The sequence below is a fragment of the Sycon ciliatum genome, chromosome 2 (assembly GCF_964019385.1).
Source record: "Sycon ciliatum chromosome 2, ocSycCili1.1, whole genome shotgun sequence".
Classification (NCBI taxonomy): Eukaryota; Metazoa; Porifera; class Calcarea; order Leucosolenida; family Sycettidae; genus Sycon; species Sycon ciliatum.
The window spans coordinates 358,210-502,388 of NC_088644.1; the positions used below are offsets into that span (position 1 = coordinate 358,210).

The following is a 144,179-nucleotide window of genomic DNA, read 5'->3' on the forward strand; positions in this document are numbered from 1 at the left end:
AAACAGTTCCCTATTGTATTATGTGTGTTGGTGTTTGTTCGGTGTATTGAAATTTTAGGTATGAAACAGACGCACCGAAAGTACCGAAAATAAAAGTACACCGAAAATTTGTGAAATTACAGTATACAGAAACTATTGAAACTATCATACATGCGGTCTAGACACTATCATACATGCGGTCTAGACACAAAAGTCAGGAATACCTTTCAAAGAAAACATAGATTGCGAATGATACCGACGAACAGCAATACTAAATTTCGCTGTTGTAGAGAGTGAACGGATATCTTCGGGAAGTTTATTCCAAGCAACTCTCAAAGAAAAATGGGTTGATTTACGAAAGTAAGCGCCAGCTTTAGGAAGAATTATGGATGAGGGGTGGCGACTGCTTTGGGAAGAGGGTAGCTGGAAGTGAGACAACAAGGAAGGATATTGGGAGAATACATGGTGGAAATAGACAAGGCCAAGAATCTGCCATCGCCATGCTAAAGATTCACAAGAGGACAGAACATTGAGGTCTTCTTTGGAAGTCGTCCAGTCAGGCTGACGCTTGAATTTACTATTTTAAAAGTATGCTCTAGCAGCAGTAGCCTGCAGTTTATCAAGGGTTGTGGACATGGTGGCTAAAACGGAAAACATCCGAACGGGAACAGCATATTCAAGGAGGGGACGAACATAACATTTATACAAAAGATTCACAGCAGGAAAAGGAAGGAAGTTGGGCATGTGGTTTAAAAGAAAAAACCCGACCTTGAAATTTGCTGAATATGGGGGGGGGGGGGGCAGATTGAGTGAAGGAGTGAGGATGATGCCCAGATGACAGTGGAAAGAGGGCTGGGTCAGTAACGTACCGGCCATGGTGACGGTCCTGGGATCAGGTGGGTTTGATTTAGGTCTGTAAAAGGGAACATGGACACATTTGTTAGCATTGAAAACTGCTTCAGCTTTATGGGACCAGCTCACACATTTATCAATGTCTAGTTGCAAGGAGGCAGTATGCGCGGCGGGTACGACAGTAGGCGGAGAAACGCAGACCATGTTGGAATCATCCGCAAACAGAGTCAGGTCGCTGGATTGGGGAATGCTGGGAAAGGAGTTGAAAGAAAGGTTGAATAATCGAGGGCCTAGATGGGAGCCTTGTGGCACACCAGCGGTGAGCGACATATGGGTTGATAAAGCAGTGCCGACCCGCACAGACATCGATCGGCCTTCCAGGAAGTCCATCAGCCACGCGAATGAGTCAGGTGCACCGTGCACACCAACCGGACAGACATGAGGCTAGGAGGCGATGGCTGGTACGATCAAATGCCTTCGAGAAATCGAGAAAGACGGCACCACACTGGGCCCGGTTATCACATGCGGAGCTGACAGTTGATGTGACATACACAAGTTGGTCAACCGTGCTTCGATGGCCCAGTGGCGAAACCCGAACTGTTTCGGCGACAGCAGTTTGTGTTTCGCTACAAACGCGTACACCTGGCGGCTGATTAACGCTTCGTAGCATTTTGCCACGCCATTCAGCAGAGATATCGGTCGGTGCATGTAGTTAGCTGGGTCATTCCCTTACCCTTGTAAATTGGGGTAACGATTGCAACTTTGCACTCAAGGGGTGTGTGTGTGTGTGTGTGTGTGTGTGTGTGTGTGTGTGTGTGTGTGTGTGTGTGTGTGTGTGCGCGCCATTGGTGCAGTGGTATGTGCAGTCAATTTCCAATTGAGAGGCTGCGGGTTCAATTCCCGACGATTATGGTTGCACACGATTATGGTCGCACACATCTTTCTTCTCTTTCTCATTCTCCTAGCTCTTCTTTCATTCTCCTGGGTGGTTACCAACAGCCAGTGCATGCCGGAGTAGGTGGTGATGGTGTGTGTATGTGTCAAAAAACTTGAAAAAAGGATGGAAAAATGAAGAATAGGGATTCACTGGCCAGAAAACACCACTTCAATCAGCTGTGTGATGTAGACCAGGCTCAAATTATTGCCAGCACAAGTTGCTATGTCAAACGAAGCCGTTCCCTATCCTCGCTCCCGCGATGGGCATATCTGAGTCTGAGTCTGAGTGATCGCATATGTGCCATAATGCGAATACACACTGCATTGTTTAACTCGGATGGTGAGCCAATTAAATTATGGTGGAAAAAAGGAGGACAACATGTTACGAGTTATGACTAACTGTCCACCAACGTAACCAGATCTTATACAGTCAGCAAGTGCGTGCATTGTGTTTATACTATACGTGCGTGCGTGACTATACACGTATGTTGCCATTGCCTTTGCTCAGTTCATGCTCAGTTCATGCTTTCATCATCAATACCTTGCGTGATTCCGTAGACCTACTTGTACTAGCCTTCCTCCCGTATAATGTCACACTCCAGGTCATCAGACTTCATACTCTTCTTCAAGTTCTTGCAACGCCTCGTCACCTCGCACTTCCGGGAACGACACCTTCGCGTTCGACGTCGCGTCGGCGGTAACGGTTGGGAGCAGCCATCTTCTTGACACCTTCACCTGCTGCACTAAATTGTCACGCGGCCTGTTTTTCTCGCTTGGCCTCCCAACCCTATAACAATATCACCCTAGGTATGAACCATTAGTGTCATCGTCGTTGTCTGATGCGGACTGGATGAATAGCTATGGCTCTCAGTCTGAGTAGCAATGAAAATCGGATCTTTGTCACAAGTAACAATTATATTTAGTTAGTTCCATTGCAAGCTCGTATTATTATTTTTGTTTCTGCCTTCGCGGTATCGAACAACTCTCCGAGTACTTACATGATTGTACAAAGTCGTGTAGTTTGGAGAGTGTCAGTGCGAGGATGTATGGCTACTTAGCCTGCATGATTGTATAGAAAATTAGAAATAGCCCAGAAGCAGTTACGGTTACAACAACTATGATCCAGCTGTACAATGATACAGTGTGATCAGGAAACTGTTGCAGTGTTTGTTGCAGTGTTGGCACTGCTGCTGGAATGTTCACAACTGTTCCGAATGATGCATGATCAATGATAGCCATGATAATCATGATCATGTGACCATGATATTGACCAAGGCTAAGGCTGACAAGTGCGAAATGTAGCCATTTGGAAACATGACTGGTAGATTCTACATGATGATACATGTAGCTCGATCAACGATCGACAGCGCCTCAACCATCAATGACCATGATCAGTCGTAACAACATAATCATTGGTCGGACGCAGGACTCTTATCGACGAATAGAAGACGAGAAGCCTTAGTAAAGCTGTTTTGGATCGACGCCAACGAAACCTCCTTGACCGGTCACGTTGCACGCAAGGGTAGCAACGCGAGCCGTACTATTGTACCGTTGAAATTGTAGCCTGTCAGTAGTTTGTGTAGAACTCGAAGCGCTGCGGGTTAGTGCGGACAGCGTGCATGCCATGCAGGCGACAAGCCCTGCCTGCCAAAATCGAATCATTTTGACAAAGACCTAGACTTGTGACATCCAGGTGACTTGCTAATGCTGGCCATGGCGATCGGCTGACGAAGTACTACATTGTACTGCACCGAGTCGTTCACCCAGTACTATCCCCCCGCCTCGGACAATGTCCCGATGTGCTGTCAACATGTCCGGAGAAGACTGGCGCATGGCCTGATGATGCGAAGATCATGAAGACACCAGTCAGCACGGTACAAAAAGAAGCAAGCACAGTCCACTGCTGGCCGAACACGACGGTCTAACGTCAGAGTAGTTTTAGTGGACGACCACCGTTGAAGCGCAAGAAGACAACCTTCCCAAGGTCACACAGTACAGTAGAGTCTGCGAACACAGAACACCACAAAGCTGTGTCCTGCTGAGGACGCAAGTCTAGCGCATCAGGTGAACTGCGCCACTGAATCTGACCATCGCCTTTTCAAGAAACGAATGATCTAAAGCGAGGAAAGATGCCACTCCGTGTAGCGTTGAAGTGTCGCCTTGTGAAAGGCAAGGAAGACTTCAACCTTGACCAATGGACAAGCGGTACGTATGACCACCCAGCAGGCAATACTGACTGTATGCATGCATTCGTACTACTACCATGACTACTAGGGCCTAGAGCCTAGGCTAGCCTAGAGGTGTGCGGGTGCATGTGAATGACCAGCTCAGCACTGTTTGATTCGTCACAGTAGTCAATGAAAATTATTATCGGCTATACTTGAACTTGAACTTGTTGAAGTACTAGCAGTAGTAGAGTAAAAGTCCCCAGGTCCGGGCAGGTCCGGGCAGGTCCGGGCAGGTCGGGACCGAGTACTGCCCGTAACTAGGAATTGCCCGTACCTCAGATCAGACCTTATAGTTATGATACTATACTTACTGCATGCAAGTAACAGTTAAAGATTTTATGCCAATCAATATGCCTGTTTTGGGGCCGTTTTTCGTTGAAAGGCCATGTTTTATGAATCTAGATGGGTCAGAAAGGTGCCCGGTATACGGATGTGCCCGGCCCGGTATACGGATGTGCCCGGATTAGGGACCGTCCGGATCTGGGGAGTTGGTTGGAGGGTTGGTTGGTTGGAGGGTTGGTTGGTTGGAGATTTGGTTGGAGGGTTGGTTGGTTGGTTGGTTGGTTGGTTGGTTGGTTGGTTGGTTGGCTTGATGGTTGAAGTGTTTGGTTGGATGGTCAGTAGAGGTTTGGTTGATTTATTTCACACTACGATCTAACTTCTAATGACTAGGTCATGGCAATGGCAATGGCAGGCTACTAATGACTAGGCAATGGCAGGCTACTAATGATTAGGCAATGGCAGGCTACTAATGACTAGGCAATGGCAGGCTTCTAATGGGTAAAAGCAGAACTCGGCAATAGAATGGAGTGAGTGGAGCATCATTCCAGCAGCATGACTAGTTGCTCCTGCTCTCATGCATTGCACTGACATACCAGTAGCTGCTCTGTAAGACTGTAATCTGAGGCACGGTGATGATGTAAGGGTATCACAATCAGCAGGAGCCCTCCCAAGTACTGGCATTGTGTTGCTTAGCAGTCAGGGTGGGACGATTTAAAGAATATTTCACATGCCATAGTGGGAAAGAACAGTTTGTAGAGTATGCTATATGTGCTGCGTGTGTGTGTGTGTGGGGGGGGGGGGTATGCATGGGTAAGCGTGTGGGGTGTATGCATGTGTAAGTGTGTGGGGTGTATGCATGTGTATGCATGTGTATGCATGTGTAAGTGTGTGGGGTGTATGCATGTGTATGCATGTGTATGCATGTGTATGCATGTATATGCATGTGTATGCATGTGTATGCATGTATATGGATCAGTCTTGTATGCAACCTGAGTACACAGCCAGGCCTCGCTTAACCGCACACATCCGTTTTCCACAAAACTATCTGGATAGGCGAGGGAATCGGATAATCGAACACACATACTGTATGTATGCATGGCATATGCTGTAAATAGGTAACCAACGATGTTCTTCCGGATGGCGAGGGATCTGGATAAAAGAGGACTGGATAAAAGAAGACCGGATAAAAGAGGACCGGATAAGCAAGGTCTGACTGTACTACTAGCTGTATACATGTAACGTTATATAATTATATGTATCTGCTGAGAGCAAGGATAAAGCAAGCCTGCATGTAACATTCTGCTGCTGAGCTAACTACTTAAACATACACCCGATGACACAATGATGGTTGGTTCGCTGGCTGGCAGTGAGGCGTGTATCTTGGCAGACTTTATTGTCTCATGGACCTTTCCCCTAAGTGTACAATACAGTAGTACCATGATGGTATGTTGACCATTCACACTGACATTCACACTGACATTCACACTGACAATCATGCAACATCGTGCACTTTTTACAGATGCCGTGGAAACTGTCATTGCTATCCGCCGTCGGCAGTTGGAAGTTGACGACATCCCGCAGTATACGTTGCATCAGCTTCTAATGTCACTTCAGTCTCTGTTCATGGATGATGTGAAGTCATGCCTTGGTGCAAGTAATGTGACACCGCGTGTCCGAGTTTGGATCCAAGACCGAACTGTGTCTTCTGCAGGTAAGTTCAGTCTGCTGCATGACCTGATCAGTGCATGCTGGTGCGGAATATTCTTTGCTTTGTTTATAGTAGCTTGTATTAGACATGTGAGCACATGCGAGCGTATGGTGACGGTGTGACGTGTACAGCAGTGGCGGATTTAGAGGGGGGGGGGGGCGAAGGGGGCACGTGCCCCCCCCCCCCTTCAGAAGCGCCGACCGACTTTGTTTTTTACTGATCTCGATCGAAACCGAGCTCGCGCGCACTTCCTGTGTAGATGACAAGGCCCAGTCGCTGTACTGCATGCACTGTACACATTCATGCACTGGTTCACCGGGTCCGTAGATCGATACGCGGTACGCGTGTACTGAACTTGTGAACTGTCAACTCTCGTCGCGTCGATCTGTATTCCGCGATCCGCGATCCGTGCGCACCAGAACTTGCACTTGTCACAACAGTGTCGCGAACCATGTACATACCCTTTACATAAACCACTCGAAGCAGACCATATTTTCCTTAGTGCCCAATTTTCTTGTGAATCAAGACTGAAGAATATTTACAAGGGGAGAGCGATAATATAGGTGAGTCGGAGTGTATGCCTGTAGCAGTAGTGTGCCGTGAAAGTGTCTTGCGTACAGCGTCAGCAGAAATATACAAGCGATAAATATACAAACGCATCGAAATTAGCTCCCAAGGAGTAGCGAAGAATCAAAGAGAAGCAAGAAGAGCACCCCAAGTTGTGGAACTAAAACAGCTACACGTGCATGTAGCTGAAAAGGTAACACATAAAGATACGCACGGTGCAACGAGTCCAACTGTGAGCATGAAAATGGATAGTGAAGGCCATCAAAGATGCCGATAGTCGTACACACAGTCCGTGTTGGATGTCGGTGCGTGTGCAAGCCAAGGTGCATGGGTTCAAACTGAATCAAAGGGTGCCCGGAACGGAAACATTAGAAATGCAACGAATTGCAAGGTGAGAAAAGGGTGCCCAGAATTGAACCTTAGAAATGCAACGAAGTGTTACGAAGTGCAAAGTGAAGAAGAGGTGTCACAAAGGGATGCGAGTGATTGAACGTACAAATCATGCACTGAACAAGGATACATGTATACGTAGCTGTGAATTCTTGGTTATATACATGCATTGTGCTCGTGACTACGAATAAATCCGATCGCATTCGCGACACTCCCGCCCGCTGAAAGTGACTACCATAGTTATGAAATAGCATACACATGAGTGAACAATTACAACTGTGAAATGAAGTGTTGAAAGAGAAAAATTGAGTGGAAACAGTTATTTGTATTCAGACTGAATTCGTAATTATCATGGTTTGCATTTCATCGAGCCTTCGTTTGATTTAAAACTCAATAGGTCCAACGTAATCTATGCCTGTGAAATCATACGGTAGCAACTCCATTATTCTTTCCTTGGGCAAAAGCCGGAGGGGGTTTCGGGAGTTGAAACGGGCCACCATCGTGCTGTTTACATGACAAACAGTGTTGTGGTTGTGTAAATTGCATCCATTTCGATTCCGCTCGTTGGTATTCGTCACGTGAGATGGTATTGCCAACCGATTTTTTTTGGATTTTATCAATAAATTTCTGTACGTACGCTGTGACTCTGACTAGTTTCCCGAAAGACGTGAATTGTTCCGGGTCCATGCCTGCTGGTGATCCGTCAGGACCCTCCCCCTGCACGAGAATAGCAGTGACAGGAGTATCCTCCATTGGATCGTGGCTTGTCGTTGGCAACGTAGTGAGTACATGTACTGCATCATCCGTAATTCCATGATACTCCGTACTTCCTGATGGTAAATACCCGAACGTTGATTTTACCATGTACATGCCATTCTGCAGTGCAATACTGCCGTCCATTATGAATCTGTGATAGTAATCTACACCAATCAGTATGTCCACGTCATACTTCTCTGGTTCCTGTACAGGTGGTTCCGCAAGAGGCATGCCATGCAACTTCATATCATTTGGAAGCGGGAATCGTTGAATTGGGTGACACAGGATTGATGTGACATTTGCGCAGACCTCCGTGCAAGATTTGTCTGGTTGTTCAATTCGTAGATTGACTCTTGGCATGGTTTCGATTTTCCGTTTTTCGTTACCAAAGCTTGACACTGAGATTGTGTCCTCGCCAATCTTGTTACATTGCAGTTTGTGGCATAGGGATTCAGTGATAAAGGATCTAGTTGCTCCGGTGTCGAATAAAATCCGAGCATGGCATTCCTTGGTCCCACTTTCATTTGATACTTCTGTAGCTGCAGTTTGTAAAACCGTTTTCTTGTGATCTGAGATTGCCACTCCCATTGTTGTTTGAATTGGGGATGACACATTCCCTGTGCCAAATTTCTCTGGACAGATACTGCAATGGTGTGTTGTGCGTTTGCAGTAGTAGCATGGTTTAGTGCGCTCACATGCCCTTGCACTGTGTCCAGATTTCAGGCAAATGAAGCACCGTCCATTCAATTGATCTTTTCTGGTTTCTGCATCTGTGTACCTGGTACACTCATCAGCGAAATGCGATTGTCCGCAGTAGATGCATTTACGTTCCATTTTTACCGTGTTTGCTGCCATTGAGTGAGCTACGTGTGTCGTTGGGTTGGATGGTCGGTCCCTTTGTCGTTCGTTTCCGCCGGTAGTTGCAGCTTCCGCTGCTTCCATTGCATCTACGTAGTGGTTCATTGCCTCACGTAGACTTCGCACTGTCCATTTTGTGGTAGTGCCTTTCTTTAATTCTAATTGGGACATAACCGATTTCGGTAATTTGGAGGTAATCAGTGGAATGAATAGTGCCTGTGACATGTCCTCATGTAGCGCACCTAGACTTCTGATGTTTGCCTCGACGTCATTCAAGAATTTCCGCAATGATTCAGGTCGGCTAGACGGTTTCTCCAAATCGACTAATGCCAAGTACCGAGCATTGATTACAACATGGTCTTTCCCAAACCGATCCATTAGCAAATCCCATGCAACCTTGTAATTTGAATTTGACAGGGCCAAACCAGAGATACATTCCAGCGCTTTTCCTTTCACGTGTGTTTTCAGGTAAGATAGCTTCTCCACATCAGACAAAGATTTATTTGCGTGAACAGTGGCAGTAAACATATCTTGAAATTCCTTAAATTTCATTACATCACCATCAAAAGTGAACAATTCCAGTTTAGGCAATTTGACCGTGTTACCAGTTTTATTGCTAGCATTACTCTGAGAATTCGTCAAATTTGTCATGATGCTCTGATTGCTTTGATTCATTGATACCATTTCCGACAGCAGTCTGTCGAGTTTGTCGTCATCCATTATAGTTGCTGTAGTTCCTGCCGCCATTGCCGTGGCTGCAGGTTGCGGATCCTTTTTTTGACATTCCATTTGTAAGAATTTTAGTGACACCAAATTAATGTTAGTTACACGTATAAATTCATCCATTTGTTCGATCCATTCCGTTTGATTTTCCTTGAATTCCTGGTCGTCAGACCCTTTTATTTCGTACCTGTTAATTAAATCAGTATACTTTTCCAGCGATATTTCGAGTGCCTCGAGATGCGAGTCCAATTGGAAATTGTGTTGACATAGCTTTCTGACTGCTGCTGGATCCGATTCAATGTCCGTTGAGATTGCCGAGAGGAAACTACCCGTTGTCGTTTCCATATCTTTGATCGTCTTGTGGTGACGAGCAGCCTTTTGGCGCTTGCCCCTCACCGCCGCTTGGTTTTCCATGGTTCGTCGGTCGTTCAAATTCCTGTACTAGGAGAGTCGCCGCTCGACTCTCCCGGGTTTCGGCACCAAAATGTCGCGAACCATGTACATACCCTTTACATAAACCACTCGAAGCAGACCATATTTTCCTTAGTGCCCAATTTTCTTGTGAATCAAGACTGAAGAATATTTACAAGGGGAGAGCGATAATATAGGTGAGTCGGAGTGTATGCCTGTAGCAGTAGTGTGCCGTGAAAGTGTCTTGCGTACAGCGTCAGCAGAAATATACAAGCGATAAATATACAAACGCATCGAAATTAGCTCCCAAGGAGTAGCGAAGAATCAAAGAGAAGCAAGAAGAGCACCCCAAGTTGTGGAACTAAAACAGCTACACGTGCATGTAGCTGAAAAGGTAACACATAAAGATACGCACGGTGCAACGAGTCCAACTGTGAGCATGAAAATGGATAGTGAAGGCCATCAAAGATGCCGATAGTCGTACACACAGTCCGTGTTGGATGTCGGTGCGTGTGCAAGCCAAGGTGCATGGGTTCAAACTGAATCAAAGGGTGCCCGGAACGGAAACATTAGAAATGCAACGAATTGCAAGGTGAGAAAAGGGTGCCCAGAATTGAACCTTAGAAATGCAACGAAGTGTTACGAAGTGCAAAGTGAAGAAGAGGTGTCACAAAGGGATGCGAGTGATTGAACGTACAAATCATGCACTGAACAAGGATACATGTATACGTAGCTGTGAATTCTTGGTTATATACATGCATTGTGCTCGTGACTACGAATAAATCCGATCGCATTCGCGACAAACAGCAACTGTTGAGCGCAGCAACTCCGCACTTGGCTACAGCAAGACCAAGTTGCGCAGCACCATGGGCAATCAGCGTCTCAACGACCTGATTCTACTCTTCGTCCATAAGGACATCGCCCTTGATGTGGATGACGTCATCGACCGGTTTGCACGGATGAAGCCCAGGCGTATGCTGCTTTCCAACGCAATCACTGCTGATAGCTGAACTAATAGTACGAGTATTTCACACTTGCATACCAGCATTAGAAATTAATCATTTTACTATACAACTTGAACTAAATAATTACATCAACTCATAAAACATCACAAACATCATAAAACAGGTCTTTTTCCGTTTGGTTGGTACAATTGCTGATTGTTATAATTATTATACCAATAGTGCCCATACATTTACATGTTCGAGTATCACAAAAGTCATTGTAAAAGTAAACTTGTTCCATTGAGCCTGTAGTGTGCCCCCCCCCCCTTGTTTCGGATCCTGGATCCGCCACTGTACAGTGTATTATGTGTGTGCGTGCATGTCAGTGTATGCTGTGTAACGTGCACAGTGTACCGATTCTGTAGATTGCGTAATGTGTTTGTGTCAGACGCAGCGTGTGTGTGGGGGGGGGGGAGGGGGAGGGGGGGGAGGAGGGGGAGAGGGGGGGGGGGGGTCAACGGTACTTTGTGTGTAGTAGTGAGCACTGTATCTCTCACATGATTCATTCTGTCAACACATGGGTTTTAAAAGTTGAAGTATACTGTAGCAATCATGAACGTACGTAGACAGCACCTAACACATCAAGATGGCATTTGAGTCAGATTATACTTCAGTATGTTCAGTTCATCACTACACTGTACTGGTTCAGTGAGGAGTGATCATATGCCAAGCCTTGTCAAAAATCATCATCTAGTGATTTCATTGCTAAGTCACAGTTTGAACATGATTGCATTATCCACCTTCTATTCTTGGGTATCAGTTCCAGGGGCGGATCCAGAGATCTCTACAGGGGGGTTCCGGTTGAACCAAAATTGAACAGCCAAAATATTATGGAATCAGATTGTATTGAAGTTGTGCGGTTGTAATTACGACAATCCGATTGTGTTAGTTGGAATCGCATGCTTTTAAAACAAACTACGGACACATATTCTTCCATCATCGACCACACCACAACTGCGCTCTCCACTTTGCCACAGCACACCACCACTGCACCATCGCTGGAGAGCGCAGTTGTGGTGTGGTGGACGATGGAAAACCTGTACAGGGCCAAATGCTGCTGCTTACCCTACATTGTATATATTTAGTATGGACACATAATCATAATTATACATGTTTGCAATCGACTGGCACACAGGTTCAGTGAGGGCTTGAAGACCCTTTCAACTTTTCTTGTAAAGATCGAATATGCAAGCCATGGGTTCGTTGAGAGCCAGAAATGCCGAAATGACAACTTTCCCTGTCCGTTTGTACTTTCGGATTTTTTTAGCATTTTTACGATGCGAAATGCTCTATAATCACAGGAGCATTGTCTTCACTTGACAGAAACAACAACAGCGAAACAGTGTCGTCTCGACAATCCGTTCAAGGCCATCTAAAACACATCGCTGGCGCAGCACTCCGTTCCTGCGGAGTAACAACTAGTCACTACTGCATGCTGCAGCAGGTAGAGATTACTGACTTTGCTTGGATGTCGGAGCCCTCATCTTCTGAGGAGCTTGAACTCTACGTGTACTATTCGAAGTTCGTTGAAGAGTGTCATCAATCGGAACATCCTTTCTCTTCCGGAAAAAAACTTGTCCAAGGAATACTGACCATAACCATCCAGAGCAGCAGTGAATGACAGCGCCAATGGAGGTAAAATTTGGATCGTTTCCAAAGATCAAAAAGGAAACAAGCTCCCAATGTTGTCTACACTACACGTCTACAGTGTCCGTTTGTAAATCACGGACATGAACGCCAGTAGACAGACTACGTACACGGTACAGTATCGATCTACCGCATGCAGTGCACTGTACTCCTTGACTCAGTGACATGACTGCACTGTGATCGGACGGACGTCCTTTTGTGCACACATGATATTTTTCGATATTTCTCAGCAGTACACTTTGCAAAATTTAGGGGGTTCCATGGAACCCCCGGAACCCCCCCTGGATCCGCCACTGAGTTCCACATGAACACTCAATACTCATTGTTAGAGCATGGCATGTTGTTCAATAACCACAGTGGCCGCTGAATGACAGACTCATACAAATGGTAACCGCTTAGCTTTCCAAGTGTTCTGTCTGTCTGTCTCTCTCTGACTGGTTAGGTGATGCTGCCCAAGCTGCTGAAGTCACCTATAGCTTGATGGAGTGTGACCGAGACATGCAGGTTGTACTCCAGTCTCTCAAGGTACATGCATACTCAGATTTCATACCGTTGCAAGTCAAGTTACTGTTACTGTTACTGTGTGTCTATACAGTACAGCCCAGTGGCACAATAACAGTTCTACACACACACACTTGTACTTGTACTTGCTCACTGCCAAAACTGGTCACGTGGGTCTCCCCGGGAGAGGGGAGAGAGACTCAAAAGGAATCTTGGAAAGATGACTCAATTGGCCATTGAACCGCCCAACGGCCGACACCCCATGAACTCCCCAAACTAGGGTGGACTTGAAATGATCCCACTTATGGCCTCACCACACCTCAGTAAGTGGGTGAGGACAAGGTGCAGAAAAAGGATTGACGGCATCAGGGTATCCGTCCTGGGATCCAATTGCAGTTACCCCTGCCCGCAGTGAAGATAGTATTTTGCTACTAGTGTGGGTGGCTAAATCAGAGTGGATCTGATATAAGCTTCACTAGCACCATTGATTACACAAGAGTTAATCTAGCCAGAAGCAGTCTATGGTTAACAGGTATGTATACTTGAAGTACTTCAAATAGAAAGTATATGAACCCTGAAACCAACAAAGGTGGTAGGTACAACAATACACCTTCAAGCATCTGAGCCCGTTGGCAACAGACCCAACACAATCAGGCATAAGTGTACCCACCAACCGAACTAGCTGGCACACACACACACACACACACACACACACACACACACACACACACACACACACACACACACACACACACACATGTACACACACACACACGTACATACACACACACACACACACACACACACACACACACACACATACACACACACATACACACACACACAGTGTGTGCTACGGTAATTCCCTGATAGCCTAGACATACCATTGTTACTGGGATTACTGTGATAGACTTGTCAGCTGCATTCTCCGTAACTATGACAATAACTATAATTGTGCCAACAAGTATTTGCAATGCTGATGCTAGTGTTATGTGTAGCACTACGAGTACGTCTAGTCACATCTTTAGTAAGTTCAGCGTTGGGCTAACGAGGAGATGAGGAGGTGTATTGTTTACATGTGCGCAGCTCATGTACACCGTACAGTTAGCATACAGATAGCCCCTACTTCTCCAGGGTGAATTGTCACTCCTTCAACTTACTTTGCAAGCCTATCCTGGCTGTTCTCTCCCCCCACCCCCCCCCCTTCTCTCAATGTTGTGCTGTTGTGATTAACTTTGCAAAACACTCAGACTCTAATACTTATCCTCAGTCAAAATAACAGTATTACCTCTTCCTGTCATTGCCTGATGCACTAAAAGGCTGCCGCTAACAGTTAGTGTACGTATGTGTTCATGCAGGATGAAGAGCAGCTGAATGTTGACTTGCAGCTGTTTTTCGCAAGTGAGTCCCAGGACAGGCTTCTGACTGGCTGAGTTTGTATTGTATTGTGAGAGATCAAACTGAATCCTACAAGGGCACATGTGTATGCAGTCAAGCCATGTTGTACTAGAACCAAGTTGTTAGACGCACTGGCTATGGTGTGAAGTGAGTGATCATAGCAGTTAGACTGTCACCCAATACCCAATATACTGCATCTGCCGGGTCACAGGAACTAAACTCAGATCAGCAGATCCCATATGCCGCACCCATTATCCAATAGAGATATCCTGTAAAACATACCCATTGGAAATGTACAAAAATACAGCTCTTGTGCGTCTAATGTGTAGGGATTATGTGTTACGGCTCTGGCCCGGTCACCCAATAACAACAACACGTTTGCATATACATGCAGAAGTCTAAGTGTGCATTCCGCTAAGAATAGTACTCTTTCTATGCAGAAGTCTAAGTGTGCTCTTTCATTCTAAGAATAGTACTCTTTCTCTTTAAAAGTATGTAGTGTCTAGTCTGAAGTGCCAAACGCCATGATACCTGTTCTCTACTGTCTTGTACAAATACACGTATGCTTTGCGTAGATGACCCATATCCAGTTGGAACACATGGTGTGCGACCAGCGGATGACCCTACAGACGGTCCTTTCCCTATCGATCCCCAAGGACAGCATGTCAGTGAACCGACTGGTGCTGGTTTGATCGACACAGCAATAACATGTGATGTGTTTGTTGCTGGAGGTGGCAGGTTAGTTAGTCTAGGGGGCAGGACACTAGTCATTGACTACATAGTGACTATGTGACTACATAGTGACTACATAGTGACTACACATTGACTACACATTGACTACATAGTGACTACATAGTGACTACATAGTGACTACATAGTGACTGTGTGACTACACATTGACTACATAGTGACTACACACTGACTACACATTGACTACATACTGACTATGTGACTACATCTACACCTCCTCATCACCATCAGCCTAAGCCCTTCTCCACACAGTCCCCTTCTTCTCTCCCCCCCCCCCCCCCCCCGTTTCCCTGCTGCTGCTGCTGCTGCTGCTGCTGCTGCTCCTCCTCCTCCTCCTCCTCCTCCTCCTCCTCCTTCTCCCCAGTCAAGGTTCCATTGTTCTCCCGTGACACTATCCACTGTGTTACTGTTCTTCTCACAGAACACCATGAGTATCTGCCTAGTAAGCAAAAAAACAACAGATGTGCACGTGTACGTGTTTCATGTTCCTTGTTCTGCGGCTGCTGCTGCTGTTGCTGCAGTGCCGGAGTTGGTGCAGCACTGGGAGCTGCTCGAAGTGGAGTCTCAGTTGTCTGTGTCCATGGTAAGCCATCATGTTGCTGTAGTGAGCGTTGTGTTCACAGTGTGTTCACAGTGTGTTGGGTGCCGTGTGGTACTGTGTGGTACTGTGTGGATTTGTGTGGTCTTGTGTGCTGTTAGGTGCTAGTGTCAATGATGCTCAAATCGATCCATTACTCGACACTACCATATATAGGACCGTAGCACTCTGTCGGGCTGATCCAGCCATGGTCGGATCTCATTTCGAAAGGTTGGCCGACCCAAGTCATGAAAAAGGGTTCTTTTTGGTCAGTAAAGTGCATTTCCAGTCAAGTGACCCATTTGGCTGGACCACCTAAAATCCTGCTGCTATGGCCTTGATGTACATGCACTATGCTACATACTGAGGTATATTGTATACACTAGAACCCGACACTGAAAACATGGGTGGGTGTTCATTTCCGGGCTTAGTGCCAGGACAGATATTCAAATTGATATTGTAGCTATGGGTGAATGTCATGGGAAATTCTCATTGTTATCGGCTTCATTGAACAGATACATGTATGCATATTAATTAACTGTCATCTGAGGATTAGTTTTTTTACGAAAAAAACGCATGCCATTTGACGGCACAAAGGAGCAAGGCAGCGATGAGACATATGGAATGACAGGAGTGGGGGAGAGGCAGGGGCAGCTTGACCGACCATAGGGTCTCGGCTTCATTGCAACCCAAGCGCTCCACAAAAACAAAAGATTACAGAAAATACGCTGGGGGGAGGGGGGGGGGTACTTTAGCTGTAATGTTCTCTGATAACGGCATCGTCAACTGTTGTATGTGGCGCACCGTCAACTGTTGATTGCTGCATGCTTAATTGTGTCATAATGTGATGGTCTAGGACGCCCTGTACTTGGTGGCAATGCTTCATCTGAGGTGAAATTGCACATGGTGGGTGCTGATCTTCAGGGAGGTGAGTCTTGTGAATGTCCGGCAGGTGTAGGCTAACACTGGCCCTCGCTTTCTTCGCTGTGTGCATTGCTGCTGCTTCTGCTGCTGTTGCCGCTGCCTCCGCCACCGCCGCTGCTGCTGTTGTTGTTGCTGGTGTTTCTGCTGGTGTTGCCGGCCATGGCTGGGTGGATGTTGCATGATACCTAGGTCGCCCGGTACTGGGTGGAAATGCATCCAGTGAGGTGAAGCTGCACATGGTCGGTGCTGATCTTGGTGGTGGTAAGTATGTACATGTATTGGCTCAACCTGTATCACCATTCACCACTCGCTACGATCATATATTATATGGAATGTACCTACGAGACGTACTTAGAAATAAATTGTACTTTAAACATGTGCATGTAGAAGACAGTGCTGCACTGTCTTCTACATGCAGCAGTAGTGGCAACTGACAACTGACATCCAACGCCTGTACTGATTTCCGTGCTTGGGTGCAGCACCAGTCTAGCAGTCTCTGTGGTCGGTAGTGTAACAATCCCGCTGCGCTGGGTCTTTGCAATGTGCCGGAGCGCACCGAGCTGTGGTTGGATTTCAGTTGTTACCACTGTAGAGCCTATACTAGCATACATGACGGTTTCACAACCGGAATTATCAATGCACGAGAGATGATCCTGTATGGTTTCATCTTGTTGTAAGCTTCATGATCCACACTGGCGTGTATAGCATACAACATGATGGCATTCTAGAAGAGTGTTCTGCAAAATACGGCATTTTCCTTGTAGAGGTTTATCACATACAGTGAACACTATGGATGTGTTTGCAGGTCGTGGCAAAGAACTCGAAGTTGAGGCACGTGAAGGCGGTGTGCTGGAGGAGATCCGTCTAGACAACTCAATGTGCAACCCACAGGTACACTAACATATTAGTTACTTTAGTTCAACTGCTTCCCATATACTGCACTGTTAGTCCCATGTACACATGTACAGTACTACACTGAACACATGATTGATAGAACCGAAGCTAGTTGATGGCATTGCAGCACGTGGAGTATAGTTAACAGGGCTGTGCTGCAAAACTAGATCCGTACCCCCCCCCCCTTCTTGCCACCACCGTAACACCACACCGCGTGCCACTAGCAGTAGTACACATTGCTAGGTGTAGAGAGAGAGAGAGGGGGGGGGGGGGAGCATGTGAGCATGCACACATCCATCTCAATTATTGAAGAAAGTGGCCAGTCTATGAAGTGACCAACTTCACAGGAATATCATCTATGAAAATACTAGGGGTTGGTGCGCCCCTCCCCCCCCCCCCTCCCCCTCCTCCCTTCCCTATCTGGTCTGGTCTGAATCTGCATGCAGTCCTGAGTCACGGGCCGTGATCACGGCACTGTTTGCATGCCCTACACCACTGTCGGACACTGTCGGACACTGTCGGACACTGTCGGACACTGTCGGACACTGTCAGACACTGTCAGAAAGTCTGCGGCAATGATGTACTAGCATACCGTAGTCTCCGTGGACAGATCCAGAGAACTCTACAGCGGAGGGGTTTCCAGTGTAGCCCAAACTGAATAGCTCATACATGTACACATACATGCGTATACAATTTAGTTTCCAGTAGTACATTTAGGGGGTTTCGCGGACCCCTCCCCTCCCCCCTCCCCCCCTCCCCCCTCCCCCCCCCTCCCCCGATCCGCCCCTGGTCTTACTGCGTCGCCAACTCTGGAAAAATAATCCACACGCGTATACCATGGTCAAACAACTATACTGATGCCTTGATGAATTCTTTTTTGTTGTTGTATTGCTACCACGTGTAGTTTTGTGCGGAGATGCTGGACCTGACCTTTCTGGACAAGTTCCGCTCACTGCCCAACATGCAGCTGTTCCTGAACACATGGTTTGTGTCATGCACTAAGGATGCAGACGGCAAGATCACCGTAAGATTCTTAATAGGCAGCTTATTTTAGTTTGTAAATCCTTTCAGAAATTCTTATCATGGGTGTTCTAACAATACTGACTGTACTTGCCGAGTGGGATGCCAACTGGGCTAGGCCGCCAAGTCTCGCCGGGCTGGGCCGGGCCGGGCCGGGCCGGGCTGGGTCGGGCTGGGCCGGGCTGGGCCGGGCTGGGCCGGCTGGGCCGGGCTGGGCCGGGCTGGGCCGGGCTGGGCCGGGCTGGGCCGTACAAGAGGTTTTACTGGACTAGTAGCAGTTACATGTGTGCACACGAGAGTAGATTGTGCACACGAGAGTAGATTGTGCACACGAGAGTAGATTGTGCACACGAGAGTAGATTGTGCACACGAGAGTAGATTGTGCACACGAGAGTAGATTGTGCACACGAGAGTAGATTGTGCACACGAGAGTAGATTGTGCACACGAGAGTAGATTGTGCACACGAGAGTAGATTGTGCACACGAGAGTAGATTGTGAAATCCCGTCATATAGCACACCTGCCATTGGACAACTCACGGTACATTTCACACAGAAAGTTTTGTATCCGAGGAGAGTGTAACATACACACATCAAAGTTGCCGAGCCAAAACTAATGCAGGCATTCACACTTGCCCCAAACACACACCTCGTTAGTGAATCACGGTGGACGTACCTGTTGTATAATATGTGCTACAGAGACTCACATGAACATACCTCATGTACTCCCTCGTGTTGTTCAACATTGCACTTAGCACATAGGACATGACTGTACACCCTTGTGTTGTTCAACATTGCACTTAGCACATAGGACAGGACTGTACACCCTTGTGTTGTTCAACATTGCACTTAGCACATAGGACAGGACTGTACATCCTTGTGTTGTTCAACATTGCACTTAGCACATAGGACAGGACTGTACACCCTTGTGTTGTTCAACATTGCACTTAGCACATAGGACAGGACTGTACACCCTTGTGTTGTTCAACATTGCACTTAGCACATAGGACAGGACTGTACACCCTTGTGTTGTTCAACATTGCACTTAGCACATAGGACAGGACTGTACTCCCTCGTGTTGTTCAACACTGCAGTTAGGTAATGGTACAATATGGGCACCACCACCACCACCTTTGACTGTTGCACGTTACGATGGAAGAGGTTGTTGACATGCATGCTGTGAACTTGGCTAGCGTTGGCAGTAGCAATGTGCACTAGCCAGCATTGGCAGTGGCAGTGTGTACTAGCCAACGTTGGCAGTGGCAGTGTGCGATAGCCGGCGTTAGCAGTGGCACTGAGTGTGCGATAGCCAGCGTCAGTTACAATGTGCAATAGCTGTACATGTAGGTAATGGCTACTCCGAAACGTGTTGTAAAAGTACTGCATGTTGGTGTATTAGTGTATTGTTTGTGGTGTATTGATGGTGGTGTATTGTTGGTGTTGGTGTTCTCACAGGGTGCTATTGCCGAATGTCAGCTGACTCAGCGTCGGTACATCATTACAGCAAAGGTACAGTAGTACATGTAGTAGGTTACTAGTTAGTAGTTACTAGTTAGTAGTTAGTGACTCACAGTGTAGACCCAGGTGCTCGAAGTCCGTACATGGTATCCTAAGTTTGTACGCCCATAATTTCATGTTCTGTTATTGTATTCGACTCAAATATTTTATGGAGGGGACAGTGTGGTATGTTCTCCTCGCGTAGCAATTTTCAGGGATCTACGATAATCAGAAGTCCCATACCACGCGAGTGAGTTTCGAGTGTCCATACGAAATACATATTGGGTTACATTTCATGCAAAAATCAACTTTGCCAAGACCGATTTCGAACGGACACAGCGTCAAACAGACCTTCACTCAATCATCAAGAGCCAGCGTAGAGCTGAGAATGGCCAGAGGAGAAGAATTTACAGAGAACCACCAATCCTTGCAGAAAGGTTGACACTCCTGGCATCTCCACCACTGTTTTCCCGCGGTTTTCACAGCACAGCTGCTTCTTCTCTGAGCCAACTAAAAACAGCTTGCATTTCGGTAACAAACTACGCTTTTGCAAGAAATACTGGTGGAGGCACATGCCAAACATATCCCTTTGGTGCTTTCGTCGTAACCGAGGGATTGCAGAAATATGTGTGTATTTCGAGTCACCTCTGATCAGTACGGACTTAGAGCACCCTCTGCGACACCAAAATTTGATATGAAAAATCAGCGAACTCCAGAGAAACAGATCGGATCGAAAGATGGCCTGGTTCAATCGAGCCTGGCCTCAGAACAAACTTGGACAAGATACCTTCCATCCACGAGCAGGATTCTGGCAAGTGATCATTGCTAGTGTGAGTTTCAGCTCGGCAAACACACACTGTAAAAGTGTACGGACTTCGAGCACCTGGGTCTACTAGTGAGTCACATGCAGTGGATACTCCGCAATGATAGGTTACTAGTCACAGTGAACATGATTGTATAGTCAATTACTAGTATAGCCCGGGACGTATCTCACTGTGTGTTATACAGTGCGGGTCGATTTAGTGTATTCACACGTTCACTTCAACTGTCTCCGCCGCATGTGATGAACCGTATTCTGGCTACTGGCGTACATGTATCACGCCAGGGATGCATGACAAAACATCACTGTGTTTTCACAACCTGTTCTACAGGTGTACATAGACACGACTGGTGATGGTCGACTGGGAGCTGAGGCAAAGTGTCAATGGCGACAAGGTCGTGAAGCACAGTCCGAGTACAAGGAATCACTGGCTATGCTGACAGCGGACACTGCTACAGAGGGATCATCACTTGCTTTCCATGCTAAGTAAGCTAAATGTGTACTCGTCATTCCATTTCAAATTGAATGTCGCACTCGTCATTCCATTTCAAAGTGAATGTCGCACTCGTCAATCCATTTCAAATTGAATGTCGCACTCGTCATTCCATTTCAAAGTGAATGTCGCACTCGTCAATCCATTTCAAAGTGAATGTCGCACTCGTCATTCCATTTCAAGTGAATGTCGCACTCGTCATTCCATTTCAAAGTGAATGTCGCACTCGTCATTCCATTTCAAAGTGAATGTCGCACTCATCATTCCATTTCAAAGTGAATGTCGCACTCGTCATTCCATTTCAAAGTGAATGTCGCACTCGTCATTCCATTTCAAAGTGAATGTCGCACTCGTCATTCCATTTCAAAGTGAATGTCGCACTCGTCATTCCATTTCAAAGTGAATGGCGCACTCGTCATTCCATTTCAAAGTGAATGTCGCACTCGTCATTCCATTTCAAAGTGAATGTCGCACTCGTCATTCCATTTCAAAGTGAATGTCGCACTCGTCATTCCATTTCAAAGTGAATGTCGCACTCGTCATTCCATTTCAAAGTGAATGTCGCACTCGTCATTCCATTTCAAAGTGAATGTCGCACTCGTCATTCCATTTCAAAGTGAATGTCGCACTCGTCATTCCATTTCAAAGTGAATGTCGCACTCGTCATTCCATTTCAAAGTGAATGTCGCGCTCGTCATTCCATTTCAAAGTGAATGTCGCACTCGTCATTCCATTTCAAAGTGAATGTCGCACTCGTCACTCCATTTCAAAGTGAATGTCGCACTCGTCATTCCATTTCAAAGTGAATGTCGCACTCGTCATTCCATTTCAAAGTGAATTTCGCACTCGTCATTCCCATTTCAAAGTGAATGTCGCACTCGTCATTCCATTTCAAAGTGAATGTCGCACTCGTCATTCCATTTCAAAGTGAATGTCGCACTCGTCACTCCATTTCAAAGTGAATGTCGCACTCGTCATTCCATTTCAAAGTGAATGTCGCACTCGTCATTCCATTTCAAAGTGAATGTCGCACTCGTCATTCCATTTCAAAGTGAATGTCGCACTCGTCATTCCATTTCAAAGTGAATGTCGCACTCGTCATTCCATTTCAAAGTGAATGGCGCACTCGTCATTCCATTTCAAAGTGAATGTCGCACTCGTCATTCCATTTCAAAGTGAATGTCGCACTCGTCATTCCATTTCAAAGTGAATGTCGCACTCGTCATTCCATTTCAAAGTGAATGTCGCACTCGTCATTCCATTTCAAAGTGAATGTCGCACTCGTCATTCCATTTCAAAGTGAATGTCGCACTCGTCACTCCATTTCAAAGTGAATGTCGCACTCGTCATTCCATTTCAAAGTGAATGTCGCACTCGTCATTCCATTTCAAAGTGAATGTCGCACTCGTCATTCCATTTCAAAGTGAATGTAGCACTCGTCATTCCATTTCAAAGTGAATGTCGCACTCGTCATTCCATTTCAAAGTGAATGTCGCACTCGTCACTCCATTTCAAAGTGAATGTCGCACTCGTCATTCCATTTCAAAGTGAATGTCGCACTCGTCATTCCATTTCAAAGTGAATGTCGCACTCGTCATTCCATTTCAAAGTGAATGTCGCACTCGTCATTCCATTTCAAAGTGAATGTCGCACTCGTCATTCCATTTCAAAGTGAATGTCGCACTCGTCATTCCATTTCAAAGTGAATGTCGCACTCGTCATTCCATTTCAAAGTGAATGTCGCACTCGTCATTCCATTTCAAAGTGAATGTCGCACTCGTCATTCCATTTCAAAGTGAATGTCGCACTCGTCATTCCATTTCAAAGTGAATGTCGCACTCGTCATTCCATTTCAAAGTGAATGTCGCACTCGTCATTCCATTTCAAAGTGAATGTCGCACTCGTCATTCCATTTCAAAGTGAATGTCGCACTCGTCATTCCATTTCAAAGTGAATGTCGCACTCGTCATTCCATTTCAAAGTGAATGTCGCACTCGTCATTCCATTTCAAAGTGAATGTCGCACTCGTCATTCCATTTCAAAGTGAATGTCGCACTCGTCATTCCATTTCAAAGTGAATGTCGCACTCGTCATTCCATTTCAAAGTGAATGTCGCACTCGTCATTCCATTTCAAAGTGAATGTCGCACTCGTCATTCCATTTCAAAGTGAATGTCGCACTCGTCATTCCATTTCAAAGTGAATGTCGCACTCGTCATTCCATTTCAAAGTGAATGTCGCACTCGTCATTCCATTTCAAAGTGAATGTCGCACTCGTCATTCCATTTCAAAGTGAATGTCGCACTCGTCATTCCATTTCAAAGCGAATGTCGCACTTAATACCACTATTAGTAGTCAAGTGAGATATGGGAATATCCTCAAGTACAGGCAGTGGCAGAGCCATGACACCATGAGGTATGTACATGAGGTATGTACATGAGGTATGTACATGAGGTATGTACATGAGGTATGTACATAGCTCATGGTGTCATGAGGTATGTACTTCCTCCGCGTCATCGAAATTGTCGCAGTTTGACTTTTGATATAAAACGGGGTATTTACTCACCAGCACTCGTACCAGAGGCAAGGAATCGGACATAGGCAACGGTCATCAGTATAGGGTGACGGCAAAGTTCTATTTTCTGTTATTGGAAGCTGGAATTTTTGAACTAGACGCAATTTCTTCGCTGATGCCGCTGCGATGGTAATTTCGACTCGATGAGATCAGTCAGGCGTTGCAGCCTGCACATTTCTCGTGCTTATGGCCATTCACTCAAGCCTCATCACTGTTTTACCTTAGTTGGCTGAGAATGACTTCGTGGAACAAGTGGCAGCGCTTGGAGAAACATCGAGGGGTCAGCAAACTAAATGCCTGCAACAGCGATAAAATTATTTTGTCGCTCTGGACGAGACACTCAGTACATGATTGTACCTGCAAGAGCCGTGTAGATTCTACACGTAGTGCTAGTGATGCAGGCGCAGGTGCCGTACCATGGTATACCAGTGAATCAGGGCCGGGCAGTGATGCTGAAAAAGAGGGCGCGCTGGACGTGATAGTACACCTTACCTGCATGAGCTGTGACCACACAGCTAAAATAAATGGGCATGCCACGGCTAAAAAAAGTTCATTTCAAGATCGAGGTGATTCCGCCGACGGTAATCAACCGACCTCGCAACGATAGTGTATTCTTACTAGGCTTCGTTGGTGGTGAAGTAGAAATCATCCAGAGCTAGCAGACGACAAGCATAGCAGCTCTTGTCCTGTGGAGAAAGTCAAAACGTTTGAGATGAGGCGCGACCAACTCTCAACCTTCCTTGAAATATTTCGGAACGATATTTTTGCGTCCATTGACATCAGCGACGACGAGGACTTCATCTCTGCATGCAAACTCTCAGTCCAACTGTCCTGGAACGTTACTCTAGTCTTCAGACTATCATACTGTGTCATAAGTTTTGAATGGCTTAGCTTATGGAGTTGTTAGTAACAAGTGACAAGTCACTAGTCAAACTGCGACAATTTCGATGACGCGGAGGAAGTACATGAATACATGTACACTGTAGGTGTGCATGTGGTTTTCGTTTCTTGCACCAATAACAAATTGTCCTAAGAAAAGGTTGTAGCGACCTCGGCACTACTTGAGCAATTGTGTGTTATTCCCTACGTGGGAAATTGTTGTTTCAATGAAATATGAGAATGCAGGGTGGGTCATTACCCATCGGGATGACCCTCCCGGTACAAAGACAAGACGTTGCAGTGTGCATTGTTCGGCCCAGACGATACATCATCCTGTCGTCTGATGAGTGTTTTTGAACACGAAACTTGGAGTCACGAGAAAGCGTTTGGTCTCTGTTGTTGTGCCTCATCCTGTCTCTACGTTGACGGCTGTACTATTCTTGCTCTGGGTAGTCGTGGAAGTTCTCCATTCCAGCATGGTGATTTCCACAAATCAGTTTCTCGTGTCTGTCGCTTTTGTTCTTCCACTTCACTCATCCCCCCCCCCCCCCGCTCTCTCCCTCTCTCTCTCTCTCTCTCTCTCTCTCTCTCTCTCTCTCTCTCTCTCTCTCTCTCTCTCTCTCTCTCTCTCTCTCTCTCTCCCTCTCTCTCTCTGTTACACAATGATGTTGCTATGACAACAGGGACATGGGCAAACCAATGCCATTCAAGCTGCCACCGACGTTCAACAGGAGGTTCACTTCAAGTGATTGTGTCCATCGACGACCCTCTCGCCTGGACTACGGTAGGCCACATGACCGCTATGCATGATAACATGACAACATGATGACTGCTATGCATGATGTCATGGCATCTTGATGGCTGCTATGCATGATGACATGACATCATGATGGCTGCTATACATGATGGCATGACATCATGATGACTGCTATGCATGCTGGCATGACATCATTATGTAAAAATAGTATTGTAATTCCCATGCCGCGCAGTCAACATATTTTACAGTGCATTTCAAAACTATAGACGCGTAGGGTTTTTGAAATATTTCAAATTTGGCTGGAACTTTTTGAGAATAGTTTTCGGAATATTGCTCAGGATCGCTCCACAATTACTCTCATATAGTTTCTAAAGGATTGGATAACAGACGCCCAATTTGGAAAAATTTATGTACAAAGTGATCACAGATTTTATGTGGTATAGATGCTGGCATAACGGTTTTTGCCTAGGTACGCGTCTATAGTTTTGAAATGGACTGTAGTACTGGATCAGTAAGAGATTCCCGGAGATTCCCAGAGATTCCCAGTGTGCTCTAAAAAGAACACTGTGTAGTCATAGCTACTGGCTACTGGCTACCAGCTACTGGCTACTGGCTACTGTTATATCGGGTTCAGCAAAGCACAATCACAGGGTCGGAGAAAACTACCATTACAAGTACATCTGGAAGAACAGTCCGAAAGCAAGCAAGACGCGGGAAAAGAACCCCGCTCCACTAGAAGTTATGCAGATTCAGAGACCGCGCATGCGGACTGGTGTACACACAATAATGATGTCATGCACCTACACATACACTACAATCTCCCCCTTCAAAAACACAAGGGAGAGCCTAACAGAGGGAAGGACAGTGTGCGAAGAGTGAGCATTATGAGAAGGCGGCTGAACATGAACAAGAGAACAGAGCGGTGCTCTAGAATAGTTCAGTCCCTGTAGCGCTGTGGCTTCAGTGCGTGACGCCTTGATGGCGTCCGAGCATCACGTTGCTGAACTACCTTCTCAGGATCAGAGGGAAGCTCAGGAGTCGTTGCAGGATCACGAACACGCAGCTGGTCCACATGTCTACGCACAATGACACCATTGGCCAGCTTAACTTCGAAAGACTTGGTGCCTTTCCGCTGCAATACGGTGCCAGCTGACCACTTCTGAGGCTGGTTGAACATCCGCGCATAGACGGCGCTGCCTTCGTCCAACCCTTTTGCTGGCGGCTGGTGGCAGGCAGCGGTGGTGGTATTCTTGGCTTGCGGCTGTACCAGGTGCAGTCTGGTCTTGAGCTCCCGTTGAAGGAACAATGCCGATGGAGTTTCTCCTGTTGTCGCGTGAGGAGTCGAGCGATACCGTTCCAAGAACGTCTGCAGTGCCTCGGTCCAAGACAGTAGACCACGCTTCTCACTCAACAAGGCAGCTTTGAATGTTTGGACACAGCGTTCTGCAGCTCCGTTGGTTGCGGGGAAGTATGGTGCACTGCGCAGGTGGATGATACTTCTCTCAGCCATGAAGTTGCTCCACTCCACGGACGTGAACTGCGGGCCGTTGTCCGTCACGATTGCATCAGGAGAACCATACGCCGCAAACAGCTTCCGGAACTCTGCGATAGTCGTCTTGCTGGTGGTGGAGGACATAGGAATCACTTCCAACCACTTGGAGAATGCATCAGTCACGATCAAATACATTCGTCCTTCCATTGGTCCAGCAAAATCGGCGTGAATGCGACTCCAGGGTGCTGCTGGATTGGGCCAACGTGTCACCTCCACTGGTTGATCACGATTCCTGTTCACTTGGCATGCATGGCAGCTTCGGACGGCTCGCTCCACGTCGCTGTCAAGACCTGGCCACCATACATGGTTCCTTGCCAAAGCCTTCATGCGCACCATACCAGGGTGTTGTGTTCACTACTAACACCTCAAAAGTTTCAGGATCGCACAGACGCCACAAGACAAAAGGTCACGTAATTCTTTACGGACTATAATGAATGAACAGTAGAATACATTGAGAAGAAGAGACTGGAAAAATACGAACTACATCGGAAAGAGAACTCTAGAACACTAAAGAAAACAAACCACAGCATCAAGGAAAAGAACAACGCATGAGGGGTAAAGCGCTGGCCAGCCACAACGTGCGTCCAACTTTGGCATGAGCGTACAGAAGAGCGTACAGCGCTCGGAAAGCGGAAGCTAAATTTGGCAAAGCGACAGCAATAGTACGGCGCGAGGCACATGCGCAGTACGAGGCGCGGCACCTATACGCGTGTGCGGCAAACATTACACACCATGTACCATATATGCATGAACAGCGCGGGGCGCATGCTAACTCATTCAACATCAGTGCGCGGCGCAGGCATCTAGCTAGCTGGCGCAAGCATGATCATAATTGCATGCCATCACGCAATCAGCGCACATAAATCGCGCATCAAATAAATAAGTAATCAAACACAAATCAACACATCAACTAAATAAATCAACGAGCTAGCAAGAACACAATTCAAAAATGCAACGAAGAAATAATTACTATTCTAGTCGGTTATTCGCATGGGACCAAGCGCAATGTCCAAGCTGATGAACTGTGATTGCACAAGGTAAGCCCAAGCTCCTGAGCTAACCGTTCTGGTGTGCAGTCTTCTTCGTGCTGCAAACACACACTACACAATGTGTCGTATCTCGTAACAAGTACTGTACCAAATCACAACGAACACTAACAATACGCAATAGTAAACAATAATCAAAAACACTACGCAAAAAGCAAAGCAAGCAGCACCTAGCCAGGGAGACAAGCAGGAGTCACGGTCGCAACGAGATCTCGACGACACCCCAGAAGACCTTTCTCCGACACGATACACAACATTCTCCCCACCAAAGGGCTTCAACCACACTGATCACAAATCAAGACGAGGTGGTGGTCGAACGGTACGACGAGATCGACGCGTAACTTGCGGCTCAACGGTCGTCGAAGGTATTTCAACATCATTGACGACGTTGACTGGATCAGCGCTCGCGGGTGTCTGCGGCTGCGGCTCAGCGTCCACAGCAGGCGGCTCAACATGCTCCTTCGCTACTTCCAACGGAACCAAGCGTTGAATGGGCCGTAGCATGGACGATTGGCCAACTTGGACTTTGGCCACCCTGCACTTGCCATCTCTTCCAGGATACAGCTCTGCGACCCTACCCAAGCGCCATGATTGCCGCTTCCGGTTGTCGTCGGCAATAAACACAACGTCGTTCACGACAATCGGAGTTGACTTCGACCGATGATACTCACTGAGACGAATGAGATACTCAGACGACCAACGCTGGTTGAGGTGCTCGTAGACGGTGTGGACATACTTGACTCGAGCGGACAACTGCCGTGGACCGAGTGGTCTGTCAGACGAGGCAATACCGGTTGCAAAGATGTCTCCCAACATCATGGCTGGAGTCAGCGGCGACTCGTCAGCTACATCCGTAGAAACCGGAGTGAGGGGTCGAGAGTTGACGACTCTCTCGATCTCCGTCAAGACAGTGAACAGCTCGTCTCGACTCAATGACGCTCGACCGAGAACCTTCTTCAAGGGAGCTTTCACACATGCCACCAGACGCTCATAGAACCCTCCATGCCACGGGGCAGATGGCGGATTGAAGAACCACGGGATTGCCACCTTGTCTGCGGCGGACTTGAACGTCGTAGCATTATCTGAACGTATACGCAGCGGCTTCCCACGACGGGCGATGAAACGACGCAATGCTAGCAGGAACACCTCTGTCGACAGGCTATCCACGAGCTCTAGGTGCACTGCGCGAGTAGTACCGCACACGAAGAGTGCGACCCACACTTTCTGAACATTTGATGAACTGCGCACGTACAACGGACCTGCATAATCAATACCTGTGAGACCGAATGGCTGGTGGTGCTTCACCCTGTCTGAGGGCAACGGCGGCATCTCCTCAGCAGCAGTCTGTGCGCGAAATCTGCGGCAAACAATGCACTTCTCCGACACGCTACGAAGAAACCGACGAGCTCCGAGAATCCAGAACTGCTGTTGTAGAAACGCAAGCACGCTCTCTACACCCTGGTGCATTCGCTGAAGGTGAGCATCACGCAGAAACAACTCACTTAGATGACATCTGCCCAGGATGATCGGATGCTGAACCTCGTAGGACAGATCGCTCTCCTGCAGACGACCACGAACTCTGAGCAAACCAGCTTCATCCAGAAACGGAGACAACTTGAACAGCTTCGAACCCTTCTTCAGTGGCTCCTTGCTCCGCAACTGGGACAACTCCTTAGGGAAGCATTGCTCTTGGATGGCGCGAAACATCACAGACTCAGCAGATGGAATCAATTCTGCACGCGAAACACCCTTGTGTCGCCATGACAGCATACTTGCGACCAAACCGCGAGCTCGTTGCCACTTGGAGAACTTCTCCCACGGCCAAACAACTGGAGTGTCAACCTCCACAGCCGACACGCGTGCTTCGGTGACGGACTCATTGGTGCTCTGAAACGAGATGACTGGTGGCCACTGAGACTCATCGCTCAACCATGACGGACCATGCAGCCACATCTCCTTCTGCAAGTCACACACTGGGACACCACGCGAGACAAGATCTGCAGGGTTGCTAACTCCTGGACAGTGACGCCATTCTACTTGCAGCTTCTGCGAAACTTCTTGCACTGCAGCAACTCGATTAGCAACATACGTCTTCCAGTGATACGACGGCTTTGAGATCCAGTGCCATGTGGTTAGGCTGTCTGTCCACCCCACAATCCTTTCAATTGGCACTCTCAATTCATTGACGACAAAGGACAACATCTTCACGCCAAGACACACAGCCGACAATTCCAGACGCGCAAGAGTGGGACGTACAACAGGTGCAACCTTCGCCTTCGCACACAACAAAGAAGACGTCAAACCGGACACAACATAGAAACAACAGCCATAGCCCTTCTCGGATGCATCTGAGAATACATGCAACGTGACTGGAGCATCTGGAGTACACCCGATCCATCTGGGGATTTTAACGGAAGAAAGCGCTGCGAGCTCTCCCCACCATGAAGCACATCGTACAGCCAAATCAATAGGGAATGGGTCATCCCAACCACCGCCGAGCTTCCAACTCTCTTGCAACATCATCTTGCCTGGCACAACTGCGGGTGACGCCCAACCTAGCGGATCGAACACAGCGGCAACACAACGCAACAACGCACGACGAGACCAACCAGACACTTCCTTGGGACACTCAACATCACCGAGCGCAGCCACCGAAATACAATCTGACTCGGTGTTCCACACAATACCCAGTGCCTTGGAACCAGCCTCGGGGTCTGAGGTCATCGTGTTCCCTCGCCACTTCCGCAACTCCATGCCTGCTCCCTGCAAAACATTAACGCTATACTCCTGCAGCTTTTCAGCATCCGCACAGCATGGCAAGCTAGAAACGCAATCATCAACATAAAAACTACGCAGCAGCAGCTCTATGATATCACGCTCAGCAGCAGAAGCAGACTCGAATGCACTATCGAGATGAAAGCGCAGCACAGCACTAAGTATGAAAGGAGAACAATTCACTCCAAAAGGCAGCTTCTTTAAACGCCAGATACACATTTCTTCGCTACCTATCTCAGGCCAAACAAAACGCAGATATGGCCTATCTTCTTCACGCATTCCGATCATAAAAAAAGCCTTGCGAATATCGGCTTGTACAGCACATTCATACTCACGGAACCTGAGGAGGATACCAGTGAGATCCGGTAGGAGTGATGGCCCGGGATCGACCATGTCGTTTAGGGATTGTGCTCCGGTGCAGGCGGCGGATGCATTGAAGACGACCCGTGTCTTCGTCGTTGAGGCGTCGCTACGGAATACGGCATGATGCGGCATGTAATAGCCGGCTTCCTCCGGATGCGGTTCCTTTTCAATGGCATCCAGCTTCAAGTACTCAGTGATGAGGACGTCATCATACGCTGGACGTTGACCTCGTCTCTGTAGCTGCTTCAGCAGTGAGTGTGCCGCTGCCATCGCTTGGTTGAGGTTGGCTGGCGGACGCTTCTCAGATCGCCATAGCAATCCCACTTGGTAATGAGGGCCTTGCCGCTCTATCGGGAAGTCCAGTAACGTCTCAGCTATTTCCGGCACCTCTTCCATCTTCCACAGTCGGTCAAGTTCAATACAACTCACACTGACGGTCGCTGACTTGGTTTCACTATTAGCCGGTCCTGACAGCACCCAGCCTATTTCAGTGTGCCAGGCCGTCTCTCCATTGATTTGCTCCTTGCGGAGAAGGAACTCATTGCAGTAGTCAGCTCCAATCAGCATGTGCACTTCGCTTGATCCGGCCTTTGTCGAGTCATCAGACAGCTGCAATCCCTTTGACTGCCAACGTGCAATTGTGCTGTCTGCTAGCGGATCGAATCGGAGACCTAGCGACTTCTTTTGCCAGGCATTGACGGAAATGGACTTCGTTGCACCCTTGATGGTGACACGGTACCTGTCCATCTTTTCAAACTTCGGCTCCACGTCAAACGCCTTCAGCCTGACAGTTTGCGATCCAAGGTGTGCCGGTTGCAGCGAGTTCACCAGTGGCGCGGTGATGAACGATGCCTGCGCACCTGGGTCGATGAATATGCGTACACTGGCCTTTCGGCTAGGTCCTTGTACCTCAGCCACGCCGGTCATCAAGTGCACGCTGTTTGCACTACATTCATACGTACCGACTTTCGATTCGGCTATCGGTTCGGATGTTACCTGTTTGTCCTCTCTGTGCAGTAGACTGTGGTGTCGCTTGTTGCAGTGCTTGCAACGACCCTTGTTCTGACAATTCATCACTCGATGTCCTGGTCTCAGGCAGTTGAAACACAGTCCCTCTGCCTTGACGTACGCGTTTCGGTGCTCAGACGCCATAGCTGACAATTTCTTGTTAGCCTCATCAACGCTGACCGTCAAACACTCTGCCGACGCAAACGGTATACGTTTGTCGCTGGTGCTAGACTTGGCAGGCTTCAGCTTGCTACGTCCGTGGGCTGTTTGGTAAGCCGTACCATCCTCCGCAAACGCCTTCAAGTCCTTCGTGTAACATCTCTTCTCGATCAAGAAGGCCTTAGTTTCTGCCGACACAGCTTCTAGCAGGACTTGACGTACGACACATCCGAACAATTCAGTGTCGTCCAGCTCACCGATTTGTCCGCGGCTAGAGGTACGGCTAGGCCTGGCGAGTTTTGCCCACTTCTCCGTCTCGCGCGTCACTCGTACCACAAACTGGTAGAAACTCTCATCACTTTTCTGCTGTATGGCCATCAGGGCTTGCCACGCTTTGTCGGCGGTCTTCCCATGCGCCATCAGCAGCTCGCGCTTCGCTTCGGCAAAGGTGTTGCAGCCATAGCATGCATCTTCCAACTTGCTGCCAGCAACAGCCACGCGCAAGCGGATCAGGTACTCGTCGTCGCTGAACTCATTTTGCTTTGCCACATCCTCGAACAGTTCGAGATAGGTCTCAACAGTCTGCTTACCGTCGAACTTCGGCATCTTGATGGCAGCCCTCTTGCTCGCTAAACTGCCATTCGTCGTATTCAACAAAGTGCTCTCATCACTCTGAGTCTCTCGTGTGTGCTGGACTTGCAACTCCAAATCTGCAATCCTCGCAAGCAGCTGCTCGTCATCTTTCCTTTCCAATCTACTTCCTGCTCGTTCTTCGCGCTCTCTGTCTGCACGCACTTTCTCCTCGTGCTTCTCGATACGCTCCTCTACGTAAGTACGCAATGCCTCTCCAGTGTAGCCATAAGCTTGACCATTTGCGATCAGCTTCGCTTCTACCTCATCCATGTTCACGCGTCTCGATCCTGGCGTGGTCGCCAAAATGTTGTGTTCACTACTAACACCTCAAAAGTTTCAGGATCGCACAGACGCCACAAGACAAAAGGTCACGTAATTCTTTACGGACTATAATGAATGAACAGTAGAATACATTGAGAAGAAGAGACTGGAAAAATACGAACTACATCGGAAAGAGAACTCTAGAACACTAAAGAAAACAAACCACAGCATCAAGGAAAAGAACAACGCATGAGGGGTAAAGCGCTGGCCAGCCACAACGTGCGTCCAACTTTGGCATGAGCGTACAGAAGAGCGTACAGCGCTCGGAAAGCGGAAGCTAAATTTGGCAAAGCGACAGCAATAGTACGGCGCGAGGCACATGAGCAGTACGAGGCGCGGCACCTATACGCGTGTGCGGCAAACATTACACACCATGTACCATATATGCATGAACAGCGCGGGGCGCATGCTAACTCATTCAACATCAGTGCGCGGCGCAGGCATCTAGCTAGCTGGCGCAAGCATGATCATAATTGCATGCCATCACGCAATCAGCGCACATAAATCGCGCATCAAATAAATAAGTAATCAAACACAAATCAACACATCAACTAAATAAATCAACGAGCTAGCAAGAACACAATTCAAAAATGCAACGAAGAAATAATTACTATTCTAGTCGGTTATTCGCATGGGACCAAGCGCAATGTCCAAGCTGATGAACTGTGATTGCACAAGGTAAGCCCAAGCTCCTGAGCTAACCGTTCTGGTGTGCAGTCTTCTTCGTGCTGCAAACACACACTACACAATGTGTCGTATCTCGTAACAAGTACTGTACCAAATCACAACGAACACTAACAATACGCAATAGTAAACAATAATCAAAAACACTACGCAAAAAGCAAAGCAAGCAGCACCTAGCCAGGGAGACAAGCAGGAGTCACGGTCGCAACGAGATCTCGACGACACCCCAGAAGACCTTTCTCCGACACGATACACAACACCAGGGTGTGCAATGTGTAACTCTTGAAGGAGCCGGGGCTGAAGCGTGCTGGGCACCACAGTGCGAAATCCTCGCTGAAGGCAGCCCTGCACTACTGTGAGCTCCTCTGCGATGCGGTGGAAGGGCTTCAGCTCTGAGGGGACAGTCTCGGGCCAACCATTGGCGACATGCTGCAGTACCTGCTTGAGCACGATGTCCTTGGCCGTCTCTGCACTGATGTCTGCTGCGAGGACTGGCAGCTGATCCTGGTGAGTCGTCAGAATCTCAGACACCTCACACACATCAACGCTATGCGAATCAAGCGACATGCGTGACAGGTAATCAGCGTTGGCGTTGGCTTCAGTCGTCTTTACCATCACATCGTATTGATACGCTGATAGTGTTACAGCCCAACGCTGCAACCGCATGGCTGCGATTGAGGGGATGCCTCTCTTTGGACCGAAGATTACGGCAAGAGGGCGGTTGTCGGTCACCAGGTTGAAGTGCCGTCCATAGAGGTACAAGTGGAACTTGGTGACACCGAACACGATAGCAAGCGCTTCTCGTTCCAGTTGGCTATAATTGCGCTCGCTGGTTGTCAAAGAGCGGCTGGCGTATGCGATTGGTTGCTCCACGACACACCTTCTCGAGGTGCCCACGCTTGTGGCAGTAGTGGCACTCGGAAGCCTTGAAGCGACACTGTGAAGGAGCATGGTCCTTATTGCCACAGCGATAACAAGGCGCAGCCCCGTCAGTAGTGCTGCTAGCGCTGGCTCCGGACTTGCCTCGCTGTCTAGGTGCAGGTGGCTGTCTCTTGTGCCAAACGGCATGGACATCGCTGGACTCGGAGGTAGATCTACCCGCGGCCATCAAGCGCGCAGCCTCGCGATCGACCACCTCCTGAGCTGCAGCCGTTTTCAGAGCAGTCTCCAAAGTGAGGGCATCGATGGTCAGCAATTTTTTACAAACGACAGCGTCTCGTATGCCACAGACGAACCTGTCGCGGATGGCATCTTCCAGACCATTGCCGAAGTCACAGGTCTTTGCCAAACGTCGTAGCTCAGCGGCATAGTCATGATAACTCTCACTTGCCTGCTGGCTGCGGCTCCAAAATTTGTAGCGTTCCGCAATTGTCAGACGCTTAGGGGAGAAGTGTGCAGTCAGAGTCTGTCGCAGCTCTGAGAGGGACTTGTCATCCAGTGTTGCTGGTGCGATCAGCGTCACTAGCAACCTGAAAACACTTTCTCCTACAACTGTCAAGAATACAGATTTCTTCCGCCCGTCCTCAATTTTATTCGCTTTGTAGAATTGATCCAGCCTGGCCAGATAAGACTCCCAGTCATCAGCATCCGTAGATGTGAAGGGGCCCAGGTTTCCGAGCAGCGCCATGATCCCATCTTCGTCGCCACTTGTTATATCGGGTTCAGCAAAGCACAATCACAGGGTCGGAGAAAACTACCATTACAAGTACATCTGGAAGAACAGTCCGAAAGCAAGCAAGACGCGGGAAAAGAACCCCGCTCCACTAGAAGTTATGCAGATTCAGAGACCGCGCATGCGGACTGGTGTACACACAATAATGATGTCATGCACCTACACATACACTACAGCTACCAGCTACTGGCTACTGGCCATGAGCTACTGTATCAGTCACATTGCTTTTCTACTGGTATACGGTATACAGTATACGGTATATCTCTGCAAGCTAGCTGAGCGGATTGTGTGTGTCACGTGCTCAAGGCGTACTACACTATCAGTACTATGTGTGTGCACTTGCAGGTTTCTGGTGGGTGGAAATGTCTTGGCCCTGGGACACTGTGAGTGACGGCGGTGCCATTGCTGAAAACCTGCTGGAGGCAATGCTTGGCATCTGGGATTACATGAAGAACAGTGGTGAGATGCCGCAGGAAACAACCAACTGGGCTCTCGACTGGTTTGGTAAGTCTCATCGGTGATGCTCAGAGTCAGAGGCTTCACTCTGACTTTCGTTCATCCTCCACCCCATGGAACAAATTGTCTATCTCCATCACTACTGATCATGATTTGCCGCAACTTTTGATCCGTTGGTAGCTTTACTATTGCATACACACTTGCACTTTTCTCTCGAGTTGTCACCACCGTGCTGGCTGCTACTGTTGTACCTGCGCCTGCACGTGTTATCTCTTCGCCGTAGCTGCTGCTGTATTTGTGTCTTTGTGCTGCTGACCCGTACATGCTGCTGCGCTGCTTTGTTGCTGACCCGTACATGCTGCTGCGCTGCTTTGTTGTTGACACGTGCACCTTTTTGTGCTGAGTACACCACCTTTTGTGCTGACGAGGGCACCAATTTCTGATATCATGTTTTCCTTTTGCCATGTTCGCCGTCAGTTGTCCGACGGTCGTCGTCAGTTGTCAGTCATTCGTTGTCAGAGTCAGACGTTTGTTGACAGTCGTCAGTCATTCGTTGTCAGTGTTAGTTCTCCATTATGAGTTCTTCCGTCGCCGCTTGAAGTAAACTATGAAAAGCTCTCTCTCTAGCTCTAGAGAAAAACCACTGACTAGTTCGTTTTGAGGTGTGGCGTGGCGAGGATAGAAGAGGCAGTTCGTTCTCAACCTTCCGAGACGACATTTGGCGCCCAACTAATCGAACCCACGACCCTGAAGCTCGTCGCTCTCCGGCCGGTGTTTTTCGTTTTCCTCTTCGCGTTCTCGCCATGGCTCCGCTTTGCTGCGTCTGTTCAACCCTTTCCAAGATCCTCGGAGCTCCTACTCAGGTGAGCATGCCTTTGTAATTGTCTGCTCTGCGTAATGTGTTGCCGTACCTTGTATTCGATTTCGAATTTTCAAATAATTGTTTTGCGTCGGGTGACTCGGGTAAGCGGGTCCCGGCAGGAATTCCGTGGAACCTTGTTCTCTTGTGTTCGAGTGTGTAACTCGTAGTGTAGTCTTGCTGCTCGTAATTAGTTCGCCCCGTTGTGTTAGTTGTGTCGCTCTGACTACCCTGTACTGTACTGTTGTGTATGAAAATTTCAAACTTCTGTTCGTGCGCTACTCGTTCGAATCTGGAACTTGTGTTTGCATGTTCGTCGTGCATTCAGCATGGGTAGCTTTGACCTCGTCTTGTGTTGTGCACTTGTGCTTGTCACGGAGTTGCCGTCGGACTGCTCCGATAGTGTGACTGTGTCGCGTGATTTGTTTAGATGTCCACCTGAACGTTCTCGAGGTGCTGCCTCGTATGTAGTCGATCCATATTGTTTTGTTTCGTGTTTTTACCGTTTTAGTCGTTTCTCCATGTTCTGTGTACATGGTGTAGAGCGTTGTCAGGCTCGGTCATGCACTGTCAACAAAGTAGGAAAGCTGTTGGCTTCCGGTTTGGTGGGAGGTGTGAACTTCATGTAGGATTCTCGCGTAAGTTCTTGATCCAGGTTGAATTTTTTGGTGAGCGTGTGGTTTTGTAATAATTGTGTTTCGGCATGTGGGTTTCTCTAGTTCGCCTGGGTGGGCGTCTGATCATGGTGAGCCACGGTCTGCTTGGTGGTCTGCAGGGATCCTGCGCTTTTTTGTATCGGTTTGCCTTGCGGGTGTTATGGTTTCCGTGTGTTGCTGGCTGGCCCTTGTGTGTCCCAGTCGGTGCCGGACAGTTTTTTTTCTTCGGTTTTTCGGTTTTGTGAGCGGATGTACTATAAGTTCCGTGTTATTCAGGTTCAATCCCTGTGGTTTTTTCAGGTTCAATCCCTGTGGGTTTTTTCAGGTTAGAGACCTGTGGTTATTCAGGGTAGCGCCCTGTGGTTTTTCTTCATTATCTTTTGCGTATTGGTAACCGATTTGTTTGTGTGTCCTCAATGGTGTCCTCACTGATTAATTGTTCCTGTTTCAATCGACGTGTTCTTCCTGGCTGTTCTTCCCTTCCTTCGTGTGCTTTACTGATTTTTGGTGATGGCTGAGATGTTTGCGTCAGTCCTTCTCTCTTTCTGTGTGTGTCCTGTGATTCTCGGAGTTTCTGTAGCGCCATCGGTTTTCGGACAGCCGGCCAGTGTGCGTCCTGCTGCCCCAGTCTTCTCGGTCGGTGCGTACTGTCGGTCTCGCCGCTCCTGGAAGCGTCGCTGGGTCCGTCGGCATAACCTGTTTTCTCATGCATTTGTACTTTTGTTTTGTCATGACTGGTGGATGGGTGGCGTACTAGGTTGGTGCTGTTCTAAGAATAAAAGATCCAAAGGGACAAACACAGGTCGAACAGCTCGCCAGCCGGGGTCCTTTGCAAAATCTGTTGCTTGCAGGTTCCGTTGATTGGTGCACAGTTTTGCGGGGCTCCCGACTGGTGTTAACCCTCCTGGCCTACTCGTCATGCGTTCAACAGTTGTGGCCCACCTCTTTTGTGTTTTATTGTCGCCTGTTTATGTTGCTTCATATTTCATTTCCCCTGTCTTTCTGTCTTCTTCTCCGGTCTGTCTCCTTCCGTTTTTTATACACTTCACTTTTGCTTCCATCCACGGGAGTGGATGTCTTTTTTTGGTAGGGGATAGTGTTGTACCTGCGCCTGCACGTGTTATCTCTTCGCCGTAGCTGCTGCTGTATTTGTGTCTTTGTGCTGCTGACCCGTACATGCTGCTGCGCTGCTTTGTTGCTGACCCGTACATGCTGCTGCGCTGCTTTGTTGTTGACACGTGCACCTTTTTGTGCTGAGTACACCACCTTTTGTGCTGACGAGGGCACCAATTTCTGATATCATGTTTTCCTTTTGCCATGTTCGCCGTCAGTTGTCCGACGGTCGTCGTCAGTTGTCAGTCATTCGTTGTCAGAGTCAGACGTTTGTTGACAGTCGTCAGTCATTCGTTGTCAGTGTTAGTTCTCCATTATGAGTTCTTCCGTCGCCGCTTGAAGTAAACTATGAAAAGCTCTCTCTCTAGCTCTAGAGAAAAACCACTGACTAGTTCGTTTTGAGGTGTGGCGTGGCGAGGATAGAAGAGGCAGTTCGTTCTCAACCTTCCGAGACGACACTACACATCTTAGTAGGTTGGTCATTCACCTTTGAATGCATGTTACAATCTGCACTTGGTGACATTTTAGCTACCAAAGCAAATAGATTGATTCACTATCATGGGGCAAGAGAATACCACAAATGTAACCAGGGGCGGCACACACAGTATGCTCACTATGGTATTGATTGTACCACCTTTCCCCAGGTACCACGTGAATCAAGAAAATACACTGATCTAGGTTCTAAAGTTCCAAAATTTTCGGCTCAGCACCCCCCCCCCCCACGAGTAAATTGTATTTCAGATGGCTTACTGTACCACACTAAAACTCCTTCCGACGCCCCTGGCAACTAAAGAACAATGAACATCAAACTATTTTATCATCCCCCCCCCCCCTCTCCTACTGTACATCCTTTCTTGAGTGAGGGACAAAAACCTTGCTTAGGGTGGATAACAGCTCTGTTCTATGAATGTGTGTGGTTCTAAGGTGAATGAATTTGCTCTTTCTTTCTTTACCTAAATAACTTTCCTATTCCATGTCGATTGTAATGTGTTATTCCGCCCAGGCTATTTACCATGCAAACGTGAAGCCCGTCGCATCAAAGGCCTGTATGTGCAAACACAGAATGATATAGTTCCAACACCAACGTCGTTCTCAGACGCCGTGTGCCACAGTGGTTGGGGTATTGACTTGCATGATCCCCAAGGTTAGTCACATGATGACATCATCCTGAGTGTGATTACATCATCCTGAGTGTGTATTCCATGACCGTGGAACGAGTCAATAAGTCTTATCCAGCAGTGCACTGAACTCTCTCCACACCACTAATCTTAGTTCTTTATTGATATGCCTATGATCTGGACTAGTAATGTAGCAGTTTATGATTAAACCACTTTGTAGTGGGTCTGTTCTACTCACCTCCCACCACTTTAGGAGCTGCATCTGCGCCTTGATCCATGAAGGGTGATGGCGTTCCTGCAGATGCGTAAAACTCGGCCTTCAGCCGAGTCGAAGCGTGAAATTTTTATTTTATTTTTATATGATTAAATCTGTGTAGAAGTCCTGGTCCAAGGCCATGCTGGATATATCCGCTGAATGTCTAGGGTATAGACCAGCGGGTCTGACTAATAACATAGGCATGGATGCTGTATGACAGCGGCGCATCACAGCGGTGCATGACCTAAACTGTCCAAAGTGAACATGCATGCTCTGCCACCCTTTTATATTAGTCACACACGTAAACACACTACCTCCTTTACCTGACAGTTAGGTCATGTGCTACTCTACCACTACACAGCCAGCTAGCTAGGTCATGTCATAGTCAGCTGTGTTTGCAGAGGGGCTTTCATCCAGACCCATGCTTCTGATGGAGAGTACCTTCTAAAATCTAATGATTTAATAAGTTGCATTTTTGCTGTGCAACATGTACAGGTATCAATGATCCAGCCAGACCGCCCTATTCAAACACCTATGTCCCGTACATCTATGGCACACCGTTGAGATGCTTTGTGTCAGCTGATGTCAGCAACATGATGATGGCTGGTAGACTAGCTAGCTTCACACATGTAGCGTTTGGATCACAGCGCGTCATGGCAACCTGCTGTGTGGTGAGTGGGTGAATTTGGGTGCTATGGCAACATGAACCCTGTGTGCTACCTGGAGGGGGAGAAGGGGGGGGGGGTCCTTGATGTCGGTACGTTAGTAACAATATGATACTAACAAGATGAGTTTGGACGCTTCTTGGCAGCTTCATCATGACCAATTATGCCGTGGGCCGCTAACAGCTACACCTCAAATTACACTGACAAACGTTAAATGAATAAAAGAATTTTGAGTAAAGTGTCGAAAGCAGAGTATTTTGAGTAAAGTGTCGAAAGCAGAGTATTTTGAGTAAAGTGTCGAAAGCAGAGTATTTTGAGTAAAGTGTCGAAAGCAGAGTATTTTGAGGTGTGGCTGTTAGCCCACAACATAATTGGTTCTGATACTAGCAATGTTCAGTACATTGCAGTACATTGCAGTACATTGCAGTACATTGCAGTACATTGCAGTACATTGCAGTACATTGCAGTACATTGCAGTACATTGCAGTACATTGCAGTACATTGCAGTACATTGCAGTACATTGCAGTACATTGCAGTACATTGCAGTACATTGCAGTACATTGCAGTACATTGCAGTACATTGCAGTACATTGCAGTACATTGCAGTACATTGCAGTACATTGCAGTACATTGCAGTACATTGCAGTACATTGCAGTACATTGCAGTACATTGCAGTACATTGCAGTACATTGCAGTACATTGCAGTACATTGCAGGAACAACCCAAGGTGGCCACACGGCTCATCCATATTCAGGGGTGTACATTAGAACAGCATTAACCCGTCATGTTACGGGCATCTCTTATGTCGTTTCGTCCTGTTGTACTCCATACACACTTTCAGTGGAAACCTTCCCACCTTCCCACCTTCCCATACCAGTCATGAGAATGTCCAGTGCAACCTCCGCTGTCCAGTGCAACCTCTGCTGCCCAGTGCAACAACCCCGGGTGAATCTGAGCAGGAATCTGGGGGGGGGGGGGGGTTGAGTGGAGCGTAGAAGTACGGCATGTCCAATCATAACCACATGACACATTGTATTGTTGTTACGGTATGAGATGGAGCCCGTGCATAGAGGGTTACGCTAAGAGCCAATATACTCCCAAGAGTGTGCAATTCTGCATGTGCAGCATTGCTGGGGTCTCTGACAGCGAAACCTCGAATAACTGTTGGTGTTGGGTATTGATTTCTAGTATTTCATGATAAATGATGTATGTCAACTCTGCGGCCTACAGTATACCAGCAGCAGCAACAACAACAACAACAACAACAACAACAACAACAACAACAACAACAACAACAACAACAACAACAACAACAACAACAACAACAACAACAACAACAACAACAACAACAACAACAACAACAACAACAACAACAACAACAACAACAACAACAACACAGTCACTACAAGTACATGTAATGGTACTGGTACTGGTACTGGTATGTACTGACTCAGTCAGTGTGCATTGGTACTTTACATCAGTACATATGCTACTGTCACGCCCTATTGACGGTGTATTGGTACTGTGTATGTCTGTTTACTGTGTTTCTCTTACAGCATGGTCAAGGTGCTGGTACTGCCGCCGCATATGCTGCTCTGCACATGATGACACCGCATGATGTTTGCAGCAATCCCGATGCCATCTGGAGTATCCAACAGGTAGGCACTGGGCCATGGCACTCAACCCACACACACATTACTCACACACACATCACCCGCACACACACATCACCCGCACACACATCACCCACACACACATCACCCACACACACATCACCCACACACACATCACCCACACACACTTTACACACACACACATCACCCACACACACATCACCCACACACACACATTACACACACACACACACATTACCCACACACACATTACCCACACACACACATCACCCACACACACATCACACACACACACATTACCCACACACACACACACATTACCCACATCACCCACACACACATCACCCACACACACACATCACCCACACACACATCACACACACACACATTACCCACACACACACACACATTACCCACATCACCCACACACACATCACCCACACACACATTACTCACACACACACATTACACACACACACACACATCACCCACACACACATTACCCACACAGCACCATAGTATGGTAGTGGCATGCACATGCAATGGCAGTGTTGGCATGGAGAATTAACATCGTGTTTTGGTATGTGAGCATCAGGACTGGATATGAATGCAGTGCCAGTTGTCCCGACACAATATCATGACCTGTGGTATGGTGTGATGGCTTGATTGTAATCACACTGCACTCTTCCTTATGATGGTCACGACCTGGCTGTAAGTGTAGCATGGGTCCACTGTATGCTAAGGGACTGGCTGTAATGGCATTGGCAAAGTGACCAGTGCGGGTAGTAGGGTGAGAGACTACAGTCATGACACTAGCCATGTGTATGCGGGCAGTGATGGGCTAGATGAGATTGTGACATGAGAACACACTCACTTCTTTTCCTCTAGACTCTGCGACACCATGTACACATGCAAATCGGCATTGACTGTATCAACTCTTCTTCTTGTTCTAAACTGTACCCAATCATGTACAGCAATTGCTGAGAGACGACCAGTTTGTTCCTGGTCAAGTGAACCAAGATCCGCGAGACAAAGCCTTGACTGCTACAGTCTCTGCTAGCTCGTAAGTGGATACGCAGGCTGTATTACATGATCCATGATGACCTGCCAATCACACTTTGTATGACACTATCCATGATGACCTCATTGACCTAACAATGACTAGAGAGGTTGTTATGCGATTACGTCGACAGTTAAGATGCCTTGGCAAAGTCGCAGCACAGCGATTCACTAGCGTGCGATGCACTAGCGACTTACTCGGTATACATAGCGCATATTATTGGTTGAATCCATGAACTTCTCAACGCGAGACATGCTGCACTTGGCCCATTTGTATTGTGTGTGCGGTAATTTGTTCTGGACTGTATAATTTTGTCGTTGGCCATATGTTCCTTTGGTTACAGGGAGCAGGATACGGGAGCTGCAAAGGAAGTCATCTCCGGTCAAACGCGTGCTGTGTTTGGCAAGGGTGGTTGTATGACATCACAGTGCTTGCCTGGTACTAACCGATGGATTAGGTAAGAATGTCAGACTGTAAGGCTGTCAGTCCCCGTTGCTGCTGTACATGTCATAGCTGTGTACATTACCAAACTAGTAGGTGTGTTGCATTGTTCTTGTCCTCCTTTTTCTCTGCTCATGGCTGGCTACCCCCGCCCCCCCCCCCCCCCACACACACTCTCCCACTCCCACTCCCCACTCCCCACTCTGTGTTGGTACAAGTGGCAGGGGCGTGCTCGGCCCCCCAACTAGGGGGGTGCACGGGAGCCGAGGGGAGCCCCCCCCCGGCAATTTTCTGCAATTTGTTTGCAACCTTTCTTGAATTTTAGAGCATATTCGCATACATTACAATTGCCTTGGATCCCAGCAGACACGACCTTTTTGAACCGGCCCTGCCTGGCAACGGCGTCTTTGTGGGTTTGCCTGTGAGCCGTGTTTGTCCAGCAAAGTGGTGGCCTTTTTGAAGTTGGACATAGGTCTTGCTGTGAGCTGTCCCTGATCCGCACCACTGGGAAATAGGAGGCACGGAAGACAGAAACCCCCGTCGCATTTGGGTGAATAGACCAGCCACGTGTTGTCCTCTAGCCACTGGTGACGAAAACGACGGTTTCTGCCATCATTTCCTGTGTGGACAGGAAAGTCGTGTTTCGGCCCTGGCACAAAGTGGTGGTCGACCAAGCGACACTTCTCATCAGAGGACAACGATGACGGCAAACAGGTCCACTTTTGTGATGCAAGGTTGTAGCCTTCTCCAATGTCGTTTGGAGTGCCGCCTGAAGCGACTACATCAACCTCGTCGGGTTTATCCACCGCGGTAGACCCGGCAGCCTGGGCTACTTCTCCTGCGACCTCTTCAACTACTACCACTTCGTCTGACTCTTCACCTCTTGAAGAACCCTCATCGCCACTCGAGGAAATATTATCAGATTTTTTCGCTGCAGCAACAGCTCCCGCAGCAACAGTTGCAGAACGACCGAACGCTTCACTTAGAGTTAGCTGCGGCAGCGTGGAAGCTTTGCGCAATGACTTCAATGACGGCGCTCGATTTGACATTATGAAAAGAGCAGCTCAGTCATAGTCAGATACCCATACTTCAGGAAAGAAATCAAAGAATCCAGAGACCTGAAAGCAAGAAATCGAAACCGGGAAAGAATCCGACTGTACTAGCTGTCGCAAGGTAATGTTTATGCTGTGCACAGTGTAGATCTACGTGCAAAATTCTTGTTTGCGCTGTACGTGTACATGAAGGCCGTTTGCATGTGTACGTACGTGTCACATCCGAGGTGCAGTATTATTTTTTTCAAAACCCAGATTGAAAATTTTGGGGGGGGGTGCACGTGCCCCCCGTGCCCCCCGCCGAGCACGCGCCTGAAGTGGTATCCGTATGCGTGTGTGTTTTGCGTGCACGTGTGTGTGTGATCCGAATGTTGTGTGTGTGTGTGCGTGTGTGTGTGTGCTCTGTGTGTGTGTGTTTTGTGTGTGTGTGTTTTGTGTGTGTATGTGTGTGCTGTGTGTGTGCTGTGTGTGTGCTGTGTGTGTGTTTTTGTGCTCATGCACTGGTGTCCATGTGTAGCAACGGCTTGCCAGCTACACTCACGCTGACATTCAAGGAGCCGATAGCGTCTGTGGGACAGGTATGTGAATACTGAATAGTACCCATTCAGAAACATAACACTGTACTTCAGACAGGAAAATTATAAAATTGTTTTTAGAAGGGCACACTGTAGCGTCAGATTTCATGCCGCATCAGAAGCCAGTAGTCGGTCCGGGGGGGGGGGGGGTGGAGGCAATAGGGGCACCACTATTTGCATGTTCATATTGAAGAAACCAGCAAGATGTTGCAGTACACGGCTTTGCGGCGTATGCTGAACAACTCCAGTGATAGGAGAGAAGAGGAAGAGCAGGGCAACCCGTGGGCGTTAACACACAATAATGAAAACACAACGAGGAATAAGATTGGACCTCCATTGGACCTCCATTGGACCTCCATTGGACCTCCATTGGACCTACATTGGACCTACTTCAGTAGACAGTGTCACAGTGTACTGCAGTAGACAGTGTCAGAGTGCATTGTACTACAAGTACAAGTCAAACAATGTAGAGCATTACCGGTAATGGTTTCTCCACTTTTGAATAGATTACCGTAAAGTTCCGTAAATAAGCCCCGGGCGTATACAGAACAAGGGTCTGAAAACTGGGCGTATACTTGGGCATGGGTGTTATTTCCGGACTGGGCCTATACAAGGTGCATATTGCATCGCTTGCGATTTCATAAGCATGCATAACATTTTGCACACATACGCATACACAGGTACAGCATCACCCTGGGCGGTTTTCGGGCATGGGCGTTATTTCGAGTGGGCGTATACACGGAACTTTACGGTATGTGTATGACGTGTATCTTGGTGTGTGTGTGCGTGCGTGCGTGCGTGCGTGCGTGTGTGCGTGTGGGTGTGTGTGGGTGTGTGTGTGTGTATGCATGTGTGTGTGCGCACGCACCATGCGTGACATGACTGTGTGTATGTTTGTCGTACATGATGTGTGTGCATGTGTGCATGCATACATGTATCTGTTGGTGTATGTGTATGTGTGTGTGTGGGGGGGGGGGGGGTTATAGGTGGAGCTTGTGTTTGATACTGGCTTGCATAGGTTCTTCACGTTCAGCATTAGTGCCGAGGATCAATCCAAGATGATCTGGGGTGAGCCAATGCCAGAGACAGTGAAAGACTATACTATCGAAGCATTGGCGGAGGAGACCAACTCATGGCAGACAGTGATGACAGTGACTGATAACTACCAACGCAAGAGAGTTCACATGGTAAGTGGGAGTAACCGGAGTAACCCAACCACTTGATTGGCACACTAGTGCTGAATAGCTTAGCTTGGCTGAGCTATTCCCCGAGATGGCCTCGGGAATGAGAAACTAGCGAGAAGTCCCCCAGCCCATTTCCTTCAACCGTCTTTACAGAATCAAAAATAGTTGTGTGACATGTGGCAAGTGGCTATACGCACATGTCGATATTTCCGAAATAATCCCTCCCTTGATCACCACGAAAGTATGAATATCTTGCCCATGCGAATGCTGCATACAGTTATAATTATGCTGACCTTAGCTGAGTGCGCACATGCGTGTGTTCATATCCACACCGAGTGCATCTTAGCATGGAAATTACAACTTGTGTGGTTTGTCGACCCGAGTAACTGTTACCCAGCTACATGAAGGTGCACGTTCACGCTCATGTTTCCTCCAATGAATGTGTCTCTTGAATCTCACAAACTATTGAAATCACAATTTGCGCGAGATCAAGGCCAACACTTAGCTAGAGGTGAGCAGATGAGACCCACCAACCAGTCGTCAAAGACCAAAACTTCTAAACTGTCAACAACGAAACCACCGCCGAGTCCAGTGAGGTGTTTCGTACCATGGTCGTACAATCAGTAGTACTTCATGCCGAGAATGGTTTGTGTACTGTGTTGAAACGGTGGGAAAGCCTCCTAGAAGATTGCGTAAAACTGCGGCATGTATGTGACTGAACTGACTTCAGTGTAAGTGATGTCATGCGATCATGTCTGGCATTACATCGTGTGATCTGATTTGGCACAATATCATATTTTCGGCATGATGTCATGCTATTATATTTTGGCACAATATCATGTAATCATATTTTGGCACGATGTCATGGGATCATATTTAGCACGATATCATATTTGGCAAGATATCGTATTTAGCACGATATCATACTAGTATTTTTTTGTTAGCACGATGTCATATTTGGCATAATATCGTATTTGGCCCCAAATCATATTTTAAAATGATATTAGGCATGTCATGTGATCATATTTGGTGTTCCACACAGATTGGCTACCCAGCCAAGTGTACTGGTGTCCGCATCACCGTCACGGCTACAAACGGCATTCCGAACGCAAGAATTTGGTAAGATCCTATTGCTGGACATATCGGCTACCATGACCGGCACGTCTGAGCTATAGATGCACGGGGAGGGGGTACAATGTACTGTATGTTGGAGACACCGGGGTACAGTGCGGGTCGGTGAGGATCCCCGAATATTGTGCTACTGACTCGGTATGTATACGTGAGTGGTCAGAGGTACTCCCAGCCCTGCCAGCCCTGCCAGCCCTGCCAGCCCTGCCAGCCCTGCCACCATCGTATGTGAGCCAAACTTTAGTGTGGGCAACATTGTGTGTGATGTTTTCTATCAACTGAGATGTGCAGACAAAATTCCATCTATCTCAACAGCAACAGCATACAGTCACTGACAGAGTGTGACTTAGCCCTAGTGCATCAGAGTCACCCCTGGCCCAGTATAGTACTGTTGTTGTTGTTGAGTGTTTACCAACACAGTAGAACTCCCGTTATTCCAGGTAGGTTGGGACCAGGCCCTGCCTGTAACGAGGAATTGCCCACAAGTCAGAGCATACGCCCTAATACGCCCTGATTCCCTGACTGCAAGCAAGTAGCCACTTTGCTATGCCAGTCAATTATTTTGGGTGACATTTTCGTTGAAAAGCCCATTTTGTGACTATACTGAAGAGTCAGTAAGTGCTCAGATCTGGGGACAAGTGCGCATTACAAACGGGGAGTTTTACTGCATGCTTGGCTTTTAACTTTTGTATTTTCTAACTGTGTATGTTATCTCTGTGATATGACTGTGATCTCTGTGATATGACTGTGATCTCTGTGTCTGCTGCTCCTGCAGTGAAGTGAGAGTGTATGAGATTGGAAACGGAGGGAAATTCCCTGTCAAGCCGAAAGGACTGAAGCCACATCCCTTGGTAAGTGCACATTGTGGAATATCACCTTGACCGTGAACTACTATCATTCCGTGTATGGCCATCCAGAACTAATTCTCCTTTTTTGGGTCATTCGATTGACTACCTTATCAGGAGCGTCGGAAGGTATTAATTTTGATATTGGTGCGGCCGCATGAGTAGGTGGGGGTCCCCCCCCCCCCGGAAATTTAGGGAAATTGGGCCCATATTTCATTGCTTCAAAAGTCACAAGATGAAATTATTGGTGCGTCTTTGGCCGGACCTGCCGCACCGGTTAGGACGCGCCCTGCTTATTCTGCTATCCAACCACATCAGTTATCTAACAAGCGGTTCAGCACGGGATAGTGGATAGAGTGCCAATCCCAGGAGAGCACCCAGCCGGCATGACATCATTCGCACACCCTTCATACACATACCGGTACATGCGGTCATGCCACGGACAATTTGCTTGCCCTACAGCTGTGTGAAGCACATGCCCAGATTTGAGCGTCTGTCAACCGCGTGTCCACGCCACGTGGGAATCCTCTGCAAGTGTACTCGTATCACAGTGTGCTGCATACCTGAACTCGAAAAAGCTTCAACATGCAACAAGCACATGAGTCATATTCAATTCTTCTCTGTTTTTCTGTAGTTGGCAAACTACGACGATGCACAGCGAAGTGATGACCGTTTGCAGCTGGCCACCAGTCCGGAGCCAAGCTGGTGGAAGACGAGCGAGATTGTCGCCTAGAAGGAAACATCCAGGAGCGGCAAGTCATTGCATGATTGCCGTCATCAAGGAGCAGCAAGTCATGGATGATGTTGGACAGGTGCAGATTCACGATCGATAACTAACGAATGTAAGAACATGCACGAGAAGAGGCACTGCTGGCTCGGCAAATGAATGGTCGTGCTGCTATAATTATTTTTTAAACGCAGAATTGCCATCCCATATTGAGCACCAGTATCAACAACACGCGTTCATTGCACACGTTCTCTTTTCTATTATCTCCTTTTAGAAACGCCAAATACTTTTTTTTAAATATATTCTAGCAACCGAGGCTGTATTGCTGCACGTGTGCAAGTGTTGCTTTATGTTCTGGCCTCGTCCATGTTATAGAGAAAGACCATGCAAAGAGTATAGAAGCTGCTGCATGCCGATTACGCACACCTGCCCCGGAATGCAAGGCATATTATGCATGTAAATGATCTCGTTCTTTTGTCAGTACACTCGGACGTCTCTTATCTGGGCACCTTGGGACTGCTCGGAGCACTTGCCGTAACTAGGAATTGCCTGTAACCATGGTTACTCAGAACTTGCATACTTGCTGAATCAACATAAACATTTGTATTGCCAATCAGTAGTTTTTGGGGCCGTTTTTTCGTTGAACTGCCAATTCTAGAATATTCTTGTGTCTCTAGATGTGTCAGAAAGGTGCCCGGTGGACGGAGGAGCCCGGATTAGGGACGTCCGGTCGGATCTGGGCAGTTTTGTACACTCAAACATCTCTTATCCGGCTGCCGACCTGAGATACAAGCATCTCTTGATTTGCTATGGCAAAAGTGCTTCAATGGTTTCTAGTGCAATGGCTCTGTTTGATCCGTGTGCACATTCAGGCTCTCCGCTTCGATTTGGGTTTGTGTCGTACATGGTACATGTACACACGCACACACACACACCTTGACCTTTGACGCCCATCGCCGGAGGCGATGATAGCAATGCTACGGCAGAAGCCATAGCAACTTGTGCTGGGATTACACCATTCAACAGCTTGCAAGGCTGAAGAATTGACCGTCACTATTCAGCCTGGTCTACACCATACAGCTATTTGGAGTGACATTTTCTGGCCAGTGAATCCCTATTTTTGGTCTTTTCATTTTTTTTTTTTTTCCCCCGCACACACACACATCACACCACATACTCCGGCATGCACTGGCTCTATGCACTGGCTCTTCCTGACTTAGTCTTTTCTTTCATTCTCCTGGGTGGTTACCAACAGCCAGTGCACACACACACACACACACACACACACACACACACACACACACACACACACACACACACGCACACACACACACACATACACACACACACATACACACACACACATATACACACACACACACACATACACACACACATATACACGCACACACACACACACACACACACACACACACGCACACGCACACACACATGCTCAACTCTTGTCACTGTTACCTGCATCATACATTTCACCAACACGGCAACAGATTCTTTTTATTCTATGCACGTACTTCAAGTACAACACAGTTTAATGTAGTCGTGTCAAATAATCTTCATGAAAATCTGACCAGACAAGTACAGTAATGTAGACGTGCTGCCCTGGGCTACAGGCAAGGCGGCCGGATAAGAATTGTTTAAAAAACATTCGAATGTACAGTCAACTTCGCTAATAACGACTGCAGATATAACGACAGCATTTCCATGCCCAGAGCAAAGTCCCTTCCAACTGTAATACATACCGTATGTCCGCACCTTTAAAGCCATGACGGTATATTCGATTATAAAGCCAGTCTCAGTTATAAAGCCATGGGCTTCATAAATGAAAAGACATTTGAAGTATGTTTTGTAAAAATGAAGGAATAAGTACTATACTAAGGGGTCGTCCACAAATATCGATGTTTTTTCAGAGAAGATATTCGTTCGTTTGGGGGGGGGGGGGGGGGGAGGGGATTTGGGCCCTGTTCGTCTCGTCTTTGCAGAAAAAATATCGAACTCTATCTATGGACGGCCGCTGTTCGAACATGTAGTTTATGACCTACACAAAGTGAAAGTCAACCTCGTGAGCATAGCCATGGCAAGGCTGTGCGACCGTGGCAACACAAACCTAGGTGTATGGTGAAATTAGAGTGGCAGCTGGTCACGTTTCATGAGGAAATTGAACTTTAATAATTAAAAAATATCGATACCTTGCATAAACATGTGTATTATATGTTCGTTTTGCGGGGAGGGGGGAGTCTGGGGAGAAATGAACGAATATCGTCTTGAAAAAAACATCGGTATTTACGGACGGCCCCTAACAAACTTACAGCCCAGCAGGAAGGGTGAACAAGTGGATTTAGATTGAAATTTCTGTGTGGACTTTGACTTTTATGGCATGGCGTAGTGGGTGAGTCATCTTGCATCTAAAATATCTAGGAAAGCAGGGGTGTTTCGAATAAAGGCCATGGCTGTAAAGGCGCTGACACACGGTATAACGAGACTTCGCGAATAAGGGCACTTTTTTTATGCCCCGCCGCCGAGTGTCGTTATAAGCGAAGTTGACTGTACTCGTGCACCGTTGTTATCTTTGGACTCCGAGGCTTTCCACAGGAATGAAAGTTTATGAAAAACAGACCAGGACAGGTGGTCAACGTAACCTACGTGTACAAGACATAGTTCTGACGACATGCAGTGGCCATGTCTTTGATATACATGGCGCTACTGGAGGAAGAAAGACAGCAAAAACCCGCCTGGCCCTTGAATTCAGTGCGACCAGGCCGTTCAGATAAAAAGGCCTGCATTCATGCGTCCACACCGACAATGAGAGCGTATCATCTTGCACTGTTGTTATAGTCATTGATGATCAATCATATCAATAATCATAGTCATTAGTTATCACACGATACAGCCGGAGTAGCTATTCAAATACACATCATACGTGTACAACAGGGTTATGCCTGAAAGCCATGCTGATCCGATTCACTGATTGGTCATAAATCCACAAACGAAAAGACAGCAGGCACGACAGCATGCAGATGTGATCAACACAAGCAGAACAAAGATTAGAGAGAGAGAGAGAAAGAGAGAGCAAAGCACGCTAATCCCATCAAGAGAGAATCTCAGCAGAGCAAGTCAGAGCATGCGCCGCTCAGAGACGAAGGAAGAGAATGTGTGCACAAGCTATATTACTACACGAATACATGTACGGGTGGTGCTACAAGTCAAAATAAAATGCACATGTATCCACAGAATGTGCTGTCATGCCAGAGAGAAGCCTCTACCGCTAAAAAAGAAAGAAAAAAGAACACACATCGCTGGCAACACGAGCAGCAGCAGCAGCAGCAAGACTGGTGCGCATGCGCATACACACACAGTCTGGTAATGGGCTATACGTAAGAACTATCCTATTGGAGGTTGTAGCTTGCTACAAACAGCTAAAACAATGCTGTCATACCCGCTGGTACACCAACGACAGAAGCACCATTGAAAAGGAGGAGAAGAAGAAAAGAAATCAACAACTGCGCAGAGTCACCACCACCATCAGTACGGATACTCGACACGTACTACTACAACATTAAATGAAACAGGAGAAATAAGATCGATGAAAGTAACAACGCTAATGGCAAGAGGCCTAGAAGAGAAAGGGAGAGGAAGAAAATACCAGACCTCCAGCATGTCTTTGTTTCCCATCCACAGCAAAGAGAGATGACGATTAACTATGTTTCTGTTAGAATGCAGTTCGATATGATTCCACTCATGTATATTTCGTGATTTCAAAATGGCATCTCGTTAGGGATTGACTGCACAGGCAGCACAAGCTGTAGTGACGCTGACAGCCAAGTGTAGACATGCAGTAATAGTGCTAGTGCAGGACACGCGCGACAACATAGCCACGCAGCGAAGCTCCACACGCATCAGCAGCATCATCATCACACTCATGCGTGTGTGTATATAACTCTGGTGCATGTGATTGCAGGTAGGGGCGTGTAACCGAGATGATTCTACGTCGCGATGCACTCAATCGTCTTGCAATAGCTGCACAGAAGAGATCAACAACAATAGAAATGTCACAGATGATCTAATCACTAGATCTAATCCTGGAGCATAGTCGCAGCTGCAATAGCAGCTTCTATTTTATAATTGTTGAGGATGTCTCACCTTAGCTTGCTGGCAATATCTCTGCCTGTCAATATCGGGCAATGCAGACCACTGAACCTTCAGCTTGCCGTTAATGTCCTTCATGGAGTCCTTCGGGTGGAAAGCACGCAGTTCAGCACGCTTGGTCTTAGCAAACAAATCATAGCCAACCCTGCGCACAAAAACAACACCAAGGCGACAATTAGCTGACCACAACACCGGCAATGTAGTTTGATCCTGGGAGAAAGATAGACAGGCTGACGGACTGAAGTAGCCGTGCCAGTGCGGTAACATGTGAGGCAAGCAAGTCATGGTGGAGCTGCGACTGCTACTCAGAGTCCATGACCCCCAGGAGGGTGCAACTCCTGTTCAGTACCAGCGACTGGAGTACATCATGTGAAACCCCTGGTCCGTGTACTCAGTATTCTTGACCAGTGACCCCGTGCGAAACATAAAGTGTGCAAGGATCAAGCTGTGTTCACAACTGGCGCGTGGACGCGGCACGCTTGCGGTTCATGCGCCTCCAAACGTGCGCTCGACCTTTCACAAAAACAGCAATCCGAGTCGTATTTAGCGCGTGCGACACCTTCGAGTACTAATTTTTTGACCCCGTCAGTCAAAGTGACTGGCATGTACGCTGATACGCGCTGAAAATTCCAACATGTTGGAAGTTCCATTTTGGCGCGTTTCCGTATGCATGGCGCCCCAAAAGCCAGCAAAAATACGCACAAACGCGTGGTTTCACGCGTACATGCGCCAGTTGTGAACACAGCTTTACCCTGGTAGAGACCGTGGTCACACTGTGCACAATGTCCAGCCATGCAGCTGAAGACCCATGGAAACTTCTGCTTTTTCCATGGCAACGACACAATTCAGTGAAGCACATTCAGCCGCAGTGTCTTGAAACTCTCAATCGTGTTTTCCATCGAGTGATCATTGACCCAATTTCACGTTGGCTATCTTTTTTCTCTGCCGATGTTTTCAAGTGCTTTCAATACGAATGCCGTTTCTACCTCATCTACTGCCGCACACACACACACCTTGACCTTGATCTTGCGCATTGCGTACGCAATGATAGCGAATGTCGGAAAGTTCAAGCGAGAACATGAGCGCAGAACTTGGCATGTCGTTTCAGGTCTCCTGGTCGACGAAACGGGCGTCCACAGACACATAGAAGAGGATCAGGAGTGGGCCGTGGCGGTGGAGTGCTACTCGCAACTCGTCTCCAGCCGGGACGATCTTGGCAACTCTCAAGCCAGGTGGTCACGCCGAGGTCCGCCAGGTCAGTCGACACCACATCTCGCCACCTCTTCTTCGGGCCGTGACGAGGACGGGGGGGGGGGGGGGGGGGGGGGGGCAGGCAGCTCGCCGAACAGCAATTGCTTCGGTGCGCGCGAGTCGTCCATCCTGCTGACGGGACCCAGCCAACGAAGCCGGTGGCGACGGATGATGCTGGTGATGCCAGGGTCAACACCGAATGTAGCCGCTAATGTGGCCGTTGAGATCCGATCATCCCACTGTTGACGACGGCCGATACCCATGATGGACCGAACACACTGATGGTGAAACGTGTTTAGCTTCTGGAGGTGGCCTGCCTTGGTGGTCCACGTCTCCGCACCATACAAGAGGGTCGTGAGGACGACAGCCTCATAGACACGCCTCTTGCTGCGAAGCGACAGGGTCTTATTATCAAAGACAGGAGCTTTGAGGGCTCCGAACACAGCTGAGGCTTTCGCAAGGCGAGAGCGGACATCACCACAGGCAAGACCATCCGAGGAGAGCACACTGCCAAGGTAGGTGAATTGGTCCACCACCTCAATCGTGTCTGCTCCAACAACAACGTCACGGCGATCAGCAGACTCACCCACAGCCATACCCTTGGTCTTTCTCACACTGACCGTTAGGCCCCAGCTGCTTGGACATGTGATGAAGCTGGAAGTCATCGCTTCGAAGGCAGGCCGAGATGTTGCGTAGAGTGCAGCGTTGTCAGCAAACTGGGATTCTGTGACCGTTGATGACAGGAGCTTGCCCTTCGCCGTTCGGTCACCAACTAGCTTCCTCCCGACTTTATATCGAAAGGATATGCCAGCGTCCGGACAACTGGACCTCCAACTGGCAACGACGGCAGAGAAGTACAAGTTGAAGAGCATTGGTGCGAGCGTGCAGCCCTGACGCAATCCATTCCGCACAGTTATTGGGTCAGACACACACACACACACTGCAGCTGGAGGAAGACCAGGCTGTGGAAGCCAAAAAATTGGTTCTATCAAGATGGAAACGCTGCAACAAAGCCAAAGCTGTAATTGCTGATTTTTCTTTACTTTCTTGACAGCTCGACCTTAGATTCTCCGTGTCTCGTCTACGACAGTCCAAACGTACTCTGTTTCACCCTGATGAAGGGCCACGCCCGAAAATTTGGTGAACCCGAAGTGATCTTTGCAGCAGAGACCATGTGTAGCATTTGCATCGAGAAAAGGAATGCGTAAATGGCTGCAATGAAGGTCGAGAATCCTTACTGACCTTAGCAAAGTTCAAACGCATTCTCCGAACCCTTTGGGTCCCCCATTACTCCACTATTAAGAAATAGCCATAATTTTCGCTCAAATCGTGTCAAAATTTGGCCATAACTTACGTTCTATTAGCCTGATTTCCACAATATTGGGCTCTTTGGAAAGCTCTTCCCAGCGTGAACACAATGAGCCATCATCGAGCGAAATCGGAGTTGCATGCCCGACTCTACAGACTAGCGAAGTCACCATATCGCAGGGAATGCCCTCCATCCCATTTGTCTTCAGCCATTTCAATTTCCTTACTCGCCCAGCTCTGATTTCTTTGTACTGACGCAGCAGGTAGCCAGCACCAGGATTTACGCAAAAAATCACAGGCAATTGAGAACAAGGGGAATTCCCCGCTTCATGCTCGAAAACGCGCTCGGAGCGAGAAAAGTGCCGCCGCGCAACTTTCGAGCACGATATCTCAACACCTGTTGGAGCTATCGTGAAAAGGATAACGGAAAGCTGAGGACTTCGCTTTTCACGATAGTGCAGTGTTTGACTGCGTTATGGCTGTTTGAAGTCTAGCGGGGAGCCAAAGGGTTAAAAAAATTGTTCCAGCGGTCATCGTCAATGCTACGAATCTCAGTAGAAAAGGTGGTCAGGCTTCCATGGATGCAGACTATAATGTCCTCACCTCGAAGTCCACGTCCTGGAACACGTGCATGTGTTGGGAAATGTCCAGGTTCTTCGAAAGACTTTCCTTTTTTACGCAAGGAACTCAAGTAAATACGGAATCTCTTCCACTGGACCTTGCGTAGAAGAGACACTCCAGTTATGGGTTTTCAAAAAGCTAAAGGATTTTTTTAACCACTGGACGACATACGACAGAATAGGCACTTTGCCTGGAGCTGGGATATTGTCAGTTGCACACCCTGGGGAGTATGGACTATTGCTGATAGTGAAAGCATGTCTACAATACTGATGTTATCAGCAGGCCAGTGACTCAAACACCACTAACACCAACACCACAACCACCATACTTACTGGTTGACTGTCTTCCGGATTGTCTGAAGAAACAACAACACAACAAAAACAATCCAGCAATGAAGGAAGATCAGGACATGTATATGAGTGAGAAAAAACCACTATCATGACTCAGGGTTCTACCAGCATAGTCATTCAACTCACTTACCACCTCACCATGTGACAAGAAAAGGCACAAAGCTGACACCTAATACAAAGGTGTGACCGGCCCTCCCCAAAATTAAAGATATGAGGCTTTGATCCTGTCCAGACAGTCTACAAGATAAATTCCCACACTTACAGCCAGTACACACGTCCACACACACACACACACACACACACACACACACACACACACACACACACACACACCATAACACCAGCACTTACATGCTTTTCCAGCAAACTATCAATTTGCTCTTGGTCCTCTGTGCTGGCGGACTATAACATGACAAGAAAAAAACGTTCAAGGAAAGCAGCAGTCAGCATCAATGTTCCACATACATGCCATGTATAATAGAGTCTTGCATATACGCAGGGTTCAAATAGAAGTCGGAAATTTCAAAATACAAAAGAAAAAAAGATTGATACATGAGATAGATGTGTATCAGTTATGCACAAAGCAGCCACATCGATACATGTAACGTTATAGACTGGGTCTCAATTTCAGTGTACAAAGTGCAACCTTAACATGCAACTGTGCAATATTCATGTTCATGGAATGCATATACATTACCTGTATCTTATCATTAGTAGGCATAGGGTTAGCAAAGGGATTCTTGCTCATTCTAGCCTCTCATACCCATGGTATACAGGCAGGCGCTAGTCAGCCAGTCAGTCAGTCAGCCAGCCAACCAGCCAGTCTACCTGCATGAGCCCAGTCACTACAAGGCATCGCAATACACTGCATACGGTGTTATAGCAGCACAGTGATCTCTGGAATAGGTAGCTGGCCATGGCTGAGAGACGGTATGTGCCCCCCCCCCCCCCTCCCCCTCCAGTTGTGTTCATGTTTGTTCAGATGCGACCATAGGCATGTCATGGCCACTGGGAATCGATAGCATGACAATAGACAACAGCCTCACCGAACGTAGTCTGGTCAGCTCAGCACGATACTGCACAACCATCTACAAAGACACACAAAGAATAGATAAAGGGAAGCATGCACACACACTTGATCAGCACAAACCTTGGCAGTAGCAAGGATGTCACTTTAGTGAACACGGTAGACATTTTCAATCCATATCCCCATTGCTCTGTTTTACATATCCCCACTGATTCATATTGTTGTCAACTCTTCACTTCCGCTCTTCAAAGTGACAACAAAACGGCAATGCTGCACCGCTGCATTGTGTAAACTCTTCACTATCATTGATAGCCAGTGGAAGCACTGGCAGCCAGTTCATGAGAAATCAAACACCCAAGAGCAACACTGATACACAGAAATCAAGCAGAGTAGTGTTTGTGACAGATGTCCAGATTGACTTACAGCTCTCCACTTTTCCACCCATTGTGCCTTGGCATTGGTGGCCAGGTCTTTCCAGGCCTGGCCAGATGCATCCTTGGTATCGCCACTATGCTTTGCACCGTAGTCAACCTTGAATGCTGCCAGAGCAGATCTGCACGCACAAACACCAAAAAGTAGAGGTGAGAAGTCAAAACGGATCACCACCATGCACAGAAAACACAGGCCACACCCAGTAGAACCTTTCTTATCCGGGAGTGTCGGGGCCGAAGAGTACCCATACCTCCGAACTACGCACACTACAATCCCAATCCCGCATATGCCACAGTGTTCCCGTCCATTGGGTGCACTGAACCACGATCAACAGCATTCACAAGCAAACGAGATAGCAGACAAAGGTGAAGTAGGCCAGCTGACCGCTATGAAATGAAGCTTCTAAGGTTTGACTGTGGACACATGCCTGCACAGTGTCCAATGGAGGAATCAGTGTCAAGTAGGATGCTCAGCCGTACCAGTAGTGATATCAAGAGTACATACCCCCCCCCCCCCCCATGGGGTTACGTACTCTTGGTGATATCACGTCATCAGGATCACATTACCCAGAAACTAGAGAAAGATCTAACTGCCTCGCCAGCTCCAGTAGCATCTGGACAAAAAGGGAGTCTTACTATCTATGGAGATAGCGCGAGACTATGGTGCCGGATTTGGGAGCTCTATGCGATCCGCTATCTATGGAATTCGCGATAGCGGCCTAGACCTGCTGGCTCCAAGATGTCTCCAATCGCAGTCCACTTCCATGATGCCATATGGGAGTGTGCATACATCAGCCCTGCTGAAAAGGCAGTCCGAAGCGAAACCCAAATCATGTTATGTTTCAGTCACCTGTGGTGTCTCCCTAGATGCTATACGACTCCCTGTTGGCCAATCGGCAATGAGTGGTCCATTCAAAAGCAAAAATGCATTGTACGCTTGAGAGGCCACTAACACCAGCCAGAAAATCATCATCGCCATCATATAAATACCTTGGTGGTGGATTTGGGCCAACTTGCGCTTTCTTGCCCTTGGCACCAGGCCTGAAGACAAAGCACAACGTACACACCCACCCACAGACAGACAGACACACACACACACAGGCTGTAAGTACCTAAGCTACATGGGTACAGTTCTGTAAGAAGCACAGAACGTTGACAGCTCGATCGCAGCACTTGGTGAAATGAAATAAAAGCAAGCACATAACAGCACCACGCTACAATGTCTAAAAGTAGCAATCACAAGATAAGACAACATAGGGGCCTCAAAACTTACACTTTCTTGGGAATGAACAGGTCAGGATGGGCCTCCTTGAACTTGGACATTTCTGAATCGTACTTGACGCCCTCCGCTGCTGACTTCTTCAAGTACTTGCTCTTTTCCCGATCGCCCAGTTCTCTCCATTTCTGTGCAAGCAGCTGCATGGCGGCGGACGGTTTGCCCTCTACCTGGATTCCGTCACGGTGATCTTTGCAAAACAGCATGTAGGCGCTGGCGGGTCTCTTGGGGCATGCTTCCGACTGACAACACACAGTGGCAATGCACAAGCAAACAAACACCCGCACAATAGCAATACATTAGCAAAACATGCCCTACAGAAATGAACAGTGGCTAAAATGGGATTTTCCATTACATCATGATAGAGCCCAGCTGGTACGTGCAAAGTGGTATTTACAACGTTCATGTGCCTGCGCACGGCCCAGGCAACAGGACGTTTTGAATAAGAATTAACGCTCTTTTTCTCTGTGCCCTACAAAGGTTCTGGCCGCCCAGTGAGAGTACATGCAAGCAACATGACTCACTGTAGTGTTCCCTCAGTACACACCTGTGATAACAACTGGACAGGAATACTTTCGCAGGAGAAGGGCACCACCGACACATACACACCAACTTTCCTGAGGCTCTACTCCACATCAGCAGCAGCAGCAGCAGCAGCAGCAGCAGCAGCAGCAGCAGCAGGGCACAACACTAATCCTGTGCCAGGCAGATCGGCATCCATCTCTCCACAAATACACTAATGCCTGGCTCAGCATCACTGTACACACATCACATGCAACATTACGCATCAGAGTTGAACTTACAAACATCTTGTTGACATACGTTGCAGACCTGCCCTTTACCATGTCCAAAGCTTCGGACAGTATCTGATGACGTGTCTTTACCGGTTTTACCTGATCGCAATGACACACGGTACAAAGAACAGAAATAACAGAAAGGAAATATTGGATACTACGGATACCAGCCTCGCAGACCACACTACAATACAGGAATCCAAACAAAAACTATCCCGAAATAACCAAGAGACATACTGTATGGTAAGACGCTATCTTGCTGACACTGGACAACCTCAACAGAGTACTGCTGCAGCAGCAGCATCAGCAGCGACGGCGGCGGCAGCAGCAACGGCAGCATTAGTAGTAGGCAGGCAGATACAAAACTACGGTAAAGCTGTTGGAAAACAATACGTGCCTGGGGGAGAAATGACAGCAGGAGTGACGTCATTGAGCACAGCCTGAAATAGACTTTAGATGCTGCATGATCCCCCCCCCCCCCCCCCACACACATACAAAGAAAACGGGAATACAAGCGCCTTCACTCACAATGGCTTCCAGTTGACGAAGCCGCTCATTACACTCCTCAGTGGAGAATGCACCGATGTCTGAGGTAGTAAAGTCCAAATCGGTAGTTTTGCTAGATTTAGAACGCTTGGCCAGTGCATTCTTGCTGATGAGAGGTAGCGATGTTGTTAGAAGCTCCATATCAAGCTCTGATGACCACTCTGCATAATCACAAGCAGGTAAAAGAGATGGGAAAGACATAATCAGCAGATTCAGCACGCATCTCTACTGTGTTGCTGGATAATGGTATGCACACCAAAGGCACAGCTTCAACATAACCAATGAGACACCAGAACACTAACAGCAAAGAAAGCAGAGCTGATACACCAAACAGGCAAACATATTACTTGGCAAAATAAAGAGGGAGTCGTACTCACCTTCCTTTCTCTGACTCTTACGCTTCTTACGGCGGGGAGTAATAGCTAAACAGAACACCATACAGAAGCAACCAAAGTGTATCCAGTACATATGCATGCTAAACTCTTGGGAAAAATAACTGCAACCAAGCAATACAATGGTGACACAGGACAAAATACATACCCTCTTCGACAGCAGCGTCGTCTGAAAGACACAAAAAACAGAAGAGCAAAAACACACGTTAACCGGAGCAGAAAATCCGTTCGGACCTGTGCGCGAAAACGACACCAGGAGAGTACCTAAAATTTCTGTTCACCTAACCTGGCCTTTTGCCATCCCACCTAAAATTTCTGAAATTAGAGTGCTCGTACTGTGGACAAACTGGCATGGCTTCACAGCCAACAGGGGCAACTACATGTACTACAAGGAAAAATGTCTTACCTTCATCACCTCCAACTTCACTATGTCTTCTCTTCTTCTTCTTCTTCCTCTCTGAAGCTGTCAAACACAATTATGTACACAGTCCAAGATAGGCAGAATAAGCAAGCTGTCGCACTTTAGAGAGTTCAATGCTGAAGTCATACAATGTGTGACAAGGACAACCTGTACATCTAATGAAATATTCATTAAATTAATTCACTGCTTGGTATTCTGCACAACAAAACAGTGAAAATAAAAACTGTTACCGTCAACCAGCATAAGTTCTAGCTGAGCGAGTGAGCAATAAACATCGTGTTGAAAGATTTCCAGTTCCATTTTCTTCCTTTCAGACAGAGCATTGTCTTACTGGTATGTGACATCACCACAATACTAGTATACATAACATGTGATGGAGAGTTACATAATTGGCACAACACAGTCTACTAGTATCACTCGACTATGAACTGCAGAATACAAATGACTTTTCAACAGGATTGAATTCAACTCAAGCTCCATTGATGCGAGCACACATGTACGTACTATTTGAATGAAACATTATTGACATTTAGCGCCAAAACGAGCTAGTTTTGAATGGATTGTGAAGGACGGAAGATGCATGATCGGAATTTGTAAAATCGACAATGGCTCCACTCAGGCAATGATGAAAATACAGCCGTACATAATATTTCAAAAAAGTGTGAGAATGCCACAGCCGGCGATAGGGTGACACACAACGCCGTGGCTATATCTAAGCGTTTTGTTCAGAGGATCTAATGCGTGCACGTACCAGGAGTAGGAGGAATGTCCATTACAGCGGCAGCAGCACCATCCTCTTCGTCTTCTACATGAACAGTGGTAATCAGCAGAAATAATAACGTGTTGAGTACACGAATCCATTTCCAATTGGCCTATCACTGCCCGAACATATCACACACCAGCTTCAGTATCCCTTCTGCGCTTGCGGGACTTTTTGGACTTATCGGAACTCATTCTACTAATCTTTCACCAGTCTTCTTACTCAAACAATCAAGCTCAAGGCAGCAATGTCGAGGAAACAAACAAACCACGAGCCAAACTACAGACAAGCAACGTTGAGTGTACAAACTCTCCTACGCGCAACGCCAACGGCTCTTTACATTTTCAACTCCGCATGCAAGTGCAACCGATACATCGAGAAAAGGCGCCAGTTTGTTCAAAGTTTGTTGCCTTGGTTTCAGCGATCACCCACGCAAGACGCAAGTACAGTACAAGTACATGACGTGAGATTCTGTACAAGTGATCGACTGTGCGTGCGTGACTGCGTGTGTGCTCCTTATTGCCTATTGCATAGTATTGGCTTCGCTTGGTCCTCTTTTCTTTTGTTCATTTGGCTTTAGCCAAGCTTGCTTGGTGATTTCAACGCGAACAAGCATAATAATAATAATAATAAGTCAAGATGGGCAAAATAGCTAATGCCCATCCTACTACTGTACTACTAGTACTAGTCTGTAGGATGTACATACTACCAAGAGTACATAACCCCCGGGGTTATGTACTCTTGATACTAGTCTACAGTCATCATGTCATGAAGTTTGCACTCGTAGTACACAAGTCATGGTACAATCACTACTTGTACCCACATCAGCCATAGCAAGAGTACCGTCATTATTACTACATAACCCCTTGGCTTGGGTGTACTCTTGGCCATAGTCATAGATGTACAGTCCGGCACTCCGGCTGCACTAACATCACACAGTAACTGCTAGCTCTGACTCATCTGACTGTCCTCTACTGTAGTAGTAGTACTGAGTCTGTGTCCCATGGTCTACAGCCTCCTGCCTACAGCATGATCCACACACCTATTTTGTGACCTAAGTCTAAGAGTCTAAGACTAGTAAGACTTGAGTAAGACTAGTAAGAGTAAGACGGGCTGATAAGTCCTTGACCTTATCCTGACTCACTGCCACTACCGGTACCTCCTGCCCACACCAGTCACCAGCCACACATTTGCTAATAGCCACGTCACCATGGTCACTGCCCCTACACAGCCTCAGTGGCAGTCCTGCCTACAACCGGTTGTAGGCAGGAGGGCCGAGGAGTGTAGGCAGTAGTGTAGGGGTAGTGACCACGCACTCTCCACACACTCTGCACAGTCTCGTGCCCAAAGTAAAAAAATACTGTGACCCCCTTCCATTCACACTAGTGCTGAAACGAGTACTCTATAAGCTATCGAGCGAGTACTGTCACTATCGAGTCGAGTATCGAGTACTCTATAAGCACACATGCGCATATATGTCAGTACCACATACCCATTTTTTGCACACCATTTACACAATTCAATATCCTTCAATAAACACAAATTTAAAAAAAGCCACATGGACGACGGACGTGTACGTCGCTATCAAGTTTTTTTAGTTTTTTATTTTATTTATTTTTTTATCGAGTATCGAGTCCTTTTTTGATATCGAGTCGAGTACTCAACGAGCGGGTACTCGAGTACTCGGCGTACTCGTTTCAGCACTAATTCACACACAGCTTTTCATGCAGCACTACACGACCCACCCTCTCCTGGCATGATACACCGGCATGGTCATCGGTCAGTACCCCATACTCATGTAGCCTGATGATTTCGAAAGCATGTACATGTAACTAGCAGCAAACAAGCTTTGATTGCCCGTGTTGTTCTGTGCACATGTATGAATTATCACATTGTTAGAATGTTACTATGTCATGCATCATACACAGAAGCCTTGCTTGGTAGTTTAAGGGGGTTCGGGACAGTTAGCCCCAAAAACTTAATTTCAACATCAGCCCAATCTGACATCAGGTTTGAATAGGTACAGCCTTATATTTTCGCTTAGTAACATCAGTTTTTGAATTGCCCGAATAGGTCTTGCCAAAAACACAATTTTCCTTGATGACACAAAATAACACAAAATCCCAAAATTGATGAGAAATCGACCATAACATCAGTTAGGACAGAAAATATGACATAAAATTTTACAGATCGTTCGAGGTATTGACTAAGATGATATCAACACCGAAAAATGTACACTTTGGTTGATGATGGGACCCAGGTCGTCATTTCCTGGAGAAGAACAAAAAGACGCAAAAAATGAAACTTTGAATATTTTTTGCAGCTTATTTTTGAGTTTGCCCCATATGTGGATACTTCAAACACGTTCTATAAGTGGGTTGGAACAGGTTTACCGCGGCGAAAATAGGGGTCACCGTGCATATTCTGGAGAAAAATCCAAAAAACTGTCAAAATTTGCCTAAAATTGGTAAATTCACGTATCTATATTGCTTGTACTTCTCTGCTGCTGCTTTGGTCATAACTTATCAGTGGATTTTTGGCTGTTAATAGGTGTTGCATAAACTCACTAGAACCCTCGGCGTTCAGAACAATACAAGGATGGAATAGCTGAACTAGTAAATTTGCCGGAAAACCCTGGGTGCACGCATTATCGATAGGTACTTTTCTCCATGATTACTCTCCTGTTGGCACTTGGTTGTGATACATGTACATGTAGCTATGATAGCGCTTAGCACTGCCCCATATCAAACTACAATGAAAGCTGACATGTTGGAACGAATCAGACAACATTGAGTCCTCTTGTTCTTCAACTATGCGAGCTAGAACGTGTCCCCACACTGGCAAAATGATGGTATTTTATGGTGCGCACAAACAAGTGAAGCACTGTGCCACAGGGCGTTCCTTACAGTTGGGTTGCTGTTGGTTCTTCGCTAGGTGTTCAGCCACCACTAATATAATCTTCCTTGAGACTGTCACCCGCTTCTTACCTCCGACTTGCTCCTTCATCAGTCTGGAAATGGCTGGCTCACCACTTCGTTTGTAGGACAAGACAAAGTGCTTCATCACCAACCCACTGGCAGCTGCCCGCACTGCAACTGATTTAGAGAAGCACGTTGCTTGGACCAACGGTTGAAGGGTGGCCAGCCGCTTTTGCTGATGTTCTGCAAACTCCATCGCCGAACATGCTGATGCAAAAGTGACAGAGTGCTACAGGATACTGGCATCAGGGCGAGCTTCGACAATTTCAGCTAGGGCCGCAACATCCGCAACAGCATCATGAGCAGCGAACTCATTCCCAACGATGAACTATAAATCAATCTGAGGCTGTAGCTTGGGAGCTCCGGTATCGCGGTTTAGGGATCAGAGTGTTCACCAATCACAAAAATGCACACCATCGACACACACATCCGTGCACACATACACACACACACACACACGCACACGCACACACACACACACACACACACATGCATGCTCTCACATGCAATAGAACACACACCTACATTCACGCACGTGTGCGTACCCACCCACATGCATGTGCACACTAATGTGCATGAGTGGAGATGCCCGCATACACATGTAACACCAACATGCCCTGGGAGCGGTCATGCACGTGTGTATAGTATGTGTGCGAGGGCACGTCCACATGAGCGCCTATGCATGTGCATGTTCATACATGCATATGGTGCACACATGCACAAACATGCAGGTCTATGCAAACACACACACGCTCGCGGCCGCCGCGCATACAGTGTGCTCATACATTTCCATAGCCATAGGGTGGCAATGACTCCCAAATATCATAAGTAAATCTTATGAGATTGAAAAACGCACTTACCCAAAGCAGCTTTGGTGTTGCTTGTGGAAGCACGGGGGCCAGGGTGTTGAGCAGTTACAGGGCTATCTGTATCTATAAAATTCTCCATCCCACACTGCTGACACGGAATGACAAGTACGCTGCCCAGGTCGTACCTCTTCTCTTCAACGCAATCAATGAGCGCCAGAGGTTTGCCACATCCAGGATTCTGGCACGCAGACAATCCCACAGCCAGATACCTGAGATGAACGATTCGTCGACCGTGAAGAGGGGCACTGAACGACCTCTTCGCGGGAGTCGAATCCAGTGGCGTTAGTGATGGAGATCGCCCTTTCCGTTTTTCAGGAACTCGATCGATCGTTTGAGTTTGCGAAGCGTCCCCCTCCTCGGCTTCTTGAATCGTCCAGTACGCAGAGTGAGAGGCCGCGTCGTGGGTGACGGATTACTCTCCCGCGTCTTCATCTCCAGGACACGTCGGCAGGAGAACCGAGCTATCCAAAAACCGCCAATGTCAAAACAAATCCGCAAGTCCACTAGTGGCTGAGCTTCTTCCTCCAAATCTTGTCCCGACTCGAGCACTGCGAAGTCATGGCAAACTATTTTCTGTGCATGATCGCGTCCCATTTTTCCACTCCGAAAGGCATTATTTTTCAGAAAAAAATTCGGAAATCCAACATGGCGCTAACCGTCGCGAACCTCCTTAAAACAATAACAATAGTCATGTTTTTCGATTTTGACACATGTACAAGGCGAGGACGCGTAGTGCTAGCTAGAGGTGTATAGCATCAAGACTTTATTAGTACATGTAATCAGCAAATGGATTGGACACAAACTATTTGAAGCTAATAACTCCCATACAGGCCTCTAGTATTTATTTTACTTCCGGCACCTTTCTAGCTGTTTCGGTTGAGCAACAATCAGATATTTATCGTCCTTTCAATTGTCTCTATTTCTAGCATCTTTGTTTTGATACCGAAGAAGAAGAAGATCAAGAGTACAGTACGGATCGGCTATAGCGTTGGTGTTTGATTTTCGTGAAAATATCACTATAGGCGATATTACTACAGGCGATCTGCATACTTAGGTATGCCTGACACATGCGTGTATGGTGTCATTCGAATCAGTGCAGCGTGCAGAAGCGTGCTGTGCATGTGAGTCTGTGCAGTAGATCTACGCGCAGTGCAGACTGCATGCAGAGCTACTTCTACTGCCTGCGGAAACAAAAACTTCGTGACTTTTTGACAGTAGTTTTCAAGGAGTTGTTGTGCTCAACATAATGTGTTCTTTTAGAAGAGAAACACTTCAACACATTCAATCGACATATCAACAATATCTACAGGATCGATTAGTGGGAGTATAGTCTCAGTCTGGGTCGCCATCGCTCGACTCATCACCGCTGAAACCGTTCCAAGTGGCAGGTCGATCGACGCGTGATGTATATGTCACGGAGAAGCTTCTCCGCGTCCCTGATCGTCTTCGCTGTTACCTGAATGCCTTCTCCAACATCTCGGCGGAGACCACGGTAGCGCTTCAGCGCTGGTACTCATTACTGCCTCCGCTCTTGCTCGAGGATGCCCCGGAACAACAAGCACAGCCAACGCCAAACATTTCGAATTTCCTGAATATCATAGTCGTACCACTCGGTACCCACTGCTGTTACACTGAACGTAATCCTGGACATTTGGTTCCGGGTGCGAGGTCCCCGGGCAAAGGCCCTCACATCGCGTTCAGACATGATTGAACGTTTTTGAGATGTGTTGTAATCTTGCCCACTATCTAGCCCCTGCCCTGTCCTGGAGGCTTTACACCCATCTTTACATTTGTTTACGCGAGTACAGAGTAAGCAGGATGAAGAACGATCTGTGAAAAATTTGGTGTTCGTAGCTTGAATGAAAGTTGTTTTTCGGTAGCCTTCTTCTTCGTCGTCCTCCATTGCTTTCTTCTTCGAGTGTGTCCTTTTCTCAGCCCCTCTCTTGTTGTGAAGATGAATTTTGGCTCGCCTGTTTTCAATTTTGGAGGGTTTTCTGTGATTATTAGAGCCTGTTGTTGGAACAATTTGTGCTGAGCGGTACACTGTTCGCGAGAGCGGAGCCTCTCAAGTTCGTAATGGCCACCCTCGCGGGCCATGCTTTGGTGCTGGAGAAAGTGTGTAGGATAGGTGGAATGAAGTAAGTCCAGACACGGAAAGTCTACCATCGTAGACCCGGGTGCTCGAATCAGAAACGATTTGACAGGTGTGAGATTTCTCATCTGTAAATCTCAACAATGTCAGAATTTAGAAAAGCGATCCTGTCAGCTTTTCTATTATTGTGTTCACATGGCGCTACCTAACGACACCGCTATTCAGACACGTTGTCTACGTAGCTACGTAAGTTTCTACGTAAGATGCTCGGTACCTGGTCCTGGCCTGGACCAGGGAGCTACTCCATGACCATGCCCATGGCTCCTACGAGGTGATTCGTAATTTTTTAACATTGGGTCATTTCTTAACAAATCGGTAAAATATCTCATTGCCAGCGCCTGCAAAAAGTCAAGTCAAATTTCTTTTTTCCATTGCCATTGCCAATGTTCTGTCAAGTTCGCCTCCAAATTTGAGACTGATATTCCTTCAGGAAGTGACATTGCAAGAGCCTTTCAGTCTGCATGTGCGCGATGTTTACGGTAAAATAGAGTATAAGAGAGTCATAGCCGCTGGTTTCAACCTCCAGTGACAACATATTTAGCTGAAGAGGAAGCATATGATAGCTACATACTGGAAGCGACGCCTGGGAAGGAGGAATGTTGGTGTGTTGGCCCTGGTATTGGCCAAACATTGGCAATTACTGAATTTGCTAACAGATGTTGATCACAATTGCACATGAAATCAGGGTGATACACCTATTGCTATGCAAGCTTGAATGGCTTGTATTTGGATGAACATGATCTTGATCCAGTCTTGCTGGACCATCCTGGATACGTAGGGTCTCCTTCTATCGAAATCTGACTTGAAATTGTGCTGCTAAGGCCTATTTTACCATGATGTTAAGAAATGACCACAACAAATAATATGCGGAAAAATTGCCATTTTTCAACTGCCACCTGCTTCCCAACACCAAGGATTATGTGAATAAGAAACCCAACATTGCAATCCAAGGACATCAGTATTCCATTTTTAGAGGAAGAAATGGAAAGATTCACACCTCGAACCCTTCGGAAGGCTTTTTTACTTTCGTGTTAAATAATGACGAATCACCTCGTACCATCGCGCGGCCGGCTGGCCGCATGCGTGTGCATTGCAGACTTTTCGTTGTTGCCTTTTCCGTTTTCGGATGTGCATGCGAGGAACTTCCTTCTTTGGAACTGCTTCTTGCATGAGCTGTTTCGGACATTTCGTCTCCTGGCCTGGCTTATTTCGTTTCGGCGCTGCTGCGGAGACCTCCTTTCGCGGAATATTACTCAATGACAGGTGAGTTGACCAGTTTCCTTTGATTCTTTTGCTTGTGTTGACTCTTTCATTTACGAAAAGTGTGCTGATTTTGGGCGGAATGCAATAAATAATGGAAAAGCTGACAGGATCTCTTTTCTAAATTTAGCTTTTCCGCTGCCAAGGCCTCCTTTTACGGAATACTCAATGACAGGTGATCTCTGAGTTGACCAGTTTCCTTCGATTCATTTGCTTTAAATATGCTCATCCTTTCATTTACGGAAACGTGTGCTGATTTTATTCGGATTTAGATCCATTTTTATCTCTTTGTCCTTGCCTACAGTGTGCGAAGAACGCGAGTTCACCTTCTTGACGGTAAGGCTTATGTTGCTGCTGAGGCTTAGATGTGTTGTCGAAATACTCATGTTCATTGTACATTGGTACGTTACAAGTAAGGCACTGGTCAGTGGCATACTATCGTTGGCAGTTCCCAATCTTGGGAAAATCTCCATTATGGAGAGGTTCAGTGACTTGTTTGCTTCATACGAAACAAGCCAATGGGTATGTATGTATGTATGTATATTTTTATTTGAATTCGCAAGTACACACGGGCTACAAGCCCAATTACATGGAAGCGAATGCCATAATGAGGCCAATTAAGAAAAGAAAAAAAGGTGGAGGAAGGAGGAGGACGGTAGCAAAGCAACAGGGAGGACAATTCAGGACCAAAATCAACAATTGCACAAATGTGAGAGCACCTGAGACCGGGGGTACCTGTGGAGCGATAAAATGCCAAGCAAACAGAAGAAAGGAAATCACAAGCCAATACACGCTAAACTGCACTTGAGTTAGAATGAAGGGGAAAACCGGAGCTCAACAAAATTATAACGTACAAAGTCATAATAAGAAGTCAACTGGATGAGAAGTAGCACAAGCAAAGAAGGTGCAGTCTCGTCTCGTGAAAATCTCGTACTTGTATGATTGGATTTGTTTACTCGAGTCTGGGCTGTTTGATTTGTGAGTACCGCCGAGATTGCACTGCCCCAAATAAAGTTGCGTGCCACCAAAGCAAAAATTACGATCTGCAATCTGTTTGTAGTACCTGCAAGAATGTGCTGTGCATGTATCGTACTTTCTCTGTTGCTGTTTCAGTTGCCGTCATGTTGCTAAAGAAAGGTTCAGTGACTCATTTGTTTCATACGAGACGAGTCGGTGTGGCTTAGAATCTTTCGCTGTAGAAAAAATCTATTCGTATGTCTATTGGAGAAATGCATTCACTGGTTATAAAATAGGTTAAGACAAACTCACAGAATAAAATACCATCGGTCCCTTGGTGTTCGTTCTAAAGAGGTTCGACTGGATATCATTCATACTCGCGGCAAAAGATGTGTAACATTTTATTATTATGGAGTGCATTGTTTATCTCTCAGTACCTCCAGGGTACTGTACCCTGTAAGAAGGCCTTAGGCCTGCGGGGATTGCCCTATCAAAATTTGACAATAATGACCTCCAACCTCCAATGGCCTTGCTCCTTTTATCCTCAGGATCAGTGTAGTTGTTGGAACAAGGTGCCGGACTCAACAATGTATTTGTTTACATTTTAATACATGTGTATTGTTCCTCCTTTGCTGTGTTGTTTTAGAAAATCGTGGACTAACAGTTTGAAGTCATTGAACTACTTCCAAAAGTTGTATCGACATCAACAGGATTACGATTTCAGTGCAATATGATGCAGGATGACCTTATCACGATAACCCATGATTATAAACAATTACTTGGACAAGTATAAACACAGAATCAACAAAAACATCTGCGACACGCACGTAGCTACATTTCTCAAGTAAATCTGATTGAGGGTGGGGAAATCTGAAATATCTGAAAGGCAAGACAATGTTATGACAGTCATGAAATTCTGCAACAGCAACATGCACAGAATGACCTGCGTATAAAAAAAAGTATCACCACCACTAACCACATGTTTCCCCAGCAGAAGAACCTGCATTATGCTAGTGCCATTTTCTGCAAGAAAAGGCTTGCACATCAATGCGTACAATACGGTATTGATATGATGTGAAGGCCATCATTTACATAAGGGCATTCCATTGATTGGTGACAGAAAAAAACAAAAGAAATTATAGCAATAAAAACTGCTTTATGGCAGCTTTCTAAAAAAAGTTATTGTGTTCTAGTCCTGGGTCCGACAGAGGCTATAGAAAATTTATAAAATTGCTTCCAAACTGGCTTGGACTCCGTCTAAAAAGTAAGAAATTAAAGAAATGTGATTGCCGAAAATTAAAATTTCACACAAAACCTCACAATAATCACACACAGGATGAAAAGCTAGAAGACCTTTTCCCTTCGTGATCCTCTTTCCCATGCATGCATGTTGGTGCAGTACAAGTACAGTGTCAGACTAAACAAGTGTTGAAAGCAGTATTTGATTGTCAAGTGTTGTGATTATTGTGAGGTTTTGTGTGAAATTTTAATTTTCGGCAATCACATTTCTTTAATTTCTTACTTTTTAGACGGAGTCCAAGCCAGTTTGGAAGCAATTTTATAAATTTTCTATAGCCTCTGTCGGACCCAGGACTAGAACACAATAACTTTTTTTAGAAAGCTGCCATAAAGCAGTTTTTATTGCTATAATATACTTTTGGAGAGGCGATGGAACAGGGAAGGGAGTCTGGCTTGACCCACCCAGCAGAACCTGGGTGCGCTATAACACAAGCTACAGTACGCAGTAAAATGGTCGTATTTCCTTCGGATTTTTTATTTGAAAATTGGGTGCTCGAATCAGAAACAGCAAACTCGTCAGATCGTCTCCGATTCAAGCACACGGGTCTACCATCGTCTACGCTTGGTGTGGCAGTTGAGGGCAGGGAGTAGTAACTTACTACTTCATTTTTGAGAGCAAGATGGTCAGTGGAGCCGCAGATTCAGCAGGTCTTTGGCAGCACCGTACAGGAGACCCATATCCTCGAATCAAGGACCCAGCAAAAAGTGGGTCGCGAGTATTTCAAAAAGCGTTTACCGGGCAGCGCTGAAATTTGGCATATCGTTAGCGGGCCGTATGTTGATGGTATTTGTGAAAACTAAACGAAATCGGAACAAGTTTAGGTACAATTTCAGGGTGTTTCTGTTTTGGTACCCTGTGTCTCATTCGAGCACCCGGGTCTACGATGAGACGTTGCTGACCGAACAGTGCACTGTGTGTGTACGTGTAGTGCAACAAAAAAGTTTAAAAAACGCGGGAAAAACGCGGAAAACGCGGTCTTTTAATTAAAAAATAGCAAAAAACGCGGAAAAAAACGCGGCCGCGGAATCGCAATTTTCCCCGGGGACAGAGAAATACCCCAGTGTAAAAGTAAAAACAACAGCGAGCAAAGCAGTTTGTGTACAACCAGTTTGAGTACAGCGCCGGGAAGCAAGCAAACAAGCACCATAAAAAGAATAAAATCACAAACCACTTGTGCATAAGCTATCTGCTGATGCCGAGAAAGGAGTAATTCTAAGAAACCCCATGAGCATGCCACGGAGAAGCAGCGGCAGCAGCAGCAGCAGCACTACCCAACTAAACCATCAGTTATAGTGGCATAGTTCGACTGAGCAATACAAGTGACTAGCCTGCGAGAGAGGGAGGGAGAGAGAGAGAGAGAGAGAGAGAGAGAGAGAGAGAGAGAGAGAGAGAGAGAGAGAGACTGGGAGAGAGAGAGAGAGAGAGAGAGAGAGAGAGAGAGAGAGAGAGAGAGAGAGAGAGAGAGGGAGAGAGAGAGAGTAGGAATGAGAAATGTTATGTATACCTGCACTGAAGCACATTAATACTGTGCTTGTGCTTGTGCTTGTGACACTGTGTGGGACAGCGTGAGTCATGCATGACCTTGTCAATATGCAACAGCCTTGAAACAAAAGTGTATGTGGAGTGAGGTCCGGAAGCAGTACTAGAACACTGCAGAATAGCTCAGTGAAAGATGGCGATAGCAATGTTCTAAGAAAAATGTTCTAAGAAAACAGACTGCAGCTCAGGTCTATGCAGTATGGGTATTTTCTTTTCAAGCACATCAAACAATTGGCTGCACTTTCAGACGAACAACAACAACAACAACAAGAACGACAATACACACCAGTGACCTGTGTCTGACATGGCCGGGCCAGTTCTTTGCCGTGCTCACTCGTTTGATCATGGTGGTTCCTTGGTGATGACCTCAGATGGAGGACTACTGTAGGCTAGTGATGGCAAGGTGATTAGAGTGGTTGGTGACGGAGTGATTAGAGTGGTTGGTGACGGAGTGATTAGATTGGTTGGTGACGGAGTGATTAGAGTGGTTGGTGACGGAGTGATTACAGTCCCGCCATTCCGATTGGAAACTGGCACCCTAACTTTTTCGTGTCTCCTGCACACAGTTGTAGATATCGTGAAAACAACAGTACATCCTGCATTGTGTGACCTATGCAATAGATGATATGCCAAATAACGTGCAACTAGACTTGAGAGGGCATTGCAGGGAAGTTGCATACAAAGTTCAAAGTTGTACGGTTACCTGTGACTTGCATTCCTGCAGAGCTCAGGGCCTACCATGTACACATTGTAGTATAATTTGTATGCAACTTGTGTGCGATGCCCTCTCAAGTCTAGTTGCACGTTATTTGGCATATCATCTATTACTCCTAGCCACATTTGAGGCCAGAAAAGTCCAAGAACAGGGAAATAGAAATTCGGCCAGGTTTTACAAAATTGGGACAGGTATGCCATGGCAAAATGTATGGAGAAGCAGATCCAAAACCCAGATTTTTGAGATTTAAAGTGGGTTTTTGATCCTCAATTCGGCCCAAATCGGATTTTCAAAAGCCAGCGGGACAGTTTCCGATGAATGAACTGTAGAGTGGCTACAATTATAGTGGCGGAGTGATTAGAGTGGTTAGTGACGGAGTGATAAGAGTGGCTCTTTTTCGCTGACCTCAGATGGAGGACTGCGATAGGCTGGGGGCGCGCCAACACCAGGCTGTGTAGTGATCACACCAGGCTGTGTTGTCACGACAACCTGGGTATTGGTGCCAATCTGACCGGCTTGCAGCTCACGTTTCTCCAGCTCCACCTTGTGCTGAGTTTGCATACAGGCACATACACTGCAGCAACACATCACCAGCATACACACACCAAGACACAACCATGGGAGACACAACACACACGCATGCGTACACAAACCCCCCCCCCCCCCCCCACACACACACACACACACACACACACACACACACACACACATACACGCACACACACACACATACACACACACACACACACACACACACACACACACGCACACGCACGCACGCACACACACACGCACGCACACACGCACAAACACACGTCGTATCAGCCAACATATTTCCTATGTTTCTCATCACCAACACAAATACAATGTACGTTTCAGAGAATTTAGGAATGGATAAAAATTATTTCCTTCACCATGCTCCATGAATGTGCAGTATATGCATGACACACAGGTGTACCATGACTGCACATGTATGACACACAAGTGCACCATGTCTCATACTCAAGCCTAGTAAGGCTGGCCATAAAAACAGCTTCACAATTATTACAACATAGTTCTTTGGCGAGAATCCTGCCGAACAGTGCGCAAAGTCACAAATATCATCTACCGTACTGGCAATATATGTTGCCGCGTAACGCGTAACGCAGGGGGGTGCGGCGTAACGCGCGACCAGGCTAGTGCGACAAATTTTCGTTGAGTTCGTAACGCGCGTCCGGCGGGGTGCGGCGATCTTTTCATTGAAAAAAAGGCTGAAAACTGTGAAAGCACGTGTACCGCGTGGTGAAAAGTTCAAAACTGGACGCAGCAGGAAGTCCTGCAATAGCAAAAAAAGGACTGCGGCAATATAGAAACCTGTGTAACGGCTCCTGTGCGACTTTGCATGTAACGCCCTGCGTGCGGCAAACATGTGCCAATGTAACGCTTCATGGCCTCACTGCGGCAACATATATTGCCAGTACGGTACATCGTATCTTGATATTGTGTTCGACTCTCAGCTGCCTTGGTCATCGCTAATGTTGAGTGCATTGGCACATCGTGACTAGTTGAGCGCTGTCCTTCCTGCTTCCACCTAACACTCTGCCTACTTGCTGCCACTAGTCATAGCAGCTCACTGAATAACTACAAAAGTCATGAAAAGCAAAGTGGCACTCACAAGTTCAGGTCACGGTTGCTGAGTGCATTAATGCCTAAGCGTATGTGCCTGTATTCGACGATACAGTAATAACAGATTCCCTATGAGGTTACGTGAGCATGCCAATCAACTCAATTGCCATGCAGGCGCATAGCCCACATGGGGCACGTGCACCCCCCCCCCTCCCCCTAAATTGTTCGACCTATGTTCAGCATGCACATAATGACCATGAATGACATGCACCAGCCATTCTACACATATGCGGCCGTGCACTCCCTAAAAGGGAGCCTAGCAACGCGGTTGCTATGGATCTACTAACGAGGTGCCATGGATATACATGACGGTGCTTACGTCCAGTAAACAAAGTCAGCAAGGAGATCCACAATTTCTTCAATGCCGTCAGGAACGAAGGGGATGAAATGAAGGATGCATGCAAGACGCCGGAGGCAATAAACTGTTGCCTGGAAACACAACGCACATGAGTCACAGTCACAGGCCACACAATGCACATAGTTACTTGTACATGCGTACATACATGCGTACATACATACTCGAAGTACGCACATACATACGCACATGCCACACAATGCATGCCATAAACAGTATCAAAACACCGTGCCATACATGAACTGGAGGAGAGGGGGGGGGGGGGGGGGCATTCAGACAGATGTGAGTGACAAGAGACATAGGAAAGCTGTCCTGGGGAAAGAAATGCACAATACAGGACATTTGGTTATTTAGCCTGACAGTAGCATGGAAAACATTTCACGGCACCTTGAGGTGGGGTGGGATCACGTCCCGCAGATCAGAAAAGCAGATGGCGAGTTTTAGTGCTGTTTCGTTTGTATTATGTATATGTATGTATAACTCATAATCACAAGGTGATCGTAGAGGCATTAAGGTGGCAGACTATCCAAAAATTCGCTGAAAAATCGAATTTGTAAATTCATATTGAGTGCTACGTCAGTTGAAAGAGCGTGAATAGCTGCAAATTCTCTGAAAATTGTGTCCCGATCTGACCGGCCGTTCAAGAGTTATGGCCGAAAATGTGCCCTTGCAAGGAAAGATTTTTTTGTTGCACGCTGTCATTTGTTGGCAGCACTGTATTTGAATGTGAGCAGACCGTGCGCAACTTGTCGTATCATGGAAACACGTGAAAGTGTGCAGAATTTTGCTCCAAGTCCAAAAAATCAGGTTTTTGAGCCACGTATTGGGCTGCACGGCGGCGGGCGAAGCCCGCCGCCGTGCAGCAGGACTATTGCCAGCACCCTCGTGACGTTGCAGATATGTGGCTTGATTATTGTAGTTGACGTTGATTTAGTGACTTTGGCAAGTTTGAGTCGTGTCAAGAAGTCAGGTAGGATTCAGTACTAGGCAGTCGTGAAACGTGAGTGGAAGTCTTTGCCGGTTTCTGAGGGTATCCTGGATTTGGTGTGCAGCGCTGTGGAAATGGCTTGCTGTGGAGGTCCCAGCACTGGATGTTGTATCAAAGGTACGACCTCGTAGCACACCCTAAACCTAAAAAAATTCAAAAATTGACTTGGGTCTGTGGGAGTGTGTGAGAGAACGCCCACTCGTTCCGTTGCGACAGATTCCAGGGCCTCGTTGAGGGGCCTTACCCCATCACCCATGGCTGCTTCTGGACTTGTACTAGGTTTGAGTCCCGCGCACGAACAGAATGAGCACGAAAATGTGAAAAAATTGTAAATGCATTTGTTTGGCTCCTGGGTGGCTCGCACACCGTGGCACTATGCCGGAAATTTGAGTTTTTCCGGCCTGGAAAGCCTGTCAGTGAGGCGCAAGAACTTGTAAATCATGTCCTGAGGGCCAGCATAGTGGCAGGAGTGTGTGGTCAAAATTTCACTCAAATCCATTGAGAAACACCAAAGGTACGGTCAATTGAATGCCATATGAAATTTATGGGTAGGCTGCCCCCTTAACCCTTTACCATCCGTGCGTACTTGAATCGATCTCTAGAGATCGATGGACATGTATGTGTTGTACCTGCGCCTGCACGTGTTATCTCTTCGTCGTAGCTGCTGCTGTATTTGTGTCTCTGTGTGTACATGTGGTTGCACGTGTTGTCTCTTCGTCGTAGCTGCTGCTGTATTTGTGTCTCTGTGCTGCTGACCCGTACATGCTGCTGCGCTGCTTTGTTGTTGACACGTGCACCTTTTTGTGCTGAGTACACCACCTTTTGTGCTGACGAGGGCACCAATTTCTGATATCATGTTTTCCTTTTGCCATGTCGTCGTCAGTTGTCCGACGGTCGTCGTCAGTTGTCAGACGTTCGTTGTCAGAGTCAGTTGTCCGACGGTCGTCGTCAGTTGTCAGTCGTTCGTTGTCAGAGTCAGACGTTTGTTGACAGTCGTTAGTCATTCGTTGTCAGTGTTAGTTCTCCATTATGAGTTCTTCCGTCGCCGCTTGAAGTAAACTATGAAAAACTCTCTCTCTAGCTCTAAGAGAAAAACCACTGACTAGTTCGTTTTGAGGTGTGGCGTGGCGAGGATAGAAGAGGCAGTTCGTTCTCAACCTTCCGAGACGACATATGCACTAAAACATTCGTAACTCAATCGATTCTTGGCGGAATTAAAACAACTAAGTATCTAGGAAGAAGCCGAAGAGCTCAGCTTTCCATTGCAGCAATCGGTGAAGAGCTGTGATGTCGCATTCCAAAGATATTACGCTCGACATTTCAGCCACAGCAAAAGTCGAATTTCTTTCCGAGTGACTGACCTTGAGCGGGGAATTTCCCCTCTCCTGACATGCTGAGTCACTTTGGCATGCTTTGAGCGCGTGGGCAGCATGAAAAGAAACTCAAGCAAACAAATTTGGAATGTTTACGATGAAGGAGCGAGAAATGGCTGGCGAGGCGAGTATTTCCTCTTATATCCAGCGATGGGGTGTATTTGAAGCTCCCTGGCATTGGATATGTGATCTCAGTAGTGTCCTATTTGAGCTCAATGTACGCAGCTCGTGGAGAGCTTTCCAGAAATATCAGAATGCCCAAGATTGTGAAAATTGGTTGATTAGAACCGAAGATATTCTCAGAATAAGGTGAGAATTACTGCATTTGGGAATGCTGGGGAATTTTGGTCGGATGGTAAAGGGGTTATCAGCGAGAGAATTGTGAATGATGTCTCTGAATCCAACACCAATTCACTTTTGCAAGTGACAAACATTTGCAAACTGACCAAAGGCCCTTTTCTAAAGCGTTGTGCTATGGAAAGCTGCAACTAGATGCAGCCAGGTACATGCTGGCATTAACGTATTACTACATGTACACACGAATGGACTAGAGAGGACACACTTTAGCAGGCGTTCTTATTTCAAAACTTTGACGTCCTCTGCGAAATAGAAATGACACCATACACTGCAAGGGAGTGATGTGTAGTTATGGCATTGTACATACACAGTGTCAGGATAGTGATATGCTGCCATGGCATTGTACGTACACACATTCCAGTAGTATTGATGTGAGATTACAATGGTGGATAGTAGTCTTCGGCAATTGTCACTTACAATCAGACAGTCATCACAAGCCGTGTTCTGGATATTGTACTCATCTTGTATAGTGTAGCGAGTAGCCAGCACCGACGCCGTCATGCAGAAAGTAACCTAGCAACAACAATAACAATAACACACACGCACACCCATACACACACACCCATACACACCCATACACACACACGCACACACACCCATACACACACACACACACACACACACACACACACACACATACACACACACGCGCACACCCATCCGCCCCCCCCCCCCCACACACACATACACACACGCGCGCACACCCATCCCCCCCCCCCCCCACACACACATACACACACACCACACGCACACACACACACACACACACACACACACACACACACACACACACACACACACACACACACACACACACACACACACACACACACACACCACACACACACACCACACACACACACCACACACACACACACACAGTGACACACACACACACACACAGTGACACACACACAGTGACACACACACACACACACACACACACACACACACACACACACACACACACACACACACCCATCCACCCATACACACACATAGAATAATAATTCCATAATTCATTTCCCACTACTTTACTCCTCAATATCAGAGAGGTTTCTGAAAAAGAAGACGCCGAAATCGCCATTTTCCGTGTTTTGCATCCTGAAAACCTGATTCGACTTTGTTTCCAAGTGTTGTCATGCAAAACAAAGTGATGAATGTAGAAGGCGCCAAAGAATCAGACCAATTCTTTTTCGCAATTCAAATCTTGCGGCACATGCACAGCAGTGCAAATGAAGAAGTCCATTGTTGGTAATGAAGAAGTCCATTGTTGATAATGAAGAAGTCCATTGTTGGTAATGGTGACCAGGACTCTGTGAGGAGTATGACTTTGTCGTGTCACTACTTCTTATCTCATACGACTGTGGAGATATCGATCAGGATGACCTGCTCCTGCTGCCGCTGCTAGCATTAGAAGACGATAACGAATCTCAGTAGTATTTCAATCAGGGCGTTGGTACGCGGCTGTGTTTTGAAAATCTGGACCGGATGAAGCTTGTTTTGAAAATCTGGACCGGATGAAGCTTGCTTGCGGAGATCCAGGTTCAGGAAATGTGAAATCATCGAGTGAGCTGAGTGAGCATCTTGCCTTTAGCTGAGTGAGCATCTTGCCTTTAAAACTTTCTAGCAGATACGTTTACCGCTCCTTGCCGTACAACATGGCACGGCCTGGAAGGACTCCTTGTCGTACAACATGGCACGGCCTGGAAGGACTCCTTGTCGTACAACATGGCACGGCCTGGAAGGACTCCTTGCCGTACAACATGGCACGGCCTGGAAGGACTCCTTGTTGTACAACATGGCACGGCCTGGAAGGACTCCTCATTGTTCTGAGATGACTGGTATTTCCAAACCGCCTGGGAGACGTTTGCATTGAGCTTGGAGTTGAACACCACTCTCAAGTGGATTCACGGGAGGTGGGGTGATACGCTGGAGCATCCGCTTGGAAACCTTTTCTCACCCGAGAAAGGTTAGCTGAGCACAGAGAAGCAGTAATTTGTCGCACTGGTATAGATTTGAGATTTGTTGGGTTCATCGACGGCACAGTCCACATCATCTGCAGGCCTGGTGGGGAGCAGATGTTGTTCTACAACGGACATCAGCGTACCCACACACTCAAATACCAATACGTGGCTGTATGGACAGCAGATGGTCTGATTCTCAGCATGTACGGGGGAGGGGGGGGGGGGGGGTATGGAGGGTCAGGTTGTCGGCATGACAGGTGTTGTTCACAAGCGCTGAGTCTGAAATCATCCGTGCAGAAACAATAGCAGCTGAAACGAAACGAGATCCGGTACTGAAAAGGGTTCTGCACTACACGAAGAATGATTGGGAAGACTCTACGGAGTCGGACCTATTGCCTATTACGGTGCGTACGAATGAAACGTTTGGCAAGACGTTACATGTGGTGGCCTAAAATGGACACCGAAATTGAAGAAATGGTAAAGCAATGCGTACTGTGTCAAGAAAATGCTCGGAGTCCAGCAAAAGAGTTCGCTTCATGGACATGGCCAGCTGGCCCATGGTCCAGAATTCACATTGATTTTGCAGGGCCTTTTCTTGGTAAAATGTTTCTCGTGGTTGTTGATGCTTACTCGAAATACCTCGAAATTGTCCCAATTGAACATGCTACTTCAGCTTCAACTATCAGGGCACTTCAACAATTGTTTGCACATTTTGGGTTGCCAAACCACCTGGTATCTGATAATGGGTCACAATTTACCAGCGAAGAGTTTCAGAAATTCCTACGGGGAAATGGCATTCACCGCACATGCCGCACACCACCAGGGCACCCAGCTACAAATGGTTTAGCAAAGCGTTATGTGGGTTTCTTGAAAAAGAAAATGAAAGTAATGGATGGAGAAGAGGGAGATTTGCATGTCAAATTGCAGCGCTTCTTGTTGGCTCACCGTGCTACTCCTCAAGCTAATGGCAAATCACCTGCAGAAATGCTATGCAATCGTCAACCTAGAATTCGGTACAATATACTGAAACCGGAATCTAAAAAGAGACTGGAAGTCTATGAGAATAATAATATGGATCATGATGCTGAGTACCACATCGGTCAAGCTCTACTAGCATTGAATTTCAGTAAATCCGGTGCTAAATGGGTTCCTGCTACTGTTGTGTCTGTGTTGAGTCCAATGACTTACCAGGTTAGCGTCGGCGATGCAGTTTGGAAGCGTCATCGGAATCAGCTACAACCCAGAAGTATACCGCGGACTGAGTTCAGTAAACCTCAACCTGCTATGCCTGGTCCATCAGACCCCACTCTGTCAGTGGACCCGCTACGGCTGCCGGTTGCTGAAGAACCAGCAGTATCTACATCACCTAGTACTGCCGACACGTCTGAAGCGACTGAAGTGTCATCTGCGACTCAAGCCACCGCAGGCAGCACACAGGAAGTGCGCCGTTCATCCCGTACTATTAACCACCCGCGTAAATACCGTGACTGATGACTATTCTGATCTGAGAACTATTCGCTGCTAGATATTCATTGAAAAAACTGGTTGTTGGAATTCTTTGCACACATGGTATTTATTGTATATATAGTATTTTCATTAGTACCATTGAAGTTTACTTTCTTCAACAAAATGTCTAAGTGCGTACACATGATCACATGATCACATGATCACATGATCACATGATCATAGGTCTTGTATAGGAACATATACATGTATTCTGTTTTGAGTATGGCTGCTGTCCATGTATTACACTACTACACTAGGTTTATAGGATCTATTGTACAGTGTCTTTTTCTCATGTTTCCTTCTCTTTGTTGCAGGGGAAATGTTATGTCTATGCATGCGGTGCATGACCCTCACCCATAGTTATCTTATTATAACTCCCCCACTAGTTGTATTTAGAAAAGCGATCCTGTCAGGTTTTCTATTATTGTGTTCACATGGCAAGAAAAACGACACCGCTATGCTACGTAAGTTTCTACGTAAGGTGCTCGGTATTTCACTTAGGCTACGTAAGTCTCTACGTAAGGTGCTCGGTATTAGATCTAACAACGCGTGGTAGCCGCGTGCTGGGCACGTGCACGGCAGACTTTGTGTTCAGTCCGCGGATATCCGTGTTCGGATGTGCATGCGCGAGGAACTTCCTTCTTCGGAACTGCTTCTTGCATGAGCTGTTTCGGATATTTCGTCTCCTGGCCTGGCTTATTTCGTTTCGGCGCTGCTGAGACCTCCTTTCGCGGAATATTACTCAATGACAGGTGAGTTGACCAGTTGCCTTTGATTCATTTGCTTGTGTTGACTCTTTCATTTACGAAAAGTGTGCTGATTTTGCAATAAACAATGGAAAACCTGACAGGATCTCTTTTCTAAATTTAGCTTTTCCGCTGCCGAGGCCACCTTTTACGGAATACTCGATGACAGATGATCTCTGAGTTGACCGGTTTCCTTCGATTCATTTGCTTATGCTCACCCTTTCATTTACGGAAACGTGTGCTGATTTTATTCGGATTTAGATCCATTTTTATCTCTTTGCCCTTGTCTACAGTGTAGTTGTTGGAACGAGGTGTCGGACTCAGCAATGTATTTGTTTACATTTTAATACATGTTTATTGTTCCTCCTTTGCTGTGTTGTTTTAGAAAATCGTGGACTGACAGTTTGAAGTCATTGAACTCCTTCCAAAAGTTGTATCGACATCAACAGGATTACCATTTCAGTGCAATATGATGCAGGATGACCTTATCACGATAACCCATGATTATAAACCATTATAAACACAGAATCAACAAAAAACATCTGCGACACGCACCTGGCTACATTTCTCAAATAAATCTGATCGAGGGTGGGGAAATCTGAAATATCTGAAAGGCAAGACAATTTTATGACAGAGTCATGAAATTCTGCAACAGCAAGCTGCAACATGCACAGAATGACCTCCGTATAAAAAAAGTGTCACCACCACCAGACCACTACTCACATGTTTCCTCGCAGAAGAACATGCATTAGGCTAGTGCCATTTTCTGCAAGAAAAGGCTTGCACATCAATGCGTATAATACGGTATTGATATGATCAAGAGTCCATTATGGACTCTTGATATGATGTGAAGGCCATCATTTACATATTGATATACATGTAGGGCATTCCATTGATTGTGGACAGAAAAAACAAAAGAAATTATAGCAATAAAAACTGCTTTATGGCAGTTTTCTAAACAAAGTTATTGTGTTCTAGTCCATGGACCCCGTCTAAAAAGTAAGAAATTAACGAAATGTGATAGCCGAAGATTAAAATTTCACACAAAACCTCACAATAATCACACACAGAATGAAAAGCTACATGTAGAAGACCTTTCCCCTCGTGATCCTCTTTCCTATGCATGCATGTTGCCAATTGTTGGTGCAGTACAAGTTTAGTGTTGAAAGCAGCATTTCAAGTGTTGTGATTATTGTGAGGTTTTGTGTGAAATTTTAATCTTCGGCTATCACATTTCGTTAATTTCTTACTTTTTAGACGGGGTCCATGGACTAGAACACAATAACTTTGTTTAGAAAACTGCCATAAAGCAGTTTTTATTGCTATAATTCATAGTTGTATTCATATTGCGCATGCTTGAAGAGAACGAGGTATTTTCCTTGTAGTGTACTTGGAGTGCGTTGTGGAATCATGGAGTGATTAGTCCACGACATTACAGCAGCTGTCCAATTCGCTGTGATTAGTGGTCCTCACTAGAGCAGCACATGTTGAGCCCAAATAAAGATGGATCATATGCTATACACGGCGATCCCGCTTATCTGCTTGAAATCGTCAATTCGTACGTAACCGTTGACTACAGGAAACAACAGAAAATTGGCTTGCAAAAGCAGTTGGCCTACTGAGGCTACACTACGAAGTTACTGCCTCTTCACGACCAGTTCCTCAGAACCGTTTTCAACTTTTCACCCGGCGGGTGAGATTGGGGTAAGATTGTTACCAAACCATGCAGGTGCACGAGTGAATCAGGATTCTCTTGATCAGTCAGTAGTAAAAAAACCAGAAATATTTACCGCCAAAGAGACTATTGATACAACTTGCAGAAACTCAGCGCTGAGAATTTCCAACAATTGTCTGCCTTTGCAAAGTTTGGCAGTCAACCAACGTACCTGTATTTCACGATAGAAAGTGGTATCACTTTGTAAGGCATTACTGCGTGCCACGGAATTTTTTTGTCGATACAAGTTGCTTACGAGGACGTGGCCGCATTTCAATCCTTGAGGGACCAGAGAACATTTCATCCCAGAAGTGAATTCCCAAATCTCCAGTATCCTATAATATGAAATGCTCATCATTACAAGGAAGGGTAGAGAAGTACTGCTTGATCACAAATGAGGAGAAAAAGTGTCAACCAACAGGGTTATAGCCAGGTCAAAATAGTAGGGGTTCTAGCAGGGAAAACAGTTACCACGTGACCCATTCTTCCATTTTCAAAAGAGGGAGGTTTCGCTCTACGTAATTACGTATGAAAATCCGTATGTCGTACGTGCCGGGGAGCGAGGGCAACTTTCATACGTAAATCTCTCTACGGATTTCCGTAGGAAAGCTCTTTCCTACGTTGGGTCCTCCGTAGGACTTTTGAAATAGTTTTCGCATTTTCCGCATTTATCCATGGCAACATTCAAGCCGCGCGAAACACAAGGTACACACACCGTACATCACGTGCAAAATATCATGGAAAACGCGGTTTCGGTTCATGGTGCATGCGGTGGGCGCATGCAGCCAACGTGTCTCCAAAGCAACAACGCATGTTGAGCAGTCGTGGAGAAATCACGTAGAGCGAAACCCAACAGCTCTGATTTTTACGTATGAAAATTCCGTGCAGTTCATACGTTATTTTCATACGTAATTCCGTAGAGTGAAACCTCCCTAATAACTGTCGTGCAATGCAAAATGCAACGTACGGGGCAAACACCTGACTTCACCCCAGACAAATGTGTGTACAGGGCGAACAGCTGACTTCACCCCAGACAAATGTGTGTACGGGGTGAACAGCTGACTTCACTCCAGACAGAACAGCTGACTTCACCCCGGACTTCACCCCAGACAGAACACCTGACTTCACCCCGGACTTCACCCCAGAGGTGAACACCTGACTTCACCCCAGACTTCACCCCGGACTTCACCCCGGACTTCACCCCAGACTTCACCCCGGACTTCACCCCAGACTTCACCCCGGACTTCACCCCAGACAAATGTGTGTACGGGGTGAACACCTGACTTCACCCCGGACTTCACCCCTGACTTCACCCCAGACTTCACCCCTGACTTCACCCCAGACTTCACGCCTGACTTCACCCCAGACTTCACCCCGGACTTCACCCCAGACTTCACCCCAGACAAATGTGCGTACGGGGCGAACACCTGACTTCACCCCAGACAGAACAGCTGACTTCACCCCAGACTTCACCCCAGACAGAACACCTGACTTCACCCCAGACAGAACAGCTGACTTCACCCCGGACTTCACCCCAGAGGTGAACACCTGACTTCACCCCAGACTTCACCCCGGACTTCACCCCGGACTTCACCCCAGACTTCACCCCGGACGTCACCCCAGACTTCACCCCGGACTTCACCCCAGACAAATGTGTGTACGGGGTGAACACCTGACTTCACCCCGGACTTCACCCCTGACTTCACCCCAGACTTCACCCCTGACTTCACCCCAGACTTCACCCCTGACTTCACCCCAGACTTCACCCCGGACTTCACCCCAGACTTCACCCCAGACAAATGTGTGTACGGGGCGAACACCTGACTTCACCCCAGACAGAACAGCTAACTTCACCCCAGACTTCACCCCGGACTTCACGCCAGACAGAACACCTGACTTCACCCCAGACAGAACAGCTGACTTCACCCCAGACTTCACCCCGGACTTCACCCCAGACAGAACACCTGACTTCACCCCAGACAGAACAGCTGACTTCACCCCAGACTTCACCCCAGACAGAACAGCTGACTTCACCCCAGACTTCACCCCAGACAGAACACCTGACTTTACCCCAGACAGAACAGCTGACTTAACCCCAGACTTCACCCCTGACTTCACCCCAGACAGAACACCTGACTTCACCCCGGACTTCACCCCAGAGGTGAACAGCTGACTTCACCCCGGACAAATGACAAATGTGCCTTTAGGAACCCTTCAGTACTGACTATCGACTGCCTATTCGTTGAATGCCGCCTGACATGACAACATACAAAAGTCTGAAAATGAGTACTTGTAGGAGGCAAGTAGGAGGCTGCACTTTTTCACAGGGGGCGCGCTGCCCCCCCCCCCCCCCCCCGGCTAGAACCCTGATCATGTTGGGTCCTCGAGCTAAATCCGACTTTGAAATCGGTGTACCTGCTCTTTAAAAAATGCCAATACACGTAATGTACTCAAGGAAATCAACTTTGTTCTCTTTGTCCATGCCGTCGACCGAAACAAATTTTGCAGGGGTGGTGCCTCACCATCCGACGATGATGCAGATGCATCACAGAAGCAAAGCAAATGATATACTTCGAAGTACCATCAGATGGATAGGCCTATTTACGGAATAGTTCTTCGACAAATACTCAAGATCGGTTCGACAGACCATCTTTTTTGCCAAAAAATATTTTTGCGAGGCAGGCATAAAAATTCAGGAATAGTGGCGTGTCACCTCCCGTTATTCTACTACTCCCTGGCTGAATTGTTCTGGGCGACAGCAGTTGTGGTGAGTTCCTATGGGGATGGAAAAAATGCACCTTCCTTGCAGCTCTTGTAAATCCATGGTGCATGCAGTGAGGTGTTTATGTGTGATTAAATGCAGTAGACTTACTTCACAACAGAGACATATAAGATTAAATGCAGTAGACTTACTTCACAACAGAGACATAGCTCAGGACACTTATCCTCTCCACAATCGTGACATTTGCAACAGCATCTAAAACAGTAACCTTGACAACAGCGGTATCTGTACAAATCCACACCCACGCGCACGCACACGCACGCACGAACGCACACACACACACACACACACACACACATACACACACACACACACACACATACACACACACACACACACACACACACCACATGCATGCACATGTACGCACACGTGCAAGTAATTGCAATGGAGAAACAAATAGAAAGGCTTCTGTGCAGAACAAAAACAAATCAGAAAATTTAGTCCCTGTATGTGTCGGTGTTTTGCTTCAGTGATGGAGGCTATCATCGCCGCAGAGAAGAGGACTGGAGGACTGGCCTCTGTTCAGAAGTTGCTGTTCATACAGGGAAGGAGAGTCAAGATGAATAGGATCTGCATGTAGCTGTAGACACCTGACAGAGACCTTAGTGAGAGTAGATCTCTGAGTCTCAGGAGACACTTCAAGACACAGTTAGTGACACAACACACTGTTTCTGACTGATGCAGCCAGTGATCTGGTCAGCCAGTCATGGTGTGAAGCATCATGTAGTACAGTGCTGCTAAATGAAATCCAGTTGTGTCACTCAAGTTTGCACCTCACACCACTTCACAGCCCAGTGTTTGCAGGTCTAGGGCTGCGCAACGCCCGGCGGCATGGCGTACATGAGTGACGTGACTGGATTTCATTGAGCAGCACTGTAGTGTCTCAGCTAGAGACGGTGTTCGGTTTATTCTATGATCGATTGCATGGATTGCATGGATTGCATGGATTGCATGGATTGCATGGAGACTAGAAGAAGACCAACTACAACTTACAAGTAAATGTGTGAACGGAACAAGAACAAGGAGACAAGTGTGTCAATACAAACACTTTAAAAGGCAGACATACTAAAATGATCTGCGCATGGTGTGATGTTAATGCAATAATGATGACGTAAGAAATATCCATGAGTACTCGAGTGTATCATCAGCGCATACACTACAAGCGCTGAACACCTGCACTGAGTGATGTCCAATGCTGCCACCAACCCATTTTTGTAGCAGCAGCAGCAGCAGCAGCAGATGCACTAACCAGTGTGCCTGTGCATATTCGCTTAGCAACAATTAGTGCTGAAACGAGTACGCCGAGTACTCGAGTACCCGCTCGTTGAGTACTCGACTCGATATCAAAAAAGGACTCGATACTCGATAAAAAAATAAATAAAATAAAAAACTAAAAAAACTTGATAGCGACGTACACGTCCGTCGTCCATGTGGCTTTTTTTAAATTTGTGTTTATTGAAGGATATTGAATTGTGTAAATGGTGTGCAAAAAATGGGTATGTGGTACTGACATATATGCGCATGTGTGCTTATAGAGTACTCGATACTCGACTCGATAGTGACAGTACTCGCTCGATAGCTTATAGAGTACTCGTTTCAGCACTAGCAACAATCATCAGATGCATCAGGTTCTACCAAACAGAGGAAACAAGGAAAAATCTCTGTTCTTGACTGACCTGGTCATGTCCCCTTTGAGGGCTCTTTGACGCAGGGCATACGATGCACAATTCGGGCATAGCAGAGACAGGAGGCAACCTAGCACACAGTAGAAACACAATGCAGATTACAAGACATACAATGTGAAAATTGAAAATCGAGTTATCCAAGTCCTGAACCCCATCTCTGAACAGGATGAGTAATGATGGTTGGGAAAGTTGACACGAATAACAACTTAGCCATTGGCCAAACTGAGAGGAGGTGCATACCGGTAGTCTACATGTATGTCATGTACTCAAATCTGTGGACAGGAACTGTTTCGCTGTTTTGTATATCATGTATGTATTCCTGTGCATAATCATGAGTACATACTTCACAAAGTAATGCCTCCGAGTGTACAGCCGCAGTCCAGGTAATAAAGCAAGTGCTGGGCACCGAACTTCATCGCGAGGTTGTATCATAATTATATTTTAGATGCTTGCAAAATGAAAATGTTGGCTTTTCTCCGCTGCAGCAGCATTTTATCATACATGGGAGCAGAGGTCTCTTTCTCTCTGACGGTGTAGTACATTACGTGTACTGTAAAGTACCACGAGAGCGCCCCGCCACTACATCTCTTCCGTGGTCGTGTTCGGGGGGGGGTCATGTCCTGTCTGTAAGTCATACACCACTTACCTTGTACACACATTGCACATGTTGTGCAGTCAATCAGTCAATCTGTACTCAGTTAACCAGTTGGAGGAGACACTAGCTTCATACAGGAACATGCAGCTATGTGTGATCTTAGTACAACAAGATTCTCACAACGTACACACTTAGGGCATGTTCGATTGGTAGGATCGGGATCCCGATCCAACGGATCCATTGGATTCGCACCCTTTCGATTGGTCGGATTTGGATCCGGTCAACCCACCTCGGGGAGCAGGATTGACCGGATCCAACGGATCCAAATGTGACCTTTGTGCGTATATGGCGGGTAAAAATCATTTTTGTACACATTGTGGTACGCACACGTGGATGGAGATAGAGCTTGTTGACTTTTTGTACGACACACGCGATGAGTACGACGTTCACCCTTTTGGGTGCCTTGTGAGCGCCATTTTCAACATGGCAACAGTCAAGGTCCAAAATAAAGTGTTCATCTGAAGGATCCGAGGGATCTGAGATCTGGATCCCGATCCTTACCAATCGAACATGCCCTTAGTTGCACTCTGCCATGCAGTTTTCCTTTCCCTCGGTGTAAAATCAAGGTGGGCGCTCTCACGAGACGGGGCGCTCTTGCAAGACGGGGCGCTCTTGGGGTACTTTGTGATACTGCTATACATAGCATTTCTTTGCTAGTTACTATGCCTATCGACATGTGGAAAGTTCGGCGCCAAATCCTCAATGTTTAGGCAAGCAGGCAAGCATATCAGGGGTAGGCGTATTATTATGGCCAGGCTAATTAACAGTGCTGTTTCGCAATGAATTCCATCGGCATTTATCATCCGCCACCTTCCGAAGCTGGGCTAGGCCAGGTCGCGACAGAAGCACAAGCCCCAGCTTCTCCCGACAATCCAGTGAGAGAGTGGTTAGCAGTGTTGTTCTTGGTCTGCCTCTCCTTCCCCGCAAGGTACCAGAAGCAGCAAAATAGAGAGCGACCTGTGGCGGCGCCCCTGATGGCATTCGGAGCACATGCCCCAGGAAGCTCCATTGCCTCACTGCGATCTCCTTGGAGATGGGTTGGGTGCGACAGCGGTTGTAGAGTTCCGTGTTTTTGATTATATTTGGATACTTTATACGGAGTAGCGAGCGGAGGTGACGGCGGTGGCAAACATCCAGAGACGTTCTGAGTGCCTCAGTGAAGCCCCAGGTAGCGCAGTTGTAAAGCAAAATGCTTAGAACATAGCAATTGTACAGCCTCAGCTTCAACATTAGGGAGACCCCCGATGACTGTGGAAGGCTTTGCATCGGGCCAAATGTCTGCGATGCCAGAACCATTCAGTGTTTGATGTCCTCGGCAGTACCAGCTCTCGATCCAACAGACTTTGCCATCCGCCATTCTTCTTTCCCTCTTTTCTCCAGGTCTGCATCGAGGTAGAAGTGGGTCCGTTCAGTTTTCGCGCTTTCGCGCAATGTACCAAGACCAGACTAGACTAATAGACAAGTTGTCGTTGTAGCAATACAAGTGTACTAGTAGTCCATGAGTCAGTCACGAGCAGTTCTTGCCCTGTCCTCAGCATCTTTAAACTCCTGCAGAATGATGCATTTCCGCACATCATTCTTGCATCATTTGACTGTTTTAGGGCGCATCATATGAGAGATTTATTTGCGCAATTCATGGTGTGTGTGTGTGGGGGGGGGGGAGAGAGAGAGAGAGAGAGAGAGAGAGAGAGAGAGAGAGAGAGAGAGAGAGAGAGAGAGAGAGAGAGAGAGAGAGAGAGAGAGAGAGAGAGAGAGAGAGCTGTAATATGCTATACTGTAGTGTGAGTGCTTGAAAATGCCAACCATATCTATACTGACGATGCCGCATGTGCTGTAAAGTACCGTTAGTCCCCCCCCCCCCCACACACACAGTGTCGCTTCCCAGCTGGTTTCACTCTTTTATAAAAACATAGTTCTAGTTTTGACATCCATGTGTACCATGGTGTACATGTGCAACATTGTTTTTGAATTTTGCCAGTACAAGTACAAGTACAAGAGGCTTTTCTCTCATCGGGGAGAAAACTGTACTGTACTCGATATCCGTTAAAATTCCTGAAAAGAAATTCAAAAGAAAATTAATTTGAATTTCTATGGCGTACTCGTGCACGCGTGGCCGGTAGATCTACAAGACTGTTTGGTAAACCTGTACTTTAGCGCCCCCAGGTCGTCGAATGTCTTGTACTAAAAAATGTAGTATTCAGGTGATTTCAGCACTAAAATGACTACACTGTACAATGTATATCAGTGTTGTGCTTAGTGCCATAATTATAATTATGGGGGCGCTAAAGTACAGGTTTACCGACTGTTTTCTGGTGGAGCGACTTACAGCAGGGATCCTTGGTGCACGCATCCACCATGCCCACTTCCCAGTGCTCAATATACTCGGCACGAGGGTTTTCTTTTGAGCTGCAGTTTCCCATCGTGAGAAGCCACACCGCGACAGACCACAGAGGTCACTGGTGGAAGAAAATAATTAGTTGACCGGGGATGAACAGATCAGGAATCGCTGCTACCAACTAGATTCTAGTTGCGAAAATTTCAGGCAGGCAAATGTCTACGTCAAACGCGATAGATACCTTGAGAAAATTAGACTGTCACACCGACACCTACAAACCAGCTGTGAGCAAAAACTTTCAAAAGTTCTAACCGTTGAAGACGAACACAACGAAAACGGTACAGTGGCTATAGCTGGGAAAGTTCAAGATTGGCAGCAGTAGCTTATGCGACTGTCCGAGATTGCCACTACGGAACCTCATGCGGCGTAGATCTATGCCGCCCTTACACACGGATTGCGTGGTCGATGGACATATCTCCTTCGTACACTGGAGTTCTCAACTGAACAGCTTAGCGCCTGGATGACACGGTCTCGGAGCACTTCCTTCCGGCCCTGACAGGGAAACGCACGTTCATGGCGGCAGACCTCTTATCTGAGGCTCTCTCTTCTACGGCTACCTTGCCGGCTCGGTGGAATCGGTCTGCCATACTTCAAAGAAATCGCTACCTCCCAACTGCAGGCTTCCCAAGTCATCACGAGCAGCCAGGTTGACGAGATCATCCACCAGCACGACAGAGAATGGCAGCATCATTCCTGCAACTAATATTACTTTGTGGATCAGCTAGCCCGACGTGAGAGAGCATCTGCTGCCAAGCCCTCCATGAAAGCTACTGTCTGTAGTGCTGCCTCTTTCACTGCTCTCCGAGAAGCTGCGGAGCGCCCCGTGGCCCGTCGTATGGAGTACTATTAGTACGACTACTTGTACCCACATGGCATATCACTGTCATCAGCCATAGCAAGAGTACATAACCCCCTGGCCCTGGTGGTTATGTGCTCTGTCTTGGCCATAGTCATAGGTGCACAGTCCGGCCGGCTGCACTAACATCACACAGTAACTGCTGGCTCTGGCTGTCCTCTACTGAGTCTGTCTCCCATGGTTTACAGCCTCCTGCCTACAACATAATCCACACACCTATTTTGTGACCTAAGAGTCTAAGACTAGTACATGACTGTATTATAAGAGTGACTCTAAGAGTAAGACGGGCTACCGTATTATCTCTAATATAAGCACGGTCCTTTATTTTTTCAATGTACCTCCGCCCCGTGCTATTAATGGAGACGTTCCTTTATTGGAGCCTGTTCCATTATTATTTCAACCTCATTTCAGACGCATGTTGCCATGCCAAATTTATATGTCAGACACACACATTTCAGGGTTTTTTCGCCGGTACAGATAATGAATTTACACAGTGTGCTTATATTGGAGACTGAGCACTATATTTTTTGAATGCCGCCCCAAGGTTGTTCTATTATTGGAGACGTGCTATTATTGGAGACTGTGCTTATATTAGAGATAATACGGTAAGTGACTCCTTGACCCTATCCTGACTCACTGCCACTACCGGTACCTCCTGCCCACACCAGCCACACATTAAATTTGCTAATAACCCTGTCACCATGGTCACTACCCCTACAGCCTTCTAGGATCCTGCCTACAACCACGCACTCTGCACACACTCTCCTGCCTACAACCACGCACTCTGCACACACTCTGCACAGTCTCGTGCCTAAAATAAAAGATAACCATGACAGGCATGATAACACCACTACTCACTGTAGCCCTGAAACATTACACTGATACAGCCCTTCCATTCACACACAGCTTTTCATACAGCACTACACGACCCACCCTCTCCTGGCATGATACACCGGCATGGTCAGTACCCCATACTCATGTAGCCTGATGATTTCTAAAGCATGACTACTTTGAGCAGCAACAAACAAGCTTTGATTGCCCTTGTTGTACTGTGCCGTGACATGTACATGTATGAATTATCACATTGTTGCAATAACTATGTCATGCATCATGTACTATACAATACCAGTCATATAAAACATCTAAAAAAAGAGGGGAGAAAATGCGGAAACTTTGGACATGTCGACCGGCAAAACTCAAATCTTTAAAAAAAAAACTGGAAACATGGCCAAATACTAGTACTTGTAATACACAGCGGCAAACGGTAAGAAAAGCTATGGAGTAGAAGATTTACCCCAGTGTAAAAGTAAAAACAACAGCGAGCAAAGCCGTTTGTGTACAAACAGTTTGAATACAGCGGAAGCAGGCAAACAAGCACCATAAAAACATAAAATCACAAGCCACTTGCGCACACGCTATCTGCTGATGCCGGGAAAGGAGTAATTCTAAAGAAAACCACGGTGAGCATGCCACGGAGAAGCAGCAGCAGCAACACTGCCTAACTAAACCATCAGTTATAGTGGTATAGTTCGACTGAGCAATACAAGTGACTAGTGTGTGTGTGTGTGTGTGTGTGTGTGTGTGTGTGTGTGTGTGTGTGTGTGTGTGTGTGTGTGTGTGTGTGTGTGTGTGTGTGTGCGTGCATGAGAGAGAGAAGGAGAGAGAGAGAGAGAGAGAGAGAGAGAGAGAGAGAGAGAGAGAGAGAGAGAGAGAGAGAGAGAGAGAGAGAGAGGAGAGAGAGAGAGAGAGAGAGAGAGAGAGAGAGAGAGAGAGAGAGAGAGAGAGAGAGAGAGAGAGAGAGAGAGAGAGAGAGAGAGAGAGAGAGAGAGAGAGAGAGAGAGAGAGAGAGAGAGAGAGAGAGAGAGAGAGAAAGAGAGAGAGAGAGACGATATGAATGAGAGACGTTATCTATACCTGTACTGAAGCACATTAATACTGTGCTTGTCCTTGTGACACTGTGTGGGACAGCAAGAGTCATGCATGATCTTGTCAATATGCAACAGCCTTGAAACAAAAGTGTATGTCGAGTGAGGTCCGGGAGTAGAAGTACTAGTACTGGTACACTGCAGGATAGCTCAGTGAAAGATGGCGATAGCGGCAATGTTCTTAGAAACACAGAATACAGCTCAGGTCTATGGGTATTTTCTATTCAAGCACATAAAACAATTGGCTGCACTTTCAGACGAACAACAACAAGAACGACAATACAAACCAGTGGCCCATGTCTCACACGGGCCAGCTCTTTGCCGTGCTCACCCGCTTGCCTAGAGCAACTCCTTGGTGATGACCTCAGCAGGAGGATTGCGGTAGGCTGGTGGCGGAGTGATTAAAGTGGTTGCTGACGGAGTGATTAGAGTGGTTGGTGACGGGGTGATTAGAGTGGTTAGTGGCGGAGTGGTTAGTGACGGAGTGATTAGAGTGGCTCTTTGGTGATGACCTCAGATGGAGGACTGCGATAGGCTGGGGGCGCGCCAACACCAGGCTGTGTAGTGATCACACCAGGCTGTGTTGTCACGACAACCTGGGTATTGGTGCCAATCTGACCGGCTTGCAGCTCACGTTTCTCCAGCTCGACCTTGTGCTGCGTTTGCATGCAGGCACATACACTGCAGCAACACATCACCAGCATACACGCACCAAGACACAACCATGGGAGACACAACACACACACATGCGCACGCACGCACACACACACACACACACACACACACACACACACACGCACAAACACACGTCGTATCAGCCAACATATGTCCTATGTTTCTCATCACTAACACAAATACAATGTACGTTTCAGAGAATTTAGGAATGGATAAAAAATTAAAAATTACTACCTTCACCATGCTCCATGAATGTGCAGTATATGCATGACACACAGGTGTACCATGACTGCACATGTATGACACACAGGTGTACCATGTCTCATACTCAAGCCTAGTAAGGCTGGCCATAAAAACAGGTTCACAATTAGAACATGGTTCATTGGCGAAAGTCCTGCCGAACAGTACGCAAAGTCACAAATATCAGCTACATCATATTATCTTGATATTGTGTTCGACTCTCAGCTGCCTTGGTCATCGCTAATGTTGAGTGCATTGGCTCATTAGAGAACCTTAGCAAAAGTACGATAACGCTAACCTTTACGGTACTCACTCTCAGCCGTGACAAAACACGTTATCGGGTAACGGAAAAACGTTACAGAGCTCAAAATAACGGGCCGACGCTCGATATGGTAATTCTGCAAAAATGCAAAAAACTCTCATTATTTTGTAACTGGTGGAAGATAAACAACACGTGCAGATCGAGACCCGAGTCGAGATTCAAAGCGGCTTCCTCTTGTGACTTTTAGCTTTTTTTGGTAAGTTTTGCCTTTCAGTTGACAATGTCTGCGTCCTCTGCTTTGTGCCTTTCACCCTCTATCCCATCTGGAAAACAAAGGACCGGTTCCGTGGCACTCCTGAGGAAAAAATTCATCGGCCTCTCCCAGACGTGCTGGAGCTGGGGAACCCTTACAGTCGTCGCTGCTGTGAGTAGGAAAAGTTTTCCAAGGACCTGGGCGCAGCGAAAACTCATGTTCGCCGTGCCTTTGCCATTCCCGAGTGAAAGACCACGCCAAGGTATTCATTCGGAACGACGGGAAACTAATCCCTGGTTCAAAATTTTGAATTTCCCGCACTTATTTCCACGAAATTCATATTGCAATGGTTATCACGACTACTTCGTCTGAACTGTAACCGGTACATTGTGCTAAGGGAAAAGTCAGCTTGAACGATCCGAAGTACGGTAAGGATTGCGCTAATGTTAGCGTTTTTGTAGCTAAGGATATCTATTGAGGCTAGTTTAGCCCTGTCCTTCCTTCCTGCATACCTGCCAAGTATCCTGATTTTTTCGGGATTATCCCGCATTTTTGGATAAACTCCCGCGATCCCGAAATTCCTGTCGATTATCCCGAAAATCCCTGTACATGAAACACGTCTTGATAGTGTTCTTGGAGCACTTCAAGTGACTGTGTCTAGTTGTCCTTATTGATTCTGTACCGCCATAGCTGTAGCACCAGTGGATCTATTAGTACTCCTTCCATGAACAGTCCCTGAAAAACCTCCGTTTTGAGTCCTGCGTAGAATGTGATGAATATCTACAATTGTAATCACTGATATCACAACATCTTGGTGTCATCATTTCAAAAAAAAGTTGAAAATGGAATTTTGGAAAAAAATACGACATCCCGAAAAACCAAGGCAAATCACGAGATTTTGCCCTGGCAATCCGGAAAAAGCACTCTCAGTACTTGGCAGGTATGTTACTGCCTTCACCTAACACTGTGCCTAATTGGTGCCACTAGTCATAACAGCTCACTGAATAACTACAAAAGTCATGAAAAGCAAAGCGGCACCCACAAGTTCAGGTCACGGTTGCTGAGTGCATTAATGCCTAAGCGTATGTGCCCGTATTCGACGATACAGTAATAACAGATTCCCTATGAGGTTACGTGAGCATGCCAATCAACTCAATTGCCATGCAGGCGCATAGCCCGCATGGGGCACGTGCACCCCCCCCCCCCCCCCCCTAAAAAAGTTCGACCTATGTTCAGCCATGCACATAATGACCATGAATGACATGCACCAGCCATCCTACACATATGCGGTCGTGCACCCCCTAAAAGGGGGACCAGCTACGGCCCTGCCATGGATCTACTAATGAGGTGCCATGGATATACATGTACATGTACTTACGTCCAGTAGACAAAGTCAGCAAGGAGATCCACAATTTCTTCAATGCCGTCAGGAACGCCGGGGATGAAATGAAGGATGCATGCAAGACACTGGAGGCAATAGACTGTTGCCTGGAAACACAACGCACATTCGCACGAGTCACAGTCCACACAATGCACATACATGCGTACATACATGCGTACATACGTACACGCCACACAATGCATGCCACAAACAGTATCAAAACACCGTGCCATACATGAACTGGAGGAGAGGGGGGACATTCAGACAGATGTGAGTGACAAGACACATACATGTAGGAGAGCTGTCCTGGGGAAAGAAATGCACAATACAGGACATTTGGTTATTTACCCTGACAGTAGCATGGAAAACATTTCACGGCACCTTGAGGCGGGGTGGGATCAGGTCCCGCAGATCAGAAAAGCAGACGGCGAGTTTAAGTGCTGTTTCGTTTACTGCACAGTGCACACCAACTTAAATACTTTTGCAAGTGAAAAACATTTGCAAACAGACCAAAGGCCCTTTTCTAAAGCGTTGTGCTATGGCAAGCTGCAACTAGATGCAGCCAGGTGCATGCTGGCATTAACGTACTACTACATGTACACACGAATGGACTAGAGAGGACACACTTTAGCAGGCGTTCCTATTTCAAAACTTCGACGTCCCCTGCGAAATAGAAATGACTGCAAAAATCAGTTGATTCACAGTATATTTCTGGTGCGTCAATATAAATTTGCAGTGCTTCCGGTTTCCACCCCAAAATGGGACACTTCTTCTCGATGTCCAACAAATTGTCAATTTGACAATTTCCCTTGTGTGGGATAAACGGTAACGTGGATCTATTAAACCATGTCACAGCACTGCTGCATGTACTGAAGTACCCGTACATACAGTTCAGTTCACTCTTTGGATTTCCTCTTGACATCGCAAAAGTTACCTTTCGGAGCACTTTTAGACAGTATCTGATAAGCCAGACAATATGGTGGCGCTGCTTTTGGTTTTGATCTGCAGCCTTTGTTAAAGTGCCTCTTCCATTTGTTTGTTGTTTGCTCGGTGAATGGGTAGGTGCACATGAAGTGACTACAGTATTCTCCGGAGTATAATGCGCACTCCCACCTTTCCCAGACTTTTTGCCACCAAACACAGACATCTACCCAATTAGTCACCGGTAATTTGATCATCGGAGTATAAGACGTATCCCCCATTTTTTCGGGTGAATTTTGAGTGTTCCAAGTGCGGCGTATAATGGAGATAATACGGTATGTAGCTTGATGATACGGGCAGGCTGCCAATGGGTCATGTCGCTGGGCTAAGCCGCTCTGCTTACAGGAACGGATCTACTTATTGTAGCTATCGATTTACAAATCCTTCTGTGTCACCTATTGGCTATTTCACATGAAACCAAGTACATGTACTTGGTCCGTTATCGACTTGATCTTGAGGATCGAACTTCACGGGAGTCAATGAACTGCTAACACCATACACTGCAAGGGAGTGATGTGTAGTTATGGCATTGTACATACACAGTGTCAGGATAATGATGTGTACCTATGGCATTGTACATACACACATTCCAGTAGTATTGATGTGAGATTACAATAGTGGATAGTAGTCTTAGGCAAGTGTCACTTACAATCAGACAGTTATCACAAGCCGTGTTCTGGATATTGTACTCATCTTGTATGGTGTAGCGAGTAGCCAGCACCGACAGCGTCATACAGAAAGTAACCTAGCAACAACAATAACAATAACAACAACACACACACATGTGCACACACGCACACCCATCCACCCATACACACACGCACACCCATCCACCCATACACACACGTGCACACACATGCACACCCATACACACACGCACGCATGCGCGCACGCACACATAGAATAATAATTCTGTAATTCATTTTCTACTACTTTACTCCGCATTACTAGAAAGGTTTCTGAAAAACGCCATTTTCCGTGTTTTGCGTCCTGAAAACCTGATTCGACTTCGTTTCCAAGTGTTGTCATGCAAAACAAAGTAGTGAGTGTAGAAGGCGCCAAAGACCGGTTTTTTCGCATTTAGAATCTTGCAGCACATGCACAGCAGTGCAAATGAAGAAGTCGGTGTTGCCACATCATTCTAGCCAAATATCAGTAGCATGAAAAAATAAAATGCATCATCCGGGGGCTTTGCCCCCGGACCCCCCCCCCCCCCCCCCTATATAGCGACCTCGATACACACACATGCGGCACTCATAAGAAAAAACATTTCACGGTTTTGCGTGACACTCAGGCTGAGTTTGCCGATTTTGCCTCAAGACGTTTGATGATTTCGCTTAGCGCCTCAGGAGAGAGCTATGGAAACACTCGTGATGCGCAGTAAAGTCAAAAATCTGGATCATGACTCCTAAACCATGCATAAGGTCAAACTTGAACACTTTCATGGCTGTTGTCGACAGGAGAAGGTCGATTGTCGGCAGGTCGTGACATGCCTCAAAAATCGGCAGGCTACTGACATGTCGGCAGGTGTGGCAACACAGAGAAGTCCACTGTTGGAAATGGTGCCCGTGGACTCTGTGAGGAGTATGACTTTGTCGTGTCACTACTTCTTATCTCATACGACTGTGGAGATATCGACCAGGATGACCTGCTCTTGCTGCCGCTGCTAGCATTAGAAGACGATAACAAATCTCAGTAGCATTTCAATCAGGACGTTCGTACGCGGCTGTGTTTTGAAAATCTGGACCGGATGAAGCTTGTTTTGAAAATCTGGACTGGATGAAGCTTGTTTTGAAAATCTGGACCGGATGAAGCTTGTTTTGAAAATCTGGACCGGATGAAGCTTGCTTGAGGAGATTCAGGTCCAAGAAATGTGAAGTCATCGAGTGAGCTGAGTGAGCAGCTTGCCTTTAGCTGAGTGAGCATCTTGCCTTTAAAACTTTCCAGCAGATACGTTTACCGCTCCTTGCCGTACAACATGGCACGGCCTGGAAGGACTCCTTGTCGTACAACATGGCACGGCCTGGAAGGACTCCTCATTGTTCTGAGATGACTGGTATTTCCGAACTGCCTGGGAGACGTTTGCATTGAGCTTGGAGTTGAACACCACTCTCAAGTGGATTCACAGGAGGTGGGGTGATACGCTGGAGCATCCGTTTGGAAACCTTTTCTCCCTCGAGAAAGGTTAGCTGAGCACAGGGAAGCAATAATTCGTCGCACTGGTATAGATTTGAGAATTGTTGGGTTCATCGACGGCACCGTCCACATCATCTGCAGGCCTGGTGGGGAGCAGATGTTGTTCTACAACGGACATCAGCGTACCCACACACTCAAATACCAATACGTGGCTGTATGGACAGCAGATGGTCTGATTCTCAGCATGTACGGGGGAGGGGGTATAGAGGGTCAGGTTGTGGGCATGATTCTGGTATTCTACTCTCTGGAGATCCGTAGGACTACTCGTATGTTTGATAAGAGTGTTCAGCCTGGTGTTCAGCCTGGTGATTTGGTCGGCAAAGTCGTAGCAAGTATAGCCCAGGAGATACCCCAGTGGGCAGTTGTCCAATTCGCTGTGATTAGTGGCCCTTACTGGAGCAGCACATGTTGATCCCAAATAAAGATGGAGCATATGCTATACACGGCGATCCCGCTTATCTGCTTGAAATCGTCAACTCGTACGTAACCGTTGACTACAGGAAACAACAGAAAATTGGCTTGCAAAAGCAGTTGGCCTACTGAGGCTACACTACGAAGTTGCTGCCCTCTTTACGACCAGTTTGACGATTGCCTCAGAACCGTTTTCAACTTTTCACCCGGCGGGTGAGATTGGGGTAAGATTGTTACCAAACCTGACAGGGTTCGCAGCCAACCAAGCACACAAAATTCCAAACTTTTTCCAAACTTTTTCCAAACCAATTTCAAGAATTTCCAAACCCACTCGTGCAGGAAAAATAAAATTTAATTATGAATCTCTTCTGCATGACTGTCTTCTCCACTACGAGTACAACCAGGGAGTAGTAAAATCCTCCCTGGTACCACTACCATCAACAAATTCACCAAGGTACATTGCAATGGCATCGCCTTCAGCAGCTAGAGCCCCCGAAAATAGCAAGGGAATTCATACGACGAGAGTTCCCCTCCGTAAGTTCAAATCCGCCTCCAGAAGGGGTTCCAATGAAACATTTACATAGCTGGTGTTCGTCTCAGCGCAAAAGACGGCTTCATCCTCGCCAGCAAACTCATCTGAGTGCGAAAGGACCTCGCATCCTGCTGTCCCGACTTCAAAGAATCAAAGTCGAGCGCGAGCGCCAGTAACGAAAAACGGCCAAATAAAAGTCATCACCGGCCGCGCTTGAGCTGCACTGAAATGACTGTACGAGACTTGTACATCAGTGAACACCACACATCGCCAGCGCGTGTTCTATGGCGGTAGTCAAAACGGCCACTTGCACTGCGCTCAAGTCTGCAGGAGTGCAGCACATCCACGGCCAAAAACTCGAAATTCAAAACTTTTTCCAAACTATTCCAAAAGGAGCGCCTTTTCAAAACTTTTTCCAGACCTGGAAAATTGAATTATAAAATCCAAACTTTTTCCAGACTTCCAAACTTCGCTGCGAACCCTGAAACCATGCAGATGCGCGAGCGAATCAGGATTCTCTTGATCAGTCAGTAATAAAAAAACCCAGAAATATTTACCGCCAAAGAGACTATTGATACAACTTGCAGAAACTCAGCGCTGAGAATTTCCAACAATTGTCTGCCTTTGCAAAGTTTGGTAGTCAGCCAACGTACCTGTATTTCACGATAGAAAGTGGTATCACTTTGTAAGGCATTACTGCGTGCCACGGAATTCTTCTTTGTCGATACAAGCTGCTTACGATGACGTAGCCGCATTTCAATCCTTGAGAGACCAGAGAACACTTCCTCCCAGAAGTGAACTCCCAAATCTCCAGTATCCTATAATATGAAATGCTCATCATTACAAGGAACTCACTTGAAGGAAGGGTAGAGAAGTACTGCTTGATCACAAATGAGGAGAAAAAGTGTCAACCAACAGAGTTATAGTAGGGGTTCTAGCAGGGGAAAACAGTTACCCCGTAACCAATTTTTCCATTTTCAAAATAACTGTCTTGCAATGCAAAATGCAACGTACGGGGCAAACACCTGACTTCACCCCAGACAAATGTGCCTTTATGAACCCTCTAGTACTGACTAGCGACTGCCTATTTGTTGAATGGCATGACATGACAACACACAAAAGTTGGAAAATGAGTAGGAGGCGGCACTTTTTCACAGGGGGTGCGCTGTCCCCCACCCCTTGGCTAGAACCCTGATCATGTTGGGTCCTCGAGCTAAATCCGACTTTGAAATCGGTGCACCTGCTCTTTAAAATGCCAATACACGTAATGTACTCAAGGAAATCAACTTTGTTCTCTTTGTCCATGCCGTCGACCGAAACAAATTTTGCAGGGGTGGTGCCTCACCATCGGACGATGATGCAGATGCATCACAGAAGCAAAGCAAATGATATACCATCAGATGGATAGGCCTATTTACGGAATAGTTCTTCGACAAATACTCAAGATCGGTTCGACAGATAATCTTTTTTGCCAAAAAATATTTTTGTGAGGCAGGCATAAAAATTCAGGAATACTGTAAAAGCCATATATATAACGAAGTGCTAACTCTAAGAGGAGAGATCTGTCGTTAAAATAGAAATCGTTATACAGAAATCGATACAATACTGTTACTATTGAGCGTTGAGAATGAGTCAGAATCGTTACCTTTTGTTCACGTAATATTATATGCGCCTCATTAGAATAATGGCTTTTACAATAGTGGCGTGTCACCTCCCGTTATTCTACTACTCCCTGGCTGAATTGTTCTGGGCGACAGCAGTTGTGGTGAGTTCCTATGCGGATGGAGAAAAGCTGCACTTTCCCTGCAGCCTTGTAAATTCGTGATGCATGCAGTGAGGTGTTTATGTGTGATTAAATGCAGTAGACTTACTTCACAACAGAGACATATGTGATTAAATGCAGTAGACTTACTTCACAACAGAGACATAGCTCAGGGCACTTATCCTCTCCACAATCGTGACATTTGCAACAGCATGTAAAACAGTAACCTTGACAACAGCGGTATCTGTACAAATCCACACGCACGCACGCGCACACACACACACACACACACACACACACACAAACACACACACCACATGCATGCACATGTACGCACACGTGCAAGTAATTACAATGGAGAAACAAACAGAAAGGCTTCTGTGCAGAACAAAAACAAATCAGAAAATTTAGTCCCTGTATGTGTCGGTGTTTTGCTTCAGTGATGGAGGCTATCATCGCCGCAGAGAAGACAGTGGCGGATCCAGGGGGGGGGGGGGGGGGGGGCCCAGGGGGCCTGGGCCCCCCCTTTGAAAATTTCGACCTTGGTCTAGGATTACAGTACTGTCAGTAGACTGTAGAACATGGTAGAATGAGCGCTCGAAAATTGACTTGCCGTGTCAAGTGGGTCACGCGTGCTACGTACTTTTATAAGTGTCCCGGTGTCACGCACTGTACTACTACTAGCCAGCGAGCTGTGTACAACTACTGTACGCACTGCGACCTGAGGACACGGCCGCACTTCAAACATGTGAAAAACGTGCCAAAAATGCAGGGCCTGGTGCATAGTGCAGCGATCGCGTTGGGCTGAAGTCCTGTATGGTGCACGGTGCTGTCGACTTCGTCCTTCCTTTTTTCTTTTTCACTTGTCAGAAACTATTACGCTCTCTCTACTTCGCGTGTAGCCAACGGGTTTACCTTCAGATATGCGATGAAGAGGAAAGGGTCTGACATCAGGTCGTTCTTCAGTGGACCGGTAGATAAGAGAGTTCGCGTTGAAGAGCCGTCCAAAGGTCCCTCGCAGCCGCTGTCGAGTGGAAATGTTCCAGTGCAGTTTGAAAATGTCGTGAGAATGGAATAAAACTAGGGACCGGCGGATTCTGCTCGAAAAGGTGGCATATTCTGCTCGAAAAGCAGTGAAATAGGCAGAACCATACAAACCTCCATTTTTTTTATCCACATACCAAACATGCATGAAACTTACCAGAAAAAGTACCGAATTCTGCCAATTTTTCTGCCGGCAGAATCCGCCGGACCCTAAATACAACAGCTCTTCACAACTTCAGGACTTTGTTGTTGTTGTATTTGTTGTTTTTTTTGGGAAGGGGGGGGGGGGGGGAGGACGGATACCTTGGGCCCCCTCTTCGGCCAAGTCCTGGATCCGCCACTGGAAGAGGACTGGAGGACTGGCCTCTGTTCAGAAGTTGCTGTTCATACAGGGAAGGAGAGTCAAGATGAATAGGATCTGCATGTAGCTGTAGACACCTGACAGAGACCTTAGTGAGAGTAGATCTCGGAGTCTCAGGATACACTTCAAGACACAGTTAGTGACACAACACACTGTTTCTGACTGATGCAGCCAGTGATCTGGTCAGCCAGTGATCTGGTCATGGTGTGAAGCATCATGTAGTACAGTGATGCTCAATGAAATTAGGGCTGAGTCGGGTAGCATCTTCTTCGGGTATCGGGTCCGGGTAGTTTTCCACGGGTAGCACGGGTACCCGGTCGGGTAATGTTTCCATGGTAAGACCACAATGCACACCGGCCCCTTCCCTTACACACTGGGTAGACATGCGTGTGTATTTGTACACGTGCACTGTAGACCTCTTTCTCTACTCTTTCTACATGATGTCATCTGCGACTTCGGGTTTTCGGGTACGATTCGGTACCCGTCTACCCGAGGTCCTCACGGGTAGCACGGGTACCCGACTGCCCGTACACACCACTAAATGAAATCCAGTCGCGTCACTCAAGTTTGCGCCTCGCACCATTTCACAGCCCAGTGTTTGCAGGTCTAGGGCTGCGCAACGCCCGGCGGCATGGCGTGCTTGAAGGTTGAGACTGGATTTCATTGAACAGCACTGTACAACTGCACTGAGTGATGTCCAGTGTTGCCACCAACCCATTTTTGTAGCAGCAGCAGCAGCAGCAGCAGCAGATGCAATAACCAGTATAGCTGTGCATATTCGCTTAGCAACAATCATCAGATGCATCAGGTTCTACCAAATAGACTGGGAAACAAGGACACATCTCTGTTCTTGACTGACCTGGTCATGTCCCCTTTGAGGGCTCTTTGACGCAGGGCATACGATGCACAATTCGGGCATAGCAGAGACAGGAGGCAACCTAGCACACAGTAGAAACACAATGCAGATTACAAGACATACAATGTGAAAATTGAAAATCGAGTTATCCAAGTCCTGAACTGCATCTCTGAACAGGATGAGTAATGATGGTTGGGAAAGTTGACACGAATAACAACTTAGCCATGGGCCAAACTGAGAGGAGGTGCATACCGGTAGTCTACATGTACATCATGTATGTATTCCTGTGCATTATCATAGGTACATACTTCACAAAGTAACGCCTCCGAGTGTGTACAGCCCCAGGTAATAAAGCACGTGCTGAGCACCGAACTTCATCGCCAGGTTGTATCATATTTATAGTTTAGATGCTTTCAAAGTGAAAATGTTGGCTTTTCTCCGCTGCAGCAGCTTTTTATCATACATGCGAACAGAGGTCTCTTTCTCTCTGCGGGTGTAAAGTACCACGAGAGCGCCCCGCCACTACATCTCTTCCGTGGTCGTGTTCGGGGGGGGGGGGGGGGTGGGGGGGGGGGGGGGGGTGATGTCCTGTCTGTAAGTCATACACCACTTACCTTGTACACACATTGCACATGTTGTGCAGTCAATCAGTCAATCTGTACTCAGTTAACCAGTTTGAGGAGACACTAGCTTCACACAGGAACATGCAGCTATGTGTGATCTTAGTACAACAAGATTCTCACAACGTACAAACTTACCGTAAAATGCCGCCAGAGCGCCCCGTCTCTCCCATCCGCCCCTCCCTGACTTCTTGTCAGGGAGGGGCGGATGATATTATCCTCGTATGACTCTGTGATGCCGCACTGTACTGCAGACGCGTGCCCGACCCCGTTGGAAATGTACGCAACAGACAGTGCCCACCCTCTCGACCAGGGATCGCACAAACCCTGAGTTTTGACGGGTCTGTACTACTCCTGGCTCTTGACCTTTGGTCGGTGTACGAGATGCACGAACAGTTTTCGTAGGGAGAGTACTTTTTCATGTAGTACTGAATGCGGCAAGTAGGACTCGCCCATCCGCCCCTCCCCATCTGAAGCGTCGAGGAGGTAGGGGCGCTCTGGCGGGATTTTACGGTAGTTGCACTCTGCCATGCGGTTTTCCTTTCCCTGAGTGTAAAATCAAGGTGGCGGCTCTCACAAGACGGGACGCTCTCGGGGTACTTTGCGGTACTACATGTACTATACTGTATACATAGCATTCTTTGCTAGTTACTATGGCTACCGACATGTGGAAAGTTTGCTGCCAAATCCTCAATGTTTTAGCGGACATGAGTCCACAGTGAGAAAGTCCGTGCAATCACCAGCGTGCCGCATTTTTCAGTCGCAATCCGAACATGGAATAGACCGGTGCACCGTGGGTACTACATTGGTGTACGCAGTCTGCCCACATATGCGTCGGGTTCATAGCTATAACTAAGATTGTACAATGTAGATCGATATTGTATTGCTGCAAAAGCCTAACAAAGCGTACACATGGACTAGCAGTAACTATGGTAATGCCGACGCCTGGGTGATGTACCAAGACCAGACTAGACTAGTAGACAAGTTGTCGTTGTAGCAATACGAGTTACTCAGTATACTAATAGACAATTTGTCGTTGTAGCAATACGAGTGTACTAGTAGTCCATGAGTCACGAGCAGTTCTTGCCCTGTCCTCAGCATCTTTAAAGTCCTGCAGAATGATGCATTTCTGCACATCATTCTTGCATCATTCGACTGTTTTAGGGCGCATAATATGAGAGATTTATTTGCGCAATTCATGGTGTGTGTGTGTGGGGGGGGGGGGGGGGGGGGGGGAGAAGACCTGTAATATGCTATACTGTAGTGTGAGTGCTTGAAAATGCCAACCATATCTATACTGACGGTGCCGCATGCACTGTAAAGTACCGTTGATCCCCCCCCCCACACACACACAGTGTCGCTTCCCAGCTGGTTTCACTCTTTTATAAAAACAAAGTTCTAGTTTTGACATCTATGTGTACCATGGTGTACATGTTCAACATTGTTTATGAATTTTGCCAGTACAAGTACAAGAGGCTTTTCTCTCATCGGGGAGAAAACTGTACTGTACTCAATATCCGTTAAAATTCCTGAAAAGAAATTCAAAAGAAAATTATTTTGAATTTCTATGGCGTACTCATGCACGCGTGGTAGATCTACAACTTTTACAAGGCTGTTTTCTTGTGGAGCGACTTACAGCAGGGATCCTTGGTGCACGCATCCACCATGCCCACTTCCCAGTGCTCAATATACTCGGCACGAGGGTTTTCTTTCGAGCTGCAGTTTCCCATCGTGAGAAGCCACGCGCGCAGCGACAGACCACAGTAATGACGAGGTGGAAGGAAATAATTAGTTGACCGTGGATGAACAGGTCAGGAATCGCTGCTACCAACTACTGAACTAGATTCTAGTTGCGAAATTTTCAGGCAGACAAATTTAATGTCTACGTCAAACGTGATAGATACCTTGACTGGCTTGAGTAGACTGTCACACCGACACCTACAAACCAACTGTGTGTGGGACTGTGGGTAAAAACTTTCAAAAGTTCTAAAAAGACGAACACAACGAAAACGGTACAGTATCGCGTGTATCTGCGCACCCACGTAAAAGTCGTTGTCTTGTCGGCATCAGGGAGTAGTAAAACACCCGGTATTTTACCACTCTCCAGTTTGGGACGCTTGTCGTCTTGTACTCGTACGGTACAGTCAGTTGATCATTTTTGAGTCTTGCCCTCTTTTTGAGTCTTGGTACATGGTATCAAGAGTACATAGCCACTCTTGATGGTATCAATGCCTTGCAGCTTGGTCAACCATGGACCATGGACGGTCAACTGTCGACATGTCACTCACAACATGCTCACACAGCAGATACATGTAGCAGGCCCTAGACTAGCCTAGTTGCACTAGTTGAAGGGAACAGATCTACCCGGCCTAGTAAAACTAAAAGACTGGAGTTGAGAGAGGCGAACGTCACGCGGCCTCAGCTCATGCAGTCCTGAAGATCATGGCGGTTTAGCTGCTAGGGCAGTTCGTTTTCAAACCACTCGAACCTCAGTCAGTAGCACCGCGCCACCCGCACAAGTGGTCTCCATACATAGCGGCATAGGACCATAATCAGATAATGGACCATATCCAAGTATTACCATGATCACTCGTACTCCGGGATTAGAATGTTCAACATGCGTTGCCTTGGGTCTTTAGTAGGTAGTTCAGAAGTTGTAGAACAGTACAATCATGCATAAAAGTGCCCTTTACAGTCATGCAGTCCGGGGAGGGGGGGGGGGGGGGCCGGGGGGGGGGGGGACATGTCCACACTGACCCGCACTCAGCGCACTGCCAACACTGGGTCACACTACATCATGTAGCGCCTATGTACTGAGACTACAAGTAGGAGGGAATGCCACACAAACATACCATACGGTGATCATGGTCGAAGTTCTGGTAGCCTTGGATAAGGACATTATAATACTCTGCTGGTAACCTTGGATAAAAAAGAATTCGACGGGTTTAACCTTGGATAAGGACATTATAATACTCTGCAAGCTAACTTTGCTACTAACTGTTACTTTGCAACAGAATGGTGGATGCAACCATGGTGACGATTGACCTTAGGAACTCGCAGTGCAAGCCACTCCAGCAGGTAAGGCCAGATATCGCCATGGTCGCACGGTAAAGACGGTTACTTATAAAACCTAGGAACAAACCATGCATCATCCATTGACACAATTGCCAATCGGATATGCCCACTGACAATTGATCTCTCAATGGAACTAATTACTTGTGACTGGTTGAAGGCTTGAAGTAAACATACATGTATAACTGAAATGCACGTGTACACAAATTTGGACTCAACTACATGTACATCCATTCGGGAGATTGTGTATTTCAAAGTATACAGTCATATTTCTGAGTGTAGGCAAAAAGAAATCAGCGCCGGTAAACATCACTATGCAGATCATAGCGTGCCGGATCTTAAATTCTCTACGCCGGTCTTGTAAAGCATGCACAAAATTACAATAATATTATGTATTTCAAGTACATGTACAACGCCCTTGTCTCAGGGGATTCTGTCCCTGCATTAGCTATGCTTGTCACATGCTATGAGATTGTGTCTAATAATAATAATAATAATAATAATAAAGTCACAACTGATGAATAAAATAGTAATTCTCAGCCTGCAAATTCAGGACGATATATTAAGTTAGTCCCGGCGCGAAGCCATTAGTTAGCATGGTGTGTTATTTATCAAAAATCAAGTAGCATCCTGGTATGTACAATGAGATGACTGTCACTGGCACACATTCACCAATACATGTACAATGTACACTCCACTGAAAAGCATGTGTATCTATCTCCAGCCTTCATCTCGAATTCAATTCTTTCACCGGGTCCTGCAGGTACACACGCTGGATTAGCTGAAGCTATAGTACATTACGGCTATGTGATACTAGTGTGCAGCACCAGTCCACGAGCAAGGCCGCCGGTTCCAAACATCAAACACACACACTTACACACACGCACACACACACACACGGCTATGGTTTTCAAGCAGTACTGTACTATACTGAGATGTAGCAGGATGAACACAACCGTTGCCGATGTACTTGTGACTAAATGGTATCCGGGGATTTGAACAGTTGCTTGAGTTCACCTGGCACAAACTACACAGGTCATCTCTCGATGTGAAACATACGGACCACAAGGTAGTGCACCGCAATGTGCCTCCACCGGATAGAGTGTCAGTCCTTCACTTTGAACACCGAGTGTTTGACGGTAATGAGGCGAGGACTCAGCTTGGTGGTCAACACAGACGAATTCTGAGCGTTGGTGTTCGGACCGCTCGCTCATCATGTAACCATGGTACTGACGGCTCCAACCAATAGGACACGTCAGACTTGCAGGAATCATTAGCACTGAGGAGACTCTCGGTACGTGGCAAATGGCACAGGGGACCTTCTGCAAATTCAGCCGACCTGATAGCTGAGTATTCTCAAAGACATTAAAGCTACCTTCAGCGTGGCCAAGCCGATACTCCGCGCCGGATATTCTACCTCCACCTTCATGAAGATCGCTAAAGTTTCCCCAGCTGGGTCGGAGAGGTAAGCAAACCAGGTTTGATCCGCTCCCTGGTTGGTTGTGCATAGCACCACCGACAACACCTTCGTACACCAGCTGCAATGTCGTTCCTCTGCCTGGTTGGCTGGGGCCGCGTTGTGGTGGCGGCTGGCCTAGCCCTCCTCCTGGCCCAACGGGTGGAGGACCTGGAGGCTGGCTAGTGCACGATCGACGCCCCCATCGAATGAACGTTGATCCAGGTCCAGAGAGTGGTTGATCCTGTTCAGTATTCCACAGACAAGAACAGAAAAAAGAGAACACATAATGATTGTAGTCGTGACAAAGAGGAATGCGGTACATGTGTATGTACTGAGCCCAACTCCACAATGTACTGAGCCCAACTCCACAATGCACTGAGCCCAACTCTACAATGTACTGAGTCCAACTCCACAATGTACTGAGTCCAACTCCACAATGTGTTTCATGTACCGACTATAGATAATCACCTTGATTACCGGTTGCTAGTAGCTTTGGCTTGCAACTCAGTATGCAATGATGTACTTTGAAGTACAATGAATCTAGGCATCTTGCCTTCCGCAGTGTACAGTGTATGTACTCCCCAATGCCGCACATGTACAGTTAAAGAAAATTCTCCGCAATGTACAATGCAACGTACAATGCACTTGAACAGAAGTATTTTTATATTCTTACTTTCAAGTATAATTTTTTAAATAATCTTACTGCTCCAAGTACGTGTATGGCTTGTAGATATACGAGATTGTGCATGTACTAACCTGTTGACCTTGTTGTGGCTGCTTTCCAGCCAGTTTCATCTCCAATGTTTGTAACTACACAGGAAAACATACAGCAATAATCATACCGGCATTGAGACACATACAGTAGTCTAGCCATGGGAATGCTTGTACAGTAAAACCTGGTTTAAAGGCGACCACGGCACGGTGCAAGGAAAAGCGGTCGTTAAAGCCCAGTGGTCTTTAGAATCAGGTCCCACAGCCACAGTGTAGAACTGTCCATGCACGGAAAACTGTCACTAAGAGCAGGTGGTCGCTAAAAGCAGATATCGCTTACACCAGGTTTTCCTGTATTGAGTGTATGGAACCGTATTCACAGTACAATGCAGGCAAATCAGTCGCAAGTGCAAATGGTCACCAAACTCTAGGAAATAGCATTTGTTACCATGATAACTAGTGTGGGGCAGTGCCAGAAAATGCCAAAGGGAAAAAATTGACCGGGTCACCCATGCTAGGAGTTCCAACGTCAGCGCATCAAGAACCAAGGTTACACTGACATGAATACCGATTAATTTCGTTAGAATCCAAGGAAGTATAGACAAGGACTTTGTATGCTCTTACTCTTCGTTGAAAGTCAGAGTTGGCCCCCGGTTGACCAGGTGCTGATGGCTGCTGCAGCTGCTGCACTTGACTTTCTAATGTTGCAACGCGTTGCTGTACAACCACACAATACAATACACGTCACAATAGGAAATGAATGAGTCGTGATGACGTCATGCAACAGGCACAATACCATACTCATAGAAAAAAGGAAGGGGAAATAGGCACAGACAGATGCCTCAGTGGTGTATGCTTGGTGCATACATGTACTTTACAATGACCAGTGGTGCAAGCCATTCACCAACTCCACAATACCCGGCAAAATTCGACCACACGAGTGCTCACATTGCACTCTGCAGCACTTCAAGTCAGTGGATACCTTTCTTTTGCTGCACGCCAAACTGAACTAGTTGTAATACTCAGGCCGCTTTAGAGCACATTGGTCCACCACAGACAGAAGACAATGCATTGTGCACTCTGTGAAGACGACAGAGTCATTACACTGTGCCAGCCATTACACATTGAATTCGCGGTGATGCTCACAGTTGTGAAAATGTTCTCGGACAACACCAGTGCAGACACGCAGACTGGCCTGCAATGAACTATTGCAGGTACAACTAAAGCTACACAAGAGATAAAGGTGTCTGGATACCATTGATTATTTTAAGCATGTAGAATAGCAGCAAAACATTGACAGAGCTGCCGCCAGGAACAGAATGAGCCGTACCAATGGAAGAAGAGTTCAAACTTTGAAGGGAGTGGCGGCCTGGATAAGATGTTATGTCATAATCATGTCTGATAGAAGAGCACAGGGCGAACCATAGGAGGTGTATATTGATCGTTGTGCACATCGTACACCATCACCCAATGGTGTGGGTCGTATCCTTGACCAGCAAAGAATGTCTGGTTCCCACCGCTCACTCTAGATGTGTCGCGCAGGTTACACAGTCGCAAGTCCTGGTTGTTGTCGACGCGAAACAAAGATGGCGTCAATTGCGTGTATCCGGGTGGGTATTTCTGCGCAAGTGGAAATGCGGCTGCGTTGCCTCCGTAACCATAGAGACTGACTCCAACACTGTTCCGTATCCACAGCGCAACAAAGTTACCTTCACTTTTCAGACCGTAAATCTGAACGTTCTTGGAATTGATGACTTCCGTATTGGCATCGCCACGGCCATGTTCCATGTTTAGCTGGTAGAACCGCAAACCCTGCGTGGAATTGGTGATGAGTAGGTGTCGGTAAGAGGGACTTTCCCCAATGCAATCTTCATTCTCCAGATCATAGAATTGCCCCCCGCCGGTGATAACGATTAGTGGTTGTGTTGTGTTGGTCTGTACTTCAGGCCTAGGGGCTCCCGCTGGCCACAGGTCTGGATCCGATAAGTAGATCTTGTCTGGATCTGCTGTGTAGTAGGACGTAAAGAGGAACCCTTGACGATAGTAGCAGCCAACACCGTACGTTTGCCAGAGCAGTGCGTACGTATTGTTGATGTCATGCCATGATGTCACCGTCATGTAGGCAATCACTACACTTCCTATGCCGACTGGGGTCTCAATGATTGGCTGAGTTTGGCCAGTGGATGAACTGATGCCGTCTTTCGGTATGACGATGAGCGTGAACGTCCGACCAATTCCAACCAGTTTCGTGTTTGAACGCAACTTGAGCGTGGAGCTGACACGATAGTAACCCTTCGGCAGAAGAACAATTTCATTGTCATCAATTGCTTTTTGAATCATTGCAGTTACATCATGTTGTCCATCAGGAATGACGTTGTATGGAGGCATGATAACACTGACTGCGTTTGCTGATTGAAAACTCGGAAATTCCAGTTCATCGTAGAGATGCTGTATTGTCAGGTTGTCAGGTGGTGGAGCAGATATTTTCTCCAGCTTTGTGAGGTTCTGTGCATCCACTCTGTCATTCCACCAGACCCTGCTCTGATACTGCAGATCTACTTTGCTACCATTCACAACGACGTCACCGTGCGGAGGCTGGATGGCAATGGCGGCTTCATCGATGTGCGTCCAATTCTGTGCTGACGTAGTGGGATTCGCAAGGATATCGTGTGGACCACTGTAATTCCCCCGGCGGAACTCAGCCAAGTTGTTCACGCCACGTACAAACACGTTTCTCAGGTAAAGATCACGTGCCGTGGTGATTGCAGATTTGCTCTTCTGATTCGTTTCAATAATACTGTCTATAATGCTCATTTGTCCGTCGAACAGTGGATTCGGTGCTTGTATCACTGGCCATAGTACGGGTATCGCACAGGGTCCATGCACTGGTAGCCATGGCATACGCACATCACCATATTCGGCGGGTACGGATGCGATGAGTCCTAATTTGGATGCACTAGGGTCATGACTAACATAGGACTCAACGTGGACACCGACTGCTGTAAGCGTCTCGTGCCCAGCATAGATCATAGCGCTGCAAGTCTGATTGATAAGATGTACAGTTGTTACGGTTGGTGCTGGCTGTGCAAAACGGAAATCAAGACCGTACCGGCCTCCGATAACAGTCACACCCTTGTGACTGCCTCCAGATCCCGACGCACCCTCAGCACCAATGAACCCATCCGGTCCCATGTCGATAGTGCAATCTTCAATCGATGAACCCTGTGCTCCTCTCAATCGAATGCCGATAGCTCCGTGGTTACCAGCACCGACACGAATATTCACACCTTGGAATACTTGATTGAAGTTCACGTTGGTCCTGAAATGACCTTTCTTCTTGCTAGCGTCATCGTGTCCATTGCCGGCCTGGATGACGTCATCATGGGTGTTGATCCGAGATGTGCTGTTTGAGGGCGGTAGTGCATCATTCTCGAAATAATGGACAACGTACCTAGGCCATTTCGGATTGGTAAAACCTGGAGTGCTGGCTGGCAAAACAATCTCGGGTCGTTTCACAGCGCTGCTAATGCGTCCAGAGAGTCTTCCAGCAGGCTTCTCGCCAACGATAACAACGGGTTTGAATCGTCCCGAGTTGTGCTCAGAGCAGTTCAATGACTCGGTGACTACATAGGTACCGATTGGGACATACACGGTCAACCTGGTCTCTCTAGCGTAGTCGATGGCAGCTTGCAATTGCTCTGTACTATCCGATTTGCCAGTCGGATCTGCATGATAGGCTGTGACAACGTTCACAATTCCCAGAGCATCGTCGCTAGGAGCGAGGTGTGGAAATGTACAAACGCCCAAACAACTTGCAACTAAGTTGCAAAGCAATATGGCGACCAAACGCATGTCCAAACACAATCCTAGCAGGGAAAGTTCGCTTATTCAATCCGTCCTGATTCCTCGATAGCCACGTATTTCCTCATCGCACCCAATCGTGGGCAAAACTGATTTTGCTGTTTTGAATGAAATAATCATCACCAAGTCCATGTTGAAGGTCGACATGTCAGATCTGTGATCGTTGACCATGGTTGACGTAACCCGATTTACTCCGAAGCCGGCGAAGTAGAAATTTGTGCGGTTATCATGGTCACGCCAGTCGGACATTTCACCATGGATACATGGATGGAAGTCCGAACGGGACTGGTGTAGTCTGTAGATCAAAATGCATGAAGATCTAGCTTGGATTTAGTTGTCCTCTGCCGATCTGTGCAATCTTTGATCCTCCGCCCTCTGGACTGGAGGTCTGTTAGTTACAATCTCACTGAGACTGTGGCTTGGGCGTGGCTTGTCTAAACTCTAGTACACTTAATTGTCATGATTATAATGTCATGTTACAGATCTCCAATGTCTCTCAAATCATGCCTGCTGCTACACACCAAAGTCGAAGTGCAAGTCACTGGGCCTCTGTTCCAGTCATACCGAAACTACGAGAGACACATGCAGTAGATTTTATTTTCATTATTTTATTGGTTTGGTGAGACTCCCATGATAGGTATCCATTTACCTCTGGAGAATCCGTAAATAAACAAACAAACAAACAAACAAAAGATCAGTCCTGAGGTTGAGTGCTGCACTGTGACTATGGACAGTATGCTGTATGTAATTGTAGCTCAGTCTGGTACAGTGACTGTGTACATTGTAGTATGCTACTCACGGATAGTGGTGGGGCAGTAGTCAGCAGTCCAGCTTGTAGAGCACCTGTAGCAGTGTAGGAATCACAACAGAAACATTAGCTGAATGTTAGATTGTCTAAGTCAGTAGAACACATTCAGAAATTCTACATGTACACTGATCAGTGTATTACACTGCAGTTTCAGTATTGGCTCAGGTCTACATGACATCATGTACATGTATTTGGGGTAGATACTATACTGTCTATAGGCTATTGTATACATGTTACTGTCGTATACATTGTACTGTCACGTGAGAAAGGTTTGCTATACTACATGTATAGGCGCTAGGCGGATGAAAAGCATGAAAGAACTTTTTTCAGTATACTGAGGTACCGAGGCTCCACAACAAACAATGATCTCTTCTAAACCACGCCACCAAAACCGTCTGTGATCCAATCGGCATGCAGCACACGAATATCCAATATGCATGCAACACACGAATACTCGTCACTGGCTGCACCACGTACAGCGATTGTTTCCAAAGTTTCACCCAGGACTGCAGGAGGGCATCATCAGTATCGTCTTATGAACCCCTTAAAATACATGCGCCGGTATATACATGTACATGTAGTAATAACAGTATTATGGGGGCTTATACATGTACATGTATACTCTTGCATGTACATGTACATGCAAGTACATGTTGTTAGAGTAACAGTGATGTACTCGAGCCAGGATAGAAATTAGCTCATACAGGAACAGTGCCAGTAAAACCAAAACAAAATTATCTTCAACGTGGCTTGCCACATCCAGGCCAGGTAGTGAGGTGCGAAAGTAACTTCGATTTCATTGCATGCTCATAACACTGCTACACCTTCTCCCTCATGAAGTCGGCCAATTAATATTTTGGCCGCTACTTTCCTTGCCCCTGTTGCAATCATCACATTGGCCATAACCAGCAATGGCTCTCTAGTAGTAATCCACTATGTCTTTGGGATATACATGTACTTCAGTTGGAATATTAGTTACTAGTAGCGATGAAGCAGAGTTCAATGTCAGCAATATATTTGGGGGCTACTACAAGTGCGGATGACGTTTTAACGTCATGCGGACAAAAAGGCCATTTGGGCGGCGATCACCCACACTAACTACGCCGTGATGAACACAGTTATTAGTACTTATTACTAGTTATTACCTATTATAAAGCGATATGCCCTCGGGCACAAGTCACACTAGCCTAGAGCCGCACCAACTAGAAAACTAGATCAACTATTCTAAGCTAATGAGCAGTTGATAACGGTAGAGTGAAGGTGGTTCAAGTCTGTGTGCAACTCGCTACGGATCATGGTAGTGCATAGATGTCAGCTAGTAGAGTAGTAGTAGGTGTGCATGTACAGTCATTAGCCACCTGCACATTGTCATTGCTATTGCCAGGGAACACAAGGCGTAAAGGAAGACTGGAAGTGGAAGTAGAATACTGTCCACCGCCAGGAAATGCCCCACGGACATACCAGATCAGGATGCCTCAAACTACAAGATGGAGGAATTCTCTTGCAGGCAGGCTACCTCTTCTTCAGGCGGTTCATGGCAAAAGTGAGTTTTTCAGCCTGAGGCGTGAGGGCAAGCAGTGCAATGCATCCCCGGGTTTCATGTTTTACGTCATGACTCACATGTTCTGCATAGTCCACGGTATCTCTTTGCCTCATGACTCAATGAGGTTGATGTGCCACTTCCGCAGTGCCAGGTTTCGCACATGTTTTTCCTATTCCCCAGCCGCGGCTCGCTGGCGATGCGCCCCATCCAATGGTAATGGCAATGATCCACACCCGTACCCAGTACTGACACTGTATGTACAAACATTCCGTTGAAGTGACAGACAGTACATCACTAGACTAGCGACTGTACATGTACGTACCTCTAGACCTGCGCAATGCGACAAGAAATGGCGGACGGGATTTCACACAAACCTGACACATAGTCATGGGGACATGGGGACCCATGCCGTGGAATCACTGCGACGACGACCTGGATGGACTGATAGCTTTCTGCTTGGCTCTTGTCTTGATGATAACGTCAATGACGATGTACAGCTAACTGCCATGCAGAATCAAGTTACTCTGAGTCTGATCAAGGATGTAACGTTGTCCAAGCCTCAATGCTCAAGTGTGGAAGATGTCAGCACAGTCTTCATTAGAATCTTTTCTGAAGTGCTGTAGAATACCCATGTGTGCTTTTGGCGTGCATACGTGCTTCCGGAAACTCGTGTGTAACCTTAACCACTACAGGAAGATACGAATAATTGCATTAAATTTGTCTAATTAACTTGGCGGATGAAACCAGACGCTATCCCATTTCGGGATGATTACATCATAATTCAAAATAGATTACATTACACGAATTCCACATACATGTACTACTTGTACTTGTACATGACTGTACAGGGGAGGTAAGGGTAAAGAACTGTCTGACTGTTTAGTAACTTGCTCAGCATTTCAGTCAACTATACTTTCATGCATAAACTGTTGATAAAGCTATCAAGACAAACACCAGACAGTACTAACTACAACTACATGTACAATGTACAAGTCCACATAATCATTGGCTATGTATATGTACATGTACATGTATGTGCCAGACAGAAGCTGCTAGTCATGCAAATGTCACAATAAAAATATCCGTCATGAAAGGCCTGACCCTGAACATGAACAAATGGCGGTGATTAAGTCGCACCATAGTGGAAGGGTGTGTGTTGCACATACGCTTCATTCTGCCTACACATCCCTGTACATCACCAGATGCTGGCTATCTACGGACAGGACCTTGTGTGACGCTCAGCAGCGTGTTGTATTACTAATTATTATTCAAGTAGCACGTCAGTTGTTATTTTGTTCATCCCAGGTTGTGTCACACATGTCTCAATGAAGAGGGTACATGGGTTCATCCCAGGTTGTGTCACACATGTCTCAATGAAGAGGGTACATGGGTGTCTATATTAGTATGCACCGCTATACTGTCAGTCTCGGTCAATTTCAGCAGCGCAGTCAGATAGTCAGTCTCAGTCAGTTAGTCAGTCACTGCTGGTCAAGTTGCAGTGATCATAGATACGAGCCGGATCGAGAGGGTGTCAGTGTCGGTAGAGTGACTGAACCCTTAGTGGTGACTCCTTTCCCCTTACGCGCACACATACGCGAGAACAGACACATACACCTGCGCACACACGCGCGCGCTCACCACGCAAACGCGCCTGGAGCATGTAAGAATGATGCGCATGTTTTTGAAATCCGTATTCCATCGACCCCGACGTCTTGCTTTGAAAGTGAAAGTAGAGACATCACTAGTTGAAGTCTTTCTGCATTGCTGATGTACTGTACGTGTATGCTGGTTACACCACGCATGGTCATGAAGTTTCTTACACACGTGCAAAACCTGTACGTACATGCTCTTCAGTAGAGTAAGCGTTCGAAAGTACGGTGCACAGTTTGATAGATCTACAATTACATGTTCATGCACCTACATGTATTCTAGTCCGTATTAGTACTAGTAGTGCCTCACCTTCAGGGTCGGACATTAGAGGTGGAGTGTTGTTCTTGGACGCTGTTAGGGCAGCCACAAGCAAGGCTATTATGGAAATGACTATGGTCACAATGTGAAGGAAACATCCTGCTGACGTGGTGCCTAGCGTTTGTAGAAGTGACATTGTGTTTTCAGATGAAGAGTGTCTCGATGATGCTGTTGTTGATGAAGATGAGGAGGTCGCTTTAGGACGAATGCACGCTGCTTTGCTGCCGCGATCACTTTCCACTGAAAAGTCTGACTCAGGATACGAGCGATATTCAGAGGAGCTCCTGAAGACACACAATACACATCACAAAATCAAGTAGAATCTGGGTTAATGATATCGCCTTGAGCAGACGCAGCAACAACGCGTTAGGGTCAGTAGGAAATGGAGGAAGGAAATAGCAGAAGTCAGTTTCATGACATCCGTACCCTCAGTCCCTCAGTCATTGGTGATATTTCCCAGCAACATTTAGTCCTCTGGCTAGCGCCGACGGGCAAAGCTAACGGCCAAGTCGTGTGAGTGCAGGAGGTGTTTTCAATCAACTTCTCCTCCAACCAAAGGTTCAGCATGGGCCAGTTTAACTGTCACCTGCTCTCTTCTCAAACAGGAATGCCCGGAGATACTTTGCCCTCAAGCTTTCTATGCTCTTCGCCGTTCTCGACTAAAACTGAGTGCACACGTCGCATCCACGCCAGCCCCATCCAGTGCAAGAAACACGCAACCACATAGCATCTAGTGGAGCAATGACTGTCTGGTCAGCGTCCGCTAAGCTGTCTTGCCGCTGTATGGCGGCAGGGATTTTGCGTAGCAATGACCAGATCCGCCCTTCAGGCGTACCCTCTCAGCAAGGTGTAATCACTGATGGTTCCTCTGTCTCCAGCCTGCAGCATGCCATGCCATGGGTGTCTAGCCAGGGCAGTAGCCAATAGCAGGATTGTGTTGACTGTACATGGTTGTACAATGTAGACTTCACTGTACAATCATCCACGACCAGCACTCTGCATGCTTGCTGAACTTGGGCAATCGTCTTAAATGGTCGTGACGCGGCAGTAGCAAATGAAGCATGGTCAAACGGCCGGTAATATCACACTTCCACCCCTACTCCCCTACTGCACACCGCACTATCAGTACCCCGTTCAAACACTGTACTGGTCGGAGGTGAACCTTCCATGATATGGACATGTACATTGTACCGCCAGTCGGGTAAACAAGCGGTTAGCGATTAATACTACTAATAGTGCTCGCTAGCTACTGGCAACTCGAGCCGATCAAGTCCAGCTAGGTATTTGAGTGGTTTAACCACATGTAAGATAGCTATGGAGCTGAAACAGACTCAGTATAACTCAACGCTGAGCTGAAACAGTGTAACTCAACGCTGAGCTGAAACAGTACTTCGAAGTACATGTACGTTTATGGGTAGATGGGCAATGTAAGGCATGGCAAGGGAAAAAATAAAGCCAAGCTGAAACGCCAAAGAATCGTATAAGCCATGCAAGAGAAGCCAGAATCAGGAGACAGAGGAAAGAATTAGGTATGTCATGTCATGTTGGTAGTCAAGGTACAATCGGTGGCAGCGCGTTAGCGCCCCGCACAGGGGCTGTTTTTCCGCTCATCACATATTCATTTTCAGCGGCTTTGAGCTCTTGTGGTATGGACTGGAGTGAGGATTGTCAAGATCGAGTCGACCCTCTTTTCTCTATGGCGCTCGCGAGGACGCAGTTAAAAAAATAATTCGCCGCCATATCGAACATTAGTGGCGTGTGTGGGTGAAGTCGGGGGCCGACATAGCCACCAGAGTTCGTTGGTATGCAGCATGTACTATGATGTACATGTATTTTGAAGTAGTACTCATGCTAAACATGGCGATCTACATGTAGCAAGAATGTGCACAGGCATGTACAATGTGCACAGGCATGTACAATGTGCACAGGCATGTACACACTTGTACTTGTAGACACCGTTACCAAGTGTACATGATCCCATGGGTTTGTCGTTACCAATAGATATCCATAAGTGTATGACTGTGTAATACAATACATGTACCAGCTGTGTACAGACAACAGAACACTGACAACAGCCCAACAATAGCCTTGAATAGGTAAATCACTGCAACAAGAGAGCTATCGTCTGAACTGTGACGCTGTGTTGTGCCAACAACTCCCGAGATCCTGGGGTTCTCTCAGACACGTCGATACCGACAACTAGACCCGCATCGTCCCATCATTGCCATCAGTACCCCGTCAGTGTGTGAACATATCGCTGACATACCAGAAATAATATCACTGAAGCCGTTGAGGCTGTGTGAGAGTATATTGTCCAGTGGAGTGGTGTGGCAGCTAAGAACGCTCACTAATAGTAATACCCAGTAATCGGTGTGACTGAGAGCTGAAAGGAGAGCGTTGAAAGGCAACTGCTGCTCCAATTGACGAGCAGATGGCTTCTCAATGGCAACATGCGCAGCCTGTCGTGTTAAGTTAGTGATGATGGTAATTGTGTCATTGTATCGTTATGTGGGTACAAACCCTCATATGCACATGCACACGCACTGGTGACATCTATCTCTGAATAGTCAGCTGCTAATCTGAGAGAATGAAACGGTGCAACCGCTCCATACCGTATGCATGCAAGGGCGCGACCAAACCTGGACAGTTGAACGGTTGTTGAGAAAGGGACAATACTAGCTCGCGGCTGGCAAACATCCCATTGGTCCAGTGTACAGTACAGGTTTTGTTGCCATTACCCGAGGCAATGGACACCGATTTCGGCAGCCTACAAATTCCCCACAACGCTATTGTGTTTTTTTTTTTTTTTTTTTTTTTTTTTACAGGTTTCACTGCACTTGCAATGATAGTGAGGAAAATGTTATCAACTCCAAAGCACGAAAAAGGCCAAAAACTAAACCAAGAACATATGCAATAACATGTTATTTATAAAGACAGGACAAGTGAATAATTAGTCAGTCCATTGTTCATGATGATCTCCGACGGTTACGTCGGCAAGCGAGCCTCCGCCACTGCCAAAGCAGCGTGGGCTCCGCAGGAGGGTGCAAATTTCAAACCAAAATTTAAACGCCTACAACCGCGAATGCACATGATACAGGATTTCAGAAGGCTGAAGGAAATCCTGCATCTAACAAATGCCATAACATGAGAGTAATGCTCACCCCTCTTCTCCGCCAACAGATGAGCAATTCGTTTGTACAGTGCTGTTGATGTTGGACCCATTCCGCCACTGGCTGACATGACCGCCGGAACAAAGGAGGCTTGCTCAACCTGCCTCACCCGCTCCTCATAGTGCCTTCTCTTTTCTTTTTCATGTCGCTGATACACAATAGTATGTGGTGCAGATCGATTTGAGCGTGAGTGAGGATTAAAAACCCGTATATCAATAAGTGTACGCTCAAAACGACTGCCCCACAAACCATTGGCAGCGACATCCAACGCTATTGTGTACAGTATAATGAGTGCGGTCCATTCACAAGGGGGGGGGGGGAATCGAAAGTGAAAGCCACACGTCGTGTAAGTATACATTGGATATCGGCAGTAAGACGCGTGTTCTAATGCCGGCACGAGTTTCTAGCACCGTGGCGAACACTCTTTTACATGTATGATACTAAGATTCCCCGGTCCTTTCTGCATGACTTTCTCCGCTAATCCACTCAGTACCCATCGCTAGCTGGCTATAATATCATGCATGTTGGCTGTGTCACTCCGCAGTTAGTCCATAACGGTTGGTGTCTCATCAAGCTGGGAATAATCGTACATGAATTGTTATGTAAGTGATACGCAACAACATGAGTTCGGTAACGCATTCATGTAGAAATACACGACTTGAGTAACCGACGGGGAACTAATCTACTCGGCATCTCCTCGATTCCCTCTCTGCTGGCGCCGATCATAGAGCTGGAATGACCAAATGTGTGGCATTGGCATCCATCACTGTACAATCCTGTTATGTAGCCCAGCAGATTAGCAAAGCTCCTGAGCCACTTCTTCGCTAGATCTCCTCTGTCTGATGACTGACTGCACCATAGTACAGTAGATCTGATCCACAGTCATGTCATGTACTCACTCAAAGCTTAGTCTCTATGCGTGTGCAACCATATAACTTGGTACGTGTGAAATTGTGGAACCCTTCTGCTGGGTACGTGTGTACCCATAACGATGACAGAAGACGGGTTATAGGCCCAGGTAACCATGCAACACATCCAATGATCCAAAACACGTCATTGCTCTCTCACATTTTCGCACGTATATCGTCCCACTGCCACTATTTCAGTCACTGAACACAAGAACACATGTACATAATGGAACCCGTGATCGCAGGCTAGCTGCACAAGCAAGTACATTGTGGTATCACTCCGCGCACGATGATGATTGAACCAATCTAATCGTTCCACACCGTCAGTCCATCATTCACTTGCGTTCAGAACAGGTCTCATTCGAACAGAACTTCGGTTGACTGGCATCCAGACACGAATCATCTCAACTGTGAGGAAAGTGGTTAAAGAATGAATCGAGCCTCACTGGAGCAAACTATCCCTCAGAAGACATGTCCAGCTTCGCATCTACACCCTATACTACAGTATGCCTGATCAGAAACCTGAAGAGGATACCACTGACTTACTGGTGATCAAGGACAATGTTTCAATGCGCTGAAGGCCACAGCCAATGTTTCTCCTATCCATACATTCGCCCGCATGGAAATGGGTATCACGTGACATAGCTCTGTAAGCCTAACGACCAAAATACATGTAGATCTCAGCATAAAGAGACATGTACAGGTTGTATATGTATTTCGAAGTAGAAATATTCAATCCACCCCACGTTTGTGAATGACGTAACGACATTACACAATCATAATACAGTATACAGGCTGCAGAGTGCAGACCTCTACTATGGTTAAATAAAGTTATTATTATTATTATGGTACGAGACGGGACTGGACAAAGTAACAGTTCATTTGCCTCAGCTCAGGAGACCTCATGAGCTCAGGCTCCGGGAGCACATGTACATGCACATGTACCAGTAGTACATCATGTTATGTCCCAGGCATGATGTACTCCCGGGATCCCAGGATCCCAGGATGTTCTGTGCGACCTGATAGTGATACACTACACCACACGCACAGCACAGTGCAGAACACGTCCACTGTGTGATGATGCATACACTTGTTTTTATCAATATTTTAAAAGTCGGACTGAAACACGGCACACACACACAGAACAGGTTAGCTTAATTGGAAATGCACAATAATTATTCCTACGCCGTCTCTCTGAGTAGAGAAGTTAGGGCATTATGCTGGTGTCGCCAGCAGCTCCTATGGACACGTCTGCTGGCTTGATGGACAAATCAATGAAATCAATGCGGGAGATGTCTAATTACAAAATGCGGGCAATTACTCAATGCAGTACATGCATCGCCGCAATCCACACCAATCTGCAATCAATTGCGGGCAATTAGCACAAATTATTCAATAATGTGGGATAATTGCGGATACAGCGGATGTAGCGGGTAAGAAGCCAGGCGACATGCCTCGACTCTGCCAACACACAGGCCATACACAGCACGATGGGTGTGGGCGGGTGCCCACCAATATAGACACCGTTGCACACTGTTGGGTGCAAGTATAGCCGCATGCCATAAAGGACGGAAGGAACATAGCCGGAAGATATTCCCCTGCATGAGAACTGACCCTGCCATAGGCAGATGGTGAATGAACCTAGCCTTACCACCCACATCGCCAACTTGACCAAGATCAAACTCAGCGCCATGAACATACATCATGTACAGCGTACATATACTTGTAGTTGTACTTTGAAGGACACCACATCATGCATGTATATTTGTACATGTACAGATGTACCGGGAAATGTATGACTGAATACACAACATAATATAATTATGTACATGTACCAGAAAACATTCTGTAAGCTGTATACGTGTGTACTTGTGTGTGTAGGCTCTGCTGCCAGTACATGTACAACATTAGTATTCAATATCTACAGGGACAGGTCATGTCAGGGAGCTAAAAAAAAGTAAATTATCGTGTCCGTTCCCGAAGGGAACTCACGACGCCGCTAACACCCGATAAACCCTAGCGGCAGATGCAGCGCCTAACGGTGGGGGTGAGTGGATAAGTCTCACAACCACTGGCACAAGTGCCGAAAACGACCCCATTAGCTGCATCCATGTACCCCTTGTGCCTGGCCACAAGTTTCCAGCTGACTGTGGGTAGCAGCACGGCTGGAAAAACCGCTCCCAGGCAGGACTTGAACCAGGTACCTCTCGTATCTCAATCATGGTCTTTGACCAACCCACTGTGCCTGCCTGGTCAGGGAGCTAGGTGCACCAAAAAATGTGACGTCATAATGATGGGGTACATACTTATAATTGTGAGCCGTGGAGATACCCGAATACCCTTCTACATGTATACACGTACACGAGCACCGTGTTCATATGTTGTTGTTGTTGTCTATTTTACTTCGCAGATTCTAACGGGTAAGTTGTCCAATAACAAGAAAGCGAAGGCAAAGAAAATAATAATACTAATAAAAGCAATAACCGGGGGCAGCAGAAAACGAATAATAGCTTTCTTAAAAGAACTCGGGTGGTGAGCCAAGGAACAAATTTCCATGTTACAAATAATCGCTTTTAAAAGTAAAGAAAAGAGCGGGTGGTAAAACAGACTTCCTATTCGGAATTCCCTGAACGAAGCAGAGACATTAGCTGGGTACATGTCACTATTACACAGTAGCAAGAGAGCTACCTCGGTATGACATACCGACTGTTGTGTACATGGATGTCTGATGCATGCGCAGTGTCACCAAGTGACCAAGGTCACTGGAGGAGGAGAGGAGTGAAGTACTAGTACCTCAAGGCAACAATTCTGGCCACGGTACCAGAATGGACCGCCTACCGATGCCCGAATAGGGTCATCAACATTGTTCCCCAATGTCGCAGTGCTGTTGCTCTGATGCCTCTTCCGTGTTGTCCCCATTGCCTGACTCTTCTGTTCATCAATGTACCCAATCATGGTCAGCGTGTGATGCTTTCCAGGAGCTCTTGCAGCAATAGGCACATTTTTCAAGTTGATTCGACCTTCGTCCAACATCCTACCAGATCAAAAGGTTTTCTGGCATTTTATCACCTTCAAGTAAGACTTTGCCAGGGTATAGCAGGAACGCCTTGCTTTAGACCACAATTTTAGTTCATATTCTGCTTCTTTTTCTTCTTTTCCTTTTCTCTTCGACTTCTTACTTGTACTCTTTTCCTTGCTAGCCGTGGTTGGCTATAAAACCCTGCAATCGCCACGCAAAGTGATCATTGGCTACCCCAGACATGTATAGCTTGGAATAAAATTAAAACTAAAACTAGATCAGGCACGCACCCAGGCACACATTTGCTCAACACGTTGTGTTGAAAACATCAATTTGCGTTGGTAATAATGATCAACCCGTGCGTATTCCAGAAATCCTCTGAAGACTCGCACCCCATCTACCTCTGAGCTCACCACCTTGCCTCAGGGGATGGCCTGTCACGTCTGGGCCATCACTATCGGAACAGATACACCACCAGTACAATCCTTTTTCGTGTCCTCCAAGTTCGTCTCTCTGGCATTGCTAGACATTCCAGGTATTTCCGGGTCCAAGTAGAGCCGGAGCTCTCCAGTGGTATTAATATTTTGCCATGCAAACTGTGGCAGATGATAACCAAACCGTCTGCTGAAGTGTTTCAATGTTCATACGTGTGATTTTATGATAGGAAGCCGCTAACTGCACCATCAAATTCTTAAGTTTGGTAGAGCTCCTGGAGCTCTTGCCTTGGCTCTGATATGCCTTCTCAGAAAATCCCACTTTTGAAAGTCACTATTTCGAATCAACGTATAGGCCACCATTTTTGGCGAGGAACAGACACACTCTGCCTCTTCGCAGGGCTCTTTTCTTTTGATATTACCTGTGTAACAACAAGCCAACATCAGGACCATAGTTTTTCATCAGGATAATGGAATGAGAATTAAGTCCATTTCCTGGCTGATAGCAGTGTCAATTCTTCTCAGAAAGGCAAACACCATAGTCACAGAGTGACCCAACCAATGTTCTCACTTACCTGCGTGCAAAGCGTCTGTCGGCCATCAGTCTTCCATGCTGGTGTGCTAGCGCGGCTGCTGATACTTTGGACGCTTTGGACCCCACAATACTGCTGCCACTAGATGTTGCTTGCTGTGTTGCCTTCATCTTGGACAGAACGGGTGGTGGATAGAACGGTCCGTGCATTGCATGATGCAGTTCGCTGATAACAGCGCCTCCTGCATCAGCTTGAACAGAGGAGGTTGCGGTGGTTGGTGTTGAGGACTTGTGATGATGTTTCTGACTCGGTCCGTCTGACTGCCATTCGGATGGTGTACCTCCTCTCCGACCGTTGTTCGTCTTCTCCTTGTTTCCACCCATTCTACCACTGCTATTTGCAACACCGGCAGTAGCAGAAGTATTTGAACCAGGAGCACCAACAGCAGTACCAGAAGCAGCACCAGCAGCAGTGCCAGCACCAGTGCCAGCACCAGTATCTGTAGCAGTACCAGCAGTACCAGTAGCAGTACCAGCAGCAGTGCCAGGAGCAGTCACAGTGCCAGGAGCAGTCACAGTGCTGGTGCTAATACCTTCTCGGGGAAGTGATCGTGTAGTACATGTAACTTGAGATCCTTGATGTGCATGCGGCTCTAGCTTGCCACACGCTAACGATGAGGACACTGAGGATGAGGAAGATGGCGGCTCTGTTAAAACTGATGAATCTTGAGAGGAATTAGAAGATGATATCAAGGCCTGCTCTAGTGAAGCACAGATATCAGAGTGATTCGGAATGTGGCCATTGTCATAGCTAGGCCAGCTTTTGGTTGACGTCAGCTTGTAGCAATCATTATCCTTGCTCAGTTTGCAGACAGGGTTGGCTTCAGTGGACAAGTAGATGTCGTGATATGAAACTTCGTTCTCTTCGTGAGTAGAAGTCCTACTACAGTCCTGAGGCTCAGAGGTGGTAAGTTTCCCGCACTGCTGGAACTCCTGTTCCATTTGCTGACTCGTGCGGCCAAGCACTCTTCTTTCTGGACAGTCACACGTCCTGTTGTCGACTCTAGGCGATGAAAGGTTGGTGACCGTCTGACTCTCACCAACAGGCTTCTCACAACTGACTGGGGCGGTACATAGACTATTTGCACGTTGGCGGATCGCTGCAGCTAAGTCAGACATAGCTCTCTCGCCAGCTAAGCTAAGCCAAGCAGATTGAAATGAAAGACGATCACAGGTCGGTTCAAATCGCACTAAATTGAAACACCTCTCTCTAAGCATGCCATTCAGTACACTGCAGCAAACCAGACTAGTGCACGGTGCCTAGGGCGTTACCCTAACGTACTGTTTGGCCGGGAACGGAATACCCTATCTCGGCAAGATACCCTAGGATAAGATTTGCTTCCTCTCCTAGGTGCTTGCAAGGGTTTCTCGCCTACATTGCGACAAGGTATCGCGCAAAGACTCGGTTGCCACGCGCTCTTCTCAAGGAAAATACCGAAGACAAAATGCTGGCTCGTTCCAGTGGCATGATAATAAGCAGCCCGTTACCACTTCTGGCGAGTGGGTCCATTATCCTACCCGATACTGCTTGGGATCGTGTCTGTTGGTCTACACTACACGTGCATTGTTTATGTGCGTTGGGGAGGGTGAGGGGACTGCCACGTGAAGACTACCTCTATCACTTCACACTGCCTAAGTAAGAGTATAGTTTGCATGATCCTAGGGTTTGCGTGTATAGATGCAAGTGTGTCTGCAGTGGTTTATTTACCTTCCTAAACAACTACATGTACATGTGAATGACTGCAGTGGATGCTAGAGCAAAGAATATCGTGTACATGTGCTAGTAAGACTGCGTTATCGTGTGACTATGTAAGACTGCGTTTCGTACACGAATTCTACCCGAAACCAGAGTCGGTTGAGAAGGAAGTGGTTGGCATCGACAGAGTGTGATCTTTGCCAACCTGTGTTGTTGTGTGCTCCCTCTCTTTCTCCCTCTCTCTCCCCTTCCTCACCGCTATCCCCAGTTGTACACGATCACAACGCAACACTCACAGCATGCCCACACTGCCATGGGGCGATACCAGTCCTTCTGTTGCCGTGTACGCACAAAATGTGGAAACAATACGTTAACAGCGGCTCGGTGTAGAGACGACCGCGTGCCGGCAATACATCACACATGTGCCTGTTCACACCTTATCCTGATCTGTGCGGGGTGTGTAGCAGTGGGGTCTGCATACAGTGTACATGTGCATGTAATTCTCAAAGCACTGACATTGACGAATTGACTGCCCCAGACTCTTGCTGATTACTGCATTTCAACTGTTGTTGATGTGTGGATATGTGATATAGTCTGATTAGTAGTCGCCTCACACTTGGGCTGAAGCTTGTATGACACGATAGCTAATACATGGTACACTGTGCACAGCGTTCACACCATCATTCAGCCATGCATAGTTTCATGTGACCTGCCATGGCTTGCTTCAGTAAGCAAACACTAGCAAATACGGAAGGTCGACATTACAATAGGCGAAACCACCATCCGCTCTGGGTGTACGCTAGTCGGCTAATTAATTTCGTGCCCCGCTTTCGGCTAAACCCAGCGCGACCACTATTGAACTCGCTGCTCTCCCAGACGGTTTCTGTTTCACGTTCACACAATACCACATACCCAGCCATGTACTAGTATGGGGAGTACAGACTCAGTACACTGCAAGTGTGAAAAGCACTGAAAACGCCTCTTATGCACACATGTACTGTCTGTACAATCATGCGCTTATGTGTGGGTACGTACACATAGTACATGCAACAGTGAACAGCAGCAGCTTCAGACCAGAACACGGAACACGTTTTCAACTTTTCATGCATTGACTGTGGCATACTGTGGTGTAAAACACGTCCTCAGTACAACAGCTTTATGTTGCAACTAACTACTTGCATGATTGTACATGTATCGGTACTCGTATCTTCAGAAAACAGTGACCTTTCTACAACCATCCACGGTTGGTAGAGCCCCTGTCTTGCGACCATCTGAACCGTATGGGTGTTAGCCCCGGCTAGAGAAGAAAGACGAACAATTCAGAACAAAAGCTACTAAGTTTATGAGGACTGAGTATCAGGAAGACATCCAGGGGCGAACAAAGAATACACGACTGGCGGTACAACAACAAGAAGTCTAAGACGACTTCCCTAGAATAAGGAGTGACAGAACCGGGGCTAACACCCATACGGTTCAGATGGTCGCAAGACCGGGGCTCTACCAACCGTGGATGGTTGTAGAAAGGTCACTGTTTCCGAACACGGTGTCCTCCACCTTGTAACATGCTGTCAACCAACAACATGACGTCATTGACATTGTAGAATGTATGCATCTCCAAAAGTAAAGTGACTGTTGGACTTTTGTGACCAGGGAGTAAAGTCATGTAGTACAACTATTGTTTTTACGATGGCAGAATGTTGCAGGCGGAGGACACACTGGATCGAAACACTGGGAACTGTTGCTCTACTCTAGCCTCTACAGTCTAGTCTGCTCCCTGTCATTCTGACTGAAGTTGGTGCCAGACTGCCAGTGCAGGCCCAGTCTCATTCGTCTACCAGTTGCTTACTGTCTGAACTCGTACCACCACAGCTAAAATTATTGTACATGTACACACATATCTACTTCCTCCGTTAACAAAAACTTCGTGATGGAATTTTGAGGGGCTGATTTGGGCACAAACTGCCGTGAAATGAGTCACAATCACTTTCTTGGCCTTCCCTGGCATGCCATGACAGAGGTACGATGCAAGGAAAGCGACCTTTCACAACAAGTCGAGCGGAATCGATGGTTGCGCTGTGGAAACATAGGTGATGACAGTCATGGCGAGCGAAACTGAAATGCCGCTTCTCCGAGGGGATATTGCGCTGCTTGGCCTCTCTACCACTTTAGCACTGAGCTGTCCCTGCGGGAATTTGCGGAAAAAACTCTCGAAAACTTGCGCAAGAAATTGCGGCAGAAAGCAACAAAAAATGCGACGAAAAGTGCGGAATGATGCAGAACTTGCCAGGAATTCGCGGAATTATTTACAGAAAATTGCGGATTTGGGCCAAATCACGAAATTTGTTGCATCGTATATCTACTCGGGAGTAGTCCGAGTCGTACTATACAAAATTAATAACCTACAGGATCATGGAAAGCACTGCGTGAAAAGTGCATAAAAAAAGTGAGATATAGTGCAGAGAACAACAAAAAACGCGGGAAATCGCGGATTTTGCTGAAAATCGCGGGTTTGGGCGAAAATCGCGAAATTTGTTGCATCCGTGGAATCGCGATTTCCTGGAGGGACAGACTGAGTACGTTGGAGAGTGATAGAGAGCGATAAAACGGAGCAGCGAGCCCACACAATGAGCGAGTGAACAAGGAGCTGCTCCGATCGCACGGCTCCATGAAAATAATTCTGAACTGAAGTAACACGTTAGTTCTTGTTCAACCTGCGCAAAGCCCAGATTCGAATGCTGATGATGACCATGCATTCTTTCAGAAGTCTGCAGTCAGATGCGAGTCTCGTGGCTAAAGAAAGTCGAGTGGACTTGCTAGCCGCTGCCGTTCAGTGCTGGTATCCATTAGAGAAAATGGAATCAGTTTAGCTGTGCCTTTACTCCTCGTTTCGCGGAGTTCTGGAGAGCGAAGATGAAACCAGGGAGTCGTGAAATATTTTTGACGACTCCCTGGTGGAAACGAGTAATCGCCATCGCGGCGGATCACGCAGCTTGAAAGCAAACTTACTTGAACGGCGGCGACATCAAGCCGAGTGTGATCAAAGAAGCCGAGGCAAGGCTGAAACGAGCTGAACAACGACTCGAGAGAGAGATGACGACTCGCGTACAGCAGATGACGACTCGCGTGCAGCAGATGACGACAGCGACGCAGTTCAAAAATGAATCGAGCGAAAGCGACGCAAACTGAACTCTCTGCTCATTCCGCCAACAGTTTCTCTTGTAAAAGCGCTGTACATAGGCTGAATCACCGTCGTCCAGTAATTTGCAGTCGATACAAACTGTTCTTGACCTGTTCTGAGCGTTTTCATATCCATCAAAATCCATCACGAAGTTTTTGTTAACGGAGGAAGTAATAATATACTAAGTATCTAATATTGACTGAGTACGAGGTCAATAGGAAATAAAAGCCGAGTAAAAGACCGAGGCGAAGCCGAGGTCTTTTACGAGGTCTTTTTTTTCCTATGCTGACCAAGTACGAAGTCAATATTAGATTTATCACGACTGACCAAAGAATGTGTTCAATCGCTAAAAAGGAGTCAATATAAGCGGTCAATATAGCCCTAAGGAGTGAAATATGCAGGAATATTTGACTGCTTAGGTATGGCAAAAATCTATGTGAGCCAATACTAAGGGAGTGATAACATCATTTATCACTCCCTTAGTATTGACTCCCATTGATTTTCGCTATACCTAAGCAGTCAAATATTCCTGCATATTTCACTCCTTAGGCTTAGTTAGGGCTATATTGACTGCTTATATTTGACTGCTTAGGGGTTGCGCAGTTGAACGGTGCCTAGTGCAGCATTGTCACTGCATGAGTAGGTAGTGGTGCAACGGTTGTGCAATCATAAAACCGGGATTCATGAGGACTGGACTGTTTGTCGTGATAAATCTAATATTGACTTCGTACTTGGTCAGTATAGGAAATAAAAACCTCGTAAAAGACCTCGGCTTCGCCTCGGTCTTTTACTCGGCTTTTATTTCCTATATTGACCTCGTACTCAGTCAATATTAGATACGTCATGTTGGATGAACAGCAAAAGGATTGGTATTAGTATTACCAAGAGTATAATTGTAAAATGACTCCCTGCTCTTGGGATTATTAAATAGTGTAACCACGGTCACCATGGTTTTGCGAAGCAACGCCGTGCTACAGTTAGTACTGACTACTGAGTCGGTACAATGATGTACTTACAATACTTTGAAGAGAGGTCTACTGAGGTCGTGAGGAGTTGGGTGCACAGCAGACCATGCAGGGTGATGGCCGAGAAGAAGAAAAGTCAGGCTCTGGCCCAGTATGGGCTGGTGTACATGATGTACATGATTGTGCGACATCGTGCTGCCCTCCTCCGTGCACTCCGGCTGTGTCATGATCGGCAAAACAAAGCATACCGTTACACATGTGTAATCGAGAGCAAGTATTTATACCGACCTGGACTTTTAGGGCTTGAAAGTGATGACGTCAAAAACGGCCTGGGAGTAGTAAATTGACATCAGATTTCTATTTTGGATCCACTAAGGTGTGACTTTGCTATTGCCTCAGTATGTGGGTGCATAGCAACCCACTCATGTCGTATGCAGGTGCAACTTTTACTTCGCCACCAGTTGTCACCCCGCCCCCACTAGCCAAATCAGTCAGTTTCACTGGCAACATCACCTTGCTGTGAGTGAGACCGCTTGAAATGTGCTTGGATCCATACAAAAACTGGATCCAGGTGGATCCAGTTTTCGAATTTTTCAAATTGTTGCTATGCCATTGCTATGGAGTGACGTAGCACTTTCAAGCCCTATTGCCCTCGACTCTAGCAGCTGTGACCATGGTGACTCTCCGCTGCCGAACGACGGACACAGCTGCAGAAACGGCCTAGAAACCGATTCCGTCACTCAGTGTCATTTGCCCATCATCAGTGACAAACAAAGCCGAAAGGGACATAAGCCCAAATATGCACAGTACCTGAATAGCGCAAAAATAGTGACACCAGCAACATCAGTGCTGATAATGAAGAGGTTCAACGTTGTTGTCACGACTAAGGTAAGCCGTAAGGGTACTGTATATAACAAGCCCATCAAACGAAACAGTGACCAGCTATGGAAGTTTGCTCCTTGTCCAACAATGCTGTGTGACATTGGGTTTTTCATTGACGCCATCTTTATTCATGGTGTCATTCACCATGTAGTGTCCATGACTTGACCACTGCCACCTCCATCAACTCACACACTCATTCTCACACTGCCTCCTCCGGGCCATCTGGCATCAACTCACACACTCATTCTCACACTGCCACCTCCATCAACTCACACACTCATTCTCACACTGCCACCTCCATCAACTCACACATTCATTCTCACACTGCCTCCTCCGGGCCATCTGGCATCAACTCACACACTCATTCTCACACTGCCGCTCCTCCATCAACTCACACACTCATTCTCACACTTCCTCCTCCATCAACTCACACACTCATTCTCACACTTCCTCCTCCACAACTCACACACTCATTCTCACACTGCCTCCTCCATCAACTCACACACTCATTCTCACACTTCCTCCTCCATCAACTCACACACTCATTCTCACACTTCCTCCTCCACAACTCACACACTCATTCTCACACTGCCACCTCCATCAACTCACACACTCATTCTCACACTGCCTCCTCCACAACTCACACACTCATTCTCACACTGCCACCTCCATCAACTCACACACTCATTCTCACACTGCCTCCTCGGCATCAACTCACACTCACTCTACTACTCAGTAGCAGCTCGATCAGTGTTTCATGTTGTATTGTGCTGCCGTATAGTAAACTAAATTTTCCCCACCAACCTCTTCTAAGTAAAGGAAAAGTAAAGTTTGCGCGTCCGTGACAACCGGCTATGCAATTGCGTTGAGAAACACAACCAGCTTAGAAAGTGTCGCTCGTGACAGGCCACCACCATGCCTGTGATACCAGGGTGGCAGATGCAGCGCCTAACGGCGAGGGTGAGGTGGTAAGTCTCACAACCAATGCCCGACAAGGGGGACGAACCTCGTTAGCTGAATCCATGTTACCCTCACTCCGAGTAGTGAGTACCCAGTTGACCGTGGGTGTCTAAACAAAATTTTAATGAAGAAAAGGGATACATTTGACAACAGAAGTGAAAACAACTGGTGCCACACGGGTGTGTGTAAAAACACAGATGAAACTGATCTCTTCAGTCAAGGACTAACATGAAGTACATATTGTGGTGCTGTGGCTCTTATTCCTGCAGAAGAATCCATTGCTACAAGTGAAAGCAGAGAACAATCAAGACGACACACAAGTGACAAACATAAGCAGCCAATTGTATGCTGTAAGGACTATTGTGAAGGGCACATAGCAGTTACACTCAACCACATGCACTGACACATACAAATGCACACACACACGCACACGCTCACACACACACACACACACACACACACACACACATACAAATGCACACACACACGCTCTCTCTCACACACACCTTCCTTCCTTCACACACACACACACACACACACACACACACACACACACACACACACACACACACACACACACACACACACACACACACACACACACACACACACACACACACACACACACACACACACACACATGTCTACATAAGAAGCTAGTCCATGAGTAAGCGTCCCAGTTGCAAAAGCAATTGAAGGAAAGATATGTTCTGTCCAGCAGCCGTAGAGAAACGGTGGTAAAAGATGTGACTGTGTGGTGATTGTAATGAGCCAGTTTTACGTGTGTCACCAACACCAACATCCGGCTCGTGAAGTTTGGAATACGTTCGGTCAAGTCGTCATGGTGTGCATTTGCAAAGGTTCAGTCCACGAGGCCAGATCGGGCAGCTGAATACTCAGCATCATGCGGATGCGTATGGGTGTGGATGTGTGCGTGTGAACGTGTGTGTGTGCGTGTGTTTGTGTGTGTGTGTGTTTGTGTGTGTGGATGTGTGCGAGCGTGTGTGCAAGGTAATGTACGCACTACGCAGGCACATTACTCCCCACTAGCCCGTCTGCCACTTCTCAGCGTGCGGGGGCTTGATGGCGCTGCCTGTTGCTTTGGAGTCGTGAGCTTACCAGACGCTACCTCGCGTTTGACTTTCTTCTTCTCACCAGCAACAGGTTGCTGGTCTGATGTACAACCAGCACGTGCGTCAGCGGTGCCATCGATGCTAACTACGTGCGCTAGCGGTGGTGCTGACGTAGATGCACATACGGTAGCAGCAGCAGCAGTATCAATGTTAGCATCTGTGTTAACGTGCACTGGGCTCGCGGCACAATCTGCACCAAGCGAAACACTCCGGGCTTTTAGCGATGGACGTCCTCGTTTTCGTTTTCCTATTGCAGGTGCGACAGGCTCCGTTTCCATGGGACTAGAATCAACACCGTCCTCGTGGAGGATAAGTTTGGCCATGTGGTGGTGTGTGGGCTTGACATTTTCTTCCCTTCCCGAGTCCTCCGGAACACAACTGTTTTGGGAAGCAGGCATATTGCTAGCCGTCATTGTCGTTGATGATGCAACCATGGAGGAAGTAGCCGCCACCGTCGTTGTCGTTGTTGCCGTTGACAACCAAGAAACTGGTGCAGTGTTTCGATACATGCTCATCAGCGAGGTGATGTCCAGGAGACGGCGATCATCGGGTCCAGTCGTGCTAGCTTTTAGCCGCAGGTATTCACCGGTGAACATATCGTCAGGTGGATTACCGCTGGGCAGGTCATCGAACCCCACATGAACACCTGGAACACCACGACTCTCGTCCACCAGCTTACCTAGAAACGAGAAATCGCCGCGTCCATCTTTGCTTCTGGTTTTGCGGTCCATTCCGGCCGTTACCGCTGCCGCAGCTCCGGTGGTCGCCATAGCAACCGGTGTGCTGCTCCCTGTTGCCGGTTTGTTGGTGTACAGGTGTCGACGAGCATGAAGACTACTGCAGAGCTGATGATACGCGGTGCATAGCAAGCTCATCATACTCACTCGCTGCGTGTTCGACTTTGCCAGACAGTACTTGCAACGGCGCGTGTAGCACGCCAGATCACCGGCTCGCGAAGATCTCCGTCTGCTCGCTATCTTTGCGGCACTGCCGGGCGTTAACACACCCGTCGACGGCTGCGTTTCTGTTTTACTAGTGCCGGTGCGTGTAGAGTTAGTATTATCTACTGTGGCAGTCTCCGTGATCGAACTTCCACTGGAACACGATGATGCTGGATTGTCATTGCTGCTGCTGCTGGCTTTTGTACTTGTTTCTGCGTTTGGCCTCATAGCGGACATATCTACTGCTGTGTCGGCCATCGCTTGACTGATTGATGCCGCACTGGCAATGGCATCTGCTGCACGAGTAGCAGCTGATGATGGCGCAGATGAAGACGAGTGTTGCGGGCATTGCAAACAGCACCAGTGGAAACACTCCAGGACGAAAATCGGATCATTCAGAACGCTGTCACACAGGTTGCATGCAAGTGCACGCCGCAAGTATGGCAAACACTGCGCCAGTTTGACGATTTCCGATCGCAACTCCTCACATTCCAGCTGCTCAGCTGTGGTGCAACCAGGCGTCAGCATTGCCAATGTACACACATGATGACTCGCATTCGTGTACAGAAATACAGGATCCATAGCTCACGATCGCACTGGGCCTGGACTAGACTGTGAGAAAGAGGCTCGTCAGATATTGAAAATTATTTGGTTGGCATATACTATGCCAACAAAAAGCTAGCAGATGAATTGTAATTTGTAGGCTTTGCCCTGGCAATAGCTGCTACACCCGCGGCCGCATCGGCGCAATACCTGCTTTCCTGCTTCATGTATCTTAATCTTATCGGTTGAAAAGTGAACTCAAGGAGTAATAATAGCTTGCCTTGTTGCTGGAAGTACATTCCTGACTGAAGATACAGGTAATAATTATAGCTTGTGTGAGAGTACAAAATAATAAGTGCCGCGAGTCGACCGCCAATAGTGATAATCGATGATTGACGCATTTGGTATGCATAATGCATTAATGGTAAGAGTACAAAGCGTTTATGTACTCTTAATCTTGATAATGATCAAAGCTCATAATAAAAAATGACAAAATCGGGTGAAAATATTTTGACAACCACAACGACGTAGATCTACGAACCATGTAGATCTACCTGATGTACCGCTCGAGCCCTGAATACCATGAATGAATACTGAATACAGTGTATGCCAAAATAAGGTATTTTGACGACTCCATGGATCCAGCTGCTGCGAACGGATACATTTTTTGTAGTGGTGAAAGCGCGCTGGCGCGGTATGCACTGAGTGAGCGGACACGGCGCAAGGCGGCGGCGGGCGTTGCCGGGGGGCGGGCGGCGGGCACAGCCGGCCGGGTACGCGGGTGCACCCCTTGCAGATGTGACGTCATTGTGCGCGTCACGTCAACGACTAGACTGTCGACTAGAATAATTATGACTACACAAGTAACACGTTTGAAAACGTTACTTTGTCTTTTTTGAGAAGAAGAAAAAACGGAGAAAGAAGCTTTTGCAAGATTGCCTTGTTGGAACAGACGGCATCTGCTCACCCTCTACATTTTGTAGGCTCTCGCGACCAAGTGCTGCTGCTGCTGATATCGTTGTGTATGCATCCTCACGATTGTTTTCTGGAAGCCAGGCGGAGGCTCTCGCGACCAAGTGCTGCTGCTGCTGATATCGTTGTGTATACATCCTCACGATTGTTTTCTGGAAGCCAGGCGGAGGGGAAACGCAATCGTGAGCTGTAAGCAACGACAGTGTCAAGATTTTCGGGTAATAGTCGGTGAAAGTTTTCATTGGAAGCAAACTCGACTCTGGGCGCCAGCGGAGCTGTTTTCCAACCATGGCCACGAGTACTGGGTTGTCCGATAAAGTACGGGAGTCGATAACCTGTCCCATATGTATCCGCGTGTTCAAAAACCCTATGACGCTGGTCCCGTGTGCTCATAAAGTTTGCCAAAGCTGTATTCGGAAGATGAGGCGAACGGCACAGAGATCTGCCCGGAGAGGGTCAGGTCAGTCTGACCTTTCTTGCCCAACTTGCAGGAAACCTATCGAAAGCCATCATTTGGATCACACTATGAGGAATCTCGTGGAGATGATCAGAGAAAATAATGGCATATCCGAACCTGAGGATAGTGAAGACGAGGAAGAAGATCAGACCGATTTTGTACAGCGACGGAGAGACACTGGTGCCCGACAACCAACAGCACCACCAGCGAATACTGTACGCGTGCGGCAAACAGCTGACCAACAAAGTTCAGATTCCCTTACCGGTGGACAGCTTGTTGGTCTTGTGTTTGGTGGTGTAGTGGGCGGACTTCTTGGAGGTATGCGCGGCGCTATGATTGGTGGGGGATTGGGTGCAGCAATTCTGGCACCGGATGCTAGTAAAGAGGGTGCAAACCGGCGGCACGGTGGAACTAATGGTCCACGGCAAGGCCGGCATCACTAGTATACACCATGTTCCATCCAACTCTACCTCATGAATCGGAATTGTAGAAATATTTGGAAGATTTGTGACCATGATGGCATAGCAGCAACACAGTGTCTCCCTGTCCACGTTTCAGCGGTTCTATGTTGGTGTGGAGACACTGTTAGCAGCTCTCTACTGTGAGCCTGCTGTTAAGTAATTAGTGAACTCAATCTCGTCTCCGAGCACTTTTCTTACGACGAATGGACAAGGTGATGATTCGCTGCTTATCGTTAGACGAAAGCAGGCATTTTGTGTGATGTTCCCTGTCTTCTGCTGGCCATACTTGCCATTCCCGTTTGTTCCAGCTGCTGGTCTGCTGTGGCTCAAATTAGTGTGTTTAGTTGTATGCTAGCGTAGGGTGTGTGTGTGTGTGTCCGTGTGCATGTGTTTGTGTGTATCAGCATTGTATAGTCAGTCCTCGGCCACCTGGTCATGACAGTAGTCTTTTCCTCATCAAATCCATTCTATAGCTGATCTCTTATCCCTCGCCTTGTCTCATTTTTATCGAAGGTCTTTGCTGATTTGCCATTCTGACTCACCATTACTTTGAAAAATTATGTTTAGTTGAAGTGATGTTCATGAAGTGATGTTCATGAAGTGATGTTTAGTTGAAGTGATGTTCATGAAGCTCATGTCATGTACATAATGCCAGGTTTTCATCTCTCTCTCTCTCTCTCTCTCTCTCTCTCTCTCTCTCTCTCTCTCTCTCTCTCTCTCTCTCTCTCTCTCTCTCTCTCTCTCTCTCTCTCTCTCTCTCTCTCTCTCTCTCTCTCTCTCTTGACTAGTGTCCTATCTTAGGGCCCGGTCACACATGCACTGGGATTCGCTTCGGTGACGAGGTTCGGCGGCAGCGAGCCTGGTGTCGCTCCAGCGAAACCACGTGTGTATGGTCACACATACAAACAGGGCACAACTCCTACTTTGGCGGAAAATGAGAGTGGTGCATACGGTACGGAGAATGGACGAGGTCAATGACTATCTTGCATGCATTTTTGTTGCATGGACATCATACGCATACAAATTTCTCGTAGCAAGTCCATATACAGCAGACCGTCGTGTTTTCCGCTGAAGCGAATCCGCAGAAGCGACAGTCTCGCTTCGAAAATTTTGGAGGAAGCGGATTGGAGTTTCCGCTGAAGCGGAAGTTCCGCTTTTCGCCATTGCCATGCCATTTTTCGCTCCTGCGACCTCGCTTCAGCGTATACGCTACTTTCGAGTGCTTGTGTGACCGGGCCCTAAGGGGTTAACGACATGCGAACAGAGAGGTTCCGCATAACGTATTACGTTGGTAAAAACGTAGTCGATCTACGGAAAGTCTTACGGAAGCTGCATGCGGATCTGCGTTCCACCATACGGAGTTTTCAAATCACGTAGCTGCCCTTGGCAACTCCGAACGCGGCAGTGCACGACCGGACCAACCTGGGGAGAGAGTCATAAATTTGTACCCCAATCCACTTACGGAGTACCTATGTCATCAGTGCCCTACCTACGTGCTCTACGTAGACAACTGTCCGTAGGGGCCGGGTTCCACTGCGGCTCCGCTGCTCGTCATCCGTGGCTTTAAACGTCATCATTACCATAGTGACCGCGGCTCGAGCTGGAGCAGCGGCTCACCATGAGCTTTCGCTACGATTCTTGATCAAAAACTGCGAGCCGCGGTCTCGGCTCGACCTGTTTCCCGTACGTTGCATTGTTCTGTGCGCAAGAATTTTTTTAAACTTCAAATTTGAATTCGTTGCGCAGGCCAGAACACGCACGCAGGCAAAACGTCATCAAACATGTGGAGCACGACCGCGGTGCCGCGAATGGCGAGTGTCAGTGGAACCGCGCTGCTCCGCTGCATGCAGCCGGCATGCCGCGGAGCCGCAGTGGAACCCAGCCGGCCTACATGTAAGTGTAGTGCAAACTGGCAAATTCACGGGTTTCCCCGCCGCCCGCTGTTTCCCCGTCCGCTAACATCAAGTTGCCGTGCAGTTTCATGCAAGTATACAACTTCGTACAAACTCAGGGAGTCATGACTTTGTACTTCAGTAGTGCATTTTCAACATCACGTACTATTTTCTTGTACATTCCCATGGATAAAGCAGGTTATATGCAAAACCTCTCGAAAACGCGGATGGAAGCCAATATTATATGAACGTGGAAAATTGCGCGTGCGCGGAATCCTGTGAAAACAGAGTAGTAGTTGGTGAAGGGTAACAGCAAGACTTTTGGTGACAGTTACTTGCCCCTGGCCACGTACTAGACCACCGTGTTACGTCACCCTTGCATGGCAAATACCAAGCTGCCGGCAGTAGTACACTCTGTTGAGTTGTGTGTGTTTTGGTAGCATTATAAGTATTAGCATGATATATGCAATCATGATTTTCATCTCGCTGTTCAAATAGCCAGTGAACAACGAACAGCGGTCACATCAGCTGGATAAACAGGCAACACACGCGAGGTACCCCCCTCCCTCTGGCAACCATGCGAAGTGCGAACCCACACACAGATAGAGATGATGATGGAATTAATATACATCAACTATTCATGATTCATCCAAAAACACCTACTAGTAAAAACAATCAGTCTCTCTCCCCAGAAGTAGCATTGGTAGAGAATGAGAAACAAATTGTGATTGGTGCTTTCAATCGGAGAGTCTCAACGTCGCATCCTAATACAGGGTAACAGAACTAGCGGAAGCCATCACTCCTCAATAGATAGGTTTGGGCTGCTGGGTGAGGAGAAGACCAAAGCGTTTCTTCAGTGTAACTCGGTGTCGGGAGAACTTGTCATCGGGGGAGAAGCGAGCTGAGCGAGGCAAGACAACAAAAAACAACAGATTAGACTGACAGGGTAAACCGTAGCCTATGTACAATCACACGTTTCAACTAAAGTGCATGTACAAGCAGAAGAGGAAGTTGCTGGAGAAGAACACAGCCGGACTGAATAGGCAACACTGTGGCTTGCGACTAGCGATATAACAAATATTTGATTCTACAAATGTATTCCATCCAACAGTGCTTCACGAATAATATTCAAACAGGAGATTCGAAGATTCGTAATACATGTATCACTAGACATGGTGAATACACGTGCCCAGACATGCTCAGATGGTGGCAATGACCCATTTTACTGCTGTGAGGGTAGTCATGGTATATTCCCAACTAAGTGAACAGTGTATGAGGAATGGCAAAGGAGAGCTATGGTACATGTATCTTCGAGAGCAAGGAGGGCTTGGCGAGGCGCACATTGAGGTGTTAGTGTGTATCTCACATAGGTAGATACAGGGGACAAACATACTGAAACTCTTGTTACAGGCAAGAAAGATACATGACATTGCACTAGTCACTCATGGACATGCATCCCCTACCTGGATGTGCCGATTTCGTGGGCTTGC

The 144,179-nt window shown here is 47.0% G+C and overlaps 4 protein-coding genes and 1 long non-coding RNA gene across 10 annotated transcripts; 2 read left to right on the forward strand and 3 right to left on the reverse strand.

The window, feature by feature from the left end:
- Positions 1-3,456: 3,456 nt before the first annotated feature.
- On the forward strand, positions 3,457-50,281 carry LOC135808159 (uncharacterized). Of its 2 annotated transcripts, none has more exons than XM_065321307.1 (23): positions 3,457-3,972; positions 5,797-5,988; positions 12,784-12,866; positions 14,201-14,243; positions 14,816-14,978; positions 15,512-15,573; positions 16,681-16,752; positions 17,297-17,382; positions 18,290-18,409; positions 19,859-19,912; positions 21,052-21,206; positions 25,350-25,450; positions 35,982-36,140; positions 39,724-39,864; positions 40,590-40,765; positions 42,318-42,419; positions 43,370-43,458; positions 43,799-43,912; positions 45,466-45,526; positions 46,510-46,710; positions 47,750-47,826; positions 48,611-48,686; positions 49,315-50,281. In XM_065321307.1, the coding sequence occupies exons 1-23, from the start codon at positions 3,897-3,899 to the stop codon at positions 49,411-49,413; spliced, it is 2,502 nt and encodes an 833-aa protein (XP_065177379.1). In that variant the 5' UTR covers positions 3,457-3,896; the 3' UTR covers positions 49,414-50,281. The 2 variants fall into 2 exon arrangements, with proteins under 2 accessions (XP_065177379.1, XP_065177378.1); XM_065321306.1 differs by lacking the exon at positions 16,681-16,752 and adding an exon at positions 16,424-16,495 and having other exon boundaries at positions 3,463-3,972.
- Positions 36,403-39,104, forward strand: LOC135808160 (uncharacterized). Its single transcript, XR_010552057.1, has 2 exons — positions 36,403-36,955; positions 38,179-39,104. It is a non-coding gene; the product is annotated as an uncharacterized LOC135808160 (long non-coding RNA).
- A 1,957-nt stretch (positions 50,282-52,238) lies between the features above and the next one.
- On the reverse strand, positions 52,239-63,071 carry LOC135808161 (nucleolar transcription factor 1-like). Its single transcript, XM_065321310.1, has 15 exons — positions 62,888-63,071; positions 62,740-62,793; positions 61,974-62,030; positions 61,716-61,736; positions 61,553-61,597; positions 61,158-61,336; positions 60,639-60,728; positions 59,833-60,077; positions 59,550-59,600; positions 58,552-58,681; positions 58,148-58,189; positions 57,453-57,503; positions 57,084-57,106; positions 53,566-53,716; positions 52,239-53,442 (listed from the first exon to the last, which is right to left on the reverse strand). Exons 1-15 carry the CDS (start codon positions 62,940-62,942, stop codon positions 53,425-53,427), a joined length of 1,212 nt encoding a protein of 403 aa, XP_065177382.1. The 5' UTR covers positions 62,943-63,071; the 3' UTR covers positions 52,239-53,424.
- A 10,231-nt stretch (positions 63,072-73,302) lies between these two features.
- LOC135808162 (uncharacterized) lies at positions 73,303-109,034 on the reverse strand. Of its 4 annotated transcripts, XM_065321314.1 has the most exons (8): positions 108,701-109,034; positions 106,448-106,526; positions 104,334-104,427; positions 99,932-100,027; positions 98,299-98,408; positions 96,141-96,171; positions 74,924-75,061; positions 73,303-74,359 (listed from the first exon to the last, which is right to left on the reverse strand). In XM_065321314.1, the coding sequence occupies exons 1-8, from the start codon at positions 108,792-108,794 to the stop codon at positions 74,342-74,344; spliced, it is 660 nt and encodes a 219-aa protein (XP_065177386.1). In that variant the 5' UTR covers positions 108,795-109,034; the 3' UTR covers positions 73,303-74,341. The 4 variants fall into 4 exon arrangements, with proteins under 4 accessions (XP_065177386.1, XP_065177384.1, XP_065177383.1 ...); XM_065321311.1 differs by lacking the exon at positions 73,303-74,359 and having other exon boundaries at positions 74,622-75,061; XM_065321312.1 differs by lacking the exons at positions 73,303-74,359; positions 96,141-96,171; positions 98,299-98,408; ... (2 more) ...; positions 106,448-106,526; positions 108,701-109,034 and adding exons at positions 76,503-76,612; positions 79,674-79,769; positions 88,103-88,196; positions 89,651-89,729; positions 92,641-93,039 and having other exon boundaries at positions 74,541-75,092.
- A 1,538-nt stretch (positions 109,035-110,572) lies between these two features.
- Positions 110,573-129,873, reverse strand: LOC135808163 (serine-rich adhesin for platelets-like). Of its 2 annotated transcripts, XM_065321315.1 has the most exons (6): positions 128,593-129,873; positions 120,478-120,770; positions 116,967-117,010; positions 112,931-113,023; positions 112,352-112,405; positions 110,573-111,836 (listed from the first exon to the last, which is right to left on the reverse strand). In XM_065321315.1, exons 1-6 carry the CDS (start codon positions 129,825-129,827, stop codon positions 111,150-111,152), a joined length of 2,406 nt encoding a protein of 801 aa, XP_065177387.1. In that variant the 5' UTR covers positions 129,828-129,873; the 3' UTR covers positions 110,573-111,149. The 2 variants fall into 2 exon arrangements, 1 of the variants encoding a protein (XP_065177387.1); XR_010552058.1 differs by lacking the exons at positions 110,573-111,836; positions 116,967-117,010; positions 120,478-120,770; positions 128,593-129,873 and adding an exon at positions 113,637-116,346 and having other exon boundaries at positions 112,361-112,405.
- Between the last annotated feature and the right edge of the window lie 14,306 nt (positions 129,874-144,179).

Bases quoted from the DNA above. Each gene is read 5' to 3' on its own strand.
- LOC135808159 (XM_065321307.1), top strand. From the start codon at position 3,897: ATGCCACTCCGTGTAGCGTTGAAGTGTCGCCTTGTGAAAGGCAAGGAA. The intron at 19,913-21,051 runs GTACAGTAGTAC...CCTGTTCTACAG, and splicing joins GGTACATCATTACAGCAAAG to GTGTACATAGACACGACTGG. The intron at 46,711-47,749 runs GTAAGTGGGAGT...TGTTCCACACAG, and splicing joins AACGCAAGAGAGTTCACATG to ATTGGCTACCCAGCCAAGTG.
- LOC135808161 (XM_065321310.1), bottom strand. From the start codon at position 62,942: ATGAGTTCCGATAAGTCCAAAAAGTCCCGCAAGCGCAGAAGGGATACT. The intron at 62,794-62,887 runs GTGTGTGATATG...CTGTTCATGTAG, and splicing joins CAGAAGGGATACTGAAGCTG to AAGACGAAGAGGATGGTGCT. The intron at 53,717-57,083 runs GTAAGTATGGTG...TTTTGTGCGCAG, and splicing joins ATCCGGAAGACAGTCAACCA to GGTTGGCTATGATTTGTTTG.
- LOC135808162 (XM_065321312.1), bottom strand. From the start codon at position 92,734: ATGGGAAACTGCAGCTCAAAAGAAAACCCTCGTGCCGAGTATATTGAG. The intron at 79,770-88,102 runs GTAAGTCTACTG...TGTTGTTGCTAG, and splicing joins AGCTATGTCTCTGTTGTGAA to GTTACTTTCTGCATGACGGC. The intron at 76,613-79,673 runs GTAAGTGACAAT...TTGTGTTTCCAG, and splicing joins CTTGTGATGACTGTCTGATT to GCAACAGTTTATTGCCTCCG.
- LOC135808163 (XM_065321315.1), bottom strand. From the start codon at position 129,827: ATGCTTAGAGAGAGGTGTTTCAATTTAGTGCGATTTGAACCGACCTGT. The intron at 120,771-128,592 runs GTAAGTGAGAAC...GTGTGTCTTCAG, and splicing joins GACAGACGCTTTGCACGCAG to GAGCTCCTCTGAATATCGCT. The intron at 117,011-120,477 runs GTGAGGCACTAC...ACACTGCTACAG, and splicing joins TCTAATGTCCGACCCTGAAG to GTGCTCTACAAGCTGGACTG.